The 119,344-nt window shown below is 54.8% G+C and overlaps 27 protein-coding genes across 27 annotated transcripts; 15 read left to right on the top strand and 12 right to left on the bottom strand.

Moving 5' to 3' along the window:
* Positions 1-9,625: 9,625 nt before the first annotated feature.
* On the top strand, positions 9,626-10,115 carry CGCS363_v004664 (uncharacterized protein; the record flags this gene model as incomplete). The annotated part of the gene is made up of 3 exons (XM_036636513.1): positions 9,626-9,716; positions 9,769-9,909; positions 9,967-10,115. The coding sequence occupies 3 exons, from the start codon at positions 9,626-9,628 to the stop codon at positions 10,113-10,115; spliced, it is 381 nt and encodes a 126-aa protein (XP_036498688.1).
* A 1,137-nt stretch (positions 10,116-11,252) lies between these two features.
* CGCS363_v004663 (uncharacterized protein) lies at positions 11,253-12,029 on the top strand (the record flags this gene model as incomplete). The annotated part of the gene is made up of 1 exon (XM_036636512.1): positions 11,253-12,029. The coding sequence occupies one exon, from the start codon at positions 11,253-11,255 to the stop codon at positions 12,027-12,029; it is 777 nt and encodes a 258-aa protein (XP_036498683.1).
* Positions 12,030-16,143: 4,114 nt separating this feature from the next.
* On the bottom strand, positions 16,144-18,801 carry NCL1 (Multisite-specific tRNA:(cytosine-C(5))-methyltransferase; the record flags this gene model as incomplete). The annotated part of the gene is made up of 3 exons (XM_036636511.1): positions 16,144-18,454; positions 18,513-18,727; positions 18,784-18,801. 3 exons carry the CDS (start codon positions 18,799-18,801, stop codon positions 16,144-16,146), a joined length of 2,544 nt encoding a protein of 847 aa, XP_036498682.1.
* A 1,093-nt stretch (positions 18,802-19,894) lies between these two features.
* Positions 19,895-20,880, top strand: CGCS363_v004661 (Meiotically up-regulated gene 14 protein; the record flags this gene model as incomplete). The annotated part of the gene is made up of 3 exons (XM_036636510.1): positions 19,895-20,134; positions 20,188-20,326; positions 20,381-20,880. 3 exons carry the CDS (start codon positions 19,895-19,897, stop codon positions 20,878-20,880), a joined length of 879 nt encoding a protein of 292 aa, XP_036498685.1.
* A 113-nt stretch (positions 20,881-20,993) lies between these two features.
* Positions 20,994-22,781, bottom strand: CGCS363_v004660 (GTPase MTG2; the record flags this gene model as incomplete). Its single annotated transcript, XM_036636509.1, has 1 exon — positions 20,994-22,781. One exon carries the CDS (start codon positions 22,779-22,781, stop codon positions 20,994-20,996), a length of 1,788 nt encoding a protein of 595 aa, XP_036497945.1.
* Positions 22,782-22,978: 197 nt separating this feature from the next.
* CGCS363_v004659 (uncharacterized protein) lies at positions 22,979-23,794 on the bottom strand (the record flags this gene model as incomplete). Its single annotated transcript, XM_036636508.1, has 1 exon — positions 22,979-23,794. One exon carries the CDS (start codon positions 23,792-23,794, stop codon positions 22,979-22,981), a length of 816 nt encoding a protein of 271 aa, XP_036498848.1.
* Positions 23,795-28,775: 4,981 nt separating this feature from the next.
* Positions 28,776-30,402, bottom strand: CGCS363_v004658 (Uncharacterized protein; the record flags this gene model as incomplete). The annotated part of the gene is made up of 3 exons (XM_036636507.1): positions 28,776-28,904; positions 28,960-30,117; positions 30,262-30,402. 3 exons carry the CDS (start codon positions 30,400-30,402, stop codon positions 28,776-28,778), a joined length of 1,428 nt encoding a protein of 475 aa, XP_036498849.1.
* Positions 30,403-31,213: 811 nt separating this feature from the next.
* Positions 31,214-32,093, top strand: RPB5 (DNA-directed RNA polymerases I, II, and III subunit RPABC1; the record flags this gene model as incomplete). Its single annotated transcript, XM_036636506.1, has 3 exons — positions 31,214-31,297; positions 31,426-31,508; positions 31,568-32,093. 3 exons carry the CDS (start codon positions 31,214-31,216, stop codon positions 32,091-32,093), a joined length of 693 nt encoding a protein of 230 aa, XP_036498844.1.
* A 1,966-nt stretch (positions 32,094-34,059) lies between these two features.
* CGCS363_v004656 (uncharacterized protein) lies at positions 34,060-35,716 on the bottom strand (the record flags this gene model as incomplete). The annotated part of the gene is made up of 2 exons (XM_036636505.1): positions 34,060-35,260; positions 35,388-35,716. 2 exons carry the CDS (start codon positions 35,714-35,716, stop codon positions 34,060-34,062), a joined length of 1,530 nt encoding a protein of 509 aa, XP_036498845.1.
* Positions 35,717-44,028: 8,312 nt separating this feature from the next.
* Positions 44,029-47,861, bottom strand: Tbcd (Tubulin-specific chaperone D; the record flags this gene model as incomplete). Its single annotated transcript, XM_036636504.1, has 2 exons — positions 44,029-47,649; positions 47,700-47,861. 2 exons carry the CDS (start codon positions 47,859-47,861, stop codon positions 44,029-44,031), a joined length of 3,783 nt encoding a protein of 1,260 aa, XP_036498846.1.
* An 834-nt stretch (positions 47,862-48,695) lies between these two features.
* Positions 48,696-50,027, bottom strand: eglC-2 (putative glucan endo-1,3-beta-glucosidase eglC; the record flags this gene model as incomplete). Its single annotated transcript, XM_036636503.1, has 1 exon — positions 48,696-50,027. The coding sequence occupies one exon, from the start codon at positions 50,025-50,027 to the stop codon at positions 48,696-48,698; it is 1,332 nt and encodes a 443-aa protein (XP_036498847.1).
* A 1,999-nt stretch (positions 50,028-52,026) lies between these two features.
* Positions 52,027-53,967, top strand: CGCS363_v004653 (putative transcriptional regulatory protein; the record flags this gene model as incomplete). The annotated part of the gene is made up of 1 exon (XM_036636502.1): positions 52,027-53,967. The coding sequence occupies one exon, from the start codon at positions 52,027-52,029 to the stop codon at positions 53,965-53,967; it is 1,941 nt and encodes a 646-aa protein (XP_036498840.1).
* Positions 53,968-54,190: 223 nt separating this feature from the next.
* Positions 54,191-58,227, bottom strand: BEA3-2 (ABC transporter BEA3; the record flags this gene model as incomplete). The annotated part of the gene is made up of 4 exons (XM_036636501.1): positions 54,191-54,217; positions 54,270-56,507; positions 56,566-57,318; positions 57,376-58,227. 4 exons carry the CDS (start codon positions 58,225-58,227, stop codon positions 54,191-54,193), a joined length of 3,870 nt encoding a protein of 1,289 aa, XP_036498841.1.
* A 1,433-nt stretch (positions 58,228-59,660) lies between these two features.
* CGCS363_v004651 (Tuberous sclerosis 1 protein-like protein) lies at positions 59,661-62,933 on the bottom strand (the record flags this gene model as incomplete). Its single annotated transcript, XM_036636500.1, has 4 exons — positions 59,661-59,764; positions 59,836-62,167; positions 62,224-62,767; positions 62,920-62,933. 4 exons carry the CDS (start codon positions 62,931-62,933, stop codon positions 59,661-59,663), a joined length of 2,994 nt encoding a protein of 997 aa, XP_036498842.1.
* A 1,351-nt stretch (positions 62,934-64,284) lies between these two features.
* On the top strand, positions 64,285-65,312 carry CGCS363_v004650 (Uncharacterized protein; the record flags this gene model as incomplete). Its single annotated transcript, XM_036636499.1, has 3 exons — positions 64,285-64,420; positions 64,521-65,022; positions 65,081-65,312. The coding sequence occupies 3 exons, from the start codon at positions 64,285-64,287 to the stop codon at positions 65,310-65,312; spliced, it is 870 nt and encodes a 289-aa protein (XP_036498843.1).
* A 1,086-nt stretch (positions 65,313-66,398) lies between these two features.
* CGCS363_v004649 (54S ribosomal protein L23) lies at positions 66,399-67,216 on the top strand (the record flags this gene model as incomplete). The annotated part of the gene is made up of 2 exons (XM_036636498.1): positions 66,399-66,484; positions 66,559-67,216. 2 exons carry the CDS (start codon positions 66,399-66,401, stop codon positions 67,214-67,216), a joined length of 744 nt encoding a protein of 247 aa, XP_036497882.1.
* Positions 67,217-67,416: 200 nt separating this feature from the next.
* On the bottom strand, positions 67,417-68,562 carry CGCS363_v004648 (Uncharacterized protein; the record flags this gene model as incomplete). The annotated part of the gene is made up of 1 exon (XM_036636497.1): positions 67,417-68,562. One exon carries the CDS (start codon positions 68,560-68,562, stop codon positions 67,417-67,419), a length of 1,146 nt encoding a protein of 381 aa, XP_036498225.1.
* A 1,038-nt stretch (positions 68,563-69,600) lies between these two features.
* On the top strand, positions 69,601-70,775 carry LEU5 (Mitochondrial carrier protein LEU5; the record flags this gene model as incomplete). The annotated part of the gene is made up of 2 exons (XM_036636496.1): positions 69,601-69,762; positions 69,834-70,775. The coding sequence occupies 2 exons, from the start codon at positions 69,601-69,603 to the stop codon at positions 70,773-70,775; spliced, it is 1,104 nt and encodes a 367-aa protein (XP_036497881.1).
* A 320-nt stretch (positions 70,776-71,095) lies between these two features.
* Positions 71,096-72,160, bottom strand: CGCS363_v004646 (putative catechol O-methyltransferase 2; the record flags this gene model as incomplete). The annotated part of the gene is made up of 3 exons (XM_036636495.1): positions 71,096-71,140; positions 71,197-71,766; positions 71,912-72,160. 3 exons carry the CDS (start codon positions 72,158-72,160, stop codon positions 71,096-71,098), a joined length of 864 nt encoding a protein of 287 aa, XP_036497880.1.
* Positions 72,161-74,272: 2,112 nt separating this feature from the next.
* On the top strand, positions 74,273-75,911 carry CGCS363_v004645 (Demethyl-4-deoxygadusol synthase; the record flags this gene model as incomplete). The annotated part of the gene is made up of 4 exons (XM_036636494.1): positions 74,273-74,605; positions 74,665-74,711; positions 74,764-75,204; positions 75,254-75,911. 4 exons carry the CDS (start codon positions 74,273-74,275, stop codon positions 75,909-75,911), a joined length of 1,479 nt encoding a protein of 492 aa, XP_036497879.1.
* A 5,698-nt stretch (positions 75,912-81,609) lies between these two features.
* CGCS363_v004644 (Zinc transporter) lies at positions 81,610-83,063 on the top strand (the record flags this gene model as incomplete). The annotated part of the gene is made up of 4 exons (XM_036636493.1): positions 81,610-81,753; positions 81,845-82,452; positions 82,508-82,808; positions 82,878-83,063. 4 exons carry the CDS (start codon positions 81,610-81,612, stop codon positions 83,061-83,063), a joined length of 1,239 nt encoding a protein of 412 aa, XP_036497878.1.
* A 5,309-nt stretch (positions 83,064-88,372) lies between these two features.
* CGCS363_v004643 (uncharacterized protein) lies at positions 88,373-89,836 on the top strand (the record flags this gene model as incomplete). The annotated part of the gene is made up of 1 exon (XM_036636492.1): positions 88,373-89,836. One exon carries the CDS (start codon positions 88,373-88,375, stop codon positions 89,834-89,836), a length of 1,464 nt encoding a protein of 487 aa, XP_036497877.1.
* A 2,610-nt stretch (positions 89,837-92,446) lies between these two features.
* On the top strand, positions 92,447-94,734 carry TMN7 (Transmembrane 9 superfamily member 7; the record flags this gene model as incomplete). Its single annotated transcript, XM_036636491.1, has 3 exons — positions 92,447-92,528; positions 92,605-94,660; positions 94,716-94,734. The coding sequence occupies 3 exons, from the start codon at positions 92,447-92,449 to the stop codon at positions 94,732-94,734; spliced, it is 2,157 nt and encodes a 718-aa protein (XP_036497876.1).
* Positions 94,735-101,249: 6,515 nt separating this feature from the next.
* abc4 (ATP-binding cassette transporter abc4) lies at positions 101,250-106,086 on the top strand (the record flags this gene model as incomplete). The annotated part of the gene is made up of 5 exons (XM_036636490.1): positions 101,250-101,332; positions 101,540-104,109; positions 104,157-105,052; positions 105,100-105,357; positions 105,412-106,086. 5 exons carry the CDS (start codon positions 101,250-101,252, stop codon positions 106,084-106,086), a joined length of 4,482 nt encoding a protein of 1,493 aa, XP_036497875.1.
* Positions 106,087-110,655: 4,569 nt separating this feature from the next.
* Positions 110,656-111,903, bottom strand: CGCS363_v004640 (uncharacterized protein; the record flags this gene model as incomplete). The annotated part of the gene is made up of 1 exon (XM_036636489.1): positions 110,656-111,903. The coding sequence occupies one exon, from the start codon at positions 111,901-111,903 to the stop codon at positions 110,656-110,658; it is 1,248 nt and encodes a 415-aa protein (XP_036497874.1).
* A 4,510-nt stretch (positions 111,904-116,413) lies between these two features.
* CGCS363_v004639 (uncharacterized protein) lies at positions 116,414-117,448 on the top strand (the record flags this gene model as incomplete). The annotated part of the gene is made up of 4 exons (XM_036636488.1): positions 116,414-116,444; positions 116,497-116,713; positions 116,761-117,163; positions 117,215-117,448. The coding sequence occupies 4 exons, from the start codon at positions 116,414-116,416 to the stop codon at positions 117,446-117,448; spliced, it is 885 nt and encodes a 294-aa protein (XP_036498769.1).
* A 470-nt stretch (positions 117,449-117,918) lies between these two features.
* On the top strand, positions 117,919-118,522 carry CGCS363_v004638 (uncharacterized protein; the record flags this gene model as incomplete). Its single annotated transcript, XM_036636487.1, has 2 exons — positions 117,919-118,175; positions 118,243-118,522. The coding sequence occupies 2 exons, from the start codon at positions 117,919-117,921 to the stop codon at positions 118,520-118,522; spliced, it is 537 nt and encodes a 178-aa protein (XP_036498770.1).
* Between the last annotated feature and the right edge of the window lie 822 nt (positions 118,523-119,344).

Raw genomic sequence — 119,344 nt, 5'->3', positions numbered from 1 at the left:
GAAGTGCGAGTGAGTAACAAGGCAGAGACAGTTGTTACGGCGTACGGCAGTAGAGTAGAGACTGGCGGCAATGATGTTGTTTATCGAAGAATTGCAAGTCTAGTGTTGACAATACTGGGCATGGTAGTCTGTGGACTAGGGAGGTGTCGGGCGGGTATTCCCAGCTTCGGTTGCCAGGGGTTGAAGGGACAGAAAGGGTTTTGAAAAGGCGGTGATGTTCACCACGCCCACTTGGTCGCTGGGAACTGGAGGGCTGGTCGAGTAGAGGGGAGTCGGGGCGGAGAGGTTGCTGACGACGTTTATCGTGAGGGTTCAGATATGGTGTAGGCTGTAGTGCAATTGGACGGTCTGGTGGTGATAAAGTGGGCAGCAGTGGATGTGAGCAAGAGTCGGTGGCCCGTACCTCGACTTTGAGCGGCTGGGTGAGTCGAGACAGGCCAAGTACCTCCTGCCGTGGAGGGCATGTACTGTACGTACCGGCTACCTTTGTGTGCTCACATTCGGAACAAGTGACAGAGGCGTGCGCAAGACAGCAATCGGGTGGCTCCATCTCATGGCTTCCATGTGTCGCCGGGTACATCAGGCAGGTACCCAGCCAGGTGGACCAATGGGGGACGCGATGTGTGTGGGTGCGGTGGAGATGACGAGGGTGGAAGGAGGTGCCTACGAGATGGGGGCAGATGGCCGCAGATGCCATGCCTCGGGGAGAAAGTGGTAAGGCGGTGGGAGGGAGGGAGGGAAGGAAGGAAGCAGTGAGGTAAGGCGAGGAACGTACCTTTTCAACAGCTCCCGTCCTGCAGTGCCTGCCCTTATTACCGTACCTACCGTGCCTACCGTGCCTTACCTATCTACCTAGGTTACCAATGGAAGGAAGGCACTTACCTGAAATGCTTCTCGCTGGGCAGTCTGCGCCGACCGCCGAACACCGCGCCGGCTGTGTAAGGGTACCGTCCACTCGGTGTTCACTTACCTAGAGTAAATACCTGGATCATAATTCTCCATGGGCGACGGATAGCGCTCGTGAAAAGACAACCCGACTTTCTCGCATTTTGCTGCCTGAGTGTGCTAAGCAAAGGCCTAGCGACCAATGAGGCATGGAGCGGGTACCGCTCCTGGAAGTCTCACCACAGGCCGACAGATCGGCGCGTGGCCTCAGGGATTCCTCCCACCCAGCCAAGCTGTTTTGGGGCCGCAACTTCCCTGCAAGCCACGCAGTGGATCCCGGTGGGTCTCCGTCTTTCTTTGGCGGCGTCACGTTGCTGCCACGCAGACAAACCCCTGTCCCCGTCCTGCTGTCTGTCGCCCCCCTCATTTCCCGCCCAATTTTTTTGCTTCTTTTTTTTTTTCTTCGGTCCCGGTCTCCAGCCGCTGCTTCTGCCGTCTGTCTGTCTGTCTATCTGCCTGCCTTCCGTCGCCGATGAGGGACAACGGTACGTTGCGTTGCGTTGCAGTGCGTTGATGACTGTTCCTGCTACCGTCCAAACCTAAGGCACGGGGATACCTTACGTGATTGCATCGCATCGCATCGCCTTCTTGCTCGTTACGGTTGAACATGCTCCCGCCGTGCTGCTCGCTGCCCACTGTCTGACTGATCGTTTCCATGCAGGCCACCATCCATCCATCCAACCGGAAATCCCAAAGGATCACCCACACCACCCACCTCGAATCCAACTCAACTCAACCAAAACTCAACTTGCTAACCCGGCCAGCCCAACACATCCCGTTTCAATTCGCACGTTGGACTAGCCTCGCTCCACGCACCACTCGGCACCCGAGCCGACAGTGTTTACAGCTGGTCCCTACGGCGCGGCACTGTACCACCATCTTCACGTCCAGCCCTCCTCGCGCGGCTGCTCTGGGGATTGACTTTGGCCGCCTCGCCCCCGGCGCCAGACACGCTGCCCGCTGTCCTATCCGGTGCACCGCACCACTGTTGCCGTGCTGCACTGCGCTGCGCTGAGCAAAGTACACAGGTTCCGTTACAGACGACCTACTACTATCCAGCAAGCACCGTCACCGTCTGACATAGACCCTCAGAGTCATAAGGTTTTGCACGCCGCCCCCTCCCTCCCCATTCGTCCACTCGTTCAACGTGCCGGCCTTCCCTCCGACGGCGATTAAAGAAGCCTGAAACATGACGACGGCAATCGAAAAGTCCCAGATCGCGGAAGGGAAAACGTAAAATCCCAGAGAAGCCATGCTTTTGTCGGCACTCCCATCGGCATTCCACGACGGAAACGGCATTCTCTATTGCCGTCTGCTCAACTACATACAGACAGCACTCTGCAATGTCAACACAAAGCACGGATACCGATCCAGACTACCTGGCGATGTCGAGGACTTCGGGTCTCAACACCTGCCTGACCTGACCTGACCTGACCTGACCTCAACCAGGAGGACACCTTGGAACCAGACACGCAGGAAGACGCGGAAAGATGGTGAAACCCTCAGCCTGCGTGCCGTGACTTTCAACGTCGCTACCGATGCTTGGCTTGACAGGTGTGAGCCAAAGGTAGCTGCTCCCAAGAGACGTCGCTCTCGGAGTCACCGTGATGACTGAGGAGCTCCTGGATCATGGATGGGCCGCCAGACTCGTCTTCCGTGGACCGTGGACCTTGAGCCGTGGGCCGTGAGCTCGTTATTTCCGAACGACTTGCTTTCGTCCCTTGGTCCCGGACGCCGATCTTTACCCCCTTGGCACTCTGAGCCTTGTCGCCGCCCCCCAAAACGCCCACTTCGACGCCGTTGCCAGCCAGGGCCGCGACTCAACTGCCTAACAAAGCATCGCCTGAAGCGCTAGTCCATCGTCTGCCCGCTCAATAGCCCAGCATCGCATCTCAGAAATTGCCAAGGTTCCAGGTATGCGCCAAATCAGCGTGCGCAGACAACGTGGAACCCCAACTTCTGCACCTCTCTCACCACGCTACACTGCAGGCCTGCCATGCACTACCGACGAAAGCCCCAAGGAGCTTCAGCCTGCCGTGACCACCGTGTTAGGGGTTTAGGGGCCAATCGAGCTTGCTCACAGGTGCCTCAGTGTGCCTGTCGCCGCTCGCTACCTAGCTGTGTGGTTAGTGGCTGGTTGCTAATGCCCTCCCGTCGTCTCGCTGCCGTCGGACGAGGCTGAAAAGTTTTGATGCAAAAAATCAGTCACACTTCATGCGCAACGAGACAAGCCATTTGACCATCCAGCGTCACTGTGGGCGTGGACTGATGCAGACTATTCCTAGCTAAGGGCGTGCACACCGTGGCATCTCATTCCCTTCTCATCGTCTCGGCTGCAGCTACAAACGAGACGAACAAACGGCTTCTGTGTATCCGTACGGCGTGCGGTTAAAGAGACGCTCCACAGCTCAACACCGCCCGTTAATCATGGTGTTTCTGTGACGCCGGAGCTGGTGGATCAGAGGAGCTTTGCACCGCCTCTCGCCCACAGAACATCCCTACGACTGGACTTCTAGAAGCCCTCGTGGAAACACAAGCGAGGGAACACCCCGGGTTTGATTGCGGTTTTGGACAAGGCGGTCTGCGGCGAAACTTCGAGGTACAGCGCATAATACCGGCAACATCGTACAGCACGGGTGCAGTAGGGCACACAAGGAACCAAAAACACTTGCGAACAGCCAGTCACTCCATTGATGATGCCAGGCTAACCGGCTGAAGCAAAGCTTGAAGAGCCCGGGAAGCCTGCTTCGGTTTCAAACGTCTGACGTTTCGCTGCCCGTCTTCCGCATCTGCCCTCGATGTACGGCGGCAACCTTTAGTAATGATAGGTCAGCCATTGCTCCGCAGTCCTGGCACCAGTTGAACTCTACTGTCTGTCGAGTTGAGGATCAGATCAAACGAAAAATCCGCGGATGCCGGTCCCAAAAGCGCATTTCAGTTAATAGGCGAAGCACACATCAGATCGTTGTCGGGTTCACTCAAACCGAAAACACGCCGACAAGAAGAGCGCAACTGTGGTTGAGCAGCGAGAGGCTGTTCCTGTGATGCATGCCGTGGTTGTGTTTCACACCTGCCGCGTCCAGCGAGCAAATGAGAGAGATATCCGGGAGCTTCCTGCGTAGCTTATCAAAATGTCCTATTTCAAGACCAACTGCGATACCGAACGACGCGCGACTCTGACGGGTCAGGTTCCAAAGCGAACGGCAGTTCACACCTGGGATGCTCCCTGAAACCAGCACATGGGATCAGTCACCTCCAACTGCCAAGCGCGGTACTCCTTAGTATCTGGCGGCGCAAACCACTACTATGCAGTACGCAGTATCTCGCAACTCCTCATTGTAACGGCTGGTCAGTTCAGTGGATACCGGCGATGCCCCAAACTGGATTGGTAGCCGAAAGCATAACTATGCGCAATTGCAGCGATCCATGGTAGGGCTTTAACGGCTCTCGGTCCGTATTACCATAGCAGTCTCGGCCACAATTCACGACTAAGGGGAGAAGACTTTCGCGGTCAACACAGCACCTACGATGATAAAGACGCAGCACGTAGAGAAAGGGGATCGCTTGAAAGCTCGGATAGCGACCAGCAGCCAGCCACCAGGCGATGCAAACCCCAATACGAGCTCGGTTCAGGTTGCTCAGGCTAGCAAATTCACACCCACGTACGATATCACATCAGTCATCCGGGCGACAGACACGTATTGCACGACAATGTTGCGACCTATCACTTGGATCGCCGCATTGCGAGCCCAATAGCGGAGACATGATCGAACGTGGTGGGAATGTGGCGGCGCTTCAACACGTGTCTTTTCATCTGGCGGGTAGTTAAACGCGTTTCGACTGATCTGAGACGGCTGATCCATCGACGAGCTGAAATTACGTGACAGGATCAAAGACATGGCTGATCGTTCGTGGGGACGATGCCAAGGGGTCTTGTTGAGGCTATGCATGCAACCATGCTGCGTTGGGCCTGGCTCGGTTCGAAGTTGCCTTCTGGAAGAATGAGGTCATGGCCCGAGTTGGTGCACTAGTGAATGCGGGCGTCAATCTCACCACAAACATTAATATCGTTCGCTCAGCAGCGATGTGAACCCGTTTCTAAATTGCTGCCCGGCTGTCGGAACTGCGTCGTGGAATGGCCTACGGCCTGGCTTTCAGCGACACGCACGTTCGTGTTACTCAGGGGAACGTTCGAGACCAGGGCCCTATATCTATCCGAAGAGGGCAAAGTGGAATCCCCCACACAGGAGTTGTGAGAGAGACACCCCACAGCATTTCAACTGGATGAGCGGCGGTGAGGTTGGAGTCAAAATACTTCGAGGAGCGTATACAGAGCGCAACAAATACCTCACGACCTAGCGGGCGCTACATTGCTCCGTCAAGCTGCAGGGCTTCAATAACTCGGTAAACACATCTGGTGGGGAGTATACGGTTTTACCTACCACACACGACGCGGCTTGACTTGACAAGTAGACGGTGGTAAATCGATCTTGCGACGGAAGCCATTGGTGTAATCCCTGGCTAACCCCCGTTGTTTCCACGTGGATTTTCTTGTGAGGGGTTTCTTTTACGGATGGATACATGCGAGCGTTTGCTTCTTTTTCTGTTTCCGCCCGTCAACCCGAATCCGGGGTGGCCTCCGTCAGCCCGCAGCTACACGTGTTCGGCAAGGCTTGTTTCAAGCAATCGTTTCTTTTTCTTGCAAACGACTGCTTGAATTCAACTGTGCTGAGGGCTCCCTTGCCAGTGAAATGGACCGATTCTCGGTGTTGCGGACAGTTCGAAGTCCTTATGCTGCACAGCGAAGGCGCATGCTTGAATTTACCCGGATACGCCTCGCATTGATAAGGGCACCGCCAGTGATTCCGTTCAATATCACCTCAACCTCAGGCTGGGATGTCGCCTATCGGGAGAAAGAGGAGGTACCTGGATCGGTCTAGTCGTTGCCTATGGGAACCGTTATGCAACAGGTCCAACAACGCCATGTAATGCACCGACAGACTGGCAGTGCCTTAAAGCTGCCCTGGCTGCCGGCTGGCCGCTCATCTGACCGGCGTCAAGCAGTTCGTCCTATTGATACTTGACCCTGGCTGGGCAGCCCGCCGTTTTTATTGATAAGCGCGCCGCACCCTATGGCTTCAGCGGGCGCTTCTGGTCAACGTGCAGATGGCGCGGGGCATATATCGAATCACAATGACAGTCAGGACGGCGCAGGCTAGAGGCACGGTTGCCAAGCTCTCATCAATACACCAGCGTTCAACAAGTGCCTCTAGGGCCTGCGGCATCACATCTTTGGCATGATCGGAGACTGTTGTACAGATACCCAGCAGCAACCGCACGGCACTGATGGAAGACTACTGGTCCCTGGCCTAAGCCGTGTTTGGCGTCAATGGTGGAGATTGCCACGTGGGTAGCAAGCCACACGGAAATTCGCACTCGACGCCAGGGGCCTGGTCTGAAGGATTTTGTGCGGAACGCTGGCACATGGGAGACTGGGCCCAAATTTGAAGTAGACGCCGCTTACGAGACAAACACCGACAGGGAACACCACTGACCGACTTGTCACCTGAGTCATCATAACCCCCGAGACCCTGTCCAGAGAAGGGGCACAGAGGCGCCGGTTGAGACGACAACTGCCCTGGGCTGGTTCATCGGCTTGAACCCATCGTCCATCACCAACCGATGAAGATGGGCGGTCGCTAGTTCGAAATCGCCAATCTCGCCGTGTTGCCACGAACTGACGGCTACGCCGATCAAGCGTGAAACCGCAAGAAACGCGGAACCAGCAGGGTGCGGTCCGGATACCGGCGTGGCTTTCACGCTTCGTATGCATGCTGTGGTGCTTAAATTACAGGTCGGCGGGATCAAGGGAAAAATCTCCAATGCCACATGGCAGGGCCGGGTATTCCCTTGCCGCCCTGCCATGCCTTTAGCTGAGATCAGTGAAGTCACCGCGTGCACAGGGGAGGACGAGAACACGCCTCAGGCGTACAACCCCCAGTGTACGCATTTGCATTTGATACGGCAAAGCGGATATACAATGGAGGTGAAGCAAGCAAGCAAACAACCCGTTGGAGGCACCCGCCAACGACATGGCTCCGAGTGGCCGGGTCAAAGCGGTCAGCGATGAACCATCGCAGCCCAGGGCAACACGGGTATGGGTGGGCAGGAAGCCCAGCACAAAATACCGACAGTATGTCACCAAAGGCGGGTTGCAGGTCGCCCGCCGGAGAATGGGCCAAGCTCCAAAAACTTTCATCCAGGTCGGCGGCTTCGGGGCCAATGGTGCGTATCGAACAAACGCAACGCATGACGAAGCGGTCATTTCAGACCAACCTTGGCCAGAGGCCTCGGGGAGAGCCCCCGAGACACATGAGAGCCAGTAACGACGCGATGAAGAAACAAACTATAGCCGGCCAATCCCACTCGTTACGTGGTATAGAGTTAAAGTGTCTCCTGGCGCGGTGTGGACAATATTGAGCAAAATACTCCACGGGAGCCACTTCTCAGCAATGATATGAAACTTTTCTTTGGCACTTCTCTTTCCAAACTGTTTCCAGGACCAGTCAACACCGCTTTTTTCCCCATCCCGGCTCGTCACAACGTCGCGTGGCACATTTTTGACACCGGATCCAGAGCAACAGCATCCTTGGTCAAGCCTTGCCAGCCGATCCCTGAGCGCAAGGTACACAATACACACCGCAAAGTTTGTCTGTACGGAGCACTTTTACACGAAAGGGAGGATGAAGGCGGCTCTCCCGGTGGAGCATGGTCGATCGGCACCCCTCCGTCGTACGACACAGCGAGCGCTTCCTAGCTGTCTAGCCTCTAGGGCCGGAGCTGACAGGTCGATCGGACTGTGACCTCGTACAAGGTACTTAGCCATGTGTTGAATTGCGTACAGCTTGCCGGCCACGACGTGGGTCGCTCGCTCTCCTCTACGCCGCCCAGCTTCATTTCGAGGCGTTTGACCTAACGCCTGTATCCATGTCAAGTCACGATGCCTCTCGGAGCCAAATAAGACCGTTTCACACAGAATGCTCTCAAATTGGGTCGCGACGGGCTTGGTTTAATGATGGACCGTCTCGACCTGAACCAAGGCCGTTTTCAAGAATATCATCGGGGGTGGGCTTGGTTCTAGAATGCCCGTGGAAGGATGAGCTTAATAGGGGGCAGCCAAGGGAGCCTGAAAAGCCGTGTCTTTAGTTTTTTTGGCGGCGCCAGGGGATCAATCACGACCACGCCTCTGACAGCTGGAGCTTTTTGCCCACCTTTAGTTGACAGCCCATCCTAGCCTGCGGTACATGAAGGTCAGATTGGGTATCCGGTCTACGAAGTACGGATGGCTGCTCATCAATGCTCAGCTCGGACAACGCGATAGCCAAACATTGCCAATTTACCAGCCATGGCAGTTGCTCCTCATCGGCGGTAGTGAATCAGCGAGCCATCATTTGCTGGTTATCCGCAGGACTACCGAATCAACGCGCCCGCTCGAATCCCCGTCAACCACGCAGGCGTCACCGCTCACGGCAAGTAGCGTGAGGAACGTTACACAAAAACCGACGTTCCGCAGTACTTCTCTGACTTCAATGACTCTTCTCGCTTGGCGAACCAATTGCGCGCACACTATACAGCGCTGGTTGAGCTGCCATTCAGTCTTCAAATCTGCCGTTCGGCATAGTGTCCCACATGGATACGGCGTGTTCAAGTAGAGTTGAATTGGGGTTGTAGGCGCGGAGTGACCTCAACCTCATCTTCCCTGCACGACGGGAGTCCGCAGTTTTCCGAATCCAGGACCTGGGTGGTCTTGGATGCTGGGCAACCGCGGATGCAGCTGTGCTACTCTCTCGCGTGGCAAAACGCCCTTCGTGAGACTATGCCCTCAGGCTTTGTGCGTTTTGTTTTACCCTGTCGGGGCTTGGCGAATCTGCCGATACCTCTGTCTTGGGTCCATGTTTCTACCAAAGACACAATGGAGCTCTAAGCCGTGGCTGAACACCACGCGAACCCAAGTGCCACAACCGGACTGAGCCTGAGGTACACGGCCGTTAGTAGCAGGGAGTGGAGGGCAGCCATGTCTGCCAGCATATCCGTTCGTTTGGGTCTGGAACTGCCTATCATCAACTAATACACGGGTGTCATTTCCTACGGATTCCTGGATGAAGGCCCTGTACCTGAAGGAGGTATTTTACCCCCGTCTGTCGGGGTTCAGATTCAACGGATGTCATCTAGCGATGGCGCGGTCGAGACTAGCCGCTGCACGCACCCTTCCGCCTGTCAACTAAGTCTCGTCCTAAGACTAGAGGCAGAAGTTGTCCTGGCCGCATAGCCTCGGCTACCGCAAGTCGATGCGTGCCTAGCCGCATAGTTTGCTGCTAAAGATTGCAAATGGCCTGATTATCTGACCCCCATTCCCATACAGACGTATATGCTGGGTGCTGGTATGCAGGCGAGCTTGTCGCACCTGCTGGCTGCTGTACGAACGGTGAGGCAAAGTTGAGACGAGAAGTAACGACTTTGAGGCTTGAAGCTGGAGGGCATGATCAGAGCAAGTACGATATGGCTATGGTTCCCGAGTCCTCGACGACGAAGTGGCTGAACAGCTGCAAGATGTCAATTCACTGCTTGATCAGCGATGACGAGCAAACGGAAGCAAGGAGATGCCCCGGAGAAAAGACCAATGCGCAACGGCCTGCACCAGCACGCTCTCGCCCATCTCGTGGCCCGTGACCGCCCTTTTGCTCTCGGCCAGGGACCAGTATCGCCCGCAGGTGATCTCCATCATCTTCAAGTCCGGCAGTTGCAGATGGCAGTGGGTTACAGCGTCTCGGCAGGCCGTCGAACGGAGCACTGCATGCCTTAGCGGCTCGTCGGCCATCGTCCGGAACCCTACCTGCACGGCACATCACGAGTTCGCATCTGCTGCTGATAGTGTCACGAACGCTGACGTCGTTGCAAGAAGGGGTGACTAACCAGCAATCCCGTGTTCTTATCTGAATCCTAACCAGATCTGATGGACAGCTGCCGTCAGAAACAGAGCCCCAAAGTCACAGCCCGATATAGCTGAGCCAACGGTCGATGGTTTCCAAGGGACCTATATCGGGATTGTCTTGAGTTCTGACGATGACGGCGCTATGATGGCACAATCCCTCTTTTGCCGACGCCAATGACTCGAGTCGTGGCGAAATAGGTCATTCGGGGCATTGCTTGACCGACCATGCTAGATTACACATTACGAAACCGACGGGCACGATATGAATTGGCATCTTCATCACGGCCGGTCATTCCTCCACAACGGCCGGCGCCGATTTCCCCAGGGGACCCGCCGCGCCAACCTCGTCTCTCCGATACCAGCGCGAGAAACTCGAGACGACGGCGCGCACTAGAAGTTTCCGTTTCCGATCACTTGGGTCCCGCAAGCCGACTTCTCATTCGCCTAGAATACGATATCCCGCCGCTCGTTCGGACTCTCTTATGCGGTAAGCAGGACAGACTTGCACGCAAACACACAGGCACATACACATGCACACACACAGACGGTGAGGGTAGTGAGTGCACCTTCTCGCTCCCGCAAGAGGCGGTCGAGAAACAGCAAACCAAACTCTGAATGGTATCATTGCCGATAGCTGTACGACTGTGTTTTAGGGGCCTCGGACGCGTGGGTGTAACTTGGACTTTCCTTTGGTTTACGGGTACTGGTGGACCGGCAACCTCCTCGCACGCTGGCAACCTCCTCAATGTACGAGCAGACCGCAAGAAACAAATTCCCGCCTCAGACCCATGGGCCAAGGCATGCGAGGGCGAAGCTTGAGCCAAGACCCCAAAGTCAATCTGGGTTTCGTTAAAGGGGTGGTGGGATGGAGGGCGATGAAATGTCTCCGTGCACATGACGACCGCGGGTTGCCCGCGCCGTGAGGCTCTTGTGACGGACGCCTCGCCGGCTGCGACGGATGTCGGGAGCTTCGGTGCGTGACAGCTGTCTGTACTCCCATCTCTTCCGGCACAACTCACTATCTTGATCAAATGACCACCGTCGCCGGTCAACGATTGACTCCGGAAGCCCCGTTGATTGTTGAACGCGCAGGCGCGAGATTCGTCGTGCTCCTTTATCCTGCTCCGATGACCCCGGAATGAATACATTCTGCCCTGAGCGTCTGTCGTCATACCTGCCGCCGAGTCAGGGCGTCTCCAGCCAGTTGATACACACCAAATTAACCCCCTCTTCCTCTCGACGCCCAACGAATGCTGATGACGACCTTACGGTCGGAAGGTCAGAAGAGAGAGAGACGAACAACTCAACGCCCACCATGAGCTCCTCGAAAACCCTCACGCCGCCGCTCGACGAAGGCTCGCCGCAGCTCAAGTTCTACAGAATGGAGCGTCCGACGGGACAGCTCTTCGAGCTCAAGGAGATGCAGAAGCAGCAGCTGACGGGGCTCGACGAGGCGGACGAGGTCCCTCCACCCCCTGGCCCCCCTCCAATGGCTCCTCCCCCTCCCCCGCCCCCTTTTGAGAGCGCCGAGCGCGGGCTGCGAGAATTCAACTACAACGGACGAGACATCAAACCCCGCAACAGCGAACGCAGCTCGGGCGCCCTCGGGCGGCATCGTGTTAGTTCGTACTCTATCTACTCCGACTATTCGTCTCATCCCTCTTCGGACGATGGTCGCCGTGGTGACGATGGAGGACGTCGTGATGCCGTGAACACGGGCGGCGGTGGTGGGAGCGGAGGGAGTGTACCGCAGATCCAACATGTCGAGCATCCGCCGAGACGGAATCTGAGTATGAGGGCTGCGCCGCCGACGCATTCGAGAAGCACTTCCGGTAACAGTCGCAGCAGCGGCCGGGGTGGCGGCTTGGTCGTCTCGCAGCCGCCGCCGACCTATGCGCCGTCCCGGGAGTTGTACAATCGTGTGCGATTCGCAGAACAGGAGCGCATCCGCCGGGAGGAGTCGAGGGCACCGGGGCCGCGGCGCATCGAGATGGTCGACGTCGTGGGCGGTCCCAGTGTAGGTGCGATGTGGGTGTTTGCGTGCTGTTACTTCTTCTGGTATCGTTGTTTGATGGACGGCGAGGACTTTTGACAACGAAGTTGTTCTCGACGTCACGAACACCACCAGCTCCGAGCCCCTTTTCTTATTTCCTTTCTCTTCCCCCCCTTTTCTCTTTCCGTCTTCTTCTCTGCTGGATGACTCCACCTCGGCCTTGAACCCAGGCATATCGTCGCCAAGGGTGTAAGTCGGCAACTTGTATCTCTCCTCGTGATGATACCGAGGATCATGGTCGCCTGCAAGACGGTGAACGACGTGACGATGCGACGACCCCATGACGGAACGCCATTTTTCTTTCCAACCTTCTCGAAGCCCACTCTCCAAAATCAAGTCGAAGGCGCCGTCATCTTCGTCCACGTCGATTCAACGGTTGCGATTCAGTTTCGCTGATGCTCGGCCGGAGGGTTGTGAAGTGTGAGGGCGACACCACCTACGTCCTTTTTCAACAAGGACAAATGGAGAGGCAGACCAGCCCGTCGTTGCCTCTCAGCAAAAAAAGAGCAACGATAACAACACAAAAAGACAGTGACAGAATCGGCATTTCTACCAGGTAACAGAAAGAAATGACCACAAGTTTGCGTATTGTTTGGTTTTTTGGGATGTTTCTTCCAACTTGGTTCTCTCAGGTCCGGGAATCTTGGGGAGTTTTGTTAATGGGACATTTGGGATATATGTCTTGTGTAACTATAGAACGGGATGCGCTTCATCATGTGAGAAATGACTAGCGGAACGGCCGTCCGGCTGTTCCGCGTGTACGGGTATATGGGGGAATTGGTTATGAGATAGCATATTATATATACACGAACGCCGTCTTGCAATCATAATCCCTGTGCGAGGGGGGGAAGGGGTGGGAGATGTGAACCCCTCAAATCTGAGTAAATGCAAGTATTTGTGTTTTTTTTTGGTTTCTGCTGTGCCGTGTCTGTCTCTGCATCTGAACTCTCTTTTACCGCGGGGTTTTGACGGTTTCTGACATGGGTTCGTCCTGGCTTTTGGATCCCCGAGTCGATGGTCCGACGATCTTATGCGTTGTTGGGAACCCCGGGAGACCGGCCGGCCACCCCCCCGGCTGCTTACACGATGCATGGGTTTGCAGGAGAACCTGCGGAGAATTTTCGAGACAGCTTGCGTTGGGCTTTCTGTTATGTGGTCTTTTTTCTGGGTACATGATATATTTGGAGGTATATCACGGGGCACCGGTTCTCGGGGAAACGAGCCCGTTCTTCTGTAGCCCGGTCTCGACAACCGTTTTGCTTTGCTCCATGACGGACAAGGATCCTATTCTTCTCCGTATACAATAGTATCTTCGTGAATTTCGTTAGATCGTCATCATGAAGACAATTCGAATGTAGGGGAAGCTTGGTGAAGGGCTTCTACTAGTAACTTGAGAGGGAAACGAGGGGGTGTATCAGGCAATTCATGCCGTTCGACGCCGGTTCTCGATAAATATTGGGGGTCCAATACTGGATGATTTCTAACGCCATGCATTGTCAGCGGTATCATGGAGCGGGGTGAAAACCTGATTTACTGCCGGCGGGTTGAAAGTGCTTGCAGGAGCACGTCGCTTGTGCCGTCAGGTTGGCGTTCTTCAAAGGCATGGCCGCGTCACGTCGACATCGAGAGCCAAGTGAGGTTCTGGGCTATCTGGGATGAGATTCGAGCTATTTATCCAATAGCAGGTTCTATGGCGTGACAAGAGCTCACCAGAGTCCAATAGCTCTCTCCCAGACGGCTACTATTCTAGAAAATGACGCCGGCGGGTATGGAGTAGGCTACATCTAAGTTTTCAACTACTCCAGCAGATTTTCACAGATTTGATTACCTACCGTCATCAAGATGCGAGTATTCAATCGGATAATCTAGAAGCTCTAGGCCAGGATACCTGGGGCATCCGTGTGGAAGGGGGTCGTTTGATGGGCACTTTGTATGCCGTCTGACAAGACCAAGAGGCCTTTTACGATTGTCTGAGTATCCTTGCAAACCCGATAGAGTCAGATGTGATACGTTGCGTGTCTAGATCTGTTCTTCTCCCCAGCGTCAACTTAAATAGGTAGCGTATGAGTATTACCCATAAACTTCAGGGACCCCGGCTTCGACGGCTCTCTCTGACGTACGGAGGGGACCTCGTGATGGCTACATATAGAGGCTTGAACAGGCCCCCGAGCCGAGATTTCGTGGGCTTCTCAATAATGATTTTCCGTCAACAGGTAGGGTTTCGATAACATATAACTATGACCAGTTGATGTTTAGAAGCAGGCTGCTAGTGAACAAGTATAAGTTTCAAGAAGGTCGACGTATGAGGAGTTCAACACCAACCCGCGGAATTTATTGATGGTCGATTCGGCGCGAAGGCGAATGCAATCGATCAGCTTGGTAACACACGGTACAGTCCAGACTAGGGTTACGGATGTGACTTTCGCGACGGAGAGGTTGCGGACACATGCTAGAACAGAATCCCGGTGTCATTCGGCCCTCTGTTGTGGCTAATATTGGGTTTAATTCAATACAATACTCGGCGCACTTGCTTAATCTGTTCTGCGCTACGTACTGGCCAATCTTCTTGCTACGAGCACCTAGCCTCGCACATAGAGGGGACTCGGCGTTGAAACGTCTGAAAGAGTTCAAAGAAGGCTCGCAAATTCGGCTTGGAGACGACTTCAGAGCAAATACATGTCCCGGATTAAATACCAAGCACGCTGTCTATGCTTTATTTCCACCGGGGCGAAGAAGCAGGATGCGGTCCCAGCCCGTTTACGTCGCATGAGACAAGGTACAGTAGGGCTTCCTCGTCGAATGAGCTCTGAAAACAGCTATTCACTACCAAATGGGGTCTTTCCAAGATACATAAGGACTCTTTGTTTGACCAGCCAGTCTATATTTACTGCCGGCTTGGTGCTCAGAACGGATAGAATAGATGTTGTTCTCCGCCAACTTGAGATTGTAACACCACGCAGGCGGCTCAACACTTGGTCACGTTGCGGGAGACAACAACCCATGCCACATTGCCGAGTCTCAGCTTAACTTCCAAGTCAACTTCAAAGGGCTTGAACACCCCACAGGAAGGAGACGAGCCCCCTCCCACGAGAACCTCACGTCGTCTCCCACCATAAACCCACCTCCTCATCATAACTCTTCATCAACTCGCCCGGCTAGCTCAATCGGTAGAGCGTGAGACTCTTAATCTCAAGGTTGTGGGTTCGACCCGTAAGCACCATCTGTTCCTGAACATACGTCGTCTGCATGTATTCTAACATCATCACAGCCACGTCGGGCTCAATTCCCGTCCGCGATTGCAGCGCACACAACTCGTTTTCTTTTTTGCCTGTCCAGAGTTTCGTCAAACTTTTTGGTGTCTTCTGGGATACTAAGCCCAGACAGCTCTTCAAGTCACAATAATTATGGTGCGGAGGGGCTTAAGGGTTGAGGGATTTAACTTGGTAAACAAGCTGTTTACTTTCTTACTGTGTTTACCCCTGCCTTGTGGAATTCACAACCTGCACAACTTCTGCTCTGCGAATGACATGACATAACAATGTCTGGACCACTAAGGTGCTTTCAGAATCTGGTCTTGGTTGTGTGCTGATAGCTTGTCCAACAGATGTTGTTCGGATTTGCCCTCTTTATGCTCTTTAATTCCTTTCCCTTATGTGAGAAAGCACGCACGATCATTCAATAACGCATGACGCAAGATAGAAGCCTAATTCAATGCCAAAGAAATCTATTCACAGACTGTGATGTGCTACTCCAACTAATCTCTCATGTACTTATACATTTTGTCTTTCGTCTAGTACCTTTCGCAGGTCGGCGCCTTCGGGATGGGCCAGAGCCTCAGCCCGTCCCATCTCCATCCCGGGTCGGCAGCGTGGTCTGCTCGCTTCCGGCGAACTTCCCAGAGACTATCACTGATGTGACGAGCTCTTGCGGATCCCGATGGCCAGCTTTCGGGCACAGGGGTGCCAACTGGAGCTACATCAGGCTCCTCACGCTTCTCATCAGCCATCAATTGGTCCTCCTGGGCAAACACGTCTTCCCATAACTGCTCTTGGCTGTTGTTGCTCACGATTCCTCCACTGCTATTCTCGCCAAAGGTATCTTCCCAGAGCTGATCCTATTTGCTCTCTCTCCAAGCAACAGCAAACGGCGTTCCCTAGTTCTCTCCGTTGGTGGTCTCGAGAGCGGCCTCTTCAGCCGCGGGCACCGAGGTGGGCTCGAAATCCATCTCTTCGGGGGTGGGTGCGTCCTCAATATCGGCATACTCCTGCTCGGCGATCGCGGCCTCCTCAGCGGCCTTGGCCTTGGCAGCCTCGTCAATCTGTTTTTGCTTCTGGAGGCTGTTATTGATCAATGGCGTGGTGTCGTTGAAGATACGCAAGAGCATCGCCGTGCGGTCGTCCTTGGGCAGCATGAGGTTGAGGGAGTGGATGCTCTTCCACAACGGGAGCGCAATACGCTCGCTGAAGGAGGCATCGGAGCCGTCGGGCTCAACCCGCAGCACGCAGCAGCCCATGCCAATGTCCCTGATGCGCTCTCCTATTTCGCCCATGGACTGCCACTCGCCGTCGGCGATACGGGGGAACATCTCGATGAGGAGCCTGCGGAGGGTCTCCTTGTTTGTGAGGCGGACGACGCGAGACTCGCCGACATAGCCCTGGAGGATGGGCATGCCTTCGGACTGGATTCTCCAGCGGCAGACCTCGGCAGACGGGGCGTCCTGCTTCATAAACATCTTGACGCCGCCGTGGATGACCTTGATGCCGCGACCCTCGTTCTCTTTGAGGATGTCGCGCGCCAGGGCAGAGGTGTAGTAGATGGCCTTGGCAGGCTCGCCGGCGGCGTTGCGCACCATGAAGCGGTCTTCCGGGAAACGAGAAGAGATGTGATAGAATCCCTTGATGTGTTGAATGACCTCGTGCTTGGGGTCGAGGTACTTGTAGGGCTCCTCGACCTGGCCGTGGGCGTTGCGGTTGGATTTCTGAGGCTTGTTCTGCGATGCAAGCTTGGGCTTCTTCGCGTCTTGGGACTCGCCTTCAGCCGCCTCGTCCTCGCGCGGTCGCTTCGTGCCGTTTGTGGCATCCTGCGCGGGGTCCTCAGCCGCAGCCTCGACCGTCTCCTCAGTCTTCTCTTCAACCTTCTCGTCGGTCTTCTCGGTCTTCTCTTCAGTGTTCTCCTCCGTCTTGGTTTCGGTGCCGTTCTCAGCCGCGGGTGTGACGGTCGCTCCGGTCCCGTTTGTATCGGACTTCTGGTCCTCGGGACGAATCTTGAGCTCCGACTTCTTCTGCAGGACCGTGATGAAGAAAGCGCCGGTGTCCTGCTGGTGACCGTAGACTCTCATGCAACGCTCAAGGGGAAGGTTAGCGCAGACGCTGTCCTCCAAGGGAGGAAACATGGTCTCGGCAAGTCTGCCGGGGGCGATGCCATCAGTGCTGTTCTTGGTGAACTCATCGACTTCCGCCTGAGAGCTCCACAGCCTGCCAGACTTGTCCATGATCTGCCATTTGCGCATACCAGGGGCTCTGATGAGACCCTTCAGCTCGTTGCTGCAGTCAACGATCTCGACCTTGTCGGGGCCACCGCAGCGATCGATGGCAGCAGCGATAACGGATTCGTTCTCGACGGGGTTCATGGAGCAGGTAGAGTAGACAACACGGCCTCCGACCTTGAGCATGGCGAGGGCACGCAGCAGGATTCTGACTTGAGTAACGTGGAGACCGAGGGCATTTCCAGGCTGCCAATCCTTCCAGAGGTTCGCGTTCTTTCTCAGGGTGCCGTCGCCAGAGCAAGGAACGTCAGCCAAGATTCTATCAAACTTGAGGTAGACGGGCTTGTTCGGGGTCGCGGGGTCCGAAGGGAGCTTGATTGCCGGGTACTGCGTGGCGTCGTGGTTAGTGACGAGCAGGTTGGGTGATGAAATGCGCTTGAGCTGGTGAACAAGGAGGTGTCCGCGCTTGTAGTCGGCGTCGTTGGCGATCAGAATACCGGTGGCACGACCGTCATCCGAAGAGTCGGCTGCGAGATCAGCCTCACGCTCCTCCTCGGTCTCGTCGCCAAGGGCAAGTCCATCCTCCTTGGCGTAGGCGCGCAGGACCTTTCGGATTCTAGCCTCCTCGCCCTGGTGAATCATCTCAAGAAGCTGGCCGGCCTTGCTGCCGGGAGCGGCGCACATGTCCAGGACAGTCATGCCAGGACGAACGTCCATCAAAAGAGGAGGGATCATGCTGACGACCTCCTGTCTGCTCGTGTTGCCGACACTCGTCTCAGAGACCAAGAACTTCTGGAAGGAGGAAAAGGGAGCATATTTGCGAATGACGTTCTTCGGGGTGGTCATCCACCAGGCAAGTTCGTTGGGGTACCACTCGAGAGGCTTGGGGGGCTCGACGGCGCGGCCATCGGCGTGTTCGATCTTGACGATCTCGGGCATGTAACGTTCCTGGAAGAGCTTCTTCACGGTCAAGGCGTGGCTATATGGGAGTCAGTACGAAGTCCATGATCGATCTCAATTGAGTCACTGCGACGTACCCCTTGGAGCCGCAAAAACGGAAGCTGTTGGGGAGATCTCTGCGCAGCGCATCCCAGAAGGGACCCTGCTCCTCCTCGGACAGGCCGATGATGGTGTTGTAGTAGCGCTGAAGCCTCTCGTTCTTCTTGTCGACGGCCGGGTACGACTGCCACGACTCGCTGCGAGGCTGGCGGCCGCGGTCAGCACCGCCGCCGCGTCCCTTGCCCTTCTTGCCCTACCGCGCACGTCAGCACAATCAAAACTTCATTTCGACATTAAAAAGCTACCAACCTTGAACTTGCGACCCATAATGCAGGCTCTGTTGACGTGCGTGTGTTGTTGGTCGCGCGCGCACGTTTGTTGTGGGAGATGAAGTTCAGAGGTGAGACCGCAACAGCTGTCGCGCGGTAGGAAATTTTGCCGTCACTCAAACGAGACCGACCAAAAAAAAAAAAAAAAAGTTGGAGGTTCGGGCGGTATGCGCCAGCCCCTCGATTTGGTAAAGATTGGCCAATCACAAGAGGCTAGGTGGGCTATCTTATCACCCCGCATTAGACCCCTGTCCCTCAGGGTCTCCCCCCGGCTTGTATCCGCAAAAGCACCTGAAAGACAGACAGACACACTGCAGCTCCTCAAAGTCAACAGTTCCATCAGTCAGCGGGGAGCTGCTTAGAAAAAGTCCACTTCGCCTGGAAACTTCATCTCATGGTGGAAACTCTAAGGCATACAGTGTCAAGTCTTAAAGCGTGAGCTTCAGCTCGACTGATCTGGCGAACACCTTTGTGGTCACTGTAGTGTGCTCTGAAGGCTTTACACGAAAGCTCCTGAAACCTCTGCAGCTCCGTGTTATCCGCGGCGCAGCACCAGAGCTGCCGTTCGCCTCTTACCTCCGTGTACTTATACGGCTTGCAGATGACATATATGTAATCATTAGCACGCGAGCAAGTCTGTGTGTTGGCTGGCGTACAGAGACGTCCGGTCTGCTAATGCCTGGAAACTGATTGGGTCCTGCTCGCAGCATGGAGTGGGCACCGAGGCAGTCGCTGGCAAGGATAGGCCTAACATCGATCGCCCAATGCGGGGTTGTTGCCTCGGGACCTGGGGAGCTTCTGTTACTACCTGCCGCCGTAGGTGCCTTAGTTCTCGACTATGCTAATGTTTCCCCCAACAAGAGCTTGTTTTGCCATCAGAACGTGGGAAACGGCAGCCGAATGCCAGCCGAGAGGTTGAGACATCCCCGCATGCGAGGATGCGTCCGCGCCTTTCGGCTCGACAAGGGCGCGAGCTGGAGGCGACTCGGACTACTTAAATACCATAGCTCTCATAGATCGATTTTCTTTTTAACTGGTGGTCATTGTTGCCCCTCAGCTTCGTGACTTTGTAAACTTCACAACCCAGAATCATGGCCCCCGCATCAACCGTCAACCAGATCCCACAGGTGGACGCCACCGCCGCCTCCAATGGCAAGGCCAAAACGACCGTGGACAGAGGCTCGATGAAGCTTTCTCTGAACATGAAGCCAGTCAAGTACGACGACCCGTACCAGCAACGACAGCATCTCAAGGAACGTCTCGCTTTGGGCTTCCGCATTTTCGCCAAGAACGGCTTTGATGCCGGCGTGGCTGGCCATATCACTGTTCGCGTGAGTTTCTCGGGTCTCCGTATTGCAGCCTCTCTTCTGACAAGATGGTTCAGGACCCAGTTGAGCCAGGGACCTTCTGGCTGAACCCATTCGGCGTTCCGTGGCCTCTACTCAAAGCGTCTGATTTGATCCGGGTGGACGAGAACGGCGAGGTCGTCGAGGGCGGCCCTGTTAGACTGCTCAACACCGCCGGTTCGCCACTCTCTCAAACCACGCTACCATGAATAACGTACTAACACTTCCCAGCATACATGATCCACCACGCCGTCCACGAAGCCAGGCCCGAAATCAACTGCGTAGCCCATTCCCACTCTCTCTACGGCCAGGCCTTCTCCACCCTCGGCCGCAACCTCGACATTATCAGCCAAGACACGTGCGCCTTCTACAACGACGTCGTCTTGTACGACAACTTTGGCGGAATCGTGCTGGGCAAGGAGGAGGGCATCCGCATCGCAAAAGCGCTGGGCGACAAGAAGTCCGCCATCTTACAGAACCACGGCCTCATCACCTGCGGCAAGTCGGTCGAGAGCTGCGTGTATTGGTTCCTCAGCCTGGAGCGCTGCTGCCACCAGCAGCTCCTCGCCGACGCCGCCGCGGGAGGTCGCGGTCACTTGACCACCAAGGTTGAGCAGGAGGATGCTGAGTTCACATACAAGTCTATCGGTACCGAGATGGCGGGATGGTTTTCTGCGAAGCCGGCCTTCGATATGATGGAGCACGAGTCTGGAGTATCGTACAAAATGTAAAAAAAGGGTTTACAACTAATGGGTGGCTTCTTTGTCTCATATTTCAAGAATGCAATCAGTCCAGGACTGGCGTTGAGTGGTTTTTTTACAAATATGGTACAAGCGTGATACATTTACTCATCAAGTAATCCTACAGTCCAGTGAACAATCCTGTCAACTCCCTGGCCATGAATGGCGCTTACGGGAATGACGGCGCAATTTTCCGTCCAGGTCCCCTTCTCAACGCCACTTGGGTGAGGAGCGGTACCGTTGTTGATTTGCTCAAGGTACTCCTTCAGTTGCTTGAAATTCTCCTGCGTCTCGGGAAGGTCGGCCTTGGTGGCAACCACGAACCATGGCTTGGCTGTGATGTGTAGTCCCGACTCCTCCTTGGGAGTTTCAGGGGCATCGGCAATCATCATGTTGCCTCCGTATGGACGCTGGGTGTCGCCATTGGAAGCGAGGTCCCAATCGATACGAGAGTCGACCTCACGATCTCGCTCCTCCTCCTCGCGCATCTGGGCATAGAGGCCGACCTCCCTCCACAGAGCATCGAGCGCCTTCACGGCAGGTCCAGCGGAGAGGTCGATAACGAAAGCAAGCACCGCAGCTCGCTCGACATGACGCAAGAACTCCATGCCAAGTCCACGATCCAGATGGGCACCCTCGATGAGACCCGGGATATCAGCAACCGTGAAGCGAGTTCGCTGTTCAACCCGGACTTCTTCCTCGTGGGTACCAGTTGAAGATGCAGCAGCGGGATAGCGCTTGTAACTCTTGATGACCGGTCGGCCCTTGTAGTTGTCCAACACGACGGTGCCGATGTTGGGCTGCAAAGTGGTGAAAGCCCAGTTTCCGACCCGAGTGCGCGAATTCGTAAGAGCCCGAAGCAGTGTGCTCTTGCCGGCGTTTGGCAAACCCACGAGACCAACGTCGGCGAGCAGCTTCAGTTCGAGTTCAATTTGCATCGTCACGGCTCGCTCGCCCTTTGTTGCGAAAATTGGCCTTGGAAATTCGCGAGATACAAAGTGCGGGTTGCCGAGACCGCCAACGCCTCCGGTGGCAAGCAGAATCGGCTGCGGTGATGGGCGTGACAAGTCGATTTGGATAGGGCCAGGAGGCTGGTGGTAAAGTCGTTGACGGCGAGGGGCCTTTGGCAGAGCAATAGTCTTCAGGTCGGACTTGGACAGGCCTGGATATAGAAGCCACTTGTGACGCTCGGGATCCTCTGGCTCATCATCCTCCGGCTCGGGCTTCTTGGCCTTGCGTTCTTCTTCGATCAATCTATCCTCCTCAATCTCCTCGTCGGTCATCACCAGTTCTCTGCGCGCAAGCTCCTCTTCGCGCTCTCGCTTTGCACGCTTCTCGGCCTTTCTCTTCGCTCGCAATGCGCGCTGGAGCACCGCCTCCTCAGCAACGGGGTCTTCTCTTCCCAGCTCGCGCAAAACGGTACCGACGGGTACGGTGATGATGACATCCTCGCCCCGCTGGCCGCCCTTCGCGCTGCCTTGTCCAGTCTTCCCCCGCCCTGCGCGAATAAAGCGTCTCCTCGCCAGCTTGTGTAAAGAGGTCTCGCCGTGGACGGCTTGGATGTAAATGTTGCCTCCATGGCCTCCATCGCCGCCGTTTGGGGGACCGTCGGGAAGATATGCGTCGCGCATGAACGATATACACCCATGACCACCAGGGCCAGCATAAAGAGTCAAGCTGGCCTTGTCAGCAAAATTGGGCGAGGCATAGTCGTCGGGCGCGGGGTTGAGTCGGCTCGATGGTGGTTCTTGGGCGACGTGGGTGGAGCTATGGCGGCGGGATGCGATAGTCCTCGTAGCGAGACGGGATGCGCTGGTGGCTCGGGAGACAAAAAAGGAGGGATATAGGAACGGAAGAAACAAAGAATGACTGCCGGAGCATCTCGACGCCATTGTCCCGAGCGACCCAGCTAGAAGCCGATCGTGAAGAATTGGTCACCTGCAGTTGGCTGTCATGAAGCTTGGGAAATTTTGGGTTGCCGCGATAGGGCGATAAGAGAAGAGATCTACTGCCTTACATAAGGTGGCAGGGGGACGACGTCTACCAAAGCTACCAAATCAATTTATTCGTGTTCGGAAACACTGCTGCATCACAGCGTTACCTCAGAACCTATTTCGATGAGAGGGTCGAACACGTCAGAATAGCGAATGAATTCGCCGGCAGTATCTGCGTTTCTCAGTTGCAAATCAGCATAGGCTGTCTGTTGGACGAAGGAGCCGCGGGCCCCAACAACCTTTGAATACCGCCATCCCATGCTGATGAATCGCTGGTTTCTGGCCGCGCCCGAATCGATCGTGTGCTCGGAATTGGGCAAAGGACCATTGTTGTAGTTCGAAGGCAAGGGAACGCCGCAAATTCTGTCAGTAAGCGTTGCGAGACGGCGGTGGAAAGTTTCGAAGTCCGTCTCTGGAAGCTCGATGACAAGAGTGTTATAGATGACGGCCAGGCCGATGCAGTCGGGAACGAGTTCAAAGGCGAAGAAGTCAATGGCTTGCTGAGGAAGAGGTGCGCGGGGCTTTATCATTGAAACAATGATCTTGTCGATGTCGATTTCGTCTCCCCAGGCGAACTCTCCAAAGATCGGCGAAAACATACCGTCGTCCTCTGACCTCCAGACTGCGATCGCGTCAGCGATGGTAGGGGGGCGGTTATCCTCAGCGGGGGGGCCTCCACGGCACATGACCTCGATGAACGGAAGAGCAATCCCAATTTCAACAGCATGATACTTGGTGCATAGATAGTATATGAGCGCATTCGTCTGTTCTGTGGTCAAATTCGTTTGGGCGAACCATCCGTCGGATCCTTTGTAAGATAGACTCTCGATGTCAATAGTTGGCGTAGGAATGACCGCATCATGGGCGTCGTCGTTTGCCGACTTCGTTACGTGAGACTCGATGACTGACATTTCCGACTTTCCTGTCTGGTTGCTAGTCTCTGTAGGGGTGAATAATATGAGGATAACGAAGACGATGAGAATTAAGGAAGAACATATTGGTCGACCCTGAGCTGTGGAAAATAAGTACCCACAAGGTTGCTTAGGCTTTACCTATACATACTTACCCTTTCACTCTAGACAATTTCCAACCCTTGTGAATACTGTCGATACAATACGATACGCAACCTTTACGCCGCAAGGTAGGTTCTTACATAATGTGGCGGGGGCGGGAGCAACCGACCGCGACTGGGATCAACTGGCGAACGACGCCGTCAGGCAGCCCAAGCTTGTTGAAAGCCGTCTTTTCCAGGCCAGAGCACTGCCTGGTTGCCTTGAGTTGCCTGCGTTGGAATAAGACATAAAACGAAGGGATCGGACGTCTTTTCAGCCTCTTGGACGTCTCTTCCACACCTCATGAACCACTGGTGGGCTTCGTACAGCCAACGCAACTTTAGCCGAATCGAAATGCACGGAAAAAGGACGATGCAGCTTACCCATGGCCACTTGCCACAGGTTTATCGCCTCGATGCATCGTAATCCGACAACTTTATCTGTTTCAGTGGGCATGCTTCACCAGCGGGCGGCAGGCTCTGGCAGCAGTCCAGCTGAGGGAGGTACATGGTCTCAAGATGCGGTGAGCGGGGGTCTGAGGTTCTGACAAGAGGGGTTGCAGATGCATCGACCACCGGCCGTTCCGCCAAACACCGGCGGCAAAGCCATGGGCGGCGGCCATGTTGATGGCGATGGCGATGTTGATGGCGAACCAAGTGGTTGGTCTTTTCTTGCTGCGCGAGCTGAAGGGGATGGCAACAAGTTTTGAGGCTCAATGGCTCTGGCAATCTCCTCTTCGATGGTGGGCGAACAAATGGAAATGGATTGGGCCCTCTGGGTTGCATCCATCCATCGCAGCAGCAGCAGCAGCGAGAGTCGTGCAGTGGTGCATGGTGTCGGGTGTGTGTGTGAGGTGGAAATCCAGCCAGCCACCCCACCGCACCCCACCCCGTCGTGCCGGCCGTGTCGGCGTCTCGAAGGACCCAGGTCGGGCGGGTCTCACAGTCTGCCCCTCTCCGCTTTCTTTCCTCTTCGGTGGCTCCCGTTGGACAGAAGACGGCCAGCGGAAAGCAGGCTGGTGCTTGTCGCTCGCTTCTCGCCCAACCTCCCCTCCCCGCTTCACAGCAAACGCCCCGCGGCTTCTCTTCTTGAGGTGTCTCCTAGTGGACAGTGGAGGTTGTCTTGCCTTGCTGCAGGACAGCAGGTCACAGGCGTCGGGTACATGCTACCTTACCTGACCCTACAGACACAGTCTGGTCTACTGCGGTAGCAATTGGCCGTTGACCGCCTTGAAGCCCAAACCCAAACCAAAGGCGGAAACGGAGACGGCACCGGAGCCAGACTGGAGAAAAGCTGAAGCTGGGAGCCGAAAACTGAACGAGGGGCGAACAACGCACACATAATCGTCCCCATCCGTTTCTCTCATTGCTCAGATCCAAACAGCTTGCTGCACCGCAACTCGCAACTCTTCAGAGTCTGTCTGTCTGCGGGTTTTTACCATTTCCTCGCCATCCATCGTCGACCACCTCACCTCCCACAGACCGTATCGTATCTGCCATCCCATTCTTCCCCCCTCCCATCCCACGAACCACGCAAGACGCACGCAGAGCCCGCCGCTTCGTTAGTGTCCGCCCAAGCAGCATCAGCATCAGCACCAGCACCGGCACCAGCGCCGACACCAGCTCATCCCATTGGGACGCCGTTGGGCAAACGACGTCTGCTGCTTGCCACCCCTCCCATTGGGCCACTCTGCCCCCAGACTTGCATATCGCAACACGCTCGCATTCGAGCCACGACACTCTCTGCAGTCAAAAACCCCTTCCCATTCGGTCTTCTCTTCATCTGCCTGCGCCCTCGTGGATCGAACTATCTTCTCCCCACGTCTCCTCCGCATCGACTGTTTTTGTCTCGTCTCCCCTTCTCACTAGGAGCCGCCTGTGTCGTGCTTCCCGACTGCACTGCACCGCACCGCACCGCAACGCACCGCTCCGGCAACGAGTACGACCACTTCTTGTTTGTTCCCTGCCTCGGTCCTCTCCATCCTATCCCCCGACCTTGGATCCCTTCTGCACTGCTCACTGCTACTGCTGCCACTATTGCTGCTTGCTGTCTGTCGTCTTGTTTCATGCTTCGAAGCTGCATGATACATCGCACCAACCGACAGTACCAACTCGCTTTATTCGTCCTAGTATTGTTTATTCCCAATTCCTTCCTTACCGCTGCCGACACGTCGGGTCCTTCATCTGTCACCATTCTCCCCTCTTAATAATAAGTCAGGTCAGTTCATCACCGCCTTCCTCTCTTCCTCCCATACTCCCTCTCTACTCCAACGCCCCATTGCAACCCCAACCCAGCATTTCTTTTCTCAAGAGACCCATGGTACGGGTCTCGAGGAAGAATGTCCATTGTACTAGTAGTGGATGAACCATCTTGATCTCCTTGTACACTATCCTTACTCGGAACCTTGCCCCATCCGTCGACTATAGACCGTCGGCGTCCCAAAAGGGAACCCTCCGCTAAGATGTATACCAGAGAGAGAGATCATCATAGGCCGCGGACACCACGCACGCCTCGTCAGCGCAAAACCACAGTCAGGATGGACCCCGACTGCGCCATTTGCCATGCTCCTGCCACTCTGGCGTGCGATTGTGAGGCCAAGGGTCTTGATGTTGCCATTAAGCAGGCCGAGCATCGCATGATGAACACGATATACAACGAGATTCGGTAAGTATAAGGGGGAGCAATGCCGCAGTTCCTCCAATCACTGACTTGTTCGCCAGTACTTGGGTTCGTGCCCATGCCCAAGACTACATCTTGGAGTATTTCCGTCTGCTCACTGAGCGCCGAAAGGCTGCTCACACCGCCAACCTCGAACGCATCACCGCCCAAGCCTACCACTACTACCACACCCAACCTCACCCCAACGAGATTGCCGAGGCACAAGCGAGCCTGAAGCGCGGTATTGACGAGGACTGGCAGTCCAGCGTTCAACGATATCCCGAGGTTTTGGAATACTTTTACAGTCTGGTAGACCTGACGCTCCCTCCCGATGACGATCCCACCGTCAAGGACCCTCCGCTGAGCGCCCTCAGCGGCTCTCGGAAGACCAGCCGGCGGATCCAGGTTGGTGGACGTGACATTCCGGCCATTGCAGGTGTCAGCTCGCACGAAAAGGACCCATTCGCACGAAGAACGCCGCCGCCATTCGAGCACCCACGAGGAATGGGCAGGAGAACACCGGCCCCTAGAGACCCTAGGGAAAACAGGAGATCCATGCCGCCCGCAGGCCCTCCTCCAGGAGGACCGCCCGGCCCCCCGGCACCTTTCGGCTCCAGAGGAATGCCGGGAATGGCAGGCATGGCGCCGCCGCCCGGTCCCGGCGCTTACTACGGCTACGGTGGCCAACCATATTAAAGGATTCACGCGCTGGATATTCCCCCGGAAGCAAAAAGGTCTTGTTTGTAATGATGTTTCATGAGATCCACGAACTGCATAAGCCTTCTCCCCCCTTTCCCGCGGCCTCGCCAGACTATTGCATTGCAGAAACGGTGCGGCACCACTCAGGGACCCCCCACCGCGGCGTTGTTGATACGTTTCTAGAGAGAGACAGAAATCGTGTTTCCGTTTCACCAGCTTTGTGTACTTGATTTTTCATGTTTCCTCTCTTATGTCATTTTCGGTAGGTTGGCGTCGGTGTACGGGCAACGGAAAGAGGGGAAACTTCACATTCATAGCTGGCATTCACGACGGCGCAGGCCGGATACCTCTTACTTTTCTTCCACATTTACCATACTTTTGCGCTAGTATTCTATGACAGATGAAAACAGCCTATCAGATATGCGGCGAGCTAGAGCAATCTACAAACATTTAAAAAGAAGTTTCACGGGGACGGTTGACCGTCTTCGTTCTCAACTTGTCTCTGAGCACTTACTTTCCTTCGGGTGAATTTGGGACACGACACACATCATTGTATTGCCGTCGTGGACATGTGACTTCGTCATGTCCGCGAATCAAACAGACGTCGTCATATGATCACACAACACACATACACACAACGCGAGCAACCGAGGTTACCTAGACAGGACGCGAGTCAAATGAAGCGCAGAGACCGAAAACTGCACCCGAAAAGAACGAAGGTCAGCTGTGAAGAACATGTCACTCCACACACAGGTCAGCAGCATGTCAACGACAGCGGGGACTCTTTGCTTTTCTTCCCTTCCTCAAGGGTCATGTCCGACATGACGCACAAGCACACCTGCCCGACGCGAGCCCAAGAGGACGGACCAATGCCGGCGATTCGGCGTCGTGATAGGGTCGGCACAGCGCGCGGGTTGCAGCCGTTGGTTTCGTCATGCATGCCAGACATGACAACCTGGGGGGCAGGGGAGAGCTTCTTTTTTGTTTTGCATTGCTGGCGTTGGTGGACGCGGGCTTTCAGACATGGTCGTGATTGGGACGGTTCGTGGGCAGTACAAGGTTATCTCTGACCACTGAAATTTGCTCTGGTGGGTTAGTCTTGGGCAGCTAGGATACTCACGGCCCATCACATGACGGTATAAGAATGCCCCATCCTGTACAGGTTGAAAATAGCTTTTCTCTTTTCCTCTCATTTTGCGCTGGAACAGGGGGAGCTGCTAAGTACAAGAAAGCCCTCAAGGTCGGCGAGCAAGTGGGCTGGAAAGACGCAGAAAATCGCCACAGTTATAAAAAAAATGTTTGCGTCCCCGAGATCCGACTTTTTATGCAAGGGTAGGAGTTTTGGGTGTGTGTGTGTGTGTGTGTGTTCGTTTATCTTTATAGGTTTGAGCTATTCGGGACCCTTAGGCTGACCGAATAGTCATGGGTGAGAGGAGTTTCTCAGTTCAGGCTCAGGCGGCGGTTTGGAGGGCGGTGATGGAAATCATGCCTTCTCCTCGACGGAGGTCTCCTTGAGGTCCTTGGTTACCTCCTCAACGCCGTCGCCGTTGCTGATGCCGTTGGCCTCATCGGCCTCGAGCTTCTCAAGCTGCTTCTTGGCCTTCTCAATGTTCTGCAAAGCATGTTAGTGACATGAAGCCTATTACGCATCATCCTTTGGGACTCACTCTTTGAGTCTGGGCCTCCTGGTCAGACTTCCAGTTGTCCAGCTTGGCCTTGACCTTCTCGACAACAGCAGGGACATCGGACTGGCTCATGGGAGGGTCGATGTTGAGGAAGGCGCAGTCCTCAACAACGGAGGGCGGGCAGTTGAACTTGCCGGCATCGGAGGCGGCGGCACCACTCTTCTTGCCCTTCTTACCCTTCTTCGCGGCGGGGAGGTAGTCCTCGTCACGGTCCTTCTTAGAGACGACCTTCATGCCCTTGATACCAGAGTCGTCGACGGTACGGCTAGCCTGAGCGCTGAGGCCGCTGTCGGCCAGGAGAGGAGCCTTCTCAGTCTTGTGGGTGGGATCGAGGAACTGGAGCAGGCTGTTGGCGCGGCGGATCTCCTCGAGGTACGCAGGGTCGCTGGCCTCGGCAAGGAACTTCTCGGCGTCGGCCTTCTTGCGGTCCTTGATGTACTTGTCGTGCTCGGCCTTTCTCCTCTCGCGAGCCTTCTCACGAGCCTCGCGCTCGTAGGCCTGAGCAGCCTTACGGCCCTGGTAGAACTCGTCCTTGAGGGTCTTGACGACCTGGTACTTCTCGTTCTGGACGGCGTGGAGCTTGGTACGCTCGTCGCGGAGAGAAGAGAGGTTCTTGTAGGCCTCGTCGCCCTCGGCCTTGATGGCATCGAGCTCGGCCTGAATCTTGTTGTACTGCTCGCTCATGGCCTTGGCCTCCGGGTCGTCCATGGAGTCCTTGATCTCCTTGATCTTGGCCTTGAGGTCGTCAATCTGCTTCTGGGAGTCGTCAAACTGGGAGAAGTTCTTCCTGAGCTTGCGCAGGGAAGAGATCTCGGCAAGAGCCTTCTTCTCGTCGACGATCTTCATGGAACCAGAGTTGACCTGGGACTCGAGCTTCTCGATCTGGCGGTCGACCTCCTCAACGCTCTTAAAGTTGACCTTGGACTTGGCGTTCTTCTGCTCGTTAATACGAGAGCGCATCTGCTCATCGAGGCGCTTGATCTGGTCAAGCTTGCCGGTGCGGGCATTCTTGCCGGCGCCCTGCTTCTGGCGGATCTCGTTGAGCTGGGAGATGAGCTCCTGGCGACGCTTCTGGGTAGGAGAGGGCTGGTCCTTGTTCTTGTTCGGGGTAGCGAGGTCGATCTTGGCCTTGATGGCTTTCTGCGATTGAGAGGCTTGTAAGTAATCGCGACTTTAGACGGCATGTTTGCTTTCATGATATTGCCGTAAATTGGCTGCGCTAGAATGCTGCAGTAAGGAAGAAGAGCTGCAGCAATTCGTCAACTGCAGGTTGTGTTTACATACCAGCTTGTCCTCAGCCTCCTTGAGCTCCTTCTCAGCAACGTTCAGCTTCTTCTTGAACTCGGCCTCATCAGGCATGGCCGGTCTGGTCTTCTGCTCGGCCTTCTCGGCCGCGGCAGCGGGTGCCTGCTTAGTGTCCGCCATTGTCGAAGATGTATAAGATGCCTGCCGTCCTGGGGAAAGGGACGATCAATTGGCAAAGGCCGGTGAATGCGCTCAGCTCTGGTCGTAAGGTGAGAGGTGTGGAAGAGGAGGAGGGGAATCGGGATGGGCGAGGGAGAAATAATGGGCCGCGCAAAGGTGAACTTTTGCGTGGTACCTTTGCAACGGGACCCTCAAATTTTGTTGAAATTCACCCATTTGGGTTCCGTGGCAGGTACTTTCCCTGCTAAGGCCACCTGCTTTCCGTGGACTCGACTGTGGGGTTTCCAGGCCACGTTGGCACGTGCGCCTTTACACCCTTCAGTGTTCTCAGTGCTTCGCTGGTGTCCATTCACAATGGACCCTGGAATGATCGGTGCAGGAAGCAAGAGGGCCCGTGGCTGGTGGTGGCTCGTGCTCCTGCCAGCAGCCACCGGTCGGTCTGGGGTGTCTGTCAATCACACTTGGATGGATGCGAGCTGTCTGGGTACGTACTTGCTAGTACAGTTGTTCCGTCTAATGCTGTCTCGGATTATCTTCACCCTTCAACGACGGGATTTTTCCAGAAAAGCCCGTCTTCAGACTGGGTGTTTTTTGGGCGCTCGGGCCCCACTTAGATTTTTCGCTGCAAGGCTGAACTCGAACGCCAGAACTTTTTGGCTTTGCGACCGACGCCAGTCCTTTTTTCCAACCTCGACGTCGACCCTTCGCGATACCCAATCCTGTACCCCGACCGCCATCCACAACCTCGAACCTCAACACCATTCTCGGCCGCAAATATTCGATTCTAGCGGAGTAGTCGAACACTGCCACAATGTCGGAGCAGAAGGATGTGAACAAGGAGGTCACCAGGTTGTGGCGAGCCTGGAGGACGGCACACGAGATGGCCGCGGATCGCGTACGACTACCCCCAATCGACTGCATCGGAGACGGGAAAGCCGATGCTCTTTGAGCTTCAGGCATTCTCTCCGAAGCAGATGATATCTTCGCGTGCGTTGCGACGGTGAAGCTGACGAAAGAATGCAGGGTTACGAGCTGGCCGAGGAGGAACTCACAATCTCTCTTGACCGCTTCAAGATGGAGTACACCAGCGGTGACGGAAGCGTAAAGTGAGCGCGTCTCTTGGTTTCTTCCGCGCTTTCATCTTTGCTAACGCGTTACCGTGCAGCCGTGGCAAGCTCCAGTTCTCCGCCAACCCCTCCGCCGACATGATCCGCAAGTTCACCCCTCCGCCGACGTCCCAGAACCCCAACCCGACACCCGAGTGCGGCACCCTCTGGGTCGAGTTCCTTGCCGATACGACGTTTGGTATCAAGGAGATCAAGAAGTTCATCCACCACCTTATCAGCAACAAGTACTCGTCCGGCATCATGGTCACCCACGTGCCCCTTTCCCCCGCCGCGCGCAAGATGCTGGTCACCATAGAGTCGTTCGCCAAGGTCGAGTGCTTCCTGGAGGAGGACCTGCTGGTCAACATCACCAAGCACGAGCTCGTCCCCAGGCACATTCTGCTGAGCCGCGAGGAGAAGATTGCGCTGCTCAAGCGCTACCGCCTCAAGGAGACCCAGCTGCCCCGCATCTTGCAAAAGGACCCCGTCGCCAAGTACCTCGGTCTGAAGCGCGGCCAGGTTGTCAAGATCATTCGTAACTCCGAGACGGCCGGTCGCTATGCCAGTTACCGTTTGTGTGTATGAGCGGGCTGGTCAGTCAGCGTCACGTCCACACACATAATCACGCCGCGTTACTGGGCGCGGCAGTTTGGAAAGCAGGGGAGGAGAGACAAGAAAGACCAGACGGAAAAGCTAGAGGCTTTCCGGAGGCGGGACGTGGCTCCTTACATGGGAGAATATCGCCCAGGGCCCGGGGAGGAGGAGCTTACAATATGCATCACTCGAGTTCGGCGTTGAGGGAACGGCTACGGTCTGCTGTTTTGTGTATGATCAAACCAAAAAAGAGGGCTTTCAACTAGAAGGACAATTATCAAACTTATTATTTATCATGTCTTTTGGCTGCCCTCAAAGGCGAACTTGGTAAATGATCAGCACATGTCCACTAACCGAAGAGTACCGGCAAACGTGCTTGTTTTGTTTGCGCTGTATTTGATATGCCAAGAAAAACTCTTCAAATGTTTGCTTCGTCAACGAGACCGTTCCCAGTCAACTCCCGTGGCGGACCTGCAAGCCTCATCTTGGCCAACTTGATTTCATGAGATGGTCGAACCTAGGCATCAGAGGAGATTCGCCGCGGGACTGCGCCTTGCAACAGTTTGCATCCCTCAGATGCGTGCCCAATCCCTTTTAACCTGATTCTAATCGCATATAGCAGGAGTTTATGCAAAGAATACCCACAAGTCTGTCAACGCAACGTGTAAAGCCACGCCTTCATTCGATCCGGGGAGAACACCGGACGAACGCTGATATAATACATCCCAACTAAAAGCCAAGGCAAGACAAGACAAGACAAGACAAGACAAAAACCCCTTTTAACTAAACCAACTGCCTTAATCTCACACAGGGGAAAAGGCCATCACCACAAATGCCTTTCTGCACCAAGTCCCACGTTTCCGACGCGCCCGTTGACCAACAGGATACATCCCAAAAGACATTTCACACACACGCAGAAGGCCCCGCTGTGCGAGAGAACCCCAACCCATGCGTCAATGCCAGAGGACCCCTTTCCTCCCAAGCCCAACAGGGAGGAATGCTGCGACTTTGAAAGAAAGCAGCAGAAGATGAAGCATTCTGGCTCCACATACCTAACCTACAGGCTACCCGGCCCTCTCGATCGGATTTCGGCTGTCGGCCGAGGAAAGATGGAACGGTGGCGGGCGAGACAACAGGGGAGATCGGGAAGCGGAAGCGGAAGCGGATAGATGAGTGAGTGAGAGTGAGTCAGGGACCGACCGAGAGATATCTATCGTCCGAGAGGAGCTAGTCTCGAAAAACCGAGACCACGCGAAAAAGGAACCGGCACTGCAGGGCGACGGGGAAATAATAAAAAAGTTAGACAGGAAGCAAAGTAAACTTTCAGGGGGTGCAGAGTCAGTCGTTGAAATTGGGTAGGGGATAGGCCAGAAGAAAGCAGCGGTTGGTAGGCATGGCAAACGCAGGGACCAGGCTGGTTGCGGGATTGGCACGAGTTAAAACGGCATACATGGTTGCGCGTGAGAGCGGAGTGTGCGAGACGAAAAAGCAGCACGGTGTTTGTTCGTCAAATGCGTCGTGATTATATTGTATCTCTTGTTGATGTTGTAATGGTGAACAGGCTTTGCAGTACAAACATGATGGCGATTGCGCCGGGGTATATGTTAACGATAAAAAACAGCAAGGAGAGCCAGCAGCTTTTGGCAATCGTCAAAAGAGGCAAAAACATGGCTCCTGTCTCGGTTGTCCTGGGTTTCCTCCTACTCCGAATATCCCGTCGTGATGATCGTCTTTCCCAGATAACAAAACGTGACGCGTCCAGCCCCTTCATCGTCCGAAATCAAACGCCACAGCAAGGTTCTAGAGACCTCTGTAACTCCAAGTGTGAAAATTCCAAAATTCCGTCAAGTCGTCATTGTACATGGGCATATGCTGCCTTGGCTGTAGTGATGCAGTGCAATTCGTCGTGATTAAGATGGTGTGGTGAAACATGAATCGTCCGTAGTCGTGTCAAATGCTACTTCAGTAAGCCGCCGGGGTCAATCAGCGTTGGCTCGCCGGGGCGTGGGTTATACGATGGGTGATCATCGTGATGTGATTGCGGTATGGGTTGGAGTTCGGTGCCGCTTCTCGTCTTCTGCCTCGATTGCTTGGTATTGTTCGGCCCTAGGAGACCTCCGAGGTCTTGCAGAAGCGCTGTCGAGCCACGTCGCATACCAGTCGACGGGGCAGGGAGCGTGGGTGATGGTACTCCATGTCCCGGGGAGGACTTTGGATCGATAGTTGAGACGAGACTGTCCCGACGATAGGTCGGCACGCCGAACTGGTCCTCAGACAGAAGCCCTCCCACATCAAAAAACGAAACTCTTCGCGGGGTGGTGGTTGAGTTACTTCGAGACGACGAGAGTTGGTCATGCGGCAATAGCGAAGCATCGCTGCGCTCGGCGTTACTGCGGCTGCGTTGAGGGAATTGCCAGTTCCGTAAGTCCTCGCCAAATGGCCTTGCAACGGGTGCAGGGGTGTATCGCGGGCTCTCCGGATCATACTCTTCGTCCGGCAGCTCTCTCAAATCAGGATCCACTCCAAGGCCAACGTCTCGCACCAAGTCTTCATCGCTGCCCCAATGCCGGTGAATGGTTGGCCGTCGCGAATCGGAGTTCCGATCCATCGAGTCAGCCGCAACTGAGCCGTACTTAAATTTCTGTTTCTTGATGCCTCGATCGCGTACGAACGAGCCTAGCACCAGGGCGTTCGCTGCTGTGGTCGCAAATAAGAGTTCCACGGATGCGAATACCGATCGTAGTTGTTGTTGTCCGTGCTCCCTGATGACGTGGGGGACCCGATAGATGGTGACGCCGATAACTGCCAAGCTGAGGGAGAAAAGCAGCGTAAGTTGGACCTTTCTTTTCAGACCCATCTGACTCCGCAAAATAATCGGGATAGGGAAAAAGACGAGCAGTGCATCGGTGAGGATGTTGCACGTCGCCATGGTGATGAGATGGGCGAATCCTTGGCGACACTGCCCGCCGGGGTCGGGAGTAACCTGCCAGTAGTGGTGGAAGGGCCTGCATTCTGCCAGGTCACTGATGATGATGGCGATGAAGGTTGCGACCAGAGTACATCTGATGAAAACCAGAGTCTGTTCGTAAGAACGTGCCCAAGTGACGCCAGTGAGGCGCTTGAAGAACTCTAAAATAGTGTTCTTCAAAATCCACAATCTGCACAGACAAAGCGTTAGCAAGCCATCCTACCGTCTGAACGGTTCAAAAGTTGGTTCTCATCCAAGCGTTGCTGACTGGCAGAAAACGTGGCTGAAGAAGTGCGGGCGGTTGGGAAATGACATACGTCGCTGCGTAAAAGATGCGGCTGGCGAGCACGAGACCACTCGCAATCTGCCTTCTGTGCTCATCTTCCGGGGACAAACCGTCAAACTGCGAGTTGTTGGTTCCGTAGAGTAGGACAAAATGCACGCAGACCATGCGGAGCCAAAGTGGGATGAGGGCGAGGGCAGCGACCTTGTCCTCTTGGAACAGCCTCTCGGTCCGAATGAAGCGGCCAGCAACCCGCAGCAAGATGATCATGGTGCAAAATGACGTTATCCACCAACAAACCAGTAACGACGGCTTGTCCTCGGAAAACTTGCGAAAGGGTGGCGGATCGGTGTAAAGAGTCATCGTGGACTCGTGCAATCCACGCTCGTCGACCTCCGCAGAGGGCACGACGAGCGGGGAGGAAGCTATGAGGTTGGAATTCGAGAGGCGGCGGCTCAAAGGGCGCAATCAGCTTTGTCGACTACTGGGCGAGGTAGTTGTCACAAGGGTATAGGTGGGCGACGATATTGCGGTAATGCGATTCGACGGTTGGCGGAACAGCGACGAGGTGTCGTCAAGGTGGGATGTGTATGTGTGCGCCTTGCAGTGACAGGTACGTCTGATGCATGAACTTTGCGGTTGTGAAGGGACGAACAGTGCAACATCAGTCAAATCGGACCCGGGCGCAAGTGAGGGCGTCGAGGGGATCAGGCGGAGAGCCGTCGAGACGGCGAGGGGTGAGGACGCTACCGGATGCTTGGGATTCTGTCAGAAAGACGGCTGACAAGTTCGTGGGTAGAGGTCGAAGTTGGTAAGGGAACATGGAGCGCGGTCTAGATAATGCGGAGGAGTGGGTGGAAGTAATACTTCAGCTGCACGCAGCAGACGACGCAGATAGAGGCAGGTCTCTCTGGTGAGGATACCGCCGCTATGCTAGCGGTCCAGGTGAGATGGGATAGGCTGGGCTGGGGTGGCCAAGTTGGGGGGCAGTCAAGGATACCCAGTGATGGTCCCTTTGCGCGCTAGGAATGATGGGGGATTCGGGCCCTTGGGACTCGAGAGTGAGAGAGAGTCGAGGGGTGTAGGATAGAGTGACAGGGGACCAGGGAGGGTGTGCGGTGATGGATTGATGGTGTGCATCAGCAGCTTTTCTTGGCTGGCCAATCCTGATCCTGTCGGTACGGGACTGGACTGGAGGTGCAGAGCAGAGCAGAGCAGAGGTTGGATGATGGGGTGGGCAGGCCAGACTGGCCGCGGACTCGATTTGACCGGTCTGGAGGGACGCGTTGAACATTTCGCAGTCGGCAGGGCCAGGGCAAGCCAGTTATCAAATCAAAGAACAGTGACCAGCGAGAATGCACCCGATCAGCTTGCTGAGCCCTCAATTCCCTTGCCAGACACAGACAGCGGTCAAGTCACAGCCATCGCTGAACTGCCAACGTTGGCCGGGGGCGACGCTACTGTCCCAAGTGCCGCTGATTCGTCTGTCTGGAGGGGGTTTTGAGCTGGCTGGGAAGCTAATACCGCTAGTATGCCGAATAGCTTGCCTTGAGCTGTTCTTCCCGCGGCAACGTCTCAGTTCGTTCGGTAACCCGACACAATGGTAAGAGGAGAATTCCGTAGCTCGACCTCAGCTTGTTGTCGACCTGGACCCCCCCATCCACACGTGTAAGTGATTCACGTCGCGAGCCATGCGTGTCTGTCGTCTTGTGCCTGACTGCAGTCCGGAGCATTGCGGCCTGGACTAAAAGTCGAGACCGATGGAAAGGAAACGTCCATACTGTCTGTATGGACCTCTCTGTGCGGCGATGGATCCTCATGGTATCGGTCCGCCGGTCCTGGTGATGCTGCTACTGCTGCTGCGGCAGCTCTCCTGCATACGCTAATAAGCTCACAGCGCCTCCACAATGCTTCCCAGCAGTCGCATTTGTGAGGATTCGAAACCTGCAAAGGGTTGCCTCTTCGCCAACGTGCTGATCAACCACCGACAAATAGGCAGTCGCGCCGAGCATTATCCCTCTCTTCGATCTCGGCCGTGCCAGCGTCTTGTCTAGCTTGCTCAATGCCAGAGGCAGAACACGCGAAGTAAGCCTCGTCACGCTGGTGTCTTCGTCTTTTGTGGCTTGGCCAATCCGTCACGTCCTCCTTCATGTTCCACCAGCGTCTTCAATCACAACAAGCGGCATGTATCAGTTTGTTCCAAGACTGTTGATGACCCTGGAGGCGTTGTTGTACGCATTGGCATTCGCTGCGTTATCGTGCGTGCGCCGGCTCAAATGACCAACGAGAGGGCATCCCCACTTGTCTTGTCTTGCCTGCCTGCGCAGCCGCCTCAGTGTTCCTTTCTCAGTTGTCCTCGGGTGCGCCTCTCTCCACCTAGATAAGGCGACGGCCGACGAGAGGCCAGCCTTCTTCGCAGGATTGGTGGACCAAGCCGTTGAACGGCTGTTGGAGACACGCCCCCCTTGCTCCCTACCAAAGGACGGACGGAAAAGTTGTGGCTTTGGTGTTGGTTCATCGAATCAGCGACCAGCCTGCTTCTCTACCTCTATGAAATTTTTGGTGTGCAAGTTGGGGTACCACAGCACAGCGCGCACGCGCGGAGACGATGCGGAGACGATTTGGCCCTTGCCCTTTTCTTTACCGGAGCAACATGGTGGCCAGGGATTGCCAATTGGAACCTGGCGAACTCGAAGAGGGTTGTTGGCGGTGGCAGTGGGTGCCCTGCCCTCGGTTTGCTGCGTACATAGTGTAGTAGCGTACCAGGTAGTGCGTGCGGCCCTGCCTTCTGATTGAAGATTGTCGGCATGGTCCAGCGCATTGGTAAGGTTTGTCAGGTGTGGGCAGACTTGTTGGTTTTCGGATCTCTTTGTGTGTGGCAGACTGGCGTATCCATGCTTCTCGTCACTGCCTTGATGCAGTCGCGGCCGCCATGGTCTGATGATGCTGCACGGCTGAGGGTAGAGACTCCTGGGGAGCAGCGACAGAGATAACCGCGGTTGGCTCTATTGGACTCTACTCCAACGGCCGAGTCTGGGCTTATGGGCCGATATAGTGGTGGCGATGGGTGCTGCCTGGCGCGGTGCTCTGCCGCAATGCGTATCTGGTTCTGGTATCCTGCCGGGGCGAAAAAGAAACGTAGGTACCGTTGATTGCCGCTGCGATGATAGGCGCAAAGGCTGGATTTGGGCTGCATCAGTGAAGACGAGCAGTTGAGCAGGTCGTGGACGATGATAGATAGGTAGACCAGCAGGACCACTACTCTGTACAACTGCGAGGGCACAGCAGAGGGGAATGAGGCGGCCGTGGGCTGGGCCGGCCGACTCGAGCATGTGTAATTGTGTAGTGTCGACTCGCGCATGTCGGCAGGTGTCCCAAAATGGAGAGATGCATCAACTCGTGTGCCCCCGTATTTTCCAGTACCTGATGAAGGGTCGTATCTCTGGGCTAAGACAGCACTAGCGCTGGCAGGCTTAGCGTCAGGTAGGTTGCGACCGCATGGTAATATCGCCGCGCACCGAAAAGAACAGGGCAAGGCAAATGGCAGAGCGATAGCGGCGCCGAGAGTACGAGGAGGGCGGGACGAAGGGCAATCGAGACGGTGTCAATCAAACAACGCAGGCAAGATGCGATGCGAGTCTCGACAGTGATTGTGGCCGAGAGGGATGGCGGACGAGTCGCCAAGTTGCCGAGCTGGCCAAGGGCCCCGGAATGGAAAGCCACGGCCGCTGGCACAGTCAGGTGGTGAGCTGGTTCGGAAGGCCAAGAAGGGACTGCGTATGGGAGAGCGTCAATTGTTGATGATGCGGGTTTTGGTGAAAGCTGCAGGAGAGAAATGAAGGCAACGGTGCTTCAGGTGACTGGAGGCACGGATGGGAGACGCCGCATGGAGAGACATGCTGCCATGTCTATCCCCATGGTCGCACAAGACATTGCTGGCTGGATCAGATTGTCCCCGAGATACCTGAATACAGGATGGGGTCCAACCAAGTGTTAGTGTCCAAGGAATTTAGCAAGACCATCGTTGGATTTGGGTTTCGATGGTAGGCCAGAAAGGGCAGGGTTCAAAGACAACGATGAAGGTAGGATAAGGTGGCGGTGGGGGGGATTTGGAGATCGGAGAAGAGGAGTCGAGAAATCGGAACTGGAGAATGGAGAATGGAGTCGAGTCCACTGTGGGAATCACGGTGGACTGGAATGTGGTGCAGTCACAGGTGCAGGAGGGAGAGCTGAGTGCACCTCAGTGCGGTGCGGGCTGATTGACGCGTGGGGGAGCGGAGGAGGAGAAGCTGTTCGTTCGGTGCCCGCCATGGGTCACGGTGTGTGTGTGTGAGTGGAGAGGGGGGACATTGACCATTGGAGACCTATCGAAAAAGAGATGATGATCAGTAAAAATACGTGTGATATTCCCCCAACAAAGGTCGGCCGGAGGAAGGAGACCTTACATTTTTGCCGGTTCCTATCTCTGCCCGGTCAGCCTGATGCATGCCTAGGTAGGTACCTAGGTAGGTAGGGTTATCATTATCACGGGCGACAGCGAGGTCAGCTTCAGGTGGCAGGCAGGAACCGCGACCATGATACCGCCCCCACTCCGAGGCAGGTACGGCGAACAGGCGGATAAGAGGCACCTAGTGGAGGTACCTTAGGTAGGTAGATACCAGCTTGCCTACCACCTTAGGTCGAGCCTCAGGTTATCACCAAGTTCCCAGTTTCAAAGGTGAGGGAGGTGCTCGCTCATCAATGATCACGCCCGAGAACCACCACCCGCGCCGTCGACAGTTGCACCCAGTGCAACAGCACCCCAGGGGCCAAAGTACCTCGCTGCTGTGGGTGTGACAACACCAACCCACCACCGCATCTTTGTTCACCTCGTTGTCCTGCGAGGTTTGCTGAGACGATCATGGTGCTGTCGTCTGTCCGTCATCCGTCATCCGTCATGAGGTAGGCGCCGTCCGTGCTGCCCTGACGACCTGACCTGCCCTACCCTACCCTGTTTGCTTGCATGTGTTACCCACTCGTCGATGGATAAATGCAGGAAATGGAGTTGGATATCTCGTCATTTTGTTGGTCAGGGCAGAGTAAACGACGGGTGATGGAGACACCAATGGAGACGGGGTAAGGTAAGGTAAGAGCACCACGACGACAAACGACGACAAGCTTGGGCGGATCGGGGAGCATGGACCACCGCTTAGGTACCCGTCGACGGCTTCCCACTGGTCCGACTCACTCCGGTTTCCTGTCTCTGGGAAACACCCGTGGACACCTTCCCGCATCATCTCTGTTACTGTCACTGCAAGAGCTGAAGTGCACCTGCACCGTGTGGCCCAACCCAACCTACCTTAGGTACCTTACCTTAGGTACCTACCTATCCACTTGAGGCATTCTCACGGCTCGGATCCGGCCCCGCCCGCAGTTTCCCGTTTACTGGCACTCGAGTGCTTCATTCCTTCCCTCCCTCCCATGAGGCGAGGGAGGTCAACTGTGTTCACGTCAGGTCTGCAACTCCAGACTGTCAACGCCACCAGTGCCGGCATCCACGCCGCAAGTCTCACCTATTCTTACATACCTTACCTCACTTCCCTTCGCTTGTCTTGCTTTTGCAGCGACAGCACATCTTGCCTTGCCGTAAGGCAGAACCGACGCGAGACACGGCACGCACGATACCGTACCGCCGCCTCCCACTCACTCAGAAGCCAAACACAAACCACCCATCACGACACCATCATCCGAGACCGACCTTTTGCAAAATCCCACCGCAGCATTCACCATCGAAAATCCTCCGCCCAGAATACCCCTCTGTCCCGTCAGCTCTTACAAAAGCTGCTGCCCATGCACCTCCCGGGAACTTGTGCCGCACCCTCCCGCCACCTCCATCTGGCCCAGCCATTCCCAATCCAGACTTTACCGATTGGCACCCCTTCCCCCCTACTCAAACTGTGGCATGTCAGTCAACGGATTCCGAGGTCCATTCAACCCCAGAGTCACGGCCAACAGTTATTCGCACTTTACTGTCTCGCTTGTCATACGGATAGAGGGAAGCAGGCTGACTAGCCATTCGACAGGCAAGAACATTACTACTGGCGCTTCACTTCAAATTCTCTAAGCCATCTGCATCGCCTAGTCGATTAAGCCAAATCAAATTGCCCGACACACTTGATTCCGGCATATACATCGCTTGGCTGAGTACACCGCTGCTCACGCGACACCGCTCTAAATCTTGACCGGTGCCAGCCCTCGGATGCGCCTGCAAATGTGTCTCCACACAACCTAGAGAGATCGTTATCAAATCATGCCGCCAGGCTGCCGACTGTCCCTGGCCCAACAACCAACACGTCCTCTGCTCTTTTACGACTTGTCCTGCCCCGATACTTGCCGGCAACCGGTCACATCTTCACTCAGGGGCACTTTTGCAAGTTGCAAGTTGTAAGTTGCCAGTTGCCAACTGCAGACTGACTGCGTGTGGCAGACAACTCCTGACTCCACGAGCTCATGAAGAGTTTCACTGCATATCTGCCAGCTTACCCAACTGAGCAGGTCCTCCAGCGACACTTCGCTTTTGGGGGCACGCTAACCGTACGCCTGCCTTCTGGCCAATCCCAGCCTTCCGCCCTCCCACTCAACGCGACTTATCAACTTTCCTCCCGATGCCCACACCCCCCTACGTCTCCGATCTGCCTCACCTCCGAACCCATCCCCATTTTGAGCTGCCTACAGCGCTGAGCGCGTCCTGTACCTGCCTTTTCTCATTGCGGTATGTCTACCTCTGGATTATCATGTCTCAGCAAAATGAGGGAGCTTGAGCTCAGGTCTGCAATGCACGACGCTATGCCCACATCGAGTATAACATGCCAGTTCCCGCGAGGCTGGGTGCCCTTGACGTTGAGGGTACTTTTCAGGGTTCCTTTGTGTCACTCCCACGTGGAAGTACGGCAAACCAAAGTGGCCAGGTTGCCATGGGCCGGGGCAAGCTCTCGAACAAAGCGGGAAAAGAAACCCTTGACACAACTTCGATGAGGCGTTGGAGGACCAGGTACTGCTATCTTGCAACAGTCAACGGTTGCAGCTGTTCTGAGAGGAATCTCGGATCCTAATCTTTGCGCCACCCTGTCAAGGCCAAGGTCCTTGTACACGTTGCGTGTACGCAGTACGAATCTGCGGCGCAGTCCGACACAATTTCCTCAAATCTCCCGCCTGAACTTTACTGGCGGCCGTCTCCGCAAGATGCCAACTAGGTTGCCACATTCCTCGGCGTGTTACGCCTGGGACAAGTTCAGATGTTATTCAACAACTGTCCCGAATCGTCAGGCTGAATCGACCGTCGGTTTGGACTTAACGGCCCGAATTCTTGCCATGACCAGTATGTAGCTTCGGCCCCGGCCGTCGTCCAAAGACACTACCAGAGTTTTGCTCCAGCAAGTAGGTGATTGGCAGAGACCTGACCGCTGCCTACTAAGCCATGCTGGGCGACCGGTGTTGTCAACACTAGGCTCTCACTGCTTGTGCTTATAGCCTCATTGGGCATTTGACGTCGTCCGATCGACATAACGTCACACGGTCCGTGAGCATTTCGACATTGTACGTCGAGCCTGTGCGACGGGATGGCGGCGGCAGTCGATCGTGAAACAACAGCACCGGATCCGATTCGTCTCGTGAGTGACCGCCCGGTTTCCGCGGCTTAAAGGGATACGACTGGAGCTCTTCGGATGGATGAAAAATATCCCCAGAACGAGAGTGTCATCACCTAATACGCCGTCGTAGCGCCGCGGAAGTCTCGAAGAATAGCATCTCTAACTTTCTAGCTTGGTTACCGCAGGTAATGCATAAACGGCACAGATGATTGTGAGGCGCAAACCCAGAGACTTGGCACAAGCCCGCGCGGACAGCTAACATCGATTGACTCTCGGGCTAGTCCGCACGTAGCGCTGACCATGGCAGACGTCAACCACGCAGCCAGATTGGTGTCGTGCTGTGTCTATGTCCGTCCCTCTCCGTCCCGGAGCTAAATAGCCTCCGGTAAATCGTCAATGGTCCAAGAGTCGCTGCGTTGTCATTGACCCCCGCGGCCTCCTGCTTGCACAATGCGAGCGCGGCAAAAAAGCTACTGCCTCTCTTGGCCATCATGAGCACGTCACTATCTATACGAAAAGCTGTATGCCGAGCGCAAGGGGAGTATTTTGGGCCGTGCTTGGTTCTCCTGGCTGTACCCAGCCCTATGGCAAACATTGATTGAGTAGGTAGTATTCATTCCGCCGGCATTGGCGTCATGTCATGCCCGCATCGCATTCGCATTGTAACCCTTCTCCCGCACACCTTCCTCCCCAGGTAATACGCCGGCCGCGGCGGCCGTTGTCAGTGGCCGGCTTCGCTATGGCGTCTTCGATGATGTTTTTTTTGCTTGCTCCATGGGCTTTTGAAGTGTCGTGAGAACAGCAAAGCCCCAAATGACACCGAATAGTGAGCTCAATGTACATTACTTGCCTTCTAGGGAGGCGTGTAATTGCCGGCCTAGCAGAGTTGCCGCAGACCGGGCAAAAACCATGGCAGCTACCACAGGTGCCGTATCACGATAACTAAGGAAATCTTTCTGCGTTGCAAAGTGCTGCTTTCTTTCTAAAGACGACGGAACCTTTCTCGTCTATGCTCTTGTCTGCATGAAGTCTACTTGTATTCCATGTCTATGCGGCCTGGGCCAAGCCAAGCCGCTCGACAACGCGCTTGATGGACCCCTTTTCGGCCTTGCTCCAGTCCACGCTCTTCAACTCCTCCGCCCGACCGCCACCATCCCCCTCCTCTCCAAACAGCTTCCACAGCTCGTCGACAACCTGGCTGCGTACCCTGGGCCAGGGGTGGAACATGAGTGCCCCAAGCCTCTTCCTGGCCTCCGCGACCCCGTCCCTGACACCCTCCGCAGCCTCCGGATCCGCGGCCGTGTCGTCGAACCCGGCCACGCACCCGTACACCTTGATGCACGCCTCGAGCTTGCGCACGTTGCCGGTCTTGTAGCCCGCGCGCTGGACCAGCAGGCACAGCGAGCGCAGGCCGACCAGCACCCCGACGCACTTCTGGAAGAGGCCAACGTGGCATAGGAACGCGACGATCTCGAGCGTCGGGACGACGATGCGGTCCGTGGCCGCGAGGCCCTGGCGCGCCTTGAGGTTCGCGACGAGGGCGCCGCAGACGGACGACAGCGCGGCGGGCGAGACGGCGCAGAAGGAGGCGAGGGCGGCGCGGGAGGCGATGACGAGGTCTTCGTTGCCTGTGTCGGCGGAGGTGACGTAGCCGGAGAGGAGCTCCGACATCCAGGCCTCCTCGTCGGGGCGGGCGAGTTTGGGGTGGAGAAGGTTGGAGGAGGAGGATGTGCGCAGGGTCAAGAGGGTATGGAAGTACTCCCGTGAGGAGAAGGTCTGCTGCGTGAAGGTCGGGGCGAAGGACGGGTCGAGGGTTAGGGCGAGGACAGCATGGGCTTCGGTGCGGACGCGGTCCAGCTTCTCGGCCGCGAGACGGAGGATGCGGAGGAAGAGTTTGGATACCGCTTCCGGCAGCCATTCGACCTCGGTGGTTTCTGGTGCAAAGGCAAGCTTCCAGAGGGACTTTGTGGCGCGGAGGGCCTCGAGCCGGACGTGGGAGCCGACATCGCCGCGGGCGTTTGTCGTGTAGTCGTTGAGACCCTCGGCCAGGAGGTCCAGGAGGACCGGGGCGCGGTCGCGGAGCAGGACGCTCTGCGACAAGCTCTGGAGGATCGCGACGCGCGTGTCGATGTCGTTGTCGCCCGCCCACCGCGCGAGGACCGTGTCGCAGACGACGTCTGCTTCTTGGCTGCGGAACGTGCTGGTGATGGGGTACGCCATTGTGAGGGCGGAGAGCACGCCCGTGTCGTTTGCAGTGCGGGAGGTCGGGCGGTGACGCACTGTGGAGGCCCATTCCTGGATCATGGTCCTGCGGGAGTCGGGCGGGGAGAAGAGGAGGTGGATGAGGGCTGCTTCGGAGGACGCGGAGAAGGCTTCCTTCTCGGGCCGGGAGAGGCCTGCGGCGATGACGGGGCCAAAGGTCGAGACGAGACTGGTTATGGATGAGGGGATCGAAGGGAGAGCGTCGATCGTTGCCATTACGTTGAGGAGTGATTGGGTGTTTGCGGTTGAGACGACTGTGTAGCCTGGTTGGAGAGGCAACTGTGCGTTCGAGGAGAGCGTAGCCGCCTGCAGGATGGGGAGTGAGGAGGTGATGAGGCGGCTGGATGCTTCGGCAACTAGTTCTGGTCGACGGTAGGTTGTTTTCTGAAAGTCTCCCAAGATTGTCTCTAGATTTTGAATGATGCGCTGTGTGAGATCCGTGACGATGCCATCCGGCTTGGTAGTTAGTAGATCAGGGAACTTGTCCAGTACGGACGCGAGACAGAGTAGGAGTCCGTGGCGCTCGTCGACTTGTCTGGCCTGAAGAGCGCGAAGACGGGCGAGGATCCTATCGATCGAAGCCGTGAACTGAGCCGCGGCATCGGGCGAGTCCTTCTGGGAGAGTTCCAGCGTGAGAGTGCCAAACGAAGCGCCGGCGACACGACGCGAGGCGGCGTCTGCGTCGCCTATTCCTCGCCAGCCGAGGAGACCGTCCAAGAGGGCCGCGCCGTATTGGGGCGAGAGCCTCGTTGCGTTCAGGGCCACTTCATGAATGGCGCGCGACCGTAGGGCGACGGCGTGGTAGTCGACCGTCTGCACAACCCAGATGCCCTTCTCCACCGTGTCGGGGTGTCGCCCGATGAGTTCCTGTAGCGCAGCCGAAGCACCGCGGCGGATGTTGCCTGCCGAGTCGAGCGAGGCAGTGACGACCAACTCCGTGGCGAGGACTTGTAGGATGGAGGCGTCCCGGCTGTGAGGCCTGGCAGCGACGACGGCTGCTGTGGGGACTTCTAGGAGTTCCGCGGTGGTGTACCGTCGGGCCAGGGCCCAGATGCCGAAGCATGCTGCATCGCGGACGTTGGTCCCCACGGAGCCGCCTGATGTGCTGCGCTTCTCAAAGGAGAGGCCAAGGAGCAGGCCGTGAACGATGTCTGGGAGCTGGCTTGCGGGTGGGGAGCGGCGGTATAGCAGATGCGAGAGGGTCAGTATCAGACCGTGCCATTCCAAGGGGTCTACGGCTGCAAGGTCGCGGGTCTTGAGCCCGTTGGAGTTTCCTGGCTCCTTGGTCCAGAGGACGTTGCGGTTCAACGAGTCGAGGACGGCGTCGACTACCTGGGAAGCCATCTCTGGATCGAGTCTGAGAGTGACGATGCTGAGCGCTTTGGAAGCCGCCAACCGAACGGGTGTGTCGTTGTCGGCGAGGCATTCCAGGAAGTAGCCAATGGAAGTCTCGATGAGCTCCGTACTGTCTGGGTCCGGCGGCGACTTTCGGAGGAGGAGGACGGTGACGGAGCGGATGACCTTGATCAGCATTTTACGAGCCACCGCAACAGAGCGGATTGCTGCGGAGACGGGTGTCTCTTCGACCTCGGAGGAGGCGACTGAGTGAGCGGCGCGGAAGATGGATGAGAGATGGGCGTCCATGTCTGACGTGTTTATGGACGATCTCAGAACGCCGGCCAGGAAGGAGAGCACGCCAATGTAAAAGTACGGCGGCTGCGGCGGGGTATCCGGGGATGGGTTGAGGGAGGCGAGGGCCCAGTTGACGAGGGCGGTCAATACGCCTTGGGACTGCATGTCGCGGCGCATGGCTATGCGAACGAGAAGGGCGCGGGCACCATCGCGTTCTTTGCCAGGGGAGGCGAGATACTTGATTGCCACTGGGAGGATGCGGACTGTGATTCCCGGCAGGTCAGATGGCCAAGTGAAGTTTGGGATGGAAGGGAGGGTGAGTTGTTCGTCTGCCGCGGCGGAGGAGATAGTGGACAGGTCGAAGGGGGCGAGAAGAAGATGGGAAAGCCATAGAAGAACTAAATAGCGCTCTTCCCAGGACCATTGCTGAGTGTTGGACTGGGGCGATAAAGGGCTGAGCGAGGGACGGGAGGCCTGAGGCGACCTGGAGCGCTCCGCAGACTCGAGTGCCGAGAGGAGAGGCTCGATGTAGCGGGTCTCGACGTTGAGGAAGCGCACGACGACCTTCTCGCCACGGATCTTGGTGAAGGTGTAGAGCAGCTTAGCAATGGCGACATTCAGGGGCTCGAGCAGTTGGGAGCGAGTCGAGTGTTGTTTGGGACGGTTACGGTTCCGGATGTTGAGGTGGGCGAGGTAGGTTGTCGCTAAAAGCGGAAGCCATGTGGGAAGATGAGGATCCAGCAGTTGAGGAAGCTCTTGGAAGGGGTCGAGTAACTGTGGTTATTGTTAGCCGATGAGTTTGATGAGAAGAGTGATGAGATTACGCTTGATGCCAGACGGGCTGTTTCTGAGGTCCGTACGCGGCTGCGGAGAGTATGGCCGTCCGATTTGCGTAGGAAGAGGGGGAGAGATCGAGAAAAGTCCGCAATAAGATCTGTTGAGATCCTCTGAAGTTTGATGTCGCTGTCGTCCTCGTGGGCGTCCATTCTGGCGGGTCGGTGATGAGATGAGATTGGAAAGGTGTGCACGGTTTAGGACATTGAAGTGAGAGCGGGGGCAAAGAACTCGGTGAGGTGCCGCCTAGGACTCTCACAGATAGACTAGTTCGCCTCCGCTATCAAATGCCTGATATTTGGTATTTGTTTGCAACTCGCACTCACCACTTGCGATGTCGTGGGCAATGATTACGGCAGTGAAGTCGGGTTCATGTGAGTGAGTTGCGAAGGAAGCTAGAGATGTGGATAACGCGGTGATGCCCGCACAGTGCTATTGTCGACTTGTCGCTTTATTTGACACTGTTAAAAGGCTCACCAACCATCCTTGGAGGAAAGACAGTCTAGACTTCCGTTCTCTCTGGAAAGGCATCGTGTTTTCTTAAAACCACTCAGACTCATTCGAAAGTACTTTCACACATCACTGTCACCTGAACCAAGAAATATATGATTGCGTGTCCGTTGACAAAGCAGTCACCATCTCAACGAACTCTTCTTCGGCTTACATGAAATCGACTTCAATAGGGCCACCAAAGTGCAAATCAAAATAACTTTTTGTATATTTGATGATAATCTCATAACAATTTCCGATTGTGCTGCTTTCGGCCCGAAGGAGTGTGGTAGACTCGTTCCAACTAATAACTCTGCTTTTACTCAACCGCCGTACACTACAGTGCAGAATCTAGTGGGTTGCAATAACGTAATTAAGGCCGTGTATTCGTTTCCCCTGTCCCATGGAATTATGTACGTTGACCATGTTGGGGACCATCAGAAGGGTATAAAGCCAGACGTGGTAAAGAGAGGTGCAAATCCGCTCTCTAACGACACTTAGAACATTGCGAAGGCGAGCATGCCAGCCAGTACAGCGATGCTGAAGGTAGTAGCGGCAGCGCTGCTCACAGGAACGGTGGTGGTAGTTGAAGAAGGAACAGACGTGGGCACGCTCACGGTAGCATTACCGCCGGAGCCTGAGCCCGAGCCCGACCCAGATCCTGAGCCAGATCCTGAGCCAGACCCAGAGCCTGAACCGGAGCCGGAGCCGGGGGTGGCAGACGGCGACGCACCGCCGCTTCCACCGGAGCCAGATCCGGAGCCGGAGCCGCCGGAAGGCACAGCAGTCGACAACGTCGTAGCTCCACCAGAACCAGAACCGGAGTCAGCACCCGTGGCAGTGGCGGTAGCAGTCGGAGTGCCAGCAGCGGTAGAAGAGCTGGAGGTGGTGTTGTCACAAGACAGGTCGTACAAAGGCTTGTTGGTCAGGGTTGAGCCAATGACACCGAAGCTGGGGTTGGGAGTAGTGGGAGAAGAGTCCTGGAAAGTGTACCACCAGACATTGGTCTTTCCAAACATGGGGCAGCCAACCTCGTCCCAGAAAGTCTTCGCGTTCTCGAGGGAAGGGACAGCAGAACCGACGGTCTTACCGCTGACAGGCCAACCAGTTTCGGCAATCCAAACAGGCTTGCCGCCAACGGCACCCTGGGTCGCGCTCAGAGCCTCGGCCCATCGCTGCTTGCTGTCAGAGATGGCGTTGGGCTTGGTGTCCTCGAAGTAGGGGTAGGCGTCCATGCCAATCCAGTCGCAAGCATCGATGACTGCCTTGTTGCTGCCATTAACCCAGGCAGTCCATGTGTCGACATGGCCCAGAGGGGCGCTGCTCAGGGGCGAACCCTTGAGGATTTCCCGGACTTGATCAAAGTATCCCACGAGCGTGTTGGGCTCGGCGCCAGCGTATTCGCCATTGGCAATGCCGGTTGGTGAATGGCGGTAGAGATCCTCACTTCCAATGGAGATGCCGGCAACCAGACCGTTGAGCTGACTGCCGTACTGCGACACCGTCTTCTTCAGGGCCTCGAGCTCGTTTGCAAAAGCTGCGTCACCGGCAGAAGCCCAGAGACCGAGTAGCAGACTGGTCTTTGTGGAGATGGCGGCGGGAATGGCTGCAATAGGGTCGTTGGTGCTTCCGCCTTGGACCATTGTGTAGAGACGGGCTGATGTGAAAGCACCGTTGGTGCCCTCGAGACTAGCAGCAGCCTTGAATTCGGCCTCGAAGTCGGCCTGTGTCTTTGCGCTGCCATCTGTGAAGGTAGAGCCGTAGTTGAAGCCCTGGAAGGCACTGGCCGTTGCGGCGTAGAGGACCGCAGCCAAGCTGGAGGTACGCATTATGTCGGTTGCGCGTTGAGTGGTATAGAGTTAGGTGCTGCTGGATCTTTGAGGGAGAGGCAAGTATACGAGAAAATGGAAGAGGTTGACTTGTAGGTGCCGTAGAAGCCGGGTGCTCTGGAGGAATAGCAACTAGGTATTAATACGTAGGTCAAGGCCGGCAAACGAGAGACGATGTGGGTGTTGAATCAGAGACCCGGAGGCACAATGAGGATAACGATTGTGAGGAGATGCAAAAGAGAGGAGGTGAAGCAAGGGAAGCAGGAGAGAGGAAAAAAATGAGAAAACACGAGGGGTAGGAGGGTTTTTGACCAAGAAGGCAGATGCTTGATCAGATCACATAAACAAGCTCGATGGTCTTTGCCGACTTCCCTGTGCCTTGCACATGGCAGCGGAACTCCCCTTCCCCTCCAAGTACTGTGTAGGTTCTCGGTTTGTTTCCCACACCCTCCCAACAAGAAGGACCAATCCAGACGAGAGAGTTGCGTAAGTGGGATGACACCTGGAGGGCGGAAGAGTCTGGAAAGGGCAAGTGAGGTTAGCTGGGTGGTTCCACATGCCCCGAGTTGAACTGACACTTCCCAACACCCCTTCCCCTTCCCCTCCCTCGCCGAGATGCAGCATCGCTGTCCAGCATTGAACGCTTAAGATGCAGGAACAAGGTGTGCCCCGTATCCCAATCACATCTTTAGGTTTCTTCTGCAGGACTGCCCCTGAAGCGACGAGGCGATGAGGTCACGGAGTGTGCAGGGCAACCAAATCGGGGCAGGACGGCTCAAAACAAAGGCCCAATCACGGCTGCCATCCCATTTTACCGGCGTGCCGGCGCCCATCTTGGGCCGTCAAGAACCCCCGGGCCCGCGCTGGCTTGCCCATTTTTAGCAGCCATGTGCACTATGCTCACCCCTGTGTCCCTGTACGGCCAGCCCGTGATGGTAAGCCCGGTCGAATCGCCCCCTCCCCCGTATTTTCAAGCAATCCCAATGTTGCGAGAGACCATAATAACACCTCATCGGAATGCGCGACATGTCTGTCCATCTTTCAATTTGAGAAACTTTCTGTCAATATTTTGGTCAGTGAAGGCCTGTCTTGTAAGAACGCGAATCTGAGTCTGCCATCTGCAGTCATCTGGCGTCAGTGCCCGAGGAATAACACTTTCAGCTCTGCCCTAAGGTATATTGCATGTAGGGTAGGTTTCCCGACGGCTTCCGGTGCCGTCTGCCACCCGCCTAGCGAGACCACCTAGACTCACGTAACTCCCAACAACGCGTGGTTGCTCGACGTCCTAAGTTGGCGAAACCAAGTGGCGTTCGACATGTTGAGTTGGTTGGGCACGACTGCCGCTCTGTGGAAGAGTCCACTGCAGGGGAAAAGCCAGACCGAAGCCAGGCAGATCAATCGCCAATGACGGAAGCTGGGTGACTGCGAGGAAGACTGGGAAAAAGCAATAGCGGAGATGTGACAGCTGCAGGTACCAAGCGCTCGCTTCCCCAGGTATGCAAGGGTTAAGGGGTCTCAGAGGACCACATTCCCCGTCTGCAGTGGCTCTCTCAGCTCGGAGCCTCCAACCCGCCGTTGATTTTTCCTCGCTGTACGAATACCCAATTCTCGCAGTCGATGAGGTCGAAAAATCGCACGTCATTTCATGGCCAATTCTTCCCACTGATTCCAATTTGAGAGGCATCAGAAAAAAACACGACGAAATTAGGATCACGTAATGCACTCGTCACCCACCTCAGCCCTGGCGGAAAGCCACATGAGGCACGGCCGGACTAAGGATACTGAGATTATCCGGCCTTCGGTGTGACTCGTAGGGTGCGCCAACTTCGTTCACGTTTGCACCACTCGTGGTTCGAAGAAAAGTGGACCCAATTGAGTCCAACGACACCTGCCAGGCAACTCCTCTGTGCCATCCATCTCACCAGGCTGCCTTTTGTACCTGCTCATCGTCTTGACCTCATCTGCCATTTGCGCAATGATCGACATATGATGAGCAGCAATGGCGGAATTCAACATCCAGCTTTCCCCGTATCTTGAATCAAACGCCGTCCCGTTCACCAATACATCTCAAGCCGCCAGTAAACCGAAGCACTCTCGAACAAGCACACGAAAGGTGCGAACCGGATGCATCACTTGCAAGAAGCGCCACGTAAAATGCGATGAGGGCAAGCCTCACTGCAGCAATTGTCTCCAGAATCGGGGATACTGCGAAGGCTACGCCCTCGAAACGAGAAAGAATGCCGCTGCAAAACCCGGCCAAGTCGTCTGGGATTCCAGGCAAGCCACCCGCCATGCCGCACACCCGAGGGTCCAGTTGAAATTGGACCCTGATGCTCTCGACTTCACCGACACATCGAGCATGCGCTACTTTGAAGAATTCGTTAACCTGGCCAAAGCACCCTGGACCAATGCAGCCGCCAGCAGCAGCCTGTGGGAAGTAACTCTCCCTCAGCTTGCACGCAACAGCAATACCCTTCGATCTGCCGCCATGGCCATCGGTGCACTCAGCGTGTGGCATCGCCAATCAGCCCAACGGAGCCTTCGCACAATATCCGTGCCCGAGATGTCAACCAACGAGAGCGACGAGCATTACTTCAATGCTGTCGCTCACTACTGCCATTCCATCAAGGAGCAGAGCCGCCAAGCATCTCTTCAAGACGCCATCATCTTGTCTGTCCTTTTGCTCTTGTTCGAGACGCTTAGGGATAACAGGAAAGCCGCCCTGGATCACGTTAATCACGGTCTTTGTCTTATGCTGTCTCTCATCACAGACGACAATGCAGAACATCATATTGGGAAGCTGGCCCCCAACCCCAAGCCTCTCCTGGCTGCCATCGCCGACGTTTTCAACCACCTTGCAAAACAAGCCCGTACGGTGTTGCGTGACAGAGTGGGACAGGGACCTCCCCTTCCAAACCTAACCAAGGTCTTAAGGAGTAGGAACCATACCATGGAATCTTTCATGATTCTATTGAGTCAAGTGCCTAGCTCAGACGTCGACATCGACAATATACCCACAGTTTTCAAAAGCCTCGACGACTTTGAAGACAGCTGGAATGCCGTTCAGCGTGCACAAACGGCAATGATCCCCATCATGGTGGAATACTTGTACAACTCAGATGCAATTCACTCACATGATGAGGAGGTCATCTATGGGTTTCACGTCAATCTCCTACAGAACCCCCGGATTGTGGAGTTCTCCGAGAAGTCAAATAAAACCATGGAAGCACTCGACGCCGGATTCCAGCCCCTTTTCAACAAGATCATCATGTCCCATGACACCGAGTCACCCGTGTACTTGAGGGCGATTCATCTGCGCCTGCAATATCTGGGCGTCTACACGTTCGACAACCCTCCAATGTATGTGAACATTGAATCGGTAAACGCACGGACACCCCTCTTCCGAGAATATCTATCTGTTGCTTCTATCGCTCTCCGCGCAGCCAAACGAGACGTCGAGAAAAACCCGGGCCATCAAGTTTCCCTTCAGTGCAACATCACCTGGCACTTGATGGTTCTGTCCTTCTTCTGTCGCGATCCGTTGGCACGCGATGAAGCCGTAGAGATGCTGAAAGATTACCCGGGTCAAGATGGCTTGTGGAAAACCCGAGCTTTGTACGCCATTGCAGCGCGAAACCGCACTATCGAGTGCATGAATGCATCCGAAGGCACGCCTCACGAGCAGTGGCGAAGGTTCTGGCGTCGCGAGTTCCTCTTCGAGGAGGGTGGAGACCGCGTCCTGCTCCGCTATCTCGAGAAAGACGGTTTGCTTGGGACGTGGACGTTGGTGCAGGAGGCTGCCGTGGTCCGAGAGAAAGACGAGGACATAGTATGGACAAGGCAGCCGGTGCATGGGCGTGGCGGCCTGCTTATGGCTGAAGTATTCGGTGCCGAGCGTGCGGGATATGGCAAGTGGAGCGGCAAAGGTACCGACGTTTAGAATTCAGGCGGTATAAGATACAACGTTTTGACGAATGTGCTTTGAAGAGAAGGAGTATACGACATGGAGACAATTACATTGATACCCAAATAAAGTAAGAAAAAGAAACAAGTCAGCCTGGGAAAAAAAGGGTTTGCCCAGACGGTCTATACAACTCGAGAGCCCACAACTGCCAACCCAAATCGCGCGCTATGCCAATGCACAATTTTTAGATTTCCGCAGCCTACTGATCCAAAGCCTGACTCTGGCACTGTAAGATGTATGTTAGTCAAGAACCATGAACACGATGATGAATTGCTTACCATCTCCCAGTACACGCCCTTCTTCCGAAGCAGCTCCTTGTGGGTTCCCTTTTCCACCACGCAGCCTTCACTGAAGACGAAGATGACATCCGCGGTCTGGATCGTCGACAGCCGGTGCGCAACAGCGACCATTGTCCGCCCTTGGCGCGCCCTCTCAAAGGCGGCCTGGACGATCTTCTCCGACTCCGAGTCCAGCGCCGACGTCGCCTCGTCGAGCAGAAGCAGCTTGGGGTCGCGTATCAGAGCGCGGGCAATGGCGATGCGCTGCTTCTGGCCGCCGGACATGGAGACGCCCTTCTGCCCGACTTGGGTGTCGTAACCCTCGGGCAGGGAGGCGATGAAGTCATGGATGAAGGCCTCGCGGCAGGCGTCGTGAATGCGCTGCTCCGAGATGAGGGCGGGCTCTGAGATGCCGAAGAGGACGTTGTCGCGGATCGTGCCGCGGAACATGATGGGCTCCTGCGGCACGAGGGAGAGGTTGCGGCGGTAGTTGTAGACGTTCATGTGGTTGACGTTGATGCCGTTGCAGAGGACCTCGCCGCGGTTGGGCTCGACGTCGTAGAACCGCTCCAGGAGGGAGATGATGGTCGTCTTGCCGCACCCGGACGGCCCGACGAAGGCCGCGTACTGCCCCTTTTCGATGGTCAGGTTCAGGCCGTCGAAGACGACGACGTCGCGCGTGGGGTACTTGAAATGCACGTCGCGCAGCTCGATGCGCACGCCGCCTTGCGACTTGGAGATCTCGTCGCCGTGGCGGATGCCGGAGTTGCCGCCGACGGCCGACTCTTGGACATCGAGAATGCGGTCCGCGGCGGCGGCAGCCTGCGCGGCGCTGGGCGCCACCGAAAGGGCTTGACTTGCCGACTCGGCGCCTTGGATGATGGCCATGAGGCAGATGAAGAAGGCCTCCATGGTGTACTCGCCCTTGGCCAGGAGTCTGCCGCCGTACCAGAACACGAGCGCCTGACATCCCATGCCGGCGCTGTCTGCGAACCCGTACAACACAGAGGTCCACTGTGCTTTGCGCTTTGCCGCGTCGATGTGTTGGTTCAGAAGCTTCTCATACCGCTCTTTGATTGACGGTTCCATGGTGAGAGCAGAGACGGTGCGGATAGCCCCGATGGCCTCGGTGGCGAACTGCGAGCTTTCCATGAACACCGTCGAGTTCATTTGGTCAAACTGCACTTCCTGCCTGTACTTCCAGAGACCGGTGCCCAGCATGACAGGCAAGCAGACAAACATCGCTATGAGGCCTAGCTTGGGCGAGTAGAGGAGTGCGATGAGCACAGCTCCGGCGACGGTGAAGAGGCCTGACAGCAGGAGAGCGAGGTTCAGTCCGAGGAGCTCCTCGAGCTGCTTAGCGTCGCCGCCGACCCTCGAGCTCAGAGCCCCGTGGGAATTCTCGTCATCGTCGAAGAAACTGATATTCTGGTGCAGCATGTCGGTCAGGTACTGCTTCTTGTACACGGCGCTGATGAAGTACTGTGTGTGCAGTCCGATCCAGCCCTCACACGCCCACGCGATGCCGATGCATATGGCGAGGACCATCCACATGAGACCCCAGAAGTTGGCTTCCTTCTTCAACTCGTCGCTGGGGAGGAGGAAGACGTTGATCACCTTGGCAAAGAGCCAGGCCTGGATCGGGGTGCCCGATGCCACCGCCATCGCGGAGATCGTGATGCCGAGGTACGAAGGCCACTTGTCGCGCTGGATCCACATGAGCTTGCCGAAGCTCCAGATGATACCTCGCGGCTTGCGTTTGACGACCTCTCGGTCGCTGAGGATGCTTGGGGGACCACCGTGCTTGCTCGAGTTGGCGTATGTCTTCTCCGTCGAGGCGTCGTCAAACTCCACGAGTTTGGGGTTCGCCTTCTCGTCATTGGGGTCCGACAGGTTCAGAGCCTGGGCGTTGACCAGCCCGCGGTAGACGCCGTACTTGTTGGCCATGAGACTCTGGTGCGTGCCTTGCTCGACAGCTTGACCCTGTTGCAGCACGACGATGTGGTCCGCCTTTTGGATTGTTGAGAGGCGGTGGGCAATGGTGATTGTGGTGCGGCCCTTGGTGACCCTGTCGAGTGCGGCCTGAACGACCTTCTCGGACTTTGCATCGATTGCGCTCGTTGCTTCGTCAAGGATGATGATGCGCGGCTGCTTGATGATACTCCTCGCGATGGCGAGTCTTTGCTTTTGGCCTCCCGAGAGCTTGGCGCCGCCATCGCCGACCTTCGTGTCGTATCCCTTTTGGAAAGTGTCAGCAATCCGTGGAGGACGGCCAAGGAAAAAGGGGTGAACTTACGTCCGGAAGCCTGCAGATGAACTCGTGGGCATAGGCCTCCTCGCAAGCATCCTGGACAAGCTGCCTCCTGCGCTCCTCGCTCTCGTTCTCCAAACCGGTCCCGATAAGACCGTTTGCGACGTTGCCGAAGATGGTGTCGTTGAAGAGGAAGGGCTCCTGTTGAACCAAACCGACCTGTGACCTCCACCACTGGAGGTCGCAATCCTCCAAATCGACGCCGCCGACACGGATGCGCCCAGATGGTCGCGTAACCTCAGGTACCTTCTCACCAGCCGCCTTGCCTGCGGCTTGAGGCATCAGGTTCACCTTGGGCACTGCAGGTTGCTCCCGCAAAGAGTACCACCGCTCGAGAAGTCCCACAATCGTGCTCTTACCCGAGCCCGACGGCCCGACAAGCGCAATGTTCTCGCCTGGGTGAATACGGAAGTTCAGCTCGTTCAGCACGGTGATGCCGGGCCTGGTGGGGTACCCAAATACCACGTCCTCAAAGATGATGTCGTGCGAGTCGATTTCGGGCTTGAGATTTCCGGACGGCGGCAGCGGCGCGTCAATCACGGTGAACAGCTCGCAAGCTGCGACCATGGCCTTGCTGACGGCCATCAGCGGCGTCGAGATGCGCTCCATCGAGGTGAGGATCATCATGACTGACATCAGCACGACGAAGACGACACCGGCGTTATTCAACGCCCCGGCAATGAAGCGCTGCGTGCCGTACCAGAATGCCAGGCCGTAAGCACCGAACATGCCAAAGAACTACACCGAGTCAGCTGTGTAAAGGGAGTGTGAGAGATCACATCGTCGTGGACTTACGATTAACCCAAACTGAGCAGCCACAATGGGCGCCGTCTTCTGAGCCCGCTCCTTCGCCTTCCGCACCCATCCGTCGTACGTCTCAATGACACGCTTCTGCGCGCCGCAGGCCATGACCAGTCGGATCCCTCCAAGAGCCTCGCTGGCGACAGCGGTGCCCTGCATGTCTGCCACTAGCGTCTCCGTCTGCCCCTTGACCACCCTCGGCAACACGATTGCGAGAATTAGCGTGATGTACAGCAGCAATGAGGACGTAACCAGGGTCAGATCCCAACTCCAGATGAAAGCGATGATCAGAGCCGTCAAGATTGTCCCGGTAAACTGCAGAAACGTTCCCAGACGCTCAGAGATGCCGATCTGCAGCGTGGTCGAGGTCGTCGTGATGGCCGTCGCAGGCGCCCCGGGCGCCATCGAGTCGATGGTGTGGATCGACTGCGCAAAGAGCGACTGGACGTAGTGCAGGCGCACCGCCGACGAGAGCCGGATGCCAATCATGCGGAAGCAGAACTTGTTGATTGAGTTGAGCAGCCAGCGACCCAGGAAGAGGGCCATGATGAGCAGCGCTTGGCGGTTCAGGAGGTGCTCAAAGTCGGAGGTGGTGAGGGTCGAGTTGGGCTGGAAGAACTCTGTAAACTGCCCGACGAGCTGGCCAAAGAGGATGTTCATGAGCGGGAGGGTGACGCCGGCGCCGAGGGAGGCAACGGCCGCGATAACGTATACTATGAAATCCCATCTTGAGGCGTAGGTGAAGACTCGGATGTAATCTGCGAATGCGGGTTTTCGTTCTACGGGCCCAGCATCCCCCTTCCCGGCGGGGGGTGATTTCTCGTCTGTTTGGTTTTTCTTCGCCATTCTTTTTTCCCTTGGTGGCGTTCAAGTTGTGTGTGTGAGTCGTGGAAGTTGAGAAGTTCTGAGATTCCAGAAATTCCAACCATCAGCGAGACGCAAACCCCCACGACAATATTTCCTCCCAATGACGCGGGGAAGGACGGAAGTCGAAACTTACTTATGGAGTGTAGAGGTAAACTTCTCGGTGCTTGGTCTGGTCCTTTGATGTTGCGGCGGATCAAAGCTGCAGAGGTCTGATCTCGACGTCGTTCATGCCTGGCCGTTTTGACCGTCAAGGGGTTTGGTTTTGGTGAGCGAGATCGATATGGGACCGTTTTGTGGCCCGTTGCCTCTGAAGAACAGAGCCAAGTTTGGCTTCAAGAGAGTTTCAAGAAGAGAGCGGGATTCGAATTTAAAAGGCTCGATTTGGTAGAAAAACAAAGAAGGACCGCAAGTTGGCAAACTTGCCATTCAAATAGCATCCGAGGACGGAACGATTCTGGAAGACACATGTTTTGGGCAATATGACAGGCACCACCAGCAGATCCAATCTTGCCAGGGCGAAAGATCTCGTGTAAGAGGTCGCTGCTGCATGGGCCGCTGGATTACCGCTTTTGGAAAGACACGACCCGTGCGTTCGTACACTCGTAAATTGAGGCTCGGGGTATTTCGACCAATTAGCACTCGGCTTACCTTGTCTCAACCTTGCTCCCATTAAGGGTGCCTCTTCCGCGGATGACCTACTCTAGGCGGGCAATTTCTATGAGGACAAAAGTACTTGGTGGTTCATACTTCAATAACAGTCCACATCTGGACGTTTTTCATGGATGTAAAGTTGCAGGACGATAATGCAGCCTTGGCATCATGTAAAGTGATCTCCTCCAGGCCGACTCCCGTAGTGGAGTTCTCTTTCTCATTGCTCCATCCGCCAGGTTAAAAACGATGAGAAGCCGTCGCCGTCGGTGGTGGTGGTGGTAGTGGTGTTCTGGTGCCGGCGGCCAGTGAGTCAGGGCCGATGTTGTGTGAACCAAATCCTGTTGGGGAGGCTTGTTTGCGCTCCGTTCGCAACACCCTGGAGAACGGGCTGCGTGGTTGATCTGATCGCCGCCGGAAAAACCCTTCTTGCAGCAGAGGACAAGAGTTGACCGGTGCCGTCCCGAGCGAGGTCTCGCGGCGAGGGGCAGATGCCTCTGTGCTGGGGGGGTTCCGAGGGGTTGGACCTCTTCGTGTAGGCGAATGTGATACCCGCTGTGAGCCGCAGCTGCAACTCACACGTGGGCCCCGCAAGATGAGGCGAACTCCTGCTGGTCAATGTTTGGTGCTCCCAACTTGAATTTGCTTCAGAGCTCTCATTGTGTTGCCTTGAATACTAGTACGTACAGATCATCATAACATGCCTTATTTCGAACCAACGAAAGGCACTGGGTATCTCTTGGCCATTCCACATCCCGTTTCATTTACACATATCCGCGGATGCCACGTATGACTCCCGACTTCTTCTTCTTATCGCCGTCGTCCTTGCCCTTGCCCTTCTCATCTTTGCGCCGATTCTGAACGCCACCTGACGTTGCTGTCATTAGTTGATCCTCCAGAACCCGTCTCGGAACCGAAGCCGGGATCCTCCAGACTCACCTCTGCCAAAGTATCGTGGGTCAGTCGTGCTCGGGCTGGCAGCTTCGTCCGCCTCTAGTGGACTGGATGGTGCCGGCGCGAGCGATGCACCCGCGGGTACCGGGGTTGACGGGTTGGTCATGATAGGCGGCGTATTGCTGTACGACGACGGCAGAAAGTTATCTGACAAGACTCGGTGGAGTCCAGAACGGCTAGCTCTCATCGTCACGGGACTGGTCGAATGAGTCGAGTCCGCCCCGTCCACGTCCATGCGGAAAGGCAAGTCGGGCCGCGTGTGAGAGTTTGACGACCCAACCGCGAATCTGCCTTCTTCAACTTGAGACTGCAAGACCGTGTACTTCCGCATCAGGGTCGTATACTGTTTTTGCAGCTCAGCTTGCTTTGCCCGGCTTGCAGCCAAAGCACTCTCCACGGCAGCCTTGGTCTCTGCTGTCCTTCTGTTGTGCAGTCCTTCATGTGCCTCCAGAAGCTTTGCATTCAAAACCCCAATCTGCGTCTGAAATATCTTCTTCGTTTTCTGCAACTCTTCCTCGCGAGCTTGCAGTTTCAAATCCAGCATCGTGGCCTTGTTCTCTGCCTGGGATGCAGAAGCTAGAGCTTCTTGCCTCTCCGTCTCCTTGGCCTGGAGATTTCTCTCCGAGATCAAGAGCCGCTCTACCTCTGCCCTCAACCGATCAATGTCGGCGGCATTTATTTCGATGGATTGCATGTTTTGCTTCGAGTTGAGTTCCTTGACTTCTGCATCGCAGACCAGCTTCTTGAGCTTCTCACACTCCTCTCGCGCGGCGTGCAACTCTTGCTGCAGGGACTGAATTTCCAACTTCGTCTTCCGAGACTCCTCGCGCAAGGTTCGTAACTTTGCAGACAGGTCAGACTCCCACTTCTTGGCCAGCGTTCGACTCTTCTCGGACTCCTTTCTGATTTGCATCTCAGCCTTCTTCGAGTCTTCCAGACGTTTCCGCAAAGTACGATTGTTCAAGATGAGGTTCTGAGTTTCAGCCTCGCTCGCTGCTTCCTGAACCTGTCTCCGTCGTAGCTCGCCTATATGCGCCATATGCTGCTGCTTGAGATATCTCTCAAAGTTCAAATCGTTTTGTAGAAGGAGAAGCTGCCGCTGCAAGAACGCAATTTGGGTTTGCCCGTCAGCTGCAGAGGACGGCGCGGAGATTGCGACCGGCGGAGGAGGCAGTTGTGTGGATGACTTCTCGGCTGCAGAGTCCTGGTGGCTGAGGGCCAGCGAGGGAACACTGTCATTGGCCAGAGACTGATGAAGCCCAGACTTGATCACCTTATTTGAGTGAATCATATCTTGTAGATGCGTGTGCGAGGAAGACGGGTTAAGTTGCGGCGGCAACGTTGGACTGTCACCGGGCAAATCGGTCCTGGGTGCTTCCAGTGAGTTTCGGTTGGACGGTTGGCTTGACAGCGAACTTTGACGCTGAGCAGTCGAATGAACGCGACTACTCGCCCGAGAAGCTTCCTCTGGCGTTCGGATGGTCCTCCAACTCTCGGCACCAGCCCCCGGCGCAGCATCGCTCAACAAAGCAGGCCCCAGCCCGTCACGATCTGACTCGTCACTGAGAAGCGAGCCCTCACCCTCGGCGGCCTGAGCGACGTCAGGGTTGACAACAGCGAAAGTGTCCGCAGAAAAGCGCAACGCCATACACTCCGCCACAACCTCGGCCGGCTCGCTGGTCATCCAACGGCCAAAGTCTGTCTTTTCAGATTCAATGGTGAGAGTGTAAAAGTTGGGATGCAACAGATGGCTTTGGCGAAAGCGCTCGGACTTGTGACGTATTTCTGTCGGCTGAACTTCCACCTCGTCGGGGTTTGCTGCGTTTGCATGTCGAAGATATCGCTGCGGTTTCCTGATGTAATCCATGAAGTTGATGGGATACAAGCCGTAGAGGATGGTGAAATAATTAGCGAGATGAGGAACATCGATGTCGTCGGTTTCGGGGGAGAAATGGCAGGTCTCCCATCCCGAGCTTGAGGCCTTCTGCTCGCCTTCGTCTGATGTAGCTTCAATCACCCCGATCCTCTCACTATCCCAGAAAAGCAACCGTGCATAAATGTTGAACAGGTTTGGAAGATGTGGCACCAGCGAACTTGGCATATGTGGCAATATCATGATCAAAGCGGTGATTGCCACTGAAATGACGGTTGTCGAGGTGTCTTGTTGCAAACATCGTAACAAGTTGCCGAACAAGGGCGTTTGCAAGATTTGATGTAGATGCGGCGGTTGACTCTGGACGAACTCGCACAAGAGTTTGGCAACGCGGGCTCGGCACTCGCTGCGAACAAACGACTTATCGAGGGTGAAGAGAAAGTCCTGGGCGTCGCATTAGACACTGGATGGTATGGCGGCATGCGCGATGCATGGCTTACCTTGGGTCTCTTTTTTCCATACGTGAGAAGAGCCTGGCGTATTGCGCGCTCGCTCGATTCCCCAGTCAAGTCATTGCCCGACTGCGTCTTGTAGTATTTGTCCTTCCACGAGGACAGCAGCCGTTGCGCGAAAGGATTTACGGTAGGTTCGGCGGTCGAATCGTCGTTATCAACATGGCCCAGCATCAAAACCTCGAGGGTGGCGTTATGCGACTCCTCCATCAAGCCCTTTTCCCGGGTGAAGTTCTCCAAGACCGGGTCATTCAAGATATCCCACCACTTGAAGAGGCGGGCCGGTGTGCGGAGCACTGGGACCAAAAGGCGGAAGATGTGGATGAAGACAGCATACTTGGACGGCGTGCCCTTGACATGCTTCTCGTATAAAGCAAGCAGATCATCTTGCAGTCTGTCGGAGCTCGAGTCGCTGTACTCTTCGTGCTTGTTCAGGTACGCTTCGATGACTTGCGTGATGTCGTCGGGCAAAGGCAGAGACGGCGAGGCTGACAGGAAAGATGTCAGAGCTTTGGACAGGTCCTTGAGTGACCTAAACAAGGTCTTGTTAGCCGATCGTGGGCACCATGGTAGAGTTGCGGGAGCTGGAAGGGTCCTGAAGCGAATATCGCGCACCGCATGACGCAGGATCTGGATACGAGATGCGGAAGCGACGATAGATGGGAAGAAGATCTGGCCACTCACGCTGACGACGCCATATTGCTATTTGTGACTCTTCATGGAGCCTTGCGATGTTTTTATCGGTCAAGGGGGAAAAGCAAGGCTTCGGCGGACCGCGAGGGCGGGTGTCGAGGTCGATATCATGCAACCGTCAGGCAATGAAATCTGCTGATGCAAGGTACAAGCTTTGCCAGGGACCCTCACAGTTGTGCAAGGCCGGTACGGGAATGGAATGGGCGTGGAAACAGTGGAAGGAGACAGTGGAAGGGGGGAAAGATTGGATCATTGGACGCTAGGAGAGCCCCGACGAAAAGCACGACTCCCCTCCACCGCTGCCCTGCCCTGCCCGCCCGCCTGCCTGTTGCCATCCCACGCCACGCACGAGTCTAGGTGGTGGGTGACCTGCGGCGGCGTGCGACGGGCCACAATCCACACAGTGAGGGGACCCGATGGAAATGACTGCCATGCGCGTTGAGTGGCCTCGCCTAAGACTGCTTTGGCGGGTCCTGCATGTTTTAGGGGGGGAGCTCTGTACAGTGCAGAATGTGCATCTGGGATGAGCAGAGATGGCCCTGGCACAGTGACGCGGATCCTGGATGAAGCGCGGCAGGTGGAGATACTTGGATCTCGGTGACCGGATCACGCTGCAGGCAGGTACCGAGACCCCACCAGTGACCTCACGGGGCTAAAACCCCGCAATCCGCGTCTGTACCGCGAGTGCGCCATGCGCCGGTGCGTGGGCCACACTGCACCGATGCACCCGACCCCAGAAAAACGTACGGGCGACAGTGGGGCCATTGGACCACTTGAAGCTGTTGTGGGTTGTGGTCTTGTCCAGAAACGCACCTGATCAGTCGTCCACAGCCAGCGCGGCGTAGAGTAGCATACCGTACGGCACCATTGGTAGTGCCATATGCGTGCTTGTAGAGCAAACCCCCTCAGCTCAGGTCACTTTGCCGGCCAGCTGCGAATAACACGGATTCCCTTTTCTGGGAGGAGAGGTAAGGTAGGTACGTAACCGTACACTGCACCCAGCAGCAAAGAGCCATGTACCGTCCCGTCCGTACCTTGGACCAGAGATCGGCTGGTGGTGCAACCCCTCCTTTGCTTGGTCCAGATGACTCGACCCTTATTGCTTGCTTCCCCCTCCCTCTTTTAAGCCAAATAGCTCTGAGCTGTCCTTCTTCTCCTCCTTCTCTCCTTCTTCATCATCATCATCATCATCAACAACCAAGCTACTCATCCAACAGCTGCCTCACCAATTCCCCGCGACGACCTTCTCTGTGACCTCTTCACAGATCCAATTGCTTCAAATCAGTCCACTAGCAAGCTCAAGCTTCACAATACCCCTTTCCCCCTCAAACCCAATCCATACAAATAGTCGGCAAGATGGCACCCAAGAGCTCTGCAGTGGCGGACGAGCCCATTGAGGTCTTGTTCGCCCTGCAACCCAACTTTGACCTTCTCGACATGGCCGGCCCATTGGAGGTCCTCGCCAATGCCCTTCACGACAAGAAGGACAAGAGTGAGTCCCCAAATCTACCCTGGTCTCCCTTTCCCCCCACCCCAATGACACCAACGTGAATGCGGACGCAGCCCAGCTGACCAGCCGCCCTACCCCGCAGACTCCAAGGCCTTCGAGGTTACCGTCGCCGCTGCTGAGCCCAAGGTCGTCTCCGACTCGGGCGTCACCATTGGCACCCAGATCCCCTTCAAGGAGGCCTACGAGCGCCTCAGCGACTTTGACGTTCTCGTCATCGTCGGCGGCGACAGCGACAAGATCATCAAGGCTAACGCCGAACCTCTCCCCCTCATCACTGCCTTCTCCGAGCTGCAGAAGAAGGACCCCACCCACGAGCGCACCCTTCTCTCCGTCTGCACCGGCTCTCTCCTCCTTGCCAAGCAGGGCATCCTCGCCGGCCTGTCCGCCACCACCCACTCAGACTACATCACCACCCTGGAGATCCTCTGCAGCGAGGCTGCCACCCGCAACCTGACCGAGAGAACCGACGTCATCGAGGATGCCCGATACGTCGTCAACAACCTCCGATTCGACCTCGGCGACGAGGACGAGAACCCGTATGTCCGTCGCACATCCGACGCCGGCCGCCGACCCTCCAACGCCAGGTACGTCAGCTTGCTAATACCAAACCCAATTGACTAAACGTGACTAACAACACAGCAGAAAGGGCAGCATGTCCTTCAAGAGCTCCGGCCGCCGCGAGTCCATCACTCGCCGCGCCGCGATGCGCCTCGGTGGTCTCCGTGTCATCACGGCTGCTGGAGTCAGCGCTGGCGTGGATGCGGCCCTGTATCTCGTCAGCGCTCTCGTCTCCGACGAGTCGGCCGAGGAGGCCGCTCGTTACTTGCATTGGACCTGGAACAAGGGCGTCGTCGTCGACGGACTCGACGTCTAAATGAATTATGATACCCATGAATTACACGGATGGATGGTAAAAGTTCATTCACGATTCATGAAAATCTGTAAGAAGGACGGGAAAAGCCTTCCAGATGTGTAAAGAGATCTTGAGATCTCGATAGTATTGAAGCAATTACGTGTTTATTAGTCGCAAATCCACTCTATTTCTGAGCCTTGTAACTCCTGCAGCCAGGTATGTCACTGTGATCCACTACTCCGTGGGTTCTGCCTAAATCACGAACGCACACCACCGCCAATTGACTGGCCGGGTCTCTGCATCCTCCAGCCCGCGCAATTCCTCGTTTTCAATGCCAGATTTCAGCTTCGTCACGCGCACCTTTCCCCTCATAAACCAGTGGGGAATTAACTCTGCTGGTGCGTGGGCTTACATAACTTGACTCGTCTGGTGCTGAAATCCGGGGTTGCAGCTTTGACGGACAAGGCAACTCCTTGGGCAATCTTTCGCACGGCGCCCTCGAAACGCCGTTGGCCAGCTTGCCGTGTCAGGCTAAACATCGGATAGGCAAACGGCCTGCCACTCGGCGCGTCTCAAAACTTTGGGGCTGCTTCTTCCCCAGACTCTGAGGCATTTGCAATACCTTGTCGACGGGATGGTTTTTCTTGAACGCAGGTGGTTTCCATCAATGCGGAGCCAGCTCGAGCTCAGCTCTTGAAACCTTAAAACGGCAGGAAGTCGTGTGACGGAAATTCAAACCATCAATACACGTGATGAAGACACCTGCGTATGTACAACTTTTGAGAACTTCCCAGCCAAATAGCGCAAGCTATCAAATATTCCTAATTGTACGATTCGGCGTTTGTCTTGTCATGCGCTTAGACTGATGTTCCGGCTGGAGCCCCGCATCCGGACACCGAATGGATCCTATGTGGGTACAGCATCGGACCCGGACAATTCCCCCGCTCCACGTCCAGCACCTTGAGACGAAATCCACTATCTCTGGCGGACTTATGTAGACCCGCTTCAGCCAATCAGAAAGCAATTCAATCCTTGCAGTGAACTTTTTGGATTCTCGCGAGCCGCACACCAGAATCCATGAGCACCGTGTAGGCCAGCAACGACACCATGCCTAGATCGTGGCGAGGACTGGTTAAAAAGGAGTTTAACCCCTTGTTTCCGGGCTTCAAGCTCGGAGAGAAGAAGGTGTACCTGTGAGAAACACCCCAATTGCCGTCACCGCACCCCAGCAGCGTGGAGAAACTGACCTTTTCACCACCCTCCACAGGCCGAACCACACCATCACCTTCATCCGCAAAGACAGAGTGCCGCCCAACTGGGCCACTTTCCAGGTGCCCCTCACGTTCACAAAGCTCGACATCCGCGATTACCTCTGGAACCTGTACAAAGTCCACACGACGGGGGTGCGCTCATGGGTGGACTCGAGCAGCGCGGTCCGCAAGCCACGCGGGGGCTACTACCGCCCGCAGCCCAAGAAGTTCATGATGGTCCAGCTGGTGAAGCCCTTCGTGTGGCCCGACCCGCCGAAGAACCTCGAGCCCTGGAACAAGAAGCTGTGGCAGGCGCGTACGGACGCGGCGAACGAGCACTTCAAGAGCCAGGCCCACCTCCAGGCCGGTAACTTGCATTACCCCAGCGAACTAGCCATGACCAGCACGCCGCGGAAGCGGCTTGCGGAACAGGCGAAGGCGCTGCTGAACGGGGAGAAGCAGTGGGTTGAGCCGGACAACTTGGACAGCAAGTGGGACAAGATCGCGGCGGTGGCGAAGAGGGAGAGAGAGGCGAAGCAGAACAAGTATGACGCAGAGAACCAGGAGAGGCTGAGTAAGGAAAAGCCGACAAGGAAGAAGAACAAGGCGAAGAAGTTCGCCGAGAAGGAGGCCAGTGAGAAGGAGGCCGGTGAGAAGGAGGTAGAGAAACAATGAGCACAGAGAGCGGATGAATGAAGAAAGAACGGCCGATGACGAGTTGCACTGGATAGGCGAAGGGGCGTGATGTCTTCTCTGGGATGGCAGCGGGTGGTGGACCCCATGTACAAAACATCAGACAGCTCAAGGTGAACATGCGGTGATCGCCGCATGTGTGTACAACACAAAAAAAGGATGGCATGGAGATGTAAATCATGTCAATTAGTATCATCAAGTTCGTTACTCTCTTCAGCCGTGTCCGATACAACCCAGTGATGGCCTTCTTGAAATCGCAGGACCTCGTTGCCCCATGCCCACCAGCCTGCTGTCAGGTGACGTGCAAAGACCTCGAGGCCGCGGAATCCTTGGGGGAGCAGGTCTCCGAACAACGGGCGCAGGTTTGGTTTTCTAGAGTGGATGTCTGGCACAGCAGCGATTATCCGCTGGGGTATTTTGCGGCCATCCCCGCCGCCGCGACGCCTGGCGATGATTAGTCTCTCCCACGGCTTCCTCCACGCGGACTCGGTGTCGAAGATGGGCTCCCCCTGCGAGGTGATCTTGACCCATGTCCATTCAGCAGCAACCTCCAGACCCCATCCGGACAGAACACCATTGGGCGATGTGAGAAGGTCTATTAAGCTAGGCTTGTTAGTGACCCAGACGGCGACGAGGCCACCGTCTGCAAGGTGTCCGCCGACAGGAATCTGCTCGAGGAGCAGCCGGGTCTCCTTGAGCCCGTATACCGTGGAATACCCTCCGGTCTTTCTCCTCGCGGACTTGTTGGGCCATGGCGGGTCCAGGACGATGAGGTCAAATAGAGGTGCCTTCGAGACGAAATCATCTCGAGTATCCTCGATTGAGCCGCTGATGTACGATGACCCTTCAGGGATAAAATGCGCCTCTGCCGCGGCCGCCATCTCACGCGCGGCATGCTCCTGCAGGCCATCTTGATCGTCATCGCCGCTGGTTTTGGCGGTGATGCTGCTCTTGATGGTGGTCACTCTTGGGAGACAAAATGGCGCGGCATGGTGCTCTTTTAGCGTGTCGAGAGCGCTCCTCACCGCCGCCTCGATCATGAGGTCTGCAAGTTGGCTCGCCGGCGTGCTCTGGTTGATGTGGGAGTTCCGCGGCTCCGGTAACGGATAGGGCTCGGCGACAGGGTCGACCGACAGGAGCCGCCGTGGGCCCCCTCCTCCTCCTCCTCCGGATGTTGTCTCGGCACTTTGGCCCGGGAGGTGCTGACTTTCCTCGATGGAGGCAGGGATGTCGACGAGGAACACCGTCTGGCTCTCATCGCGGAACAGGATGCACTTTGGCGATGTAGAGCTTGACCGGTCGGGTTTTGAAGGCGGGCTAGAGACCATAACTTTATGTGAAGTCGGACTTCTCTGGTCTTAATGCGATAGTGCCCTGCTGTGTGGCTATGACGGGCCGGAGGCGTGAATTGAGGCCCGGCGCAGTCCAAGTGCAATCGAACGGGACCCGGGGCTTGGCTGGGGTGGCCGTGGGAAAAGATAGTACGGCGCAGTAGTGCCGAGGTCCTGCGTTGGCGCTGTTTCTCCTGGGAAGACAAGACGGGCGGTCTGGGGCCTATTTCCCTTGGGGAATAATCTTATTCCTGGCGGGAAAATTGTTGAAGACTAACTGATCCCTAGCTGGCACGCCAAAGCCAAAGTCGTGCTCAGCGTGTGTGATTCAGGTACACGCACGTGTAGACATCGTGAGCGTCCAGCGTGTTTTCAGCCCGCCCCGGTATCCGTACCTTGGCCAGAACAAAGCTGCTGGCCGGAGTTAAAGATCCAGGCGCAATATCTCGTGGTCTCGTGCTGCAAAGTAAAGTAACCGCGAAGCCGGCCACTCGCAACTGCCACCGCCTCTATCCGAAGGCGTGTCCGGTGTAAGGTACCTTACGCCCGCGACGACGCTCGGCAATCTTCGGCTCGTGGCCTTGACCCCTGTACTAGACTCAGCGGGCAGGACAGTCCGCCAGTGCCTCTCCCACCAAAAAAGTGCCTCCCCCATTGGCAGCGCCGGTCCGCTTGAGCGCCCCGCGGGCCCCCCCAGAGGGCGACTCTTCAATGAGAGGGAGCCTTTTGAAAATCTCGCCCGTATGACGTCCGCCCCGTCGCATTCCGGCTCCAGAACCCTTTTCCCTTCCATTTCCCATTGCAACTTCTCCACGATCACCGCCGCCCCACGATCCTTACCCTCCTCGCGTGCCACCTCGATTCTTTCCTTGCTTGTGCTCTGATTTACTCCCCGACCTGCACACACGCTCCAACACCGACACTCACGGAATGCTCCTGTAGCTACGATTGCTTTCACTACACACGGACGAGGGAACGAGAACCGCGGGTCGCGCTGGCCAGGGAATGCCGTCAGCGCTGATGGAACATGCCTCCATGTCGGAGGTAGCACCGAAGACGCAGCGATCCAAAGCCGAGACGAGGAGTCCTCCCGTCTGCCCGACCGACAAAGATGACACGGTAGAACTGAGGAAACAGACCCGGACCTTCGACTATGTCTGGCGGTCCGGCGTCGCGGGAGGCTTGGCGGGTTGTGCTGTAAGTTGGCTCCCTGGGTGACCACGATCTATGTGTACGACGACCATGTCTGACTTCACCGGGTTATGCAGGCAAAGACGGTCGTCGCGCCCCTCGACCGCGTAAAGATTCTCTTCCAGGCGAGCAACCCCCAGTTCGCAAAGTACACGGGGTCGTGGTTCGGTGTTGCGACGGCGATGAAGGATATCAAGTCCCACGAAGGTGTGTTAGGGCTGTTTAGGGGACACTCTGCAACGCTGCTTCGAATCTTTCCCTACGCTGGCATCAAATTCCTCGCGTACGAACAAATACGATCCATCATCATCCGAAACAAAGACCAAGAGACCCCATGGCGCCGCCTCCTCAGCGGTTCCATGGCCGGCGTCACCTCCGTATTCTTCACATACCCTTTGGAGGTCATCCGCGTGCGCCTGGCCTTCGAGACGAAACACGGCGGGTCTTCACTAACCGCCATCTGCCGGCGCATCTACAACGAGCGCTTCGTGCGGACCACCGCGAAGCCGACCGGCACCGTGGCCGATGCGGTCGCTGCGCCTATCGCCGCAATTGCGCCGCGCTCGGGCTTGGCCAACTTCTATAGAGGCTTCTCGCCGACGCTGCTGGGCATGCTGCCGTACGCCGGCATGTCCTTCCTCACACACGATACCGTAGGCGATATCCTCCGACTCCCGAGCTTCGCCAAGTACACGACACTCCCCCAGCCGAAGAATGCACCCGAGGGCAAGGCTGCCCCGCTCCGCTCTTGGGCCGAGCTGCTCGCCGGTGGCGTCGCTGGTCTGGTATCGCAGACCACATCGTACCCACTCGAGGTCATCCGCAGGCGCATGCAAGTTGGCGGTGCCGTTGGGGACGGTCACCGGCTTCGCATCAGCGAAACGGCCGCGATGATCTTCAGAGAGAGGGGAGTGCCAGGCTTCTTTGTGGGCTTGACGATTGGTTACGTGAAGGTGTTCCCCTTGGCAGCCGTGAGCTTTTACACTTACGAACGCGCCAAGACCTGGTTGGGAATTTAGACTGTCTGCTTGTGACAAGAGAGAGATGGATGGCTGTTTATGAGTACGGCGTTATTGGGATACAACCGGGGCAAGAAGCATTGCTGGCTTTTATGAAACAAACAGGCGGTTGAGAGGAGAAGCCCTGAACCGCCGGAGTATGAGGGCGCCCTAGATTGGAGGCTAACTGCACATGACATTGTCCAATAAACAGTTTTGTATGTTGCATCACATGTTACGCTCGAAATTGCAGCACATTCTGATTTGTGCGGCTGAGCGACAGGGTGGGCGATTTGGCTCGATTCCATTATATTTTTCTTTGTCAAATCATCATGTCGCTCTTACTCAGCTTCCTCGCTGATACATCTTGTGATCTCAACACCGTCCTAGATCTTGTCAGAAGCTGCATATGACTTGCTTCGCAGCGGTGGGAGAAACTCACGGGCACACCAGTCGGCTCGAAGCTGTTGATCAGCCGGCTCTCATACTTGAGATGCGGGTTTCCAACCCTCGTCAAGTCTAACCTCTCCTCGCCCTCGCGCTTGAGATACTGCTTCGCGGTCCGGTCGTCAAAGAAGCCGCTCTCCTTGCGCGCCTTGGCAACATCCTTGGCGGCGGCGCGCTTCTCTGCGACCGAGCTCCGCACATACTCCAAATACGGCGGGTTGCCGGGCTTGATGACGTTGTCGGCCGCAAGCACCGACCCGGGCGCGACGATGCCGAGCTGCTCGCACAGCTTGAGGTCTGTCGTGTAGGCGGGCTTGTAGTGGTCCAGGAACATGAGGTCGATCCTGGGGAGGTCGCCGGCGGCGTGCAGGCGCTGGATGGAGGCGTCGCTGGGCCCGACGACGACCTTGACGATGTCGGAGAGGCCGGCGAGGTCGACGAGGGACATGATGACGGCGGCGAACTCGGGGTTGCGCTCGAGGGAGTAGTAGCGCTGGCCGCCCGCCTTGCGGACCGCCGCGCCGAAGAGGATGCAGGAGTAGCCGACGTACCCGCCCAGCTCGACCTGATGATGATTAGATGAAAGTCAAAAAATCGCGGAAGCCTTCCCTAGGGAAAGATCGGATGATCTGCGGCCATCTCGTGTGCAACTCAGAAAAAAAAAAAAGCTGGGTTTGACAGGGGCATTTTGGGGGTGGGGGATTCTATACCATAACCTTGGGCTTGACTTCAGCAATCAGATCCGTCACGATCTTGCCCTTGTCCTCGCCGACGTTCATGAGGTACTTCTTCTTGCGACCGAAATCATCAATGGCGGCCAGCACACGCTCGGGCGAGCCGCGGATCTCGTCAATGTCTGGCTGGGCGTAGACAAAGTGCAGCAGCTCGATTTCGCGGCCATCGTCGAAGAAGACCTCCTCCTGCACCGCGTAGGCTTTGGTTTCGTCAAAGTGAGGCATCTTTTTTGTCTTGTGTGTCTGTGTTGTAGTCTGTCTGAGGGTTTATGATGCAAGTTAAAATGAAAAAATGACCAAGAAAGAAAAAAAGCAAGGGAGATTTAGGAGGGCGAAGCAGTCTGTGGCAGCGACATGGAGGATTATTATCACGATTCAACGAGACGGATTAGCACTGATACACCCATTGCAGAATCTCCGAAGCAGCTCGCGCCAGCATGCCGAGTACGTCCGGAAGCGCAGCTCTCGGCGACCTTTACCCCAACATCGTCCACCAGCGGGCTGTGGAGCTGCCCCTCAATGCACTTTGTAAGGCATAATTCCCGGGGGGTGGGCGATGGGCAAGAGCAAAGCTCCCCAGCGGGAGCAAGCAGTGAAGGGGTACTCGTGTCAAGTACGACAGGGCCCAAGGAAGACAAGGTACCGCAACATAAAACGATGACCTCCAGCTCCCGTCTTGATTACCTCACATGCCTATGGCGGGGTAAAGTAGGGACCCGTTCATGTCACCTGCTTTCGCGATCAGGGAGCGGGAGCGGGATGGTGGGGCCAAGTCCATGGGGGGCTGGAGCCTGGGCGACTTCGAGTCCATGACACGCACAACACCTCATCAGACCGCGTCGTCGATGTAATTGAGTTTCACCACCAGCTGCCTCGGTGAGCTGGCCCTGCGCCCGACTGCGGGGAAAGCAGGAAGAAGAAAGCAGACAAGAAGAAAAAAATAGCTCAAAAGCATTCGGGCAGGCAAGGTACGGAGTACATACTTCTGGCCAACGACTTGGGCTGACGGAAGAAAAACGCAAACGCCGCTGATCCAAGACGATTAATTGCATTCATCCGATCGATGCAACGCATACCCGCAAAGGCTAACCAACAATGTTCCGACCGAAACATCAGCCCAGAAAATAGAAAAATATCAGGAAACCCCTCCTAGCATCTCTCTCCCCGGGCCAACCAGAGACCTCCAAGATCCAGATGCGGCTCACTGGATCATTGTCTCCCCCCGGTCTGTCTCCCGTTCATCCTACCCCACGTGCGATATCCAGATTGCACGATTCGTGTCGATCAACGCTAGACAATGGCCCTTTTCCTTGTTCAAGGAGACCGGGAAACTGAAAAGAGGCTGGCGCGGCCTGCCAACTGCCATCGATGATGGAATGGACTTTTCGCTGTTGTGAAACATGGGATTTCCTGATTGCCTCTCTTCACCCCTGCTCTTTCGCCTCCATACCGGACGGAAACCACTCCGAACCGCTAGCACGCCATCCAAAGCGCTTCCACGCATTGGTTCACACCGACGGCAACCGTCCGTGGCATGCCGAGCTAGGGCTAGAACGGCGCCGCCTGTACAAGCTCGACTTCTTGGACGTCTCCGGCCAGGGTCTATGGAGCCATCTGCAACATCATGAGCATCATGACTCTCGTTGTAACACGACATGCCGAGAGAAAGAGCTGCCAGACGTGAATTGGACTTGGTCGAGTATCCACGACCGAATTTTGTGACCAAACCACTACGGGCAAGACGGGTCGAGTGTACTTGTCACCGTTTTCTATGCCGACCCTACGGCTGCTCGCACCACTAGCTCATGCTGTAACTGCAGCTACGACTGCAAGTAGGCAAGGAAACGAGATAGACTTGGCAGATTCAGCTGGGCGGGACAAGCCGCGCACTCGAAGCTCTGGTCTGCCTCTTGCTGCTCTTTACCAGTCCTGTCGTTTTCGTCTGGGATGGGATTCCGCGCAACTGGATGCTCTCTGTTACGAAAAGAAGTCGGTCAAGCTTGTGGGGGTCCCTGAATGAGCGTTGGAGGCGCAAGTGATGATGTCGACAATGACCGATCACTTGCATGCGCTGTTTTGCCAATGGAACCGTCAGACGGGAGCATGCTTCGTCGGCTGCAGAGGTCTAGGTCCAGGTTCAGGAGAATACAGATTCATTCAAAAGGCGGCCGTGGGAGCACATGTCGAGCAACCTTCTCATCCTCGATCTCTCATCATTCAACATCACCTCTCTAGGCTTGACGTTCTCGACACCCTCCCATTGCACATCTTTCTTCAACCCAATTCCCTCCTAGTGTGCTCCTCGAGTTACCCCCAAACTTTCAAACATTACACAAGATGGCCTCCGACATGAAGGCAACGGTCGAGCCGACCAAGCAGGGTTTCTCCGTCTGCGGCTACGAGAAGATCGAGTACGACTTCGAGTTCCTCGATGGCGTCTTCCAGAAGCAGAACCGCCAGCTCGCCGACTGCTACTCCCGCTGGAAGCGTTGCTTGGCCGTCATGGACCTCAACATCTTCAATCTCTACGGCAAGGAGATGCAGGAGTACTTTGACCACTACAACATTGAGCTCAAGATCCACAAGACCATGATTGGCGAGAAGGCCAAGTCCATGGAGACGCTGCTGAGCATCGTCGATTCCATGACTGAGTTTGGAGTTTTCCGCAAGGTTCGTGCACGCAGCCATGCTATTGAAGCTTGGGAACGTCGGCTAACACACTAACTCAGGAACCCGTCCTTGTTGTCGGAGGTGGTCTCGTCACTGACGTCGCCGGGTAAGCTCCAACCCCCCTCATCCCACACACCCTCTTTCTGACACCCCCCTAGCTTTGCATGCGCCTCTTACCGCCGCAACACGCCATACATCCGCATCCCCACCACCGTCATTGGTCTCATCGATGCCTCCGTCTCCATCAAGGTCGCCGTGAACTACGGCAATTACAAGAACCGTCTGGGAGCGTACCACGCGCCCTCCCGCACCTTCCTCGACTTCACGTTCCTGCGCACACTGCCCACCGCCCAGATCCGCAATGGCTTTGCTGAGCTGATCAAGATCTCTACCTGCGCACACCTCGAGACATTTGATCTCTTGGACCGCTTCTGCGAGGAGTTGATCGGCACAGGCTTCGGCCGTTGCGATGGCAGCAGCAGCGAGGTCCGCGATGCCGCGGACAGGATCAACCGTAACGGTATCCACGAGATGTTGAAGCTTGAGACACCCAACCTGCACGAGATCATGCTTGACCGTGTCATTGCCTACGGACACACGTAAGTTTCTCTCCTGCAGCCACCCGTGAACGCCATTGACTCCTTGCAGATGGTCCCCTCTTCACGAGCTCGTCCCTGACGTGCCCCTCCGCCACGGCCACGCCATCTCCATTGACATGGCTTACTCCGCAACACTCGCCCACGTCCTCGGCAAGCTTTCATCCGCAGAGCACCGCCGACTCCTCAACCTCTTCTCCCGTGCCGGTCTGTCCATGGACCACCCGCAGTTCGACGAGGCTATCCTCGACAAGGGCACCACCGCCATCCTCAAGACCCGCGACGGCAAGCTGCGCGCCGCCATCCCTTCACCCATCGGTCAGTGCGAGTTCCTCAACGACATTTCGTACGAGGACATGTGCGCCGCGCTCAAGGTGCACAAGGAGCTTATGAAGGAGTACCCCCGCGAGGGCGCCGGTCTCGAGGCATTTGTTGATGCCAGCGACACCGGGTACACGCTCAACGGATGCTGCGAGGAGGTCGAGTCAAGGGAGTTCATGGATGGTGTCGAGAAGACCGTCATCAACGATGATACCATTTCTGAGGGAGGTTCATCTACTGCTGCGTCATCCTCTCCTGGCGAGTACGCTTTGTCAAATGGCAAGAACTTGGGTCCCAAGAGTGCCACGCAGGTGGCCTCCAGCTCAGAGGTTGCGGAGAAGCTGAAGGGGGTTGTTGGCGTTGAGGCGGTTCCTACTAACACCGCATAAAAGTGTTCTTTTATTGTCAATAGGGAATTTTCATACAGGGTTTAACAGTAGAATCGAGTAAAACTCGACAAAAAAAAATTTTATGCCACCTTCACCACCTTGGCTGTGAGGCAGTCTGTGCTAGCGAGAATGTGCTTATGTTATTAGATAGAAAGCAAAATCTTTTCCAGGTGTCATTCGCACTCACCAAAACAACAATAGCTGATCGCCTTCACAAGCACTTCACCCTAGTTGAGATTTTTCTCAGTCCAGCGACCGTGAGGGACATTTCCGTGTCTACAGCTACCAACGGTAACAAACACGCTCCGTCATCGTCCCTCTTCCTGGCTTATTCGTGCATTTGCCACCATTCATGCCAGGCGACAACACGTTACCAATGTCAGACCTCCCATGCCGTCTGGGCCGTTCACCGGTAAATATCTTGTCAAGGCTGATGAACGAAGACAACCTAGGCAGGAATTGCTCACATCATTGTGCTGTGCTGAGTGAATAATCTCCCAACTAGGTGCATATTTATATGCGCAATATGCCTCCATCTGATCCCGGGCGATTCATTCTGGCTCGTTTCCGTGGTGCCGAGGACCGATGTTGTTGTCGTTGGGACGGGACCTCATGAACACACGCTGGTATCTACGGAAGCCCTGCGTGATTGGTATATATTGTGAACCAGGTGAGGTGATACGACTGTCTTTGCAAACAATAAAATCGTTGCAGTGCCCCCTCGCGCACTTATAGTGGTCGACGTTTCTGACTTGTACTTACAGACGGGTAGGCAGAGCCGCAACTTCAAAATGTTCGTGGTGTGTCGTGTCGATTTAGCGAATGCGCCAGAATACACTCGCAAAAATGAGTACTGGGAGAGAAGGAAGATGTCTGACCGAATTTTTAGATCCATTGATGCGCTCGGATCGCTCACATATGGACCTGGAGGGTTTAGGTATGCTGATCAGAAGTGTCGAGACAAGTAGGCGAAGCAGGCCAGGTTAACCTTTCGTCGGTGCTTCACCATGATGACAGCAAGACGGAGGTCATTCATAACGTAACCACGAGGATCTGGGGCTGTGAGTAATATGGCTGTCAGTCTACGTCAGGGCCGAGATCCCCCGTGGTTTACAAAAGCATTTGTCCAACTCGTTTGGGCTGCGTCTGCAACGACCTTCCGCTTTGAAAAGCCAATTTCGATCAGCTAATCTTCCAAACCGCGCGCAGTCGTATTTTGTTATCTCGGCCTTCTAGCCGACATACCGTCCACCGAGCTCAACGACAAGCTTGTGGGTTTGTTGGCGAAGCTAGAATTCGACACACGAAAGTGGCCTTGAACAGAGAGATCTCTAGGCGGTTCACCGTTTACGAGGCGAGGGAAGCAAAACAAGATTGGATCTTCGCGAGGTAGTTTCCGGTGATGTTGAGTACCAGGTACCGGCGTGACATTCTCGGTTGACTCGAGTGAGACTAAGGCATTTGATAGTTCGGAATTCAGAGACCGGCAAATTATCTCAGAGGTATGTGAGGTGAACACCCAGGAGCTAGTGCTTGGAAGTGAAGAAAGCCGACTACAGAATAATCGTTCCATAGTACGTTGAATGCAGACAAGACTTCTGCATACCCAGGAAGACTCCTCGTCCAATCGATATTAGATACTTGAACTTTCATGGATACAATCGTATTTCTTTGTTGGTTCTACAAATTTCGAGAAACACAAGGTTTCATTTTATACTTCGTTAACTGTGAGCCTTGTATAATCCAGCCGAGCCTCTCCGTTTGACGCTCAACACAGTTAGGCCCCGGCTTTTTAATGCATATATGTTGGTGTGCTTGTCTTATCATACTCAGAATTGGCTAATCTTTCATGCAATGCAATGCCCGAAGGTTGAATCACTGACAACCCGCGTACGATGATCTTGGTGTCTTCGGGAAACGTTGTCACCACATATCAGAGATTAAAACCGTTCTAGATGTCCGATTCCGGACTAAACATTGTAGCTTATGAATACAAGCCCGCGGTGTTTGCAAAAGTGGCCTCCAGCTCATGAGCGACTTGCAATGGGCCCGCGACCAAGCTGCCGCAGTGAATAAGGTATTCGACGAAAACAACATCTCCTCGATCTGCAAATAAACAGAGAAAATAGATTCTCAATGGATTGAAATATAAGTAGTCGTGCATTATAAACCGGCGATTGGTTGCGATCGATTGATTGCGAAAATCGCTCCGAGGTATGGTCTTCCCTTGGATCGGCCGAGTCAAGCTTTCATGCAACAAAAGATGGGTCTGGTCTCTGGACTGTTCACTTGGAATCCCTGACAGCACCAGTATCTTGAATAAACAAGAAGCAGGGGGAACGGAGAAAGACAGAGAAGTATAAACTAGAATGCGAACTCAAGATGGACGATGGCATCTTCAACGTTGTGAGCCTCAGCACATTTTCGGAGGAGGCGAGGTAGATGGAGCCAACCACCACACCTAACAAAAGCAATTGTTGTGGTAAACAGGTTTATATACTCAGTATCTGTAATGAATGCACACATACTTTGCGAAATCCGTCCGATTTGTGGTTATGGCTAGCGAACAGGGGGATGCAGGCACTGATATGCTGGTGAACTTGACTAAACTATCCATTCACTGTTGATCTACTTATAAAGAGCTCTCGTAGAGTTTAAATGAATCTCAAATTCGTTGTCAATGAGACAGGACGTCAGACACACATGCGTGGGAGATAGACAACTTAGGAGTTGGCAGTGATTGTGTTGACCTGGAGGTCGCCGGATGAGATTGCCGTAAGAGTTCAAGTGTCTTCATAAGGGGCTCGATCTCTCTTGAAATCGTCTCCCTTCATTTAGAGGCCTCGCTTTGGATGGATTCGGGAGAATACTCAGATCAACCGTGGCCCGTAATTGGATGGTTTGAAGTATCGACTAAACAACAGTTGAGAGCTTTCAACAGAGCTTATGGTCTGCCAAAGTCAAACGACCGATAATAGCAATATGCTCACACATATCTTTCGCTGTTCCAAAACTACGAGTCGCAGAATCTTTGTGTGAACTTATATTATGCCATCTGCGCCCGCGGCTCGCTCGCCGTTCGCAATACCAGAGAGGTTGACGGAGCCCCTCGCACAGAGAGAGCATTTATATGCCACGCGAATATCATCTTCTTTTCTGAACAAACAGAATGAGGCTAGTAGTGCCCAGCCACTTTAAAAGTCCCATCAGATGACGATATGACAGAGTAGCTTCTATAGGACGATTCGGTAAACCAGGATGCTGGCGTGTAGGAATTGTTATCCACATCTCTCGATTAAACGTAACGGAAAACAGTGCATACCAGGACGACGATGGAAAGTAGAGACGATCCTACGACTATCAAAAAGTCGCCCTCGGAATAATCTAGGCGACCACGACTGTGAACGAGCCCATTGTTGCAAGCTGCGCATGGGGAACGGTCACTCATGGCAGCACGGCATTATCCATCGCTTGCAGATTTTCTCATCTGGGAATGAATTTACAATTCATAACCCCCCATGGTCCCTTGGTAGCTCATATTCCCCAGTCCATTCCCGTTTTCACCCAGCGCCGTATCTACACACGTCTTTTGCGTAGGAAGTCTTGCAAAACAGGGCACCCGTTATAACTGGATACGTTCAATCCATTCATGGACTTATCTTCGGCAAAACAATCGCGACAACCCAAGTGAGAGAGAAAGCCTCATGAAGTAATCCACCGTGCTATCTCCATGCTTAACGAGGACTGGTCAGCCACACGTCTCTAAGTGCCGCTGCAACGATGGGGCAAACATGCTGGCGTCTTCATCCATCTCTATTATCTGGAACGTATTCCAGATCCACATACCCAGTCGATACAATATGGCAAATGTCCTCTTGACAACGATAGATGAGCATTCTGTTATTGTCATTGTGGGGTTCTGAGATCAAGAAGATCCCATATGCCAACTCGCCAACACTACCAAGTATTTGCTGATCTCACATTTGTGCTTGCCCACCCCCTTATAAGTAACCGATAGCTCAAGGTCAATCAACAGAAACCAATATGAAGTCGGCGACGGCAAGACTGATTCCTTTGGGTGAGCTCACATCGACAACTGGAAACGAAGCAATAGTATTTAAAACGAAACCCGAAGCCAAATTCCAAAGCGACCAGACAATGTCAGTCTCCAGTCCATGTCCGTGTCTCAAGCACGATTGCAGTGGCGGTATTGACCTAGCAAGCTAACGTTCGCGCAATCATGTCATGCACCACCTGGCAGATGCCCCTGTTGTAGGCTGTAGTAATAGCTACTTCCTTCCAATGACAGTGCATTCTCCTGGCTGGTTATTCCCATGAATAAACACCAAACAGTGCTAACTAGGGATCGGATGGGTCGACATCACGGTGAAAGACTTTGGTTTCTCACCGGCTCATGTTCTGAAGCATCCCTAGGATGCCTGGGGCGACAGGTAATGCAGCCCGCACATTTTGTTTCCCTTTTGAAAGGCCGCTAGCACCGTCAAGAACGCTGATTTTATATTAACAGCTTGCGTCCACGACGATGCATACTTGTCCAGCTGGCTGACCTCGGGGAAGGCTCGAAATGCAACACAAGTAACACATTACGAACTTCTGAACTTACCACATCACAAGACCATTCATTCAAATCTACCAGCATAGGCCAATGGCCGTACACTCTCCCAGGAAATCATCGTGACATCCCACCACAGAGCTAAATGTCACCCAAGCACCCCCATTGGCCTCTCATGCCCCTAACCCCACGCAAGCTTCAAAACAAGCCCCATTGGATCCCGATCCCGCACAAGCTCTTCAAACAAAGAGCTACGTCAGTCGCCGGCCCCCAAACATGCATCAGAACTTTTCAACATTTGAAAACAGAAGGAGGAAGAAAGAAAAAAACGGGCAGACGCGCAACCTGCTCGCTCCCACATCCCGAGATGCAACCTGGATGGGTGATCCGACCTCCCAGCAGTCCATGCACCCAAATACGTCGGCTGCCATTGGCCAATCCCGCACCAAGCAACCCCCTAACGGAACGCGCATGCCCTTCCGGGTCCTCTTCGAACTGGGATTCTTAGCCCCGGAACCAGACAGTCGCTGCTTCGAAAATGGAAGCTGGTGTGAATAAATAGAGCTGCGCGCCGTCCCTTTCTCTCATGACCCCTTTCCTTGGTCGGTCTGATGTTTTTGCATCTCTCTACGTCTCGTGCGTCGAGACATTTCCGTCTGAACATGACGGCTGTCCCCGTTGGGATTCCATTCCACTGCAGATGGCCGTGCTGGACGGGAAACTCAAAAAACGCAGCATCAGACGCAGGACCTGCTATCCATCCGCCGAAAACGGCCTAGCGGCCTTTTCACTGACCACTGTCGCTGCTCACTCCCATCTCGCTGAGGTGAGCCTGGAGTGCTCCTGCTCCGGTCGGCGGTGTCGGCGTCAGCGTTCCCCGACCGATGGTCGGAATTACCTTTCGGCCCAGGGAGGCACACAAGGGGGGGCCGAATCAATTGGGGGAGCTGGAAAATGGGGGGCAAATGCGATCTCAACAAGTGTTAGGATCCAAATACGAAAGGGACGGGAAATTGCAACAGCTCGTCCGATTTCCCGCGTGCGACAAAACGCAAAAAAACAAGCTGCTTTTTGCCCCTTCTTGCCAATTGACACGGCAAAATAAGCTTATCGAACATCAAAATCATGGCTCGGTTTTCCAAGCCCGTCTTCTGGGCTTTGTTCCTGCTCGTGCAGCTGAGCATCGCGTCCTCGGTTGCGGAGAAGCTCGCGTCGGCGAGCAAGCCCGTCGCAGACTTGAGCCTCGAGGCGCTCGACGAGCAGCTGCAGGTAAGCGCACGGCCGGACAGACTCGCGATGAGCTCGGATTAGAAGCTGCGAGGAGATTGTGTGCAAGACAGGCTGACCGTCAATGCCGCAGCAATGCTCCGTCGTACAGAGCCTCACGGCCGATAAGCTGGCCAAGATGAGCGACTCCCCATCCCTCCTGTCCCGCGCCTTCGGCGTGCTCTTCCCGGGCACCCCCGCCGTCAACGCCATCCTCGCGACGCTGTACATCTCGGGCCCGCCCAACTTCCTCCTGGCCCTGTGCCCGCCGAACATCGACCCGTCCTCGTTGTCCGTCATGGTCGCCTTCGCCGTCGGCGGCCTGATGGGCGACACCCTGTTCCACCTGCTGCCCGAGATCTTCCTCGGCGAGGACGAGCCGGACCGCGCGCGCCTCGTGCTCGTCGAGCCGAACAGGAACCTGCTCCTGGGCGTCGCCATCCTCGTCGGCTTCATGACGTTCGTGGCCATGGATAAGGGTCTGAGAATCGCGACGGGCGGCGAGGGCCACTCGCACGACCACGGCCACGCGCACTCGCACGCCGAGGCCAAGGCCGAGGGCGTGTCGTCGGCTGTGGAGCAGGCGGGGGAGCTCAAGTCGCGGAAGAAGAAGGCCGACGAAGGCTCCAACGGCGCTGTGGAGAAGACGGCGGAGAAGGAGATCAACCCCAGCGTGAGGCTCGGAGGCTATCTCAACTTAATGTGCGCCTGTCCCCGCGCAGTTGCTTCCCGTGAATATAGGCTAACATTGACGCAGCGCTGACTTTACGCACAACATCACCGACGGCCTCGCCATGTCGGCAAGCTTCTACGCGTCCCCGACCATCGGCGCGACGACGACGGTCGCCGTCTTCTTCCACGAGATCCCGCACGAGGTCGGCGATTTTGCGCTGCTGGTGCAGTCCGGCTTCAGCAAGCGGGCTGCCATGGGCGCGCAGTTCGTCACGGCGCTCGGCGCCCTGCTCGGCACGCTGATTGGCATTGCCGTCCAGGAGCTCGGTGGTAGCTCCGGCGAGGACGCCATGGCGCGTAACGCGGGACTCTGGGGAACTAGCTTGGTGAGTTGCCCACAGCTGCAGCAGCTAACGTGTGAGATGTGTGGTTGCTGACGAGAGATCCCCAAACAGACCTGGGGCGACATGCTTCTTCCTTTCACCGCTGGCACGTTCTTGTATGTGGGTACCGTTGCCGTCATCCCAGAACTGCTGGAGACGGGCCCGAACAAGATGGTTGAGCTGCGCAAGACTTTGACTCAGTTTGCGGCCATTGCTGTTGGCGCTGGCATCATGCTTTACATTTCGTGGCACGACTAAGAGACCGGCTTACGGCTCTGCGGTTGCTATCGCATTTAGACATGCATCCAGTGAAAGTCATGTTGCAGGAATCAGACAAAGTACAATAGAGGCTTAGAAGGCGTAATATACTCCCGTTTGGATACAAAGCCGGGTTGTTCGAAAACTACAGGTGGAGCTGGATGCAGCTTATTGAACGGCGCTGCCCGCAAACTGAAGTCAGCAGGACGGTTCCGTGCTCCAGCTGGTTTGCGCGACGTGGCGGCGATGGTTCATTCAGACCTGTGACGACCTGGTATCCGGGTCGATGGGCTTACCGCTTCTGGTTGAAGGGCGGGCGCAGGATGTGGCTTGCTTTGATGTCTGGTCCGGGGAAGTAGACAATGTAGAGGAACATTGGCGACTCTGCTAGTTGGAGAATGAGCCCAAAATGCCACCATGGAAGAACTCTGTTTGACCGGCAGTGTAAGTTGTCGTGTGCAGTCACCGTTTCAATGGCCCTGTTTCGAGAATGGCTTGTGATCTGACCCGACGGTGGTTGGTTGACTTTAGCAACCTATGATGCCATGTCCTTGTGTGAGTAGCAAGAGTCCGGGGTGGAGCACGCAATGAGCATATATGTAAGCCAAGTTTGGCGCATTCCAGACACCGAGTTTATGTTGGTTTTCGGTGGGAGGAATATGAATCCCGTAGGGCGCAACTATGCATTGGTTGTTCATCCATGGGCTTGGTAAGCTGTTGAATGGCTTTGGCTTTTGCAGTTCCCCAACCGGCTGCGTCTGTCTCTGAGGGTGAAGTGCCCGTCGCTCTGGATGGCCGTTGCTAGTGTGATCAATGCGACGACAAGAGGCGCGTCGCAGGGCGCGGTGTACATAAGGCGCGGAGTCAAGAAGAGGCTAGCGCTTGACTTTGTCCTTGTGTGACAGCATCTCGTGGTCCGGGAATGACCTGGGAGTGGTAGCTTGCATCCGATCGATCTCCCGTGCCGCCTTCGAGACGGACTCTGGTCTCGAACGCGCAGGCAGCCGCAGTGAGCCCATTGGGAGCGGAAGGGCGGTTGGGTTTCGGGTGTTAGGTAATGGCTCCGGACCCTGCTTCCGGGCGTGGGATGTCAGGCAAACAGCACCTCTCTTCATCGTGGGTCGACGGCCTGGGAGAACCAAGAGATGGCGCCTGCAGGGCTCCACCTAACGCAAAAAGGGCAGAAACAAGCTCGTAAAATTTTCTCGAAAAAAACCCTTCACCAGAGTCAGACAAACATCGTGACGACGATCACGAACGGCCAGCCACGGCTCGTTTGTCGTCGGCTGAAAGTGGATATCAGGCATATTGCACCATCATCCGCACCCACCAGCGGAGCCCACAGTTGTCTCCTGTTCCTGGATGCATGCTGTCACTCTCAGCGACTTCCCATGCACCCCTGATGCGGGATGGACAGTTGCGAAGAAGCCTCACGTCTCTAGCGTCTTCTTCGTCACAGTCGTCGTTGTTGTCGTCGTCTGCGCAAAGCCGCATGGCATGGCATCACACATAACATGCACCCGAGAGCCCCATCTTGTTCCGCGCGATGGAGCCTCAACTGTCTGAAGATCCGCTTGCTTCCGTCCTTGGCCTGCGTGCCTGGCCATTCCAGCCTTCCACTGGCCGTTCCATGTGTTCTAGCGTCATCATCCAGATGGATCTCATCAGTCATAAGCTCGCCATCGTCGTGCGGCTGCAATTGAGAGACATCCAATTACGCCCCTGGCAGGCGGCAACGTGGCCAGCTGCGTTCCTCAAGTTCCCGAGACGGTTGGCGATTCGTGACGGTGAATCAATCGGTGATGTTGTGTGTTGTGTTTTTACGGTGTGTCCGTGTTTGTGTGTGTGCAGCATCCATACACCGTACTATGCAGTGCGTGTCTCGACTTTGACGAATGATTCGTGTCCGTTAAAGAGAGAAAATTTTCACCTCATCACGATGGCGAAAGTGAGTCGCAGCTAGGATGGATCTGTTGACATTCGGCTTCCCCTAACGTTAAGTAATGGCGAGGCCCCCATCACGGATCCTTGGGAATGGTGGCCTGGGCGCCGGAGACTCCACCGGGCGAGGCAGAGCGTTTCGATCGCTAACGGGAGGCCGTACCGGGTGACCGATGTGCCTCCGCCGGCGGCATCCACTTCTGACCGTGTACGTTAAGGGGACCCGAAAGCATGGATCTCGTGCAATGCCAGCGCCAGCCGCCTTGCATCTAAAGGTTAGGCGCCGCGCCCCTGGATGGATCTCATTAGACATCAAATCCGTGTACGTTAAGCCCAGCCGGTTGTCGTGTGTTTTTGCTGAGCTTTTGCAACCTTTTTAGTTTTTTCGTCGTTTTGTCTTTGAATTGCGATATCCACCACACGCGTCTTTGAATCGTTTCTAGACGAGCCAGAGGTAGTGGTACTTGTGGTACTTGCTGTGCTCGACGCACATGTACCGTTCGCCGACTGCCTTGGCCGCCCTGGGTCGCTTGTCGGGTTTGAATTTTTTGGCGACGAAGCACCCGTCCGCCGTCCTTCCTCAGCCAGGTCTGGAAAGGCGGTCGCTCGTGTGACTGAAAAACGCAGACATGACGAAGCAGAGGACCAGGGGGGGAAGTTTTCCCACCCTTGCCTGCAGTTGTGATGTAGGGCGACAATGAAGTTTGAATGGTCTGGTGGTGATTGGAGTAGCAGTGCTGGTCTGGTGGCTGGTTGGGGATGATCACCGAGGTGTGAAGCGACAGGAAGTTCTCCTCGGAGCAGCAGCCGGCATACCGACTTGCGGGATCACTGCAATCAATGCCCGGCCGAGTCTCTTATCGTCGATAGGTATTGAGGGGTGAGAGGCAGGCAGGTTGGCATGCTGCAGGCAGTGAGGGATGATGGGGTCGTTGATCTGAAGTCCATTATCTCTCCCCCGCGTGCCCGCGTCCCGCTCCTAAAATTGAGTGGCATGGCATGGCATGGCATGGCACGCGGGCATCGCGGGGTCGGCTTCGGCTCTCTTAGCACCATCCCCAGACTGGAGATGAAGCTTTGGAGTTTTCGCGGCTCCGATTGCCTTCCGAATCGGCTTGCCCTCTGTGTCGCCGAACTACCCACTTCGTTCTGCGTCCCACGGCGAATTCAACGACGTGAATGCCATGTTTATTCTGGATCAGTGGGCAGATTTTTGGCGGTCTGTTATCAGACGACGACGACGGCGGTAGTAACAGCCAGGAAATCGAGGGATATCAGCGCCATGAATTTCGCACATGAGCACTGCAGCGATACTGATTTGCGGGCCAATGGAAAGTGATGTGTCTTGCAGAATGCCGGTCTTGGTGGCGGCCAAGGTCCTCGGCACACCGCGTGCTGCTTGTTGTTGCGCCTGCTATTCGTGCCAATTGCCAGCTGAGCAGGATGCGGCGTCTGCCCAGAAGGCTTGGGACTTCCGCGTACGGCGAGCACTGATGTCACAGTCGTGAGAAGATGTTTTGGACATGGGTGAGAGGAAGCAAGCGGTGGGAGAGTCTGGTTCGGGGTCTAGAATCAGAAGAACGGCATGGAATTGAAGGACATCAAAGCAAGACGATAGATAGTTTCCTGTAGGTCTGACGTTGGCAGCCACGCAAGGTACCTTCAGGCAGTCGCGGTTGAACCTACAACGTCTTCGTTGCTGTGAATGCTACAGATATGCGCATGAAGGGCGGAAGGCTGGAAACTGCCTGACCGTACCTCATGCCGCGACGGGTTGCCGATCATCGGCCCCGTCTGAAGGAATGGGCGTGGGAAGGTCCAACAAAGAAAGGGTTCATGTCGACAATAAGTGGGGCGTGCGCCTTTTGGACATGCTAACGGTTGAGTTGGATTGACATGATGACTCCCAAGACTCCCTACAACACCGCTAATGTCGTTTCAAGACCGCGTGGCTTACCAACCCGACGGAATGGTGCAATCCCGCTGCGCTCCTGGTTGCTTTAGCTTCAGCATCTATCTGGATTATTAAGTCCGAGATTCATAATGATCGACCATGGGAATGAAGGGAAATCAGCACTTGGACAGGGTCAGGCCAGACGGGGTACTGTAGATGTTGACCGCGTGTAAGAGGGCTCTTTCGTGTGCATGCCGAAGGAGGTACTCAGATAGACTTCTACTTCCGGCAAGCAATGCATGGCATCGTAAGGTATGGATTGCATGATCAATTTGCGGAGTGGGCAGTAACAGTCTTTGAGAGCTTGCCTTCTCTCGCCCGAGAATGCGGCAAGACATCGAATGGCCGAAAGTAAAGTGCAGTCAACAGCCAATTCTCGGCACCGAGACCCAGATACTTCTCGGAGTCGGAGTAGAGATGGAGAAAACTAGCTGCCATTCACGCCTTTCACGCCGTGTAGTCATAGCTACAGAGTGAATGATTGCTCCGCAGAGCCTGCGCAGAGCCCGAGCAGAGCCCTGGAGAGAGAGAAAAAGCCTTCCATGTTCAATCCGCCCTGTGACACATTCCGGGGCTCGGAGTTCCACATGCGCCTGCAACTGGGAGATCGCTGCGCGGGAACACACCAGTTGCCCCAGCCAAAGAGCCGCGCTACAGGAGCAGCTACGCTGTAAACAGCCTTCGTGCTCACTGGAAGGGCGTCACTGTGTCGTCCCTTCTTAGGGGAGTCATCCACCGGCCCAGTGTGGACCCTTCTTTTTTTTTTTTCCCCCTTGGCTCCACACCATGTGAGTCTCTCTTTCTCTCTTGTTTCTTCCTCCCACGTCTGTGCTCGTCCAACATGTACATCTGCCATGTATCTCATGTACCTCTCTCAGGTACCGGTACGATGCCCACCTCCCTCCATCACGCAGGCTGGAGGTGAGGAGCCCGCCCTTTGCAAGTGCAAAGGCGTGGAGGGCTTGTTTCCGGCCCTGGCGCCGCCTGCTTTCCTGCCATGGATTGCTGCTTGGACAAGTCAAACGAACCTCCTGTTGGGCCTGACCATCCTTGACTTTGACTCAGCCTTAAAGAGAGCCGGTTCGCCCTTCCTCTTGTCATCGTGATACTCTATTACTCTCCGTACCACTCAGAAGCCTCAACTCGATTCCTGTTACCACACTCCAACCCATCTTGTCCCCATCTGGTTTCCATCACATATCCAGGGACCTCCAATCGACTCGTCATCTATATATGACCGCTATCCACTGCAACGCCGTCTTGAAGTTCTAGACCGCCGTCCACTTGCTCATGTTCGCCCTGCTTACACCAAAGCAACTGGCGCTCGTGCTCCCCCTCACACGTCAGGCATAGAAAGGCATTGACAACTCAACATCACCATCAACCATCCTTGTCCCGGATCCAAATCGTCAAAATGTCCAGCCACAGCGAAATCAGCTCGGTCGTCACCTTCGCCCGCCAGTCCGGCCACAAGAAGATGAGCATCGAGATCAACATCAACGACCACTACACCTCCAAGGTGTACACTTCTGGCAGCCCCATCTCTGGAGACGTCATCATCACACCAAACAATGATTGCCGCTTCGACTACGTCCAGATTATTCTTCTGGGCACCTCAAGGACTCGTCTGGATGCCGTCCAGATTCCCCAGCTGTCGTCCCACACTTTCCTGAAGCTGGATATGCCTATCCCCGAGTCGGCCTACCCCGTACCCCGGATTTTCGAGGCTGGCCGCACTTACACCATCCCCTTCAACTTTGTCATCCCCCAGCACCTCACCATCAGCGCGTGCACTCACAAGGCGCAATCCGACCTTATTCATGACCACCACATGCGGTTGCCGCCATCCATGGGCAGCTGGGAGAAGGACGACATGAGCCCCGACATGGCCCAGATCCACTACGCCATCAAGGCCCGCGTTGTGCGTCAGGATGAGCTCGGCGGACGTCCCACTAAAGTCATGGAGGACGCCTACCTGCTCAACGTCCTCCCTTCCTCGCCTGAAGACCCGCCCTTGAACATCACCAAGCAGGACAAGGGGTACACTCTGAGCAAGACCAAGACGATCCGCAAGAACATCTTTTCTTCCAAGCAGGGACGCATCACAGCTTCGGCCGCCCAGCCTGGAGCTGTCTATCTTACTCAGGACGGCCGTGGCTCTTCTGAAGGCACGCTCATGGTTAACCTCAACTTTGAGCCTGCTTCTGCCGATATCCTACCTCCAAAGGTTAGCACTGTCTCTGCAAAGATCCAGTCCCAAACATGGTACGGCGCGACGCCCATGACGAGGTTCCCCAACCTAGGCGACAGCCACGAAGTCTACGCCTTGACTCAGCAACTCGCCTACCAGACTTCCGTTCCCCTGCTGTCGGCGACGGTTGACAAGACTCACTGGCGCCAACAACTGGCATCCACCACTCGTCGCGACTCTGGTTACTCCAGTGATGGCCTGCAGGGCAACAACTCTGACTCGGATCACTCTCGAGGCCGCCGCTCCAGCAAGGATCGCTCTTCGCCAATCAACCACCTTGCTCTCCTCCAGATCCCTTTTAAGCTTCCGACGTCGCGCAAGACGTTCATCCCGACCTTCCACGCCTGCATCGTCTCCCGAACTTACACACTGCAACTGACGCTTGTCGTTGGCGACACCAAGGTCAACTTGGCTGTCCCTATTCAGATTGCTCTGGAGCCTCCCGTGCAACAGGACATGGGCTTGCCGAGCTTCGATGCGGTGATGGCGCAACAGGAAGAGGCGGAAGCTGATGCATACCTCCAGCCAAGGCTGTTGCAGCAACCTGCGCCCGAGTTCCAAGGCAACGCAGTATTGCCAGGATATGGTGACTTTTCGATGAGGAGGGCAGCAGTGCCAACCGCTTGAATGTATCGGCAATGTTTACCACCAAAGACGAGTTACGACTGACGGAGATTTTTCATACACGATACCACATCTCAATACTTTTCCTTTGTCAAAATGTTTCATTTTGTACTAGATGGGTTCGATGCGAAAAGGAACTGCATCGAAAGAGCACGAGAAACCTGGGAGTTGGGCATGGAATCAAAAAAGGGTTTGCTTTTGGAACGTCATTTCATCCATTTCTTCGGATACCACACATTCGCATGTTTATAACGATACCCAAAGAGCACAGGCAAATTGGATATATACACTCAATAATAATACGAAAATCAAATGGAATAAATGCGCCAGGCTTAAGCTGTGATCACTTGATGCTAGTTGAAGGTGGACCAGTATCCACAAGTCATGCAGCCGATTCAAGCCGCTGGGCCCATAATTTACGAATGGGTCTGTAGGTAAGATGCCGTATTCCAGTCCGGCGACGATGCCAAGGCCGGTACTCCAGCAGCTCCGGGAGGGGACGGGTGTACGGGAGCAGAGCGGAGCGGAGGCCTGATAGAGTGGGCTTAGACTCGGCGCACCGGCACGGCACTGTGGGACATGGACGGACGCTGGAAGAAAATAAGTGGAGACTGGCGGAAAGTTCTGGACCGACCGGGGGGTGCGTTTGGCGAGATTGCTTCCTCCCCGGAAAAACGAAGAGCTCTGGAAGGATTACGACATGGGGTTCGCGATTGCTGATTATTTGTGGGGAAGAGGTGATCTCCCCCCCTCGTCGTACCGGGACTGGAGCAACTCTGAGCACTGAGCACCCAGATGACGATGGCTTGGGTCTCAGCACCCGGCGCGGACCCAACGAGGACGCGAGTTCCCCAGTCGCGGGAAGCGTAAGCCGTTGCGGCTTTCTTGTTGCTATTGATAGGTCTTGACGCCGTCTGCGTTTGGCGGGGGAACTGGCGCTGATCGCAACCCACATCGCGGTGTAGGGTCCTTTGCGGTCCGTTTCGATCTCTCTTTGATGTGGTAATACCTAGTGTCAGGCTGCAGCAGCTGAAGTGACGGGCGGCTGAGGAAGAGGGCGAAGGTGCAAGGTCTGAGGTGAGAGCACATAGTTAGTGTAAGGCAAGGTAGGTAAGCTAAGATGGAACCTGCAACCTGTAACCCGTTGGCTTGTCGCCTGTAACTGCTGGCGGTGGGTGTCTGTGTGTTCGCATGCGCCGCCCTCGCAGCGACTCCATCCATTCCGTTTGGGGGCTTCGAGATGGCGAAAAGAAGCGATGGCCGTTGCGCTACGAATACACGTGACGACGCCAAACCCCTTTCATCTTGGCTGCGTCCTGGGCGAGGGCTTGAACTCACTCCGTGCCGTACCTATTACACTGCACGCCTTTCAATGTTGGTGCCGGCTTCTGGTTCTCCCCAACACAACTTGCCTGCGTGCGTGATTGGTGCCGTTTTTAAACAACAGGCAGCGGCAGATATAGGGGTCGGGGATGAGGGCGGGAAATGACGAGCGAACTGCGGGGGACGGTGACTGGTTGAGCATCTTCAATTGGCCATACAGAGGGCGCTGCAGGAGATAAGGCAATACCGTGCCCAGGAATTACCCTAAATGCCTTCCCGATGCAGCAGGAAAGGCGGCACTCCGCAGTCGTATCTTGCGACCTTCCTTCTGGTCAGATGGAGGTCTCGCAAGTCGGTCTCTCATATGTTCATATGGACGTCGTAATGAATTGCCCCGGGACGTGACTGCCGCCTTTATTAACAGGGCCTGCAGTGCTATATGCCTTGAACCGTGCACAAGCACCCCCCATGTCCACTGCGATTCCCATTTCCGTTCCCGCGCATTCCGTCGTCCCGTCTCGTCTCCTCCTCCCAGCAGTGCCAGTGCCTGTGCCAGTGACCTACCTCCCAGCTTTCATCTTCCTCCCCTCCCCTCCCGCCTCCGTCCCATCTTGGTGCTTGTTTTGTCTTCCTCCCTTCCCGTGTCCCGCGAGTCCTGACTCCTGACTCTCTCATCCCTACTGCTTGTTTTGTCCTGCTTGCGCGTATCTTGACAGCCATCGGATTGCTGCACAGTACACGAGTTCGCCAGTTCCAGCAGCTGGTGCCCCAAGGTTGACCCCGTCTCGACAGGAGGATTGCGGTGGCTGAGTTGCGTCACTCTCGACAAGCTTGCTTCTCTGGTCCAGAACTTATTTCTCTCTAAACTTCCCGAACTCTGGTACTTGGTACCGATTCCACTCGTTAATCCCGCCTTCCCTCCTTCCGACCCTTTCGACCCTCTTCTTTTTTCCCCCCAGCTCCAGCTTTCTTAGTTCCAGCCCGGAGAAGAGGCCCCTCCCATTTGCGGCGGCGGCGTGGCGCTCAGAGACACCGTGCAGCCACGGACCTGGTTCTCGAATTTGACGCGACCGTCTTACCTTTATTTCGCCCTCCACGCCTATCTTATCTACCTCAACCGCCCCCGGTTCCCTTTCAATTCCTCGGCGACACACCCGTCGACGACTCGATCAGCTCCCCAAGGGAAAAACCAACAACACGAACAGCGAACAGCTCGCCTCCTCGACACGAAGCTAGCATCATAACGGTTCATGCGGAATTAGTCGGCTACTCGCGACCACACTCGACACAATGCGACAGGTGCTGAGGGCCGGCTTGGGATGCCTCGTCTCCCTGCTGCTCGCCGCACCGGCTGACGCCTTCTACATTCCAGGTTCGCCGCCCCTGCGCAAGCTCCTAGGGAAGGAATTGGGTTGTTGGGTGACGATGCTGACCATTTCCCGACGCAGGCTGGTCTATCAAGAGCTACCACGACGGCGAACAGATCCCGCTCCTTGTTAACAAGGTCTACTCCGATAACACGCAGCTTCAGTATGCGTACTACGACCTCCCCTTCGTGTGCCCCCCGACGGGCAAGCCGAAGCCCGGCACCGGGCTGCTGAGCGGACAGAGCATTCCCCTTAACCTCGGCGAGGTCCTTCGTGGCGACAGGATAAAAACGTCCGACATTGACTTGGTCGTGGGCCAAGATAAGCCATGCAACCTGCTGTGCAATCGCGAGATTTCAAGGAAGGAGATGCGGAGGGCCCGCGAGATGGTGCAGGACGGCTACGTCACCGAATGGATCGTCGACAACCTCCCCGGTGCCACGAGCTTCGTGACCGTCGACAAGAGCCGCAAGTACTACGCTGCCGGCTTCAAGCTGGGCTTCACAGATTACGCTGCCAACGGTGGCAAGCCCCGCCACTTCATCAACAACCACCACACCATCGTCATCCGCTGGCGCAAGGCACCTGGCAAGGCTGGCGAGAGAGGCGGCAAGGTCGTCGTCGGCTTCGAGGTCTACCCCAAGAGCATCGGGCCTCAGACCAAGCGCGAGGAGAGCGGGTGCCCTGCTGATCTGCAGAACATTGACCAGAACTTCGAGCTCTACCTAGCCCCGAACAAGTCGAGCGACAACTCGGCGCAGTACTCGCAGTCCTCGTACCAGCCGGAAGACGACGAGGACCCCGACGACGACGCCAAGCTCACCATTCCCTACACCTACTCTGTCTACTTCCGCGAGGACAACAACGTTGAGTGGTCGCGACGATGGGATTTGTACTTCGTCAACCAGGAGGAAGGCTCCAAGATCCATTGGCTCGCTATCGTCAACTCGCTGATCATCTGTGGTCTGCTTACTGGTATCACCCTGATGATCTTGGCCAGGACTATTCGCTCCGACATTAAGGGTTACAAGGAGGTTCCTCTCGAGGATGGCAAGCCCAAGCTGAAGCGCAAGAAGACTGGAAACAGATCTCCCAGGCTTTCAGAGAAGACTGGCGGACTTCTCGACCAAGGAAACGATGTGGAGAACGATGCGGATGTGTCTTCCGACGAGGAGGCATTGGAAGATGTCACGGGTTGGAAGCTGCTGCATGCCGATGTTTTCAGGACTCCTGCTTTTGGCTACCTCCTGGCGCCCTTGGTCGGTTCGGGCATGCAACTGCTTTTCATGGCTATCGGACTGGTCCTTCTGAGCGCCCTTGGCGTCCTCAACCCGAGCTTCCGCGGAGGATTCATCAGCGTTGGAGTCGGTCTGTTCGTCTTTGCCGGCCTGTTCTCCGGCTACTTCTCAGCACGTGTCTACAAGACCTTTGATGGACAAGATTACCGAAAGAATGCGCTGGTCACTGCTGTTCTCTTCCCGGGTCTGCTCTTCGGCATCGTCTTCATTCTGAACTTGTTCGTCTGGGCGCAGGCCTCTAGCACGGCCATCCCCTTCGGCACCCTCGTGGCGATCATCTTCCTCTGGTTGTGTATCCAGGTTCCCCTGGTCTACGCTGGTTCTTGGTTCGGTTTCGTTCGCGGTGGAACCTGGGAACACCCGACCAAGACAGCCACCATTCCCCGCCAGGTCCCGCTGCAAGCTTGGTACATCAAGTCTTGGCAGTCGATCCTTCTGGCTGGCCTCATTCCCTTCGCAGTCATCTTCATCGAGCTGCTCTTCGTCTTCCAATCCGTGTGGCAGGACAAGAGCGGCTACTACTATGTGTTTGGATTCCTGGCGGTGGTTTCGGTCATCCTCATCCTGACGATTGCTGAGGTGACTGTAGTCACCATCTACATCCAGCTCTGCTCTGAGAACTACAACTGGTGGTGGCAGTCGTTCATGGTCGGTGGTGGTAGCGCAGTCTGGGTGTTTCTGTACTGCGTGTGGTACTACTTCTTCAAGCTGCACATCACCGGCTTCGTCAGCAGCATGCTGTTCTTCAGCTACAGCTTCATGGCTTGCTGCGTGTATGGTCTCTTGACGGGAACCGTTGGTTTCCTGAGCGCATATGCCTTTGTGAGGAGGATTTACGGGTAAGCACTCTTCGATTCGCGACTCTCTGCACACTCAAGCTGACCTCTTTTCCAGAGCGATCAAGGCGGACTAAGCCATCGTGCCAGTGATTGAACGTAAAGTGCTTTAATGTGTTTACGGCACGAAAACGGATTGACGGCGCTTATTAATGCATTGCCCGGGGCGTCACGTTTTGGGGAATGTCCACGGGGACAGGCGTTTTACCGGAAATGATCAACTTTGTCCCTGGCCTTTTTTGACCGGGCGGGTTAGACTATTGACTTACAGTATATATGATGACAGGATCAAACAACAGGGCAAAAGGAGGGATTGAATGGTTGCGAGTATATAATCAGCTTGTCCAGTCTCTACGGAACAATCAAAACTTCAAAATGATGTCATGGTCCAACTGAGTGGTGAAGCTGCCTGTGCAACAGCAGGTGTGTTTTCGCAATGGAGAGTGGTAAGAGATTGAGAGGGTATTTAATGAAGGCTTGTTTGTGATGTGAGGTCGACGAGAATAGCCTTGCGAGATCTTGGCTGTGTAAAGCTAGCTCCTGTGTGTGTACGCTTGATGACCTTTAGACTAGTTGATGGGATATATTGTAGTTGAGAAGGGGGAGTTGAGAGTGGCGGCGGGTGAACAGTCATACTAAGATGGGCGTGAATACGGTCAAGACAGCAGACATGACGGGTGAAGGGGTAGGCCTCATCGTTCTGACAATCTCATGTGGGCATCAAAGGGTCCCCTCATAATACTTCCAGCAGAAACTATACCTCTGTCATGAGACGCGTCTGCCTAAGCGTTCAACTGGAGTCCGGCAACATTGCTCGCTGGTTTTTTTGTAATCTGATATGTGGTGTTCTTTAATATATCTTGTGTTCCTGCTCTTTAGGCAGATCATTCGCAGATTAAGAGCGTCAGGAGGATGTCATTATTGATTCTTCTGTGAAACTGGGCGAGGGCAGGTATACTAAGCAGCAAGAGGTATAAAAAGGTGTCTTTGCCTGGTCTTGAAGTTGACAAGGGCGGGCGCACACCCAATGGGGGCCGGCGGTCATGGCTCTGCATTACATGTGCTATGCCATTGCAAATAGATGGGTGAGATACTTAACAGGAATGGGGGCTTGAAACACACAGCGGTGAAGTCCGTCATCTCGCTTTCCATCCGCGCATTTGCAACGAATACGCCCCAGGAATGTGTTTAAGGAAGCAAAGCCCTTTGAGAAGATTAGAGCGGGAAGCAAGAACAGGTGTCAACAAAGGTTCTCTCCTTTGAGATGCACATCTCCCGCAGCTGCAGATGAAAACGACTACGAATTCCTTGTTGCCGTTGGTATCAGGAATTGGATTCTGAACATTTGGTACTGCGTATCGTTAAGCCTTTATACCCTGCGCACAGCTTCACTTCATGATCGCCTAGATGTGTTATGATATGTTTTTTGTGCCTTATAATAGGAAATATAAATGGGGCAAGTTATCTTTGAAGATAAGTCTTCTTCACAATGCTCGCTGTGGCTTGCATGTTTGCTAATGTTGACGGGCTTTTTCCTGAAAGTTGAGAAGGAGTGTCAGTATTAGGGACTGAAGAATAGAATGGCTTAGCTTGCTCTGCGTCAATAGAGTCCGTCATTCCGCTTCTCGTCAGTGTATTCAGTTGCAAGTATATTGGTGTAGTGGGGGGTAACAATTTTCATGTACCTGCGATCAATGTTCGGATCACACATCACGAAGTGTTGAGACTAGGTGTAGGTGCCCATGCTCGGATTCATACTGCTGGAGGCAGACACCGGCGGAGACACGCTCTTATGCAAGTTTACCAATATTTCTTCTTGCCCACCCTTTTCAGGTGCCGACGTGGCCTTTCACACTGGGGGATATTGGTATATAAGGCTCCAGAGGATAAGAGTAAACTATGACGAGCAATGTGCTCCTCTGACCATTTGGATTTGCGATTGATACGACAAGATTACGTCCTTAGTTTCAAGCGCCCACGTAGCCTTTGGCTAATGATCTCTATAGTAAGGGTAGAATTATAGCTTTCCTGTCAGTCTCCAACTCTGCTGTTGCGAAAGTAATGTCTTTGTGATAAGTTAGCGGCGGCAGGCCACGGAAATAGATAAATGAATGTCCACTTTTGCCTTGAAGAGACGGCCTTTCTAGAGAACTTCTGGCTTCTGCTGCTGCCTCAAAACCGGGTGCAAAATTATCATTTCTCTGCTTCTGTAAACTACATCACAACGTTGGTTGCGCGTGTCTTTATATGTCCATGCAGTGGTGCTATCCCGCTTGGCATTTCGGCAGCTGCTCTGGGATACTGCTTCAATGCATCTAATTAACAAGCTTCTGTTCTATAAGGATCAGGGAGACGAATGATGATATTCGGATGGTATCGGCGGAAGGAAATGGATGTTATTTGCGCAATCTATAACAGCTTAACCCATGACGAGCGTTAATATAAATAAGTTGTCTGACGGGACAGCTTCGACCACGACCACGACCACGACAAATGCAATTGCATTGTCTTACTTGTTTCGTTCAATTCAGATCGTATTCAGCCAGCATGCGCCGTGTGTGCGCATCTCGTGCCAGGCAATGTCATGGACGAGGGTAGCCAACAGCACGTGGGACTGCCAGTCTTCAACCTCTGTTGCGTATTTGAAATTTTATAAGAGGACATACACAGAGAATGCCACAATCTTGACTATCAAAATTATTCAATGTAGGTTTCTTTGACAATTTGTTTTTCCCACCAAATCATAGTCACTATACTTCTATAAGAGTGACTCCCAGCTAGCGATTAATATTCCTCGCCTAAAGATGCTTAGCTTGCTTTTATTGCTATGACTTTATGTTAAACACTGAGATGATCGTTCGCGATAGCACCCGCAAGCGTGTTGGATCATGTTCCTCAACAACCGTCATCACTGAGTCCCAATAAGTTTCTGCTTCCTGAGTATTCTACTTAGAATACACACATGAAGCACGAGAACGAAGGCGGCCCTGCAGATCGCAGTGCCTCTCACGATTCTGCATCTCAAATTAACGTGGATAGCGTGCTTCCGCTTAGCACATCCTTGGGCCACGAGATGATGACTCTCAATCTGCCCCTGCCAATGAACGCATCGCGAATCCAAGCTCGCTGTGTCTTAAGTTATGTCTCATTAAACAGGGGTGAAGTTGCTATATTAGCAAGGTGGGCACCGGACCTGAAGATAGCACACCAATCATGCTCATCATCGGGTGTTCAACTTCATTCCTGTGCATGACGGAGTCCTTGGTTCCAATGACGAAACTTGTCGGTAAGGAACGTTATCGTTGTTTATGGAACGACACCCAGCTCTCATCTATCTCGTTCTCTAGTTTGTTCGATATTGTCTAGAATACTCATACAACAACGGAAACGCAAGAAGGCAAAGAGGAGACCTGTGGAAGAGCAGCCTGGGGGCGAATGGGACGGCGCTATATTACGTAGCTTCAGAAGCTTATGCATGAAATTGGCTCCGTAAGTCAGGCATCCGTGTACAAGAGATTACATTCTGCGGGTTATCCGTCTGCTCGGTATGAACAAGTTTATCTTGTACCCGGTATTCAAGAATTGTGAAGTTGCCTAAATGGTACCATAAGAAGACTTGGTCCCAAATCATCATATGTCAGTGAAATTGGTGTTCAAAAGCTTCATAAGCCGCGACTGCTTGTGGCGATTAGGCAGGAACTCTGTGCCTCATTTGATGGACGTCCTGAACCCTCTGAAGGAAGAAAACCATGACCTTGTCTCCGGGGTGGCAGACGCAGATGGAGCCCATTCGTCGAATTGCTTTCTGCAGCTGAGAAAGGCGCTGGCTGCAGACATTTTCTGTCTAGTCGGTACACTATCTGGGTATGAGACACATGTGCCCATCATCACAGCACTTCTTTCATCGCGAAGTATTTGAATAAGAATAGACAGGACAGAAAGAGACCATCCTTGGTATTCGAGTGCTGGACTTCAACGACTGAGCTCACTCAGACCGCTTGTCTGATCCGGGGCCGAGGTGCCTTCTGACATTTACTACCTGCCCCGTAGCAGTCTGAAGGCATACTGGCCTCCTAACATCATTGCAGTTTGGAAGAGGAAGCATTTTCACTAATCAGAGAATTAATAAGATCAAGTATTGTGATGAGGTTAAGCACGCTGACTGGAAAGCCCGGCGCTCAGCCGCCCGGAGCCGGCCCCCTCCGGCTTAATGACCGTGGGGCCGAGCCGGGAAGTGGCCGTCTTGGCTTGCGACACTGAACGGTTTCCGGCAAATGCTGTCGGAGCATAGGGGCGAACAGCTTGGAAACCCGCTGGTTGAAATACCTGCGACTTTTGCATTGCCTCCCAGGCTGTGCTCAACCTATGCTATCAGCAAAACGCAGGTCTAAACAGAGGTGTCGGGGCGATAGGCACGAAAGAGCCGAGTCTTTGAGTTGCTCGTTCGGTAAGGAATGCCGTCCTCAACCCGAACCCCGATCTTTGACGCACTAGCTCCGGCGCAGGTAGTGTACTCAAATCTCCTGCAAGCCACGAGGTCTTTTTGCAAAAGTCTCCTGGCAGGGCTTCCATGAGGGCAATATTTCTTGTTGAGAATGATCAGGGACCTTTTGAGTCATCCTCAAGATTATCGAGACTCGATGATGTTGACTCATGCCGGCGACCACAATCCAATGGGAGACCTTGGCAGACAGTACCTGCCTATTGTAGCACATCGCTGCCTGGATGCAGTGCTGCACGACCCGTTGTGGGGTGAATGCACGGCGTTGGGGTGCCGGGGAGGCGGGATGGCTTTTGTGGCGGACAGGGTATCATCTCAAGTTCGGGGATACTGCGTCCCTGCCGAGGACACGAGCAGAGACGACGGGAGGCGACACGACAGCGACACGCAGAGAAGGACGACAGGTTGACGTGGCCCGGTGTTCGAGATCAGCGTTCGAACGAGTCGAATGGGCCGATGCTTCTGTGAGCCGGTTTCTCGCTGGGTGTATATCAAACACGACAAAAGATGGCCGGTTTGTCTGATTGTTGGATTTGCATTTCTAAGCGGCGCGCGGTGTCGGAGGGATCTGGGTCTGCGAGTTTGCGAGTCTGCGTTGATGTGTTGTTGTTTCTGTTTCACCGCATGTTGCGAGGTGCGAGGTGCGAGGGACGGTGAGGCATGATGCCGGCGCGCGGTGTGCTGGGCGTCGGTGGCAGGTGGCAGCGGGTGAGCTGGGCGCCCTCTAACAGGTTCCTCTCACAGTGAGAGCGAGCCTGGCCAGCAGATCAAGCTTTTGATGGAACCAATGGGGAGCGCCCCGTGGTGGTTTCGGTGAGAGCCCGGCGCGGGAGCTAGAGGGGAGCGTGGCAGACGCTACAGGGGATCACGTTGCGTTTCAGGGTCTTGGCTGCTTTTGTTCGCTGGCGGGTTGGTTCGCTGATGCTGTCATCTATTTCACTGATGCTTCGATGGTTCTGTTGACGATGCTTTTCTTCAAGATGCCCTCTGAGACTCTAGTATTATCATACTCGCTTCTGTAGCTGAAATAGCAGTAGAAGAATGCAGACACAAAGTAACCAGCCATGATGAATCACCGCCTTCCATGATCAAACAGAGGACGGCGTTCCGTTTCGAGGCATGTCCAAGTTTTTGCTATCGGTATCGGGCCAGCAGCTGGGCTGTCCCCTGGAATTCCAGCGCAAGCCCAGCGAAAGCAACCCAGCTAGCGCGGTTTGGCTGCAAACACCCGACCTCTTCACCGGCATCCGAAGCCGCTCCGACATTGTGCGCTGGCGTCTGTTCTAAAGGCCTACCTAAACCCGCAGCGGTCCCGAGACGGCCAAATTCACCCGCGCTTAGGTAGGTATGGATGTTGAGAGACAGACACAGAGGGAGAATGCTGGGTAGAAGGGCCAAGTGCAATTGCAACATCTGGATGCCTCGCTCGCATCATTCTGTCATCCCGGCTCATCAACCACTCACCATCCACCCATAGCCAAATCGGCCCCTCCCCGGCACCAGAACCCGTCCAGACGAATGCAGCCCTCACCCATCTTCAGCGCTGCATCTGCCTGTCTTACCGGGGGTTCAATTGGGCCTGTCGATGCCATTCGTGCGCTCTCGATCCACTTTGTTCGGCGGTGCCCCCCCAAATGCCATCTATCCCCCCCATGTCCCATGTCCCATGTCCCATGTCCCTGGTCTGGTCTGGTCCCATCCGCGTTCCCTCTGCCGTATCTAATCGCTCTTACGAATACATACCAAGTACTGCGCATACTCTGAAGCAGGTACTCACCGGTGGGCTCGACATATCTTTTTTTCCGGGGTAAATTGAAGCATTCCTCTTTCTTTCCTTCCTTACACTTGCTAGTATTGTTTCCCATCATCCTTCGTTTATATACGTCGGATAAACAAACGAGGATCCTTTGACGCTACTGTCAGCAGCAGTTTCCTCTCTCTTATCGTCAATGACGTGCCCCTCGTGAAAGCCTCACTCATTCGAACCCACCCAACTGCAGACGCGAACCGACGAGACGGGAGCGAGCTGACACCCACGTCATCTTGGGTCCCTTCCCGTGCGGCGCATCGCAGACCTCAACGTCCGCCGTCATGGACTTCTTTATGGAGCGGGCCCTGACGCTCGCAGCCACGGCCCGGTCCCAGTCGCAATCCTTCTTGGCCACCGTTCAAAGGTACGTGAGACGGCATATCATGGCCGCCGGAGTGGTTCAACCTCAGCTCCGTTCCTGCAGATCGTTGCGACCCGCCGTTGCGCAACTGCATGCTGGGGCTTTTTTAGACTTTTGCCAGCCAAGCCCATACTTTATCCGCAGTTGCGCGGGAGCTCCTACTGCCTCGAGTTGAATGAAAACGAGTTCCAGGTGCTGACAGCCTCACAGACACGAGGAACTAGCCTGGATCGATGATGTATCACAGTTTGCGGAATCAGGCTATCCTCAAGTCTTCATCGTCGCCATCTCCGTACTCTGGACCGCCACTCGCCTCTTCCACCGCCGCTCCAAGCCATCATCACCCGAGTACCGTGCCGCTGCCATCAAATGGCCTTGGGAGCTATGCGCTCAAGTGTCTCGCGGCTCAGCGCTTGCTTTCCTCGCCCTCGCTGGCGCTCGAGGCCAGACACCATGGCTGAACGTCGTCGCTGTTGGCTACGCCTTTTCACTCGGCCTTCTCAGGCTCATCAACGACTTGCACTGGCGGCATATTGCCTTGCATCAAGTCAACTTTGTTCTATCTACTGAGCTGCTCATTCTAGCTGCATCGTCGGCACTCCCCTGCATCGAAGCCACGAGCACATGTGCGATCGCGACACCGGTAAGAGGTGGCCTCGCAAGTTTGGCGGTTGCTGTTCTCATCGCAATCACTACTCCTAGAGAGTGGGTACCTCCCGCGCTCAAGTACGACGTCCCCGAGGGCTACGAGACCAACGAACCCGCGCCGGAGGAGACTTGTAGTTGGGCCAACTATTACATGACCTTCGAATGGCTTACCCCCTTGGTATGGAAGGGTGCGCGCACAGAAATCACCGTGGACGACCTTCCTCGGCTGCCGTGGTACGACGAGCCGCTTTTGCTGCTCGACAAGATCAAGAAAGCTCGCCTCAGGGGCAAGACGACCATTTGGACGCTTTTCTTCCTTCTCAAGACCGAAGTTGCGCTCATGTCTGGCTACATCAGCACTGCGTACGCTGCCGAACTGATCGCTCCTTACGCTTTGTACCAGCTTCTCTCCTACCTTGCCGACCCTCAAGGCTCGATCATCCGTCCGTGGGTCTGGCTCTTCCTCATGTTTTCCGGACCCCTGTCGCGGTCCGTTTTGTTCCAGCAGTACGTCTTCACGTCGACTCGTCTGGTGGTGCGCCTGAGGTCTGCACTTACACAGGAACTCTATCACCGCGCAATTACGTCCATGGAACTGGAGGACGACATCTTTGCTGCCAAGGGGGAGGCTGAAAAGAAGAAGGCTGGAGGCGAAACTCGACGGTCGACTCCGGCTGGCCGCTTGGCTAATTTGATGGCCGCCGATGTACAAGCTATCTTTGGAGCGCGAGATATCATCATGGTTTCTATGGGTGTCTCCACCGGAACCGTGATCGGCTTTGTTGGACTGTACCAGATGTTGGGCTGGCCTGCTCTTGTCGGCATGGCTATCTTACTCTTCGCCGCCCCCATGACGGTTTTGGTCGCACGATTGATGGCTTTGGCCACCAGGAAAGCCAGAAGAGCCCAGGATTCCCGTATTTCCCTGGTATCGGAATATCTAGCGTCGATCCGCGCGGTCAAGTATTTCGCTTGGGAAGATGCCATCATCAAGACCATCGAGGATACGCGTGCGAACGAGCAGCGTGATCTGTGGCGCGTCTCGCTCATTTACGTTACCCTCAACCAGATCACAGCCTTGATGCCGTACATCGCCATGATCTCGATGTTTACGCTCTACGTCGGAGTGCTTGGACAGCCCCTGACGGCGGCCACTGCATTTACTACTACCTATCTCGTCAAGACCATTCGTCGCAACATCACGCAGATGGGCTTCATGTCGAGGAACATTACTAACGCTATGATTGCTATCGGCCGCCTTGACAAGTACTTCGATACTGCTACTCCTTTGGAGAAGTACCCCGAGGGAACGCTTCAGATTCAGGGTGCGACATTCAGAAGACACAAGACTGCGAGCTTTTTGCTCAAGGATCTCTCCATCGACTTTGTAGAAGGCGGTCTCAATGTCGTATCGGGTGTCAGCGGAAGTGGCAAGACGACCCTCCTTCTGGCAATCCTGGGAGAGACCGTCAAGGAGAGCGGTTCGATCACGCGGCCTAAGGATGTTGCGTTCGCGTCTCAGACTTCATGGTTGCAGAATGACACTATCAAGGAGAACATTCTCTTTAACAGCGCTTATGAGAAGGTTCGCTACGATAACGTTATCAACGCCTGCTGCTTGCCGGTAGACCTGCGGGAGATGGAGCACGGTGAACAGACCGTAGTCGGCGAGAACGGATCATCACTGTCGGGAGGCCAAAAGGCCCGCGTCGCTCTGGCTAGGGCCCTCTACTCGAAGGCACCGCTGCTTCTTCTCGATGACGTATTTTCAGCACTGGACGCCAAGACGTCTGCTTTGCTCTGGGAGCGTTGCTTCTGCTCTGACCTTCTCAAGGGACGTACTGTTGTGCTCGTGGCCCAGCAACCCTGGGTTGCTGCGCAGGCTGACATCGCCATCACCCTCGAAGACGGGGAGATGAAGAACATTGAACAGAACATCGGCGTCGTCAGGCAACCCGTTGCCGTTGCTAAGGACATCGAGGGCGAGGCGGACAACTCTGACTCTTCAGATACCGAAGTCGAGACACAGACGGATCCCATCAACGACAATAACAAGGTCGCTGATGATAAGGGAACCAAGGACGCGGTGGCTCAGGAGATGAAGACCGGCGGAAGGAGTGGACGTCTTATGTGTGAGTAATACCCTTTTCCCTTGATGAACGAGCTGACAATGGTACAGTCTTCAAGTACATGGTTTACTTTGGTGGGCCGTGGTACGCCATGTTCTGCCTGATTATGATGCTCCTCTCGCAGGTCGCAGTCATGGCTGGCTCCCTCTGGCTCTCTGTCTGGGTCGAGGCCTACAGCAGCCAGGTCGCCGTCGACATCGCCTTCTACCTTGGCATCTACGCCGCCATCACCGTGGCCGAATCCGTCATCTACGCTGGCGTCTTTCTCGTCTTTGAAAACGGCGCCTGGCACGCTGCCCGCAAGCTCCACAACGACTTCATCCGCGCCGTCATGCGCGTGTCGCTCTCATGGTACAAGAAGACTCCCGTCGGCCGCATCATCAACCGTTTCTCGAGCGACATGTCGTCTTTGGACTTGACCGTCAGCCCGCAGCTCCGCGCGTTCTTGGAGAGTAGCATGGCATTGATCATTCGAATTTTCGCAATCAGCTCCATTTTGCCGGTTTTCATGGTTCCCGCCGCAGTGACCTGCTTCCTCGGTATCATCATCGGCGAGCTGTACACACGCACCGCGGTAACGATCAAGCGTCTCGTGGCGTCGGCACAGTCCCCTATCTTCACGCAGTTCGCGGACACTTTGGCTGGGTTGGCGGTCATCCGCGCCAGGAGTGGCATGTCTGAGCAGTTCGGCAACAACCTGGCCGATAAGCTTCGCGTGTGGTCCCGCGCGGCAGAGGCCAACTTCAACTGCAACCGATGGGTAGCCATGCGTGTGGACGTAGTCACGGCTTTGGTGGGATTGAGCGCTGGTATCATTGCCGTGTCCAAGGCCGGTATCATCGCTGCCGGACTCGTGGGCTTCTCGCTCACTAATGCCACGGGATTGAGCCAGACTATTTTGATGTTGGTTCGCAGCATGAACGACCTCGAGATCGAGCTGCAGAGCGTGAGTTGCCCCGATTTGAAATCAAGTATGATACTGACCACAAGCAGTTTGGGCGCATCAAAGAGTACGCCGGTCTCGAGCCCGAGGAAAAGTCGGATGAGTCGTACCCAGAGGAGGGCGAGTACACCGACGACCCGGCGCATGCCATCCCGAAGGACTGGCCTGCGACAGGCGAGATCGAGTTCCGCAACGTCACCATCCGATACGACGAGAACGGGCCCAACATCCTAACAGATGTCAACCTCAAGTTCAAGGCTGGAGAGAGAGTCGCCATCATCGGCCGCACCGGCAGCGGCAAGTCCACAGTACGTATCAACGATCATTGTGTATGATGAGACCCAACTAACACCGCATTGCAGCTTGTTCTCTCTCTACTGCGCTTCACCCACATCGTCTCAGGCCAGATCCTCTACGACGGAATCGATATCACCAAGATCCCCCGCCGTCGCCTCCGCGAAGCCCTCACCATCATCCCCCAGGAAGCAGTCCTCTTCAACGGCACTCTGCGCTCCAACCTAGATCCCACCGGCACAATTGCGCCCCCGACCCTCGAGAGAGCCCTCGAGTCGTGCCAAGGCATCGCCTCGTTCCAGTACCACTCCGACTCGGACGACGCAGACGCCGATCCCTCGACCGAGGCGCCCGGCCTCGCGCTGTCAACGACCGTCAACGCCAAGGGCGAGAACTTTTCCCACGGCCAGAGACAGGTCCTGTCGCTGTGCCGTGCGCTGGTGAGGGGCAGCAGGCTGATGTTGCTCGACGAGGCGACCGCGAGCATGGACTACGAGACGGACCGCGGGATCCAGGCGGTGCTGAGGAGGGAGGTGGACAGCGACCGGACGCTGGTCACGATTGCACACAGGCTTCGGACGATTGCGGATTATGATACTGTTGTTGTTATGGGCGCCGGCAGGGTTGTGGAAGCGGGACGCCCGTCAGAATTGTATAAACGAAAGGGTGTGTTTTATGATATGGTGTATCACAGTGGTGAGAAGGAAGACTTGGAGACGATGTGGGGGGTTGCGAAGGAGTGAAAATTCGAGCGAGATTTGATGTCGATAGAGTCTTGAAGCGATATAGAGGGCGCTGATAGATGTAGACGGCGCCCCTGACCTGTAAAGGGCATGTTAATTGAGCGAGACTTGAGGTTTGGAATCCTTTTGGCCATAAGATAACCTTTGGTAACCACCGTCAAGTAGCATGTATCAGGCTATAAAAGCATGATTGGGGTCATCTTTTGGTGTGACAAGACAAATGATAACCATCAAAGGCTCGGGTCTCCAGTTGAATATGTGAGCAGTTTGCCTTACAATAACCACAATTCGGCTAACTCCGCGGCCATCGAACTGGAGTTGCACTGAAAACTTCTCTCTCTCCTTCAATTCTATATGTTAGTTCCCACGTATTCAGCTGCGTGAGTTGGAGATGGTGAATGCGGTATGCTTCAAGCAGAAGTCAAATAGGGTGAGCTTCATGAACCTTGACCAGTGTCTCGCGATCATTCTGTCGTTCGCCGTAGTCCAATTCTTCAATATCGCTGGCTGTCTATCTACTTTGAAGCTGAGCGTGCTGATTTATACACGCGCGGGTCGTATTAGGTGCGGGTCGATGACGATTGTTGGCTCAAGTATAAAGTGGCTTGATTCAGAGGTCGTTTGCTGAACTAGACCACGATTCGAATATTCTCCTGCCCTTGGAACCCGAGCCAGCTCGAGTGGAGATATCGCGCTCCTTCTCTGAACACACCATCCGACCCCCGCAATGGTCTGACATCGGACTCACCGGTCTCTCACAAAAGTCTCTCGCATCGTCTGTTGTTCTGTAAAGTTTGTTTATTCGGACAAGCAATAGTGGACAGCAACAGTAACATCACATGAGATACTAGTGTCAGGCGAGATTTTTGGAGGCACAGAACAGTATGTTGCATGGTCATTCCATTGTAGTAGGTAAAGTAGAAACCACACGCATAACCGAATCCATCTCCACGAAGCTCCAATATCATTACCAAAGTTGCCTCTTCTAAGACCGACAGACTATAGTAACCCCAAGTCTTACATTGCCCCTGAGTCCGATTCCGTCATAAGGCGTATCTCACTTGCGAGGAAACTACCAATGACATCTGGCTCATACACGCCTCGCTTTCATGAGAGTCTTTGCGTTGTTGCAACGCGTAGTTGCTCTGGACTTCATCTCGATGTCTACCGTCACTGCCAAGCGATCGAAACGTCCCTCTTCTTCTTTGTCGTGAGGGTATTCTCGTACTGTGGTTTATTATCGCCATTTGACTAGTATGTGTTGTGAAGAGTGCAATCTATTGCTCTCACATCGGAGGAATCCTGGTGGTATGTACCGATTTATTTGCAAATGCCAAACTTCTCGATATACCGCGAACTGTCGTTCTTCAAATCTGTATACCTGAGTTCAGGCTGCGATTTATATATTCTAGATCAATGCCAGTTTTGATGTCATGAGACCTCTGCAGACCCAGTCCCTTTGCCACCAGGGTCGCAGGACTAGAGAAGAACCCGCTTCAAACATCTTGGAAATTCTCTATCAGCACCCTGAGACGATATAAATTGTGATCGGCGTCGTGCAGTCAATGAGAACAGACCCAATGGACCTGTCCCATGCCGGCAATATTCAGTTAAAGATGGTGATTTGACGCCAGACTTCCGATATTGGGCTGATTTGGAGTAAAAAACGAGCCGTTCTCTATACCTCTACTTCTCTTATGCACTCGTTGGATGAGATCATTCATCTCGACAAGACCAAAATACATTCAATCCAACGGCGGTTGTGCATCACGCGACACATGACCCTTCTATGAGGCACTCGTCCAAGAGTGTCAATGCCTGCAACACTATTCCAGCCGTGGTCAATCAGCCGTGTAGTGGAAGAATTCGCATTCTGAAGATATAGTTCCCCTAGGATTTGTCATCGGACCTATATTTATCTCAGCGTAGCAGCCTTTGGACCCGTCAACGATGTCTCGAGAGACGCTTGCGCATGCATGCATGACAGGGCACTTAGTAAAGCTTTTCAGCTTCTCGGAGCAACTAATGATGGCTTGTCTCGTTCTCCTTTTGCCTAAGTAGTGAGCCAGTATCCGGGGTCCTGATGATCGGGTGGCAATGATCCTGTTCGAGCATATCCTCGATGATGGAGGCTGCCAGCTACCTCCAATGCAGAGTTCACTGTCCGCACTCTGTCCATTAAACACAGTTCTTAGGTGCTCTCTTGTTTGGGTTTGACCTCTATCTGTGTAAGGTTTTCTGACTGATTCACATATATTTTTGAGACGATGATGGACGCGACCATGGTATCGCGGAGTTTATGGCATCGTTCGGTCGCAAGTGTCAGCCGCCAGACATCATCAATCTCCGGTCTGTAAAGGTCGCCCATAACCATAGTCGACAAGAACGGACAGAAGTGGATAATTCTTTGTCATTCTGTCAAATGATGCGTTCTTTGAAGATCAAGTAGATATAGAGCGCAGGTAACTACTTGCTGACGCTTCCATTTGCCGAACTTGAGTCTCCTGAATGTGTGAACTCACACGTTTTTAAGTTGGTGGTGGGCCTGTATTTTCTTCACGGACGGCCAAATGCTTTCCGAACCTCAAGCCTAGCTCTTCTTGGGTTTTCCATCATAGGGGCAAGTCACTTGCGACAACCTGGTTTGGTTCGACCGACCCGTTAGTCCCACGTTTTATGACGCACTCTCGATTGCCATCCTTGCAAGTTTATTCAACATCCCGTTTTATTATACGTCTCCCGCTCGACACTTGGCCAATTGGTTAAGCTGAGGCTACGGTACTGATCTGGCTATACGGTTCACCTTGATGTATTAAGTGCAACATCTCTATGACCATGGGCGCCTTGAGCAGATGATCCTGTCGTGGTTTCATCGCTGTTCGATCTTGAAGCAGCAGTTCAATATCCATGTAAAGATGTTAGTTTCATGGCACAGGACTAAATCCTAGCTTAGCTTCTCCATATGATGTCCGAATAGCTGGGTACCTCAGTCGGAGAGCCGAAAAAGGATGTTATCCATCATATATCACAGATGTCATTCAGTCGTAAGTACCTCATCGATAGCAATTGAGTACTGCAGCTGTCTGTTCTGTAATGAAGTAATCAGATATAATTTAGACGTATCTAAGAGCGTCAAGAAAGACATTTGATATCTCTAACCCCGAACAATATGTCGGATCTCTTCTTCTTTCTTTGCCATCATGGCCTGCTTGCAGGAGAGCTGAATCTCTGGATCTATTGAAATCGCATCGAGATGCCATGGAGCTGTGTACTGTGCCTTTTCATTCGCACGGAATAATAAGAAAGAGATAATGCAGAGTGGCAGAGTATGTGCAAGAGACATCCGTAAAGTCCAATTACTCTGAAGTTCACAACAAGTGGCCAGACACATATTCCACGATTACAGATTTTCTGTCACGGAGAAGATTGGACAGATCCCAAGCCTCTGGCATCATTGAAGCTTTTATACAGGTCACATCGAAGGGGTTACGCCCCCATTTCCGTGCATGCGTTCAAATGCGTCATCAAACAGAATGTCTTCGCAAGAGACCATCAACGGACTGAGCGGGTTTGTTGCGAAAAACCATATTAGACTAGGGCTTGTATGACTCAGGTCTTTCTTGAGGACAACAAGATTGTGCACGTGTTGTCATTTTGATGGATGGCTTCCCCGAAGGGTCGATGAATCCCATGATGGCGAGTGCTACTACTGCTTAGCCCACAGTCTCTCCCTTCCAACCCTAGCTCGTCGTCCTACCTTGCCGCTCTTCCTTTCTTCTCGTGCGGTATTTATTCACATATTCCAACCGTTATTGCAGCTTCTGAAATAATGGGACGCTGTCGGGGTCGTGTCTTCCAACATTCAACTTCAAGACAGGTCGGTTTGTAGGCCGATGCTAAAGAGACATTGGCCGTGGGTCGAGTTCGGTTTCGATTATTCTCTCGGAGGAGATTGCTACGCCGAAATGTTTATACCTCATATATAGGCTGGAGTAGCTGGCTGAAGTTTCTATAGGGGACCCTCGCCCAACTTGTTCAATTATCAAAATGAAAGCAGGAGTGGTTCAGAGGCCGGCCAATTGTGATCGGTTTTCGCATGTGGCAAGACGCTTTCATAGTTCATCATTCTTGTTTCGAGGACGATAATGCTGGCACTCTGAATGGCTTCCTCGCTGATGCAAGTGCCTGTCGGCATCTCTCATTGGCCCAGAAGTATCGCAGTGTTATACGATCAAGATGAAGGGGAATGAAAGAGGATGTGATCTCCTAATCCGAACGTGGCCATAGCAAGCCATTGGTTGGCTTGGGCTTTGATGGTCGCACATGATGTTGCGCATGCTTCGCTTTCACCAGTAGAAAAGAATACGTCAAGTAGGGACATTGCTACGAAAACGTCCTGATATTGAATGTCGTCAGAACTAAGTAGTAACGAGAGAACGATAACGAAAGACTATACAAAAAGAAAGTAATGCCAGCTTCACGCTTTCAACGAAGGCGAACCAGCAAGAAAGCACCGCACCAGCATGTACCACGACAGAGGCATCGACAAAAGCATCGATTGCCCAGGCATCATCCGGCACCGCAACCTCCCCACCAAAGCCCAGCCATGTCTGCCGTAAGGGCCGCGTTGGAATCATCAGACCCATGAAGCGTGATTCTAACGAAGGCTCTAAACTGCTCGATGGCAGCGGCGCCAAAGTCTCTGTTCTCTTTGCCATCTGCAACAGTGAGTCTGTTGAATCTCTCGAAGGCCTCCCGGAAAGCTACCCACAAGGCTTCGGATGACCAATGGAATACGTCGTGGGCCACCACTCTTGATCTCACAAACAGGTCCTGCTCCCCCTCGCTGCTGCCAATGATGTTCTTGGGGTTAACCAAAAGCCAGCAGACGTAAGAGAGAGTCTCGGCGTGAGAAATGTTCATGGCCTCGACAGACTGGCCCGCCCACTTTGGCCACTTGCCTTTGGATATGAATTGGTATTTGAGTATACGCCAGAGTGTGCCGAAGAGTTCGATGACGTCTTTCCAGGCCGCTTGGTATTCACCAGGGTGGATGTTGATTTGGAGTCGCATTGTGTAGTCCAAATCATTGGATACATGGTGAAGTTGCTGACAGCACCACACAAGACACTGCTGGAGCACGCGTACAGGTAGCGATGATGAGGAATCGTCGCAGAAGCTGCTAGATTGCATTGTGTTTTCCATGCTGCCAGTCAAGACCCATGTATCGACGTTGCTGAGATAAAACTGAAGCTGGCTCTTGCACATATCATCGAGGAGCTCGTCGTGGTTTTGCATGAAGTTGTCCAGTAAAATATAGTGAGCCAAATCGACCGAATTCTTGTCTCGAAGTAGGAAGCTGTTGATGACGACCGCGCAGGCCGAGACAGCATCGGCGATGGTCTGTGTCTTGTCCCCCAACCCACACTTGAAGTTGTCGCAAACAAGTGCGTACAGAAGGCACAACTGGGGTAGATCAGGGTCTATCGATGATGGGAAGATCTGGTTTCCGAGTAGGTCCAATGTGACTTTGCATTGATTTTCCGTCTCGGCAGATCGAGCCAGAGCTGTCAAGTATATCGAACCGTTGTTCTCGGCTTTTTTGAATTCCTTCCATGCACCTTCTGTGTCGCAGACAGCAAGCAGAACCTCTGCAGCCTGGATGCCAACCGTCTGGTCTTCTCGGATCACGTCGGAAATGGAATGGGCTATGGCACAGTCGCCGTCGCAGCTGTAAATCTCGACAGGGCTGGACTCGCTGTGTTGGCTAGCTGGACTGGCTGAGCTCTCGGGTTCCCCGGTGTTGTACTTTCTCATTTCCCATTTCTCTAGCCTGTAAACCAGCTGTCGCTTTCTGAGAAGAAAATCAGCTTCCAGTTCCCCTCGTAAAAAGGGGAATTACGGACGTGGCTTGGATATTGTGATCGTTCTGTAGGATTTCCCTCACCTCCTCGAGGGTTTTGCTTGCGTATAGATCACAGATGATAGGCTTCAACCTTTCCCATTCCCCCTGCGGCTTTCGTCGGGCTCTCGTTTTGATATTCATCAATGGTGCTTTCCGTGGGTTTCTCGAATTCCCTGGCATCGAAAGGTGAATGATGAAGAGCACCGCGATTGTTACTTCAAGCTGGCTGCTGTAGCTACCATATGAAGACAGCACAAAGTGCTGTCAGGCGAAATCCCCTCCCAGAAAAAGGCCGCAGAGCCCAACAAGGCAAACTGCCTAGGGGTGGCATTGTCACTGTTGAGGCTCATTTTCGAAGACTTTATTGGCAAGGCTTCCGTTTGAGTCTGCCTCATGGGACGCGACCCAGAAAATTGGAAATTGGAATTTCACAGTGTTACGTCCATAAGTGTAGTACTTTCAAGACCAATCAGCGGGAAGCAGCGGATTTCGTACTTTGTAAGTTGCAGCTGCATGCACAGCCGGCCACTGAACGTCGTCGGGCACGAATGGAAATGGTCTTCGCGCCCAAACCACCACTCACAAGATACAAAACCTAGTGGGGTCGCCTCCATTGGGTTGCGCGGCCGCGTTCGATTTGGCAATTCCATCTGCTCGGAAATTCCAATAGAGATGAATTGCCTGCCTCGGGCAAAGCGGTTCCAGCATACTCGCATAAAGATGGCTGCCAACGCAGGCTCTCAGGGCGAAGATGAATCTACGGGCAACGCAAGAAGAACGACCCATCAAAACCCCATAAGACGCAAAATGAGTCCTCACCGTCCAAACGACTGGTCGCTAGAAAGCGGAGGTCGTTACACAGAACAACGCGAGACAGAGTCCATAGCCGGCTTCGGCAGGATACCTTACACAAAAACGTCAGAGTTCGCGGCCCCGATTGCCCGAAGCGAATCACCGGCGCCGCGTGGTCGGAGACCGAAGCCTCACCGAGGGTTGCAGACGGCTGCCGACGAGGCGATTTCATCGATCGTCGCCGAAAAGGGTACCAGAATAGGAGAAGACGAGCAAGTCAAGAGGTACGACAGCCTTACAAGAGAGACGGGTATTTTCGATCTAGTATCAAGATCAAGTTGGGGTTCTCAACAAAGCCTGGATGGGTCACCATCGTCTCGAAGAGTAGCAAGGAGTTTGGCTAGGTTAAACGATGCAGGAGATAGGTATTTCAGGGTAAGAAGATGGCGCCAGGTAGAAAATTCAAGACCCGGGCTGATGTCTTTGGTAGCAATTATCCCACTCGAGGATGTGCAAACAAGATCGAGGGTCCAAAGGTGGTCCAAAAATGGTATGAGATAGCTGGGGAAACTTCCCATCAACTTTTGGAGAATTGCAACGCGCATGCGCTTGGGAAAAAGAGACCCGGGGATAGAGAAAATAGCCGTACATCGAGCCAAAACAAGATACCTTACAATAATTCGAGCATTCGCTTAACCGCCACATCTCGGAAAGAGTGCAAGAGGCGCCGAAATCGAGATGTGATTCCTTCGCCAACGTAGAAAAGTGAGCTGTGATTTGCGGCAGGCAGTCGGTAGTTACAGCGCCAGTTGTCTCTCAATGCTCGGGCGGTTGGATCGCGAATGCTGTCATGACAATCGGGACGTGAGGGGCAGGCAAGGTCGGGTGTGTCGAGGATGGGCCAGGTGACCGTGGCTGGCGTTGCCCCGCAATTTAGCCCAGAAGCCGGAGAAAAAGGTGCGGTGACGTGGGGAGGTATCGACATGGTAGAAGTACCTCGTGTAGCGACGCGGTTTCGTTGGCTTCGAAGCCAGCCGCGCACCGTGTCGTAGGTAGGTAGCTGCAGGAGGACGAGCTCTGGGTCGAGACCAGCCCGGCTGGTTTGCCAAGAACAGAGCGAGTGGCATGAGACGTGCAGTGGGCCGATGGATGTTTCTTTTCTCTTGCAAACCGCAGCTGGAGGCGAAGCACGACCGTTGGAAGAAGCAGAAGCATAGGTAACATGCCGAAATCAGGCGAAATGGGGCTCGGTCAAAGTTCTGCTGATGGTCAATTTGTGACAATTTCTGACTGAGGAAGAAAGAACATCAGAGAGCGGTGTGTGAGGTAGTCGGTAGAGTTAGCTAGGTTGGCTGGGTTCAGTGGTGGTGGTGTTGGTGTGCGGCGCTACCATAGCTTCCGCCCCCCTCTCGAACGGCGTCCCGTTCCATTGGAGAATTGGACGACGGGTGTGCAGCAGTGACTGGAGTCTATCCAGATGCGATAGTTGCGCCGATGCTGCATTCGCGGAAGTCGAGTTTGGAGGAAGAGGCAACGACACCCTCACAGGTGCAGGGCAGACCCGCCGTCTGGTAAGCATTGCTGGACGTCAGCCCAGGAGAGGAAGCTATGAGGTGATGATGATGGTGTCGGCGGATGGCAAGCAAGGGTCCCGTTTCCTCCAAGGTTCCAAGCAAGGTGTGCCGAAGAATTGAGACACAGGTGTCCCTTGGGCCTGCTGTCAGCTGTGAAAGTGTAGAAAACGAGGCATTGCGAAGTGAGGAGCGAGGAGGTGGTGGCTGATGGACGAAGTAGTTTGCCAGTCCATTGGAATGAGCGGCCACGAGGAGAACACGATGGTCCGCTAGCAAGACGGTCCGGTGCAATGCCCAGAGACTGACGGTGTCGCCTCCAACGCTTCTCAATGACAACAATAGCGACGCTGGAGACAACGACGGGCTCGGCGGTTGCAGGGACGAATGTCAGTGCACCTCGGAGAGAGGCGATGGAGAAGTTTTGGAGCGGGAAAAAGTGGCCCTGAAGCATGGGGATCGGGATGGAGGGGGAGCCACTGGCGAGGTTGCGGAAAGTCGTCATACTTGTGCAAGGATGACCCAATCACGGATGGCACTCCGCGGCGTCTTGCCCCCTGTCAGCCATCGGACTGCAGCTGCAATGCGCTCCACACCTGCTGCGCAACGCCTGGCGTGTGCTCCAGCTTCACCTCATTTCCTCACTGTTCAAGGTCGAGCCGTTTGGTCTCATCCTACAGTACTCGTAACCGAAAATCATCAGGAAGTGAGTGTACATGGAAGGGCCCAATGCAGCCTCTTGCTTTTCTTAGCTTGTGTCGCAGGTCTGTCTGTGGCTTGCGCTCCATCTTTCGTCGTCTTGGCACCCCCATGCCACGGCCTTCGAATCCTGGAGCTGTTCCACCTCTTCAGTGCTAGGCAAGGTGCGAGTGGCTGTTGTATCACCCCATCAAGGTACGGGTACAGTGACTGTGATGGGTGTCTACATGAACGGGACGAGACCAGCTACTGCGCAGCAGGCCGGGTGGCTGGCCTGGGGAACCGTTCAGTGCTGGAAGGCATACACGCATCGTCAGCTCTGACGACAGCTCGCCATCTTGACCTTCGCGACTACTGACCTTAAAGTGTGGCTGCTAAACGGACAGGGAAGAGCAACAAACAGGGTTAGCTGGGGCTAGATCGGCCAGTCGACCGCCAATGCATTGGCTCCGGCCAGCGGACTCCTTGTATCATGTTGTTGAACCGCCAAACGCAGGGCCGATCCCGATTCAAAGCGCTTGCCCGTCGCCCATGTGTACTGTACGTAGGCACGTATACCAGCTACAACACCGATGAAAGCCTCGATTCAAGGCCTCAAAAGATCCATCCACCGACCGAGCAGAGCAGGTCACCCATACACCTGCCTTACGTGCTGCAGACCGTATCCAATCGGTAGTAGGATGGTCCTTGGCCTCAGGTGTCAGCAAGCAGCCAACCCATAGCCTACCCAGCCAAGCGAGGCGTCCAAACAAGCACACACAAGCCCCATCCCATCTCATTTGCTCGCTGTCCCTGCCCGTCCTTTTCCAAGCTTTTCTCGTGCACCTCAGGATTGGGTTATGCTCCTGACACGGTCAACCTTGGATCATGAGCAGCATGTGGCCAGGGCGGTACTCTTGTTGGGGGCCACCTCACGCAGTAGTTGCCAGTTCCCGCAATGGGAAAGCATCGTCGTGGGGGCGTGGCTCTCGCGGACGTGGAGTTGTAAGGCAGACGGCCCACGCACGTCGATATGAAAGAGAAGCCGATGTACATGCAGCCCACGCCCTCAGCACCTACCTTCCTTTCCGGCCTGCACCAGGGGAGGTACGTCTCTTGCATCTGCGTTACACGCTAATGTGCCTGTGGCGAGTTGCTTCCCCGCAGATTTCGCATCCCAGCTACCATCCATGTTTCTTTACCTGCTCGTTTAAATGCTACCCGCCTGCCGCCCATCCAACCTACGCCATCTCTCCTGCTTCCAACACGACCTCGCTGCACAACCACCAAAAGCTTCATTGAAAGCTGACTGTGGATTAAGGACCGCTGGGAAGAAATCCGACTTATTTCACCACCTTGCGATTTACGAGCTCGCGTCACGATGCCTACCGCCTCGGAGCGTATCAACGCATGTATGTCGTCGTCTTGTCCTTCGCTTGCTACAGCTTGCTAATCTGCCCCCAGTGAACCCCTTCTCTAAGAAGGAGTCTCATAGCGCTGGTTCCATCACGACATACAAAGTCCTGACCATCTTGTCTTGGCTTCTCGCCCTGGTCGTCACCCTGTACTACGTCACCAACGAGCCTCACGATGGCTTCACGATCCGCAGGAGAATATGGGATCAGAACTACCTGTACCGCACCGCCTTCACTTTGAACGCGACCATTATTGATATCTACTGGTAAGCACGAAGAATCGCAAGAGGGTGCGTGGTATTGACTATCCTAGGATTGTTCTCTTCATCCTCCAGATCGGCTACGTCGCCCACCTCTTCTCCAGCAACACCGACTACGTGAACGCTGCTGCGAGCGTCGGTTCTCACTTCATCTTCCACAACCTGCTCCACTTCGCCTTCGTCATGCTATTCGTGCGCTCCCACTTCGTTTGGGCCGAGCTCATCTTGATCATCAACTTCGCCAACCTGTCTTCGCTGTACTTCCGCCACAACGCATATCCTCGTTTCATCCACTGGCCCGTCGTGTCTGCTCCCTTGGCATGGACCTTTGTTGCCATCTACTGGAACGGTGCGATCATGGTCCACGACCCCGACAACCTCGTTGCCCGCATCTTCGGCAACATCTTCATTTGGTCCATTCTTGTCTACGGTGGCTTCTTCATTACTATCTACAAGGTAAGTCTGGCATGAGAAGGCAATTCGATCCACTCAACTAACATGTCGCAGGATTACACCATGGGCTTCTCTCTCAGCGTTTTGTCCGCCGCCATCGGTGTTGCTCAGTTCTACGACAAGGTTATTGCTTTCCAGTGGATCTTTGCCTTCACCATCATGGCCGTCCTCTTCGTCTCGACCCTCGTCATTGCCTACCCTGCTTGGTCTGGCAAGGAGTACTCCTGGCCCCGCCGCTCCGCTCCGGCCGACCAGGAGCGTGCCCCTCTTTTGGCCGACGACCAATAGATTCAAAATTCTTCAATAACCAACCAGCCAAGCAACCTCTGACCTGGGTGTTGTTCACAGAAGCACCGATAGAGTCAAGAACAGGTACAAACGAGGTGTTAAGAGGAAAAGAAGGACCCACGGAAGGGCGTGGGCATCGAAAATTGCTTTCAAAATTGCTATGACAACTGGATCATTGGTGGGATGGCATGTAAATAGCATTCTTTTGGTCACGCATGAGTAGGAGAGACGGTAATATCCCTTTGGTTGACCAGGCAAGCGGGTGCGAAACGCAGAGGATGACGTAGCTGTCGTTCTTATCGCTATCGCTATCGCCCGATAGTTTGTTATCGTAATGCACTAGTCTTGATAAGGAATAGCTGATTGTCCCGTGCTCACCTTGCGAACCTGTCAATCGTCTTTTATGTACTGCTGTCTGTTCACGACCTGAGTTGCTGCCTCACTCGGGTGTCGTGCAGTGCAGGGTTACCATGAGCCCGAGGGCATTTCCCTTTCCCCTCAATGTTGGGAATGATATTTGCCAGATCTCCCGCATTGCCCGAATTTTGGCAACCCCCCGCGGGCCAAGATTTATCGAGCGTATATTCACCAAAGATGAACTGCACCTGATTCCAAGCGGATCAGAGAACAACACCCCGCCAAATCCCCAAGAAACCCAAGAAAACGGCATCGAAGACTTGGAGGCGCAACAGCATTTGTGGAAGAAGGCCTCGTTCGTGGCTGGAAGGTACGCGCATCGCACTCTGTACCCTCCACCTCTACCTGTCCAGCAGGGCTCGTTGAGCTAACAACAGGTCCCCGCCCGTCTCATGCAGATTCGCCGCAAAAGAGGCCACGATCAAGGCACACATTCAGAGACGCCTGACCTTCCACGACATTACCATCTTGAGGAAGACACTGGTTGAGGGGCAGGCGAACGCGAACGGGAGCGGGCCGCCTGTGGCTGTGATTAAGGGTGCGAAGGAGGGCGAGCGGGCGCAGGAGGCCAAGATTACGATTAGCCATGATGGGGATTATGCCACTGCTGTCTGTATAGCTTATGAGCCACCTGTCGAAAAGGGAGGAAATGAATGAGGATGCGCTGAGTAGAAAAGTCGAATTCGCGAAGGTATGGTAGAGTTAGTACCTTGTCTGCCTGAGCGTCTGCCATCTGTTTAATAGGTGCACCGGGGAAGACAGAAACGAATCGCCTTCCCGCGGAAAACAATTTGGGCCACGGGCCATAATGGTATCAATTCCAAGTTGAAAAACTGCTAGAACTTGTTCATATTGCCTCTAGCGCAAACAGCTTTGCCTCGAAACTTCTCACGCAAGCTCCACAAGCTCAAGCTGTGACGGCGCGCACGCACGACCCCACGCAGCTACCCACCACAGGACTACATAAGCAGGCTTTGCTCGCCTGACGTCAACAGCGAGTCAATTCGCTTCACTTGGCCGGCTGGCGCAATGGTAGCGCGTCAGCCTCCTACCTAGAGCCCCCTCACAGGGTCTCAGGGTTGATAGCTGAAGGTTGTGGGTTCGAGTCCCACGTTGGTCGGTCTTTATTTATATCTTTTGCCATTTTCTGTATGTTCAGCAGATGCACGGCATTGAAACATTTTTTTAAAAAAAAAAAAAAAAAAAAAAAAAAAAGGCTTAGAAGAGTTTCACGAGGGACAAACAACCCTATTCTCGGCTGTTCTGTCTCTCTTTGGAAATATGTGATCAGATACTTAGCTACACATGAATGAGTACATCGTTTCCCGGTCGAAAACAGAATGGCCGCTGTTTGGTCCACGAACACCTCGCACTCTGAGTGAGCGGACCCCATGAATCGCACTGCTCTGACAACATTGACCACCTGTTCCAATCGTCGAACCGAGGGAACCCACGAACTAATCAGGCAGGCGCCCTCTG

The sequence above is a fragment of the Colletotrichum siamense genome, assembly GCF_013390195.1.
Source record: "Colletotrichum siamense strain Cg363 chromosome Unknown KSG_Cg363_contig03, whole genome shotgun sequence".
NCBI lineage: Eukaryota > Fungi > Ascomycota > Sordariomycetes > Glomerellales > Glomerellaceae > Colletotrichum > Colletotrichum siamense.
The sequence above is the reverse complement of the archived record's forward strand: the minus strand, read 5'-3'. Positions and strand labels throughout refer to the sequence as shown.